Source organism: Thermobia domestica, chromosome 4 (genome assembly GCF_964235325.1).
Source record: "Thermobia domestica chromosome 4, izTheDome1.hap1.1, whole genome shotgun sequence".
Classification (NCBI taxonomy): domain Eukaryota; kingdom Metazoa; phylum Arthropoda; class Insecta; order Zygentoma; family Lepismatidae; genus Thermobia; species Thermobia domestica.
In genome coordinates, this window is record NC_137457.1 from 194851742 (window position 1) to 194995920 (window position 144179).

The 144179-nt window shown below is 35.7% G+C and overlaps 2 protein-coding genes across 3 annotated transcripts; both read left to right on the top strand.

The window, feature by feature from the left end:
- The first annotated feature begins 5885 nt into the window (after positions 1 to 5885).
- On the top strand, positions 5886 to 111701 carry LOC145683841 (bile acid-sensitive ion channel-like). Of its 2 annotated transcripts, none has more exons than XM_081755437.1 (7): positions 5886 to 6098; positions 69194 to 69713; positions 71220 to 71310; positions 75142 to 75344; positions 83909 to 84038; positions 102091 to 102287; positions 110979 to 111701. In XM_081755437.1, the coding sequence occupies exons 1-7, from the start codon at positions 6025 to 6027 to the stop codon at positions 111180 to 111182; spliced, it is 1419 nt and encodes a 472-aa protein (XP_081611563.1). In that variant the 5' UTR covers positions 5886 to 6024; the 3' UTR covers positions 111183 to 111701. The 2 variants fall into 2 exon arrangements, with proteins under 2 accessions (XP_081611563.1, XP_081611562.1); XM_081755436.1 differs by lacking the exon at positions 5886 to 6098 and adding an exon at positions 33360 to 33513.
- Positions 7170 to 23568, top strand: LOC145683595 (zinc finger MYM-type protein 1-like). Its single transcript, XM_081754935.1, has 4 exons — positions 7170 to 7174; positions 15364 to 15532; positions 16758 to 16865; positions 19026 to 23568. The coding sequence occupies exons 1-4, from the start codon at positions 7170 to 7172 to the stop codon at positions 19926 to 19928; spliced, it is 1185 nt and encodes a 394-aa protein (XP_081611061.1). The 3' UTR covers positions 19929 to 23568.
- Positions 111702 to 144179: the final 32478 nt, after the last annotated feature.

Sequence of the window (144179 nt, forward strand, 5' to 3'; positions counted from 1 at the left end):
TCTGAAACATTGATCAACACTGTTACCTACTAAAACAGTGTTACGTGTTTTATTGGGTTTTCAGTATTTAAAAAATTGTTATTTCACTAAAGTAAAGAATTACACAACATTTTACAGTCATGAAAGTTGAGGGAAAAAATAATCATCTTTTTATTAGGTTGCGCCTATGATTCTGTCCATTGAATGTTGTCCGTTCTGTCAGAATTTTCCTTGGTTTTGTCCTCTTAGATGTTTTCCTGCGTTTGTAATAATATGTTTAGGAATTCTAACAGATTCTGTAAGAAGAATAGCTATATCTTCTAATTTCATCATAAATTTAGATGTTATTCTAGTTATTCTTCTCGAAAAAAAAAACTAACATACAGTTCTATTATTAGCAGTGTTATTTGCATCTACTTTACAAAAGATGAGTGTGATTTTTAAAAAGATACCTGCAAGGAAATAGAAAATTGACTCTTTGAAAGAAAACGATTCGACATTGTAACTGAAACGAACACAACAATAATTTAGCTTGGTTTAATATCAAATCATTTCACAGCAAAAATTTATTCGGATTTTCACTAACTTATTTCCAGCATGCTAAGGCTCGCAGTATTTAAAATATACTACAGTTTATATGCTCAAGATATGTTTGGTCATATTTAAACAAACAATGTAAGAGGATCCATAAGGCGGCCCTTAAGAAAGTCAATTAACTTCCCATTTCTCCGTAAGTATTAAAAGATCACATCTTTACTAAAGTAGACGTGAATAACGCTGCTAATAACAGAACTATATCTAATTATTTTTCCGAGAAGAACAGGTAGCATAACATCTAAAATATATGATGAAACTTGAGGAAATAGTTATTCTTCTTACAGAATCTAATAGAGCTACTAAAGAAAAAATCCCTAGAAAAGATCCCTCACTGTACAGAATTCCCCGTTTCGATAGATTAGGCAAAACGGGAAGTAGGCAGAACGGGAATTCCCGTTCTTCCTAAAGATAAGATAATTGAAAATATTTTCTACAAGGTGCTGAAGGGCCTTTAGACAGAACGAGAATTAGGCAGAACGGGAAGACACCGTTCGTACTGAGGTAATGTTTGGCATATATGACCGCAGGTAACTCGAGAAACAAAAGCTTTCATAACGAAAGATTTCACACTCTTACATAATAGGACAAGACCTACAAGTAATTCTATACCAAGTTTGATATGATCGGTTGAACTCTTAAGGTATATAGTGTTCTGCATTTTTCAAGTAAATTCAATGAAGGAGAAAATCAAGTATTTCCCTTATTTTTGTATTTTAGTAGACTAGCCTTAGACGTTGCTTTACATACGTAGAATTAAACATATTGACCAGAGAATCATCATATTATTAATATCAGTAATAGCCTATATCTTAATATAGTAAGAGCTTTTCTTCTTTAATTTCATTCGTTTTATTTCCACCATTTTCTTATTGTCCGATATTTTAGGCCTGACAAGAATGAATTGGTCCCAGAAGCGACAGGAACTGTTATCTGTCCTATGAGCGACCGATTCATTTACATTGAGGTGATGGAAGATGATATGATTCCAGCTCGTAAAGTATGTTTGCCTCTGGCGTTATTAGTATATTTGCACTCTAAACAATGCAAACGGTAAACAAACTCTTTAAACTACCTTCTTCCCTATTGTAAGCTACTAAAACGTAAACTAATTGCTTAATTTGCCTTCCTCCCTTGTTTTGACTTATACATAAATGCTTGTCGTGTAGCAATCTGAAATAGTACCTTATAACTAGACGAACTGTTAAGTCCTGCGAGAGATTTCTAACTTGTGTAATAATTTCTTCGAATACACCGTGTTTTTAGATTTCTTTTATATCCTCAAGTGGTGAACACCCTCTTTCTATGGGTGCCCGATGGAAAGGTAGGGATTGCTCCCTTGGCTCACAAAAATGTATACGTAATATAGCAAACCACATATATTAAATATCAGATATACCAGATGTGATACAGCAACCATAGAGATGCCCCTCCGTAGAAAATTTTCTTCGGGCGCTCCTACTTCTTTCTGATTTCTTTCTTATGCCATAACCATATTCAATCTACACTTATGTTCCGTATCATTTTAACATGAAATTTTTAATTATATTAGAATCATAGGCAAAGGTGGAGCTATTCTAAGTATTTAGCAGTGTTGGGTAAGTTACTTGTAAAAATGTAACGCGTTACAGGTTACTTTACTTTCTCTTAAAATGTAACGCGTTAGTAACGCGTTACTTGCCCCCAAAAAGTAACTGTTACTTTACTTCCAAAGTAACGCGTTACTAACGCGTTACTTTTAGGTCCGAAACTTTAAATATGTGAACAAAACTATTCAATTTTTCGTACTACTATTACAACCTCTATTATTATTATTATTATTATTATTATTATTATTATTATTATTATTATTATTATTATTATTATTATTATTATTATTATTATTATTATTGCACTTCTGAATCGCTTTATGTAAATACAAGAACTATCTTTTACTTGTTACATGAACATAAAGCCATACTGCGTTACCCGTACGGATGGGCACGAGCGAGTTTTTTTTTTTTTTTTTTTTTTAACTCGATTCGACTAGAAATATACATCTTTGAGCTTGATCCTAGAACTCGGCTCGAAAAATTTGGTTCAACTCGAGTCGAATTGGGGTCGAGTTTTGAGTCGAGTCGAGCCAAATCCGGTGGGTAGTTTCGAGTACTCTCTTCAAGTATAATACATAGACAATATAATTATTATCAATGACACTACTACTACTACAACTTATATTATTATTATTATTATTATTAATAATAGTAATTATAACAACACTTTATATAAACATGAAAGATAGACGGTTTGTATTTGAATACTATAAAACTAGTTGATTGGCAACCTCGGTAATCATGAAGTCTAGGAGTCAAGGACATTGTTCACGAGATTCTGAATTTGGGTTGAGGATCTAGGTTGCTTATTCGAGCTCGAGCCAAACAATGTTAAAAGTTATAGGGAACTGGTCAAATATTTTCAAAACTGCTCGGCCCGGGTTTAGAATTGTCAACGACTCGAGCACATCGGCTCACAGCTCATTCACTATCGACCGAGAAGTGAGCCGAGCCAAGAGCTCAACCAACCGACTCGGCTAGAGCCCCCGGCTCAGTTGATCCGAACCGAGCAGATGGCTCATCCCAACCAAGCCAGCTCGAGTGGATGGTTCATCCCAAGCGAGCCGGCTCGAGCCATCTTCTCAGTTGAGCCGAGCGGAGCTGAGCCTGTTATAAAACATCTCTTGTGGTCTCGCTATCGAGACGAGACGAGATGCAAGCAGTGTCCCCTCTCGTGAGCAACACTAAAAGTATTCCATACTACTTCTTAGCTTACATTTCTTATGGCTTTTGCTTTCCAGTGTAATCAGGCCATTATTTCAAGACGAGTTAAAACTAACGAGCCATTTATCAAACTCGACTGGACTCGAAACTCGACGCGAAAAACTGAATCGGCTCGGAACTCGACTCGAGAATATTACCTTTAACTTGATTCGAAACTCGACTTGAATTCGAGTCGAGTCGAGTTTTATCTTGACTCGTGCTCATTCTTATGCGTTAGAAAAAATGGTTGCTTATTATTATTCTGCTAAACTAATAATAACAATGTCGTTATGTAAAATTAAAAATACGGAATATAGAGAAACATTACACCACAACTAATAAAATGAGAACACATGAACAACAGGGGGTGAATCAAAACTTGCCAGTAACTCTAAAATCGGTACATGCTTTTTAAAGCTAGTTTTAAACTCTATAATCAACGGGAGTCTAGGATAAGCAAACTGATCTGAAAGAACTCTAATATTACATACCATCAGTAAACTATTTTCTAGTAATAAAGTAGGCCTGCTCAACAAAACAGTTTATTCATATTAACCCCTTACTGTATATCGTTAATTATGGCACCCTAGTTGTTGATATTTTCCGCCGGGGCACTTCAGACACTTTACTTTTAAATACTGTCCATCATCATCCTCAACTCTTAAGAAAAAAGTATTCCTTCAAATGTTCGAATGGTAAAACATTTTCGTTCTCCATCTTCATAAAAACAACACCAATCAAACCCGTGTTCGATTCCCGGCGGGAGCTCATGTGGTTCGGATTTCACGTTAATCAGTAGGTCCACGTCTCATATAGCCTCGCTGCTGAAAGGGACGCTAAACTAAAATCAACTCAACACCAATCAAAGTAAAATAGACCACCGGTATCATTGCACCCCTAGTTCACTCACTGAATGTATTGATTTGGAGTTGTCAAAATGTACGACAAAATCTTCCAAGTGCTTGCAATCACTAAATCACTACATGTGATTTCCCTGAGGCTGTCCTCATCTTCCAAAAACAGCAAGTGGCACTACAAACTTATCTGTTTCTCTGTGTGTCGGAGACTGTCGGTCGCTGACATACGTAGTTCATGTTAGATAGTTTCATTCTGAGAAATTCACTTACAGGAAAGAAACATTTGTTTCCGAAAAAAATACATATATTGTAGTTACTCATCCGAAATGTAACGCGAAAAAAGTAACGCAAACTAGGTACGTTACTTAAAAATTTGTAACGCGTTACCGTTAGAGTTACTTTGGAAAAAATGTAACGCGTTACTAGGAAACGTTACTTAAAAAGTAACGCGTTACAAGTAACGCGTTACTTGCGTTACGTTACTTCCCAAGACTGGTATTTAGTTAGTTTTTCCCTTGACATAGTCAATGTATTCATAGAAATTAATTCAAAAATATAATATTAGGAAAACGTATAAAAGGTTGTTAATGTAATGAGAGCATTCTCACGCATTAAATTCAGGTAGAGCGAAATTTTTCATAGTACATTTTGTTAGGTTCTAAACCACATGAGCATGAAACAAGTTAAAGAAGAGAGAACCTTATCTTCTTCCATTATCTTAGTATGAACGAATCGGTGACTCAGAGGGCAGGTAACAGATCGAATCGGTCGCTCATAGGACAGTTAACAGTTCCTGTCGCTAATAGGACTGTCGCAAGTGGGAAGACACCACAATAATTAGGTAATACAAGGATCCTTATCTAACCTAAATTGGAACACACAAATCTTATAATTTATCTTGCGTAACTGTATGAGATAATAGGTAAAGGCGAAATGATACAATGTATGAAATGTTTGCTTATTTTTTTGAGTTTAATGTATCATGATTATACATCAAGGCTAAGGGAGACGAGATGAGATGAATGATAATGATATAATGACGAAAGTAGGAGGAAACAGGAGAATCCCGAAAAATCCCACACGAACGCTCTTTGTCCACCACAAATCTCACTTGGCATGTTTTGGATCGAACCCAGGGACCCTACGTGCCTGAGGGGAGCGCTCTATCGCTGAGCGGCGACCATATATAGGATATGCTACTGTTTATGACATCAAAATGAAATAAAATTAAATTCGGCTGTACGCAGAATTCAAAATCTTGTATATTGTATTTAGTATGTGCTACTGTTTAGCATATTTGTGACTAAATCTGTGGTGGGTCAATATGTATTAATTTTTTCTTACAGTAGTATGTAAATAAAGAGATGTAATGAAATGTAATATAAAGACAAACATTTTAAGTGTTTGCAGAAATCCTACATTTTTGATAATTCGGCACCGCTCTGTACGAGAAATAGCCGGAGGAACGAGAATGAAGTGAAATACAAATCCCAAGTTTGTATGCACTCTTTATAGAAATTACTGCAAAATCTTGTTGCTAAGTGTTTTCTGGAGACAGCTGTTGATATCCGGAGGGAATGACCAATGACCTTTATCTTGATTATAACAGTTTTCCTCAACCATCTGTTTGTATGGGGGGAAGAGGGTAAGCTATGACAAACTGATGTTATTTTGAGTTAAGGTATTGGATTTCTATTTTCGTCCAACAGAATTTCTAATTGTGAATGTTCTCCGAACACGGAAATATCTATTGTATCAGTATTTCTTCCTCAGTACTGGAATAACACAGTTCATTAAAAATGCTTTCGTCTGAAGATACAAGTAGTGTGATGGATCAGAAATTTAATTCTACGCACTGTTTTAATGGGCATATGTAAGTACATTTATATGTTTCTGGTACATATATGGAGAATGAAATAAGGTCACTATACAGTTTCTTTTTTATAGTTTACCACTAGAATGACCTAGTTTTATTTTATTTTCTATACCTAGGTATATTTTATTTTCTGCTTTCTTGTAATTTTTGTCCTACTATAATAACAATATTTAAAAAATATATACTGTACGTGTATATACTGATCTTGCACTATGTATAATACGTCATTCAAAACAAAAGAAAATATACTTGATTTGAAAGCAATGATTCTCAAACTTTTCGAGCCTTACGCCCCTTTAGAGGGATGCAATTGTCCTGAACACCCCACGTCATCTTAACCAATCAACCCATGCACAAATCTGAATGCAATACTTGAATAAAGCAGTATAAGAAGCAGAAAAAGTTTCAATTCTCAATAACCGCTTCCTAATATTTTAAAATTTTCATATCTCGGAGCCTCTGAAGGTTAGACAATAAATTTGGAAATGGATTTTCATTCCCATGGACCCAGGGGTCAACTTCAAATTGATATAGGGGCCGCGGTGGCTCAGTGGTAGAGCGTGGGTTTTCTCGGAGTTCTCCCGTTTCCTCCCACTTTCTTCATTCCACCATTTCATTCAGTACTCATCATCACCGTCTCCTTTAGCATAACCGCGGGACGTAAAACTCAAAGATTTCATTTCATTTTTCAAATTGATACAGGACCCACTTTTTTGCGGCCATTTTGAAAATGGTGGCCCAAATCGAAAATTGTTTTCTACGAAAGTTGTTTCGTTTTTCAAGCACTACCGAATAAGGTATGATTCAATAGATGTTCCCATTAGAAAATTTGAAGGTGGCCCCAGCGCCCCTTCTAGAAGGGCCCTGGGGGTCACCACAACAACACGATGTGATGTGCTCTATGATATTTTCCTATTTTAGTTTTTGATTCATCTTTTTATTCTCAGCCGTTTCTGATTTGGACGTTTTATCTGATACAGAACACATTTTTGTGCCCATTTTGAAAATGGTGGCCCAAATCGAAAATGGTTTCCTATAAAAGTTGTTTCGTTTTTTAAGAACTATCGAATGAGGTATGGTTCAATACATGTTGCTATTTGAAAATTTGAAGTTGGCCTTTGGGCCCCTTTCCAGGAGGGCCTGGGGGTCACCACAACAACACCATGTGATATACCCTTTGACATTTTCCTATCTTAGTATTTGATTCATCTTATTCTCAGCCGTTTCTGATTTATAAGCACTGGACGTTTTATATAGAGGGTGGCAAAAAAGTAGATATACGGTACATCCCTGCATTGATCAAGTACCACATTCTAGTTTATGGGTTTATTTGCTTCCGCTATTGCGAGCTTAAGATAGAAGTAAAAGAACATGAAGAACAAATAATAAAGAAACTAAGTCTACCTGATGGATAACAAGAATACAGTTAGCTGATCAGTACGGGACTGTATACCTTTTTCTGTGCCACCTTATATATATATGTATGTGGTGTTAATGAACGATACCGACAAACTGTAAGAGGTGATTCCTCACATCAAAATAAGAGAAAAACTTCATATGGACCTGTGGCGAAAAGTGCATAGTTTCAGAGCTAGGGCTGTCCAAAGCCAAATTTCAAAGAGGTTCTATTTCCAATTCGAGAGACTGTGGATGGTGGTTCTTATCAGCGTAAAGGAAGTCATGCATATGCAATCCAAAAATGCAAATTTCATTAATGTTCAATGGGTGAACAGAGTATTCCCTGCAGGATGAAATTTCCAGACATGCCATCAACCAAATTTTGAGATATGCTCTGAATTTATGATTGGTCCAAAGTAGGCAAATGATAAGCCTTGATAGCAGTGAACACGGAATCCTTTGGCGCGATGTCGGAAGTGTTAAGGATCGTCAGCAGCATGGTCTCTCGTACTCGGTGCGATGTTTTCTTTCACGCTTATAAGTGAAGAAAACGTGAAGTATACCGTGACGAAATACATATCATCACACGTTATTCCGAACACACAGAAAAAGAACGTGGGGCTGCTGGTTCCTAACATTTATGACCTCCCTCTGAAGCGTTGGGTGCTCATTGTTGTCAAGGCTTGCTTCTTGCGTACTTTGGACTCTTCATGAAATGAGGGTATATCTGAAAACTTATTGAGAGCTTATCTCTGAATTACACCTTGCAGGAAATACCCTCTACACCTATTGACAATTGATGAAATATGCACTTTTGAATTGTGAATGCGTGGCTTCCTTTACACTGATAAGAACCACTATCCACAGTTTTGGAATTCGAAATAGGGCCTATTGAAATTTAGCTTTTTCGCGATTTTAGACAGCCCTACCTCTGAAACTATGCACTTTTTGCCGTAGATCCATATGATTTTTTTCTCTTATTTTGATGTGAGGAATCACCTCTTACAGTTTTGTGGGTATAGTTCATTAAAATCCTATATATATATATATATATATATATATATATATATATATATATATATATATATGAAAGGAATTTAAGACAGAATGGCAGGAGGACAAAATGGCAGGAAATAAAGGCAGGAGGACGAAATGGCAGCGGACAAAACGGCAGGAGGACGAAATGGCAGAAGGATAGAATGGCAGGAAGTTAATTTGGCAAAAATTATAACTCCTAGGGCTCGTATTTTTAGGTTTCACCTATTGTGTTTGTTAGTAGGTAACGGTTCTCGATTTATTCTTTTCTACCTCAAATGTCCAAAGCATATAAATACAGCTAAATTGAACCAAGAGCGTAAAAGTGCGTAAATATCAGTTATCCATGTCTTTTTTCTTAAATTTATTTCTTTTTAACCATCTTCCAATTGATATCTTGGTTTTATAATAATTCTAAGTAGTACAACTTTTATTTATGACGAAAGAATTTTCCCATGGACTCCCTCTGAATTTCTCTCAAGGTCTAGCTATCATGTGACAAAGAATTAAATCTACTAACTGCTTTCACACATAATATAATTTTGAAACTTGGGAGCCTAGTAGTATCTTTGTGTCTGTAGTATGTAATAATGCTGATACGTTATTCTCTTGAACATCTTAATGGTATTTGTCGTTTGACATCAGAAGACTGAGTTTAGCCTGCAAGTACAAGTTGCTTATAGTTAAAACATATCAGATGTACGATCTTGTTTAATAAAACCTGCCCCTCCCCCTCCTCTATCTGAAAAGCCCTATATTGTTATTCGCATATGAAATTCAAAGACAAAGGCAATCGTCTTTATCCAGTCATATTTTTATTTCAAGTGTAAGTATTAAAATGTGCTATGCATGGTTGCAAGAGGTTTTTTTTTTTATGTGTGTTAATACTCAACTTAGGTACCTAATATTGGAACTAATTTTCTTCATGAATTGATGTAAGAAGCGGCCGCGTGATTTTCGACCAATTATTTCATCACTGGTGTCTATGAGCAATGAGATAATAACAGTGGAAGACAAACTTCGTTCTTCTCAAACTTGATACTTTGAAAAACTTATGAAATTAGATTTGTTATCCAAATACATATTCAATCAAATCAGTTTCAGAAGTAGCATTAATCTTATAATAACGTAATACCTGTAAGAGTTACCCTGAAAATGTATTTTGTATGTTTTCTTTTTTTCGTAATTCAGAGATTTTCCCTGAATTTCACTGGAGTTATGAGGAACCTTAAATTATCAGGCATTCCACTTTAATCGCTCCCCTTTCACCCCCAATGCGATATTGGGTATATTTACAGCTTAGTGCAGCTTAAAGGAACCATGATCGTGCATATTTGATTTCTAACTTGCTTGCTTATAGCGTTGCCCTCAAGACGAGATGAGAATTCAGGTTTTCTCGTCTCATGTCGTAAATGTTTGTAAAAATCCGAATTTTCTCGAATCAAAATTTTCTCGTCTCGTTTTCTAAATTTATGTACAAAATGTGTTCTGATTTCAGTATTAGATTCATGTAGAATTTATCAGAATTCTTCCAGGTTACGACGAGTCCACGAAAGATTGATATAACGACAATTAAATCATATTTATTAACGAAGTAAATTGTGTAATGACTTGCGTATCTTTAAACGTTGATAAATGCTCTTTCTTGTGTTCATACTATTACCTTATCAAATTTCATATGACATGTATACAATTAATCATATGATATATATACAATTAATCATATCCTATATTTTGAAAACGGGATACGGCTGTTTCGGTGTAGGACGTTTTGGTGCAGGGCGTTTCGGTGTAGGACGTTTCGGTGTGAGGCTGGTTCGGTGTAAAAGTTCCAATGTTTACACCAAAACGTCCACTCTTCAAAATGAAAATTATTCGTTAGGGAGAAATAAATTCATGAAGTAGAAAATATAAATTAATAAATAAAATAAAAATTAAATGCTGCTGTAATTGACAGGGGTTGCTTATTTATAGTGAGTCCCCTCGCTTCACTCTATCTCAGAACTTCTTATATCCTCAAATGTTATAATTATGAATTGATTGGGGAAACGTTTTATGCTAATGATATATAGTAAAAAAGTGTGTGATGCATAAACATTGTGCACACCACACACACCTTATTACGGCAATAACTGTGCACAAATCGCAAAATACTGCACAATCTTTGAAAGGAAATTTTCAAACACAGGTGGGTTTTCTTCCAAATAACCGCTTTTATATCATGCATACCCAATAAGATTAGCAAATCTAGGAGAAGAAAACTGATTATGAATCAGTGTTGGGATATTGTATTTTTACGGAGATATAAACTCATGTTATAGTTGTAGAGGACAGTGTCAGAAAAGAGCCTCAAGAAAATTTTTAACGGCCTAAAGAACACAAGAAGAGGCTGAATCCTACCGGTTGTTCCTGCAGAAATGGTTTCTATTATGAGTTACTCTTTTGTTCTTAAAATAGGTTCAAAATTGATGAATTGTGACCACTCCACGAAGCTAATAACAAAATGGACTTTGCATTAGACGCTTGAAGAAAAATCTCTTGGAACCATGATCTCACAACACTTGATGTTAATTGTCCCGGATTTGACGCTTTCACAAGGGTATTTTCAAATTTAAAGAGGTTGTGTTGGACTATAAGACCAAATGTTCCTACAAAACAATTAACAGTGGTGATAATAAAACACTATTTGCAGAAATTAAAGGCTGTATGATGTAGCTACGAGTCATAGAATTTACTGACTATGTCACACTTTCTACTGTTTGTATCCCTGTAAACACTAAAGTACGTTCCGTCTGCATTTCCAAATTAAACCGTATTGATCAGAGTTATAAATATTTTTTTTTCCAATAACATGTGTTGCTTCATCTTCGGGACAAATGCATTGGCACTGGCTTCTAACTTTTTGGGCTATAGATTTAATCAAACGTCCTGTTAAAATAAGTACACAAAGGGGCTTCAAATCAGTCTGCACCTTCTCTCAGTAGTCCCTGCCAATTATAATTGTGTAGTGGAAATGGAAAAGGCTGAAAGTGCCAAGAAATAAAAAATCGATTTTTTGCATGGAATGTGTTGTCAACGACATCGCCAATAACCTAGAGAAGGTCGAAAGTGCCAGAAAAATTCCTACTAGTTTCTAGAGCACTCGCAAGGAGCAGCACCTGAAAGGATAAAGATCAGTTTTAGGAAGTTTTTATTGAATACTGGAAATTTTACTTTGTGGCACTTTCAGCCTTTTCCATTTCCATTACACAATTGTTCTTGGCTAACTGCACGACATTTCAAACAGAAGACTATTTGTAATTGTAATCATCATATTGGATCCGCCAATTTGAATTTTGTAATTTTAACGTCAGGTTCTGAATCACCTGTCCTAAAACCCCCTTGGCAGTAAGCTGGCCGTATCATTTAATCTTCTATTTTAATAATTATTTTCTGTTTATGCTTGGGGGCCACCTCTAACGTTCAAAAGGTTAGTATCTACCCTTAAACCCGCACCATTACCAAAGTAAAAAAAAAAAAAAAAAAAAAAAAACGTGAAGGTTATTTTTTGATATTCTACAAGTATGCAAAGTTTTATTCAAATCAGTAAATTACACTTCCGTAAGTCTCCTTGTTAGTGCTGTTCAAATGGAACAAATAAGTTAATTGGCGGACATGAAGTCAGAAAAACGATAAAATACGCCAATGTTACGAAGAGATTGAGCAATAACAATGAGACTCAATAACAATGTTAATCAGTTTACACTATTGCAGAGTGGCTACACTATGACACTTCATGACTGTTCATTACAAGCATATGATTAATGCAATCAAATATTAGGCTATACACCGAAACGTCCTTTACAGCCAAGCGTCCTTACACCGAAACGTCCGTACACCGAAACATCCGTACACCGAAACGTCCTACACCGAAACATCCTACACCAAAACGCCCTACACCGAAACATCCTAGACCCTTTGAAAACGGGAGATCCTATGTCTACCGAAAGTTCTAGTGTTTCTTGTGAGTACTCTATAATTTGTTTCCTCCGATGATTTTTGCACCGAGCTTCCCTTGAATTTGTGCGTATGCATATTTTATAGACTTAAAAATACTAGAGACAGTCACCAGAAAATAATGAGTACACATCCTACATATTCTCTCGTCAAAAACTTCGGAACGAGTAGAATCGACCAATTTTAATTCGTTTTCTTTGCCACAAAAAGTATCTGATCCTTTGTACAATACCGAGGTTAGTTTATTCGCAAGTTAATATGGAGTATGTATGTATTTTCCTTTTTTTAATGCTTGTTACTTAAAATGTTTTGCAAATAACTTCAATAACTTTTGAAACTGTTTGTCTTCACTTGAGTATATACAGATCACAGTGAGAAATAAAGATAAAAGCTGCTTCCTTCTAGTAATACCCGAAGAGATCTTAAATAATATATATAAAAAAGAAAACGACTAAAACTAATTTATTTTATTAAGACACTGCTGGTATGAATAGAAAGCTTGTAATAGCAAGGTGTTTGTAGATGACTGTCAATTAGAATTGAAATATTGTTAGCAGTTCGAATTTTGGAGCATAATGCATAAATCGAAAATTTATGTTGAAATCTTCATTTATCAAGCAAGAAACAAAATAATTTAAAACCCGACAATTCAAATTAACTTTCTGCCATTCTGTCCTCCTGCCATTTCGTCCTCTGCCATTTCGTCCGCCTGCCATTTTGTCCCCTGCCATTTCGTCCTCTGCCATTTTGTCCTCCTGCCATTATGTCCCCTGCCATTTTGTCCTCCTGCCATTCTGTCCGATCCCCATATGAAAGCAATTTGCGTAGACAACAAACAGTTCTTTTAAAGTTCATTCTGGTGACGCTCTTGGAGCATTCTCAACTGTTTTTTTTTTTCTGAATGCCACTATCAACTGGAAGAAAGTTTATTAGTGGAAACCTACTAATTGGTGAAAACATTTCATATTTCATTTATAGAGCAGTGTCAGTTAAACAATATAGAGAAATATCTGAAAAATACCAAGTAAATATTGGTTGACATTACATTAATCGAAGAATCGTTAACACGTGAATACTTCTGATTATCTGAAACTAGATAATGTCAATGAATTCTTGCCTGTAATCGGTCAAATGCTTCTCCATATTATTTAGCAGAAACTTTTCAGTAAAGCCGTTGTGATTTTTAATAGCTCTTCACTAATAGATGGGAGGAAAATGTTAGGAATATGGAAAATTTTGCTTTGTTATAATGAACACCATATAGTTGGTTTAGAACGGAACGGTTAAACATAAATGATGAATTCCAAATCATTGCAAGTTGATTGCAGTGGGTCGAGCAAAAATAGTTCCTTTGAACTTTATATCTGAATAAAGTGCTATTTACTGAACATCTTTCGTACGAAAAGAAAACTCTCCAATTGTATTTTAATTTATTATATCCATGATTGACTTTTCGCACGTTTATTGAATATTCTCAGTCCCACGAGAGAACTCTCATCTTTCATTCACATAAAGTGAATTTGATGGATGTTATTCTTGTGTGTAGCACGTCAGATATAAACTACCTTAGCTTAGTTTCGAAAGACAAATATTCGCATTTTCTGATTTATTTATTTATTTATTTTATTTTATTTTATTTTATTTTTTTTTGAAAGAAAGTTGTAGTGTCCAAGTCGTGTAAGCATGAGTTACTTTGCACCCTATTTCAATTATGCAAATGCTCTGTATATGTGTACTCTGTATATGTGTAATTCATTTAAATTTCGTCCTCGTAAAAGACATCTTTTCGAGACCTAGATGATTCAGCGATAGAACGTTCATCTCTGGTGTGCGAGGTTCTTTATTCGATCTCAGGTTGAGACAAGTTGGCTTTGTGGTAGACAAAAACCATGTGCGTGGGTTTTCTCGGGTTTCTCCGGTTTCCTTTTATTTCATTTATTTCATCATGTCATTCAGTCTCATCCTTACCTCATTCTCTTCTTTAGCATACACGGTATGACTGTAGGACGTAAAGCTAAAGCAAAAAATGTCAGTTTGCTCATAGAAATATAATTGTGGAAATATAATTATAATTCGTCGTTATTAATATTGAGATATATTGACAAATATAAAAATGTGTAATGTTATAATATATTATATATAAATGGAAAAGTAGAATATGTGTATTAAAGGTGATATTAAATATACGAGGGCTATTCAAAAGGTAAATGCAGTACCGGCGGAAGGGCCGGGCGAGCGCCCGGGGCGCCAAATTTTAGGAGAGTTTGGGGGGCGCCAAAATCCTTGCTAAATTTATATGATTGTAAACGGTGAACAAAAAATTAACTTTTTCATAAATTGTGTAGCAACATTGGTTACTATCTCATGCTATAGACCTCACTCTTTATAACAACCCCGGTTTGTTCTTGAACCTTCTATAAAGGAAATCCCTTCATCCCTTCACCTTATTTGTCTATAAAAAAATCTCCGCTAACAAAGCTAAAGGCTATTGTTGAGAGTTGGGAGTTTTGAGCAACAATATCACGCTCTGACACAACCGCCGCGGTGCCGACAAATTGCACTCCTTGCGACAAAGCTATGTCGGCCGCTCTAACAGTACACACAAACAATATTGAGTTATCGGCAACCAAAAAGAAATTAGTCCTGTTTGTACTGTCAAATGTCTCGTGAAAGAAAATTATAAATCAGAAGTCATGTACATGTAGTGCAGGCTTCATGGTGTGCTTGTTCTTCTTTTGTCCTTTGAATTTCGACTCTTAGTAGAAGAATCGTTGCGTTAATGTGTTCTTTATCAACATGTCGGAAAAAAGAAGCCTTCTGGAAACGTATACAGAAAAAGAAGAGCACAATTAGCGGCTGAAAATGAGAAACAGGCAGCAGCATTAAAGAAATTATTTCGTACTCCTGAAACAGACAATAATGGAAATGAGAACATAGAAGCAGAGAATGAGGAAACCAGCAAGAAATCACCAAATATTCCAGAAGATAACAACACAGTACAGGTAAGTAGGCCTACATTACGTAACGTATTTTCGTTTTATTACGTTTAATAGAGAAGAGGTGCTTACACACGTAGCGTTTTAGCAGGCTGGGGTGGGTAGGTAGGGTGGCGGCCTCTCAGATAGGCGGCGAACTTCAGGCTCAAAGAAAGTTCTTTCCCCATTGATATAAGTAGCAATAATTACATTCTATACCAACACTGATGCTTGATACATGTACCAAAGCGATAAGACTTTTACTCGTTAGATGTGTATTAACCAACTTTAGCTGTATTTCAAGCATTCATCTACTAATTAAGTAGAGGGCCTCCATAGTCTCTAGAGGTTAAAGCGTTGGACTCATGTCTACGTGCTCCTGGGTTCAATCCCCGAACTTTCCGCTTTTCAACGGCAGGAAAACTGGGGAGTCACATAAATAAAGATATGACGGTCACTTGGCCTGCAAAGCTCCTAATACGCCTGTTGGCGGGTAGTGACACGACCGGTTGACCCGCGTTCTGTTACCCAGGTGGATGAATTTTTACCACTCGCTATCAGATGGTGTTGGAGCAGGCCCAGGATCTACTGGTCTGCCGTGCCAGTGATTATTATTATTATTATTATTATTATTATTATTATTAGTAGTAGTAGTAGTAGTAGTAGTAGTAGTAGTAGTAGTAGTAGTAGTAGTATCGTCTACTAACTAGAATTCTGAAGAGTTAAAATGTATCATTGTTACCGTTAACAGATCCCCGTGGAGTTTCGCTATCACAAATTTTGCAATAGACTCAATATTTCTTAAACATATCGTAAATAAGTAACATGTACCAGGGTAAGACTATATAGATTATGTTTCTATCCAATACGATTAACTTGACTTGAAAAAACGTGTTCGGCTTCGGCAGCTAATTTGAATGCATTCGCATCTATTTTGTGAATGCACTGATTCTTGATGATTTTCACAACACAAAGTTGTTAATGAATACGGAGAGAATTTAATTTTTATGTACAGTTAGCAAAAGAAAAAATGAGACCATTCTTACGTAGATTCTGTAAGACTATCCCCATTTTTTGTTTTCCTAACTGTACATTTTCACAATGAACACAGAATATGTAGATTCAATATTTATACGCAGTTATTTTATCATTTATGCATTTTCTTCACCTTTAGAATACAAATTAAATATATATTTTTCTTTTAAGAAAAGAAACTTTATTTGTAACGTATTAGTTCTTTTCCTTTCCACAGGTGGATCGATCGAGCATTTCGCAGGAGGAAGAAGAACAATTGAAATCTGGAACAATTGATATACGAAACGAAGATGGATCAGCATTTCCACAGGAAATTGTAATAGACGTAAGTTAAACATTTTGCTATTTGAGTAACATACAATTGCGTGGTTGAATATCACGCAATTACAGCACTGTGTAAAATATGAGGAAATGCAATGAAACATAATTACTTTTATTATTAGAGTACATTGCAATTCGACAGGCATAAATTATAAATTCGACCGACCGACAATTGTTTCTAAATATTTTGTACCAATATGTTCATGACGGCCTAGCTAATATATATATATATATATATATATATATATATATATATATATATATATATATATATAGTTAGCTAGTGGGATTAAATTAACTATGTTTCACTTACTTTCCATGAAGCATATACAATATTATTGATTTTCTTTGGTTTAATTTGACGGGTGTTGCAGATGAATGGGTCATTTCGACCTGAACTCGGGATATAAATCGAATTATTATTTTTGTAACAAATAAGCAAGCAGTAGAACTGATTAAATAGAGACTTTTCACTAACTGACATTTAAAAAAAAATCTTTTAACAGACTATAGTTTGGCCACATACATTTTACTGTAATTATTTTTTTTCAATCTGTTAGAAAAATGAAAATACTGAGGTTCAAACTGTATATGCTTTTGTACAGTAATATAAGAAAGCTCATAATTTGCCTGCTATTAGTAATTAATTTATGATGATGATTGGTGTTCTTCCCGGAGGCATGTGTTTGACCCCGAAGGTCTCTCAGCAAGGTGAAACCATGGTGGCTTTGCATTGCTTTCCATGGGATGATGATGACGTTCTAAGGGCGGGATCCGAACCACTTGTGTCCTCACCGAGAATCGAACCCGAGCTCCCGTAGTTATAAGGCGATGAGCTTAACCAGTCGTTCTGCGGAGACACCAATTAAATTTTAACATGCCAAATATATAAACAATCAATCAAAAACATCTTTAGGGTCACACTTACTCAATTTTTGGAATTCATTTCTTGTGTCTAGGTGCATAATATCACTGTATTCCGTTCAATTTGCTTTGACGGAAGACATGTGGGATAACATTTTTTTTTTTTTAATAATAATATGTAATATTCATTGCCTTAGTGGTTGAATGACTAGCAGACTCGTATTTGATGCAAGAGTTATCGGATTCTATCCCCCAAGGCTTTTTATATTGAGCATCGCAAGGAAATCGGAAAGCTTTTCAAATAATATAAAGTACCAAACTCTAATCCAGAAAGCCCCAAAACATTACGATGCCAGTCAACTAACTTATCACATACCAACCACGGGCGTCATTTCAGACTTCGCTTGAGGGGGGCAAGAGCACCATCGACATTAGATTTTCACATTTTGTACTAGTATATTAATAGACATCGATTAAAGTATATGTATTCTTCAAACCCTTGGGGGGGCAATTGCCCCTTCCTGCCCTCCCTAAATGACGCCCCTGCTACCAACCCACCACATTTAAAAAGAAAGAAAAAAAAGGACACAGTCAGTGGTGTTTCGGACCTTAAAAACAGAGTTTAGTTTTAATTAGTGTATAATAATGTGCATATTTTAAAGAAAATACAGATAGTAGGAATTACAAACTTGCTAAGAATAATGTTCAAAGAAATGTTGTTTTCAAAGTTGCATATTTCTTAGGTTAAGTCAGCCACGAACATGTTTGTATCCCGGTTGATCTGGTCGTTCATTACTGATTCAACTTCGTAAGAGGCATTTGTGGTGCCAATCAGGGTCAAGGCATTTAATCACATTACAGCACTTCAATGCTGAAACCGAGAATCCTAAGTAGGGCTTCAGAAATCCTGGGCAGGTTTTCCTATGTATAGAAAAGAACATGACGTGGACGTCTTATATTCGCACGAAACCTGTATTTATTTACTTATTTATTTATTTACTTCAATTATTATTAAACTTTTCCTCTCCCCTCTTTATTTATTTATATCTCACATCTATCGGAGGCTTATTGGTCATGCGCCATTCTAAGTTTTGTGTTTATCCCCGGATGATCTAGCTGCTTGACCCCCATCCCACCAATCTTCGGTGCAAGCCTACCATCTTTAAAAATTATGAACACAATTTTAAAAATTCCATTCAAGTTTTAGTCACTTATTCTTTGTTAAGAAGACAATGTTTAAAATAAATTTAACATTATTTTCTACTGACTTTTTTTTTTTTTTTTTTTTTTTTTTTTGCAGGTGTTGGAATCTCAATCAATCGATCTTGATGATCCAGGAAATTGGCCAGAACATATTACGGACAGAATGCGTCAGATACTTGTTAGACGAGGTCCAGTTCAAGTCTCCAAACGAGAGTTCCTAGTAAACAGCGAGGGTCGGCGATTTACTAGAAGTAACTACAAAAGACGTCTGCACAATGGAGAAGAAGTTGTTCGTAGTTGGTTTATTTATTCAGTGACTAAGGATGCAATATTTTGTTTCTGTTGCCGTCTTTTCGGTGGTACTACAATGTCACTCTCTTCTCGTGAAGGATTTTCGGATTGGAAGCATATGCCCGGACTGTTATCAGACCATGATAGATCTTTGACTCACATGAAGGCTTTCCAATCGTGGTTTGAACTTGCAAACCGATTACAGTCAGGTAAAACAGTTGACGCTGGAAACCAAGCAATTATTCGCAATGAAACTGAGCGTTGGAAAGAGGTTCTCAAACGACAGCTGTGTATAATTCAGTTTCTTGCTTCCCAGAACTTGGCATTTCGTGGTCAAAATGACACTATTTACTCAAGAAACAACGGCAATTTTCTCAAACTAGTTGAGTGTATTGCACAGTTTGATGTTACTATGGCTGAGCATTTGCGACGAATAACATGTAAAGAGACACATTTACATTATTTGAGCAAGGACATTCAAAATGAAATAATTGAACTCCTTGGGTTAAAAATAAAGGATAAAATTTTGACTGATCTAATGAAAGCGACATATTATTCCGTAATATTAGATTGTACACCAGACGTAAGTCATACAGAGCAAATGACACTAATTGTTCGTTTCGTGAAGGTAGAACTGGGTAAGGAACCATCCATTGAAGAACATTTTTTGGAATTTTTGTGCAAAATGATTCTTCAGGAGAAGGACTAACTACCACTATTTTGGAAGAATTAGAAAAACTGAAAATTCCTCTCTCAAACATGCGTGGCTAAGGGTATGATAACGGTGCCAATATGAAAGGAAAGCACTCAGGCGTTCAAAAAAGAATATTACATCTAAATAGTCGAGCATTTTTTGTCCCTTGTAGCTCCCATTCATTGAATTTGGTTGTGAATGATTCTGCAATGTGCTGTAGTGAGGCTGTAAATTTTTTTGCTTTATTGCAAGAAGCATACAATTATTTTTCTAGTTCCACATATCGTTGGTCTGTTCTGCAAAAACATATATCTAATTTCACTTTGAAACCTGTTAGTGATACTAGATGGGAGAGTTGTATTGATGCTGTCAAATCGTTTCGCTACCAGTTAGGAGAAATTTACGATACTCTTTTCGAAGCATCAAAGGACTAAAAGATAGACGTTATGGGCAAAGATAAGGCTTGTTCCCTGGCCAGGAAGCTCCTGAATTTTAAGTTCGTTTGTGTTGTGGTGTTTTGGTATGAAGTTCTTTCTTGTGTTAATGTGGTTAGCCATGTTTTCCAACAAGAATCAGTGGACATTCAGCAAGCAGTTGATCTGCTTAAGAAAACCAAGTGTCGCCTTGAGAACATGCGAAGTGATTAAGGTTTCCAGAATATTTTGGTTGATGCCAAAGTAGTGATGGGTAAATTCCCGGGAATATTCCCTGGGAATATTCCCGGGAAGATTCCCGAAATGGGAATTTATCCGGGAATTTATGTTCAATGAGAAAGAAAATTGCCTTCTATTACTATATTATGATTTCAAAGTTGAATTAATTTTTATATCATAGCATATTATTACTGTTGTCCACAGAGGATTCTTTAAAATGTATATTCTGGACGGTACTATGTTACTTTATTAACACTTTATTATGTTTAGAGAGAGCGCATAAATGTGTATTTATTTACAATATGTTCTATCAATTAAATATGTGTGAAAAATTATATAGTAACAGTTTAAATTTATATGTAAGTGGATTTGCTCAACTTGACTCTATTACTGATATTATAAACACATTAAATTTATAAATGTTATAAACCAATTAGATTGGTTAAATGCTAGAAGATACATGTCTCACCAATTTATCAACATTTGCGCATACATATTTATGTTCACAAAATTTGCAAGATACTTACTTATCTTTATATTTTAGCACGTAACATTGTCATACACGACCTTTCATTCTACCTATTTCTCGACATTCCATACGTTAATTCACATGTAAAAGAACTCCGAGTACTTCTTCAGAAATTCGAGTCAGAGAGAGGAGACAGACCGACGTCTATTACTAATGATGGTTCAGGATTGATTAATAGTATTTCATCTCTATTTTACATAAATCTAATTTACTTTACAAAATGGTTCCTTTTCATCATTTGTAAATTAGTACTTTGCTAATTTTGGCTGTTCTTTAGCATTGGGGCCAGCTTTTGCACCTACTTTTTTGCGATATTCTATTCCGATGCGGTTGTTTTATGGTTTCATACGTTAAATTACGTTACTAATATTAAATTCAGAGAGCGTTGCAGAGCGAGCGTTAGCGAAAGAAAGCGGGTTAGAGCCCCCCATGGTACGTTGTTTTCTATCTTCGTTACCAACAATTCACGTTCTTTTCTCACATAAATCACTTCCACTTACCTTTCTGTTTTGTATAAATCCGCTACTGTCCTAAAGAAAATGTGTTCGATACTTTCTTGACTACTTGAAGATCACTATCAACTCATTTCTTCCGTAAATCATCCTACTTTTTGCTAGTTTAGGCCCCCCAATTCTAAACAATTACCTTACTTTTTAGTGCAAATGGAAATGGAACTTAAAAAATGATATTATTAATTATATAAAGTACCGTCAAATAATTTAAAATTTTTTAACCTCCAAATTCTTCAAAAACCTAGAAGTAAATCATAATATATTAAAATAAAGTAATTAGTCATATGGTTCTTATAATTTGGAAGATAAAGTAAAGAAATGGAAATAAATTCCTTCCCGGGAATTTATAGGCCAGGGAAAAAACCCGGGAATATTCCCATTTTTAAATTCCTTCCCACCGGGAATATTCCCACTGCCCATCACTATGCCAAAGTAATTGCTGAAGAGCTCGACATTCAACCACAATTTGAGAATGAACCAAAACTCCGACCTAGAAAAGTCAAACGACAATTTTTATATGAATCTGAAGACGAACCGATTAATGATCCATACACTGCGTTTAAATGTAACTTCTATTTTTGCACATTAGACACAATTATCTGTTCCCTGAATGAAACTGAAGCAACAACTGAAGCAGCACAGCGAAATATTTGGGTTTTTGTATGACATCCATCCAATAACGGACAAAGAGTATTTACTAAAGTGTTGCAAGGACTTACAACTATCTTTAACAGACAAAGATCATTGTGATATTGACGGATTTCAGTTATATCAAGAGCTCTTACTTTTACCTTCATTTCTCGGTTCTGAAAGTGGGAGCAAACCGTTGCAAGTACTTACATATATTTGCAAGAACTCCCTTATTGGGTTATTTCCAAATGCAACTATTGCTCTAAGAATCTCACTAACTATTCCTGTAAGTGTAGCTTCAGCAGAAAGAAGGTTCTCCAAGTTGAAACTTATAAAGAACTACCTACGATCAACGATGACGCAAGAGCGTCTTGTAGGCGTTTCTATGATGTCTATTGAATGTGATGTTCTGTGTGAGCTTGACACTGATACTTTAATTAAAGACTTTGCAGAGAAAAAGGCACGAAAAGTTAACTTTACTTAGCATTGTAAACAAGTCAAAGGACAATTTGCATTAAAACTGTATAAAGATATAAAATTATATTTCTGGTTGTATTATTTGTATTACGAAACATTTGTACAATGCTGTTACAAAATATATTTAAATGTTCTTTTGTTCATATATGTGTTCTTTTTCGCAGTTAACAAGATTGTTTATGTATATATGTGTAAATAAATGCTGTATCGCATCATCAATCTTAATTTTATATAAATCGTTGTTTCTTGAATCGCTCTGTAAATTTCTAATCAGTGACGTGGAATATTTTGCATGCTCATCTGTAAATAATTGTTTCGTATATCGTTAACCAAAACTTACTCTGTGTATTTAACTGACAAAAGTTAAGATCTTACTCAGTTTGATAATTGATTCTTATAGTTATAGTTATAGAGTTCAAGGAGTTATCCTTTAAAAGCAGCTATCTGTAAGGCAGCATAACAAATTTAAACTCAGTAATACCAATGGGTTGTAGGTGCGCAGTATGGATTCTTTGCCCGGGTGATATTTTCCCCTTCCGCCGGCCCTGGGTAAATGTTTCATGATATTTAACCCAGGGTTCTTTCCTTCATAGTAGAACTATTATGGAAGTACCGTCCGAGCGACATCTACAACGATAACGTTGTATGTAACATTAGCAATCTGTGCCAGCTTACAAAAAGGGATCAGAGGCGAATTATTTGAGCAATATTATGTATAAAGAAAAAGAAAGACACACAGAGATTTCGAGACATTATTTTTTGTAATCGGTAACTAATAAAAGAGAGTTGTTACTATAGCAACGTCGTAAATAAATGTACAGGTACGTAGACATCTTGTCGAGGAAATAAGTGTATGTATAAAGGTGTAGACATCTTGTTGTATATGCAGAAAGTTGATTATGTACGCTTCTCATGGTTTAGTATTAAAAACCAGCTAAGAAAGTGTTAAAACGTTGTGAATTATTTTGAAGATTATTAAAATACGAACCAGGACAGACCCCTTACACGTGGAAACAAACAGTTAAAAATTGAAAAGAGCTTAGCTGTTTCTTCAATTTATGCTTCCTTCCTCTTTGTTTCCTTTGGCTCTTGATCTTTTACTTAGTATTGGATTCTTCTTTATATATATATATATATATATATATATATATATATATATATATATCAGGGGCGTCGTTTAGGGGGGGGCAGGAGGGGGCAATTGCCCCCCCAAGAGTTTGAGGAATACATATACTTTAATAGATTGTCTACTAATATACTAGTACAAAATTTGAAAGTCTTATGTCGATGGTGCTCTTGCCCCCCTCAAGCAAAGCCTGAAATGACGCCCCTGATATATATATATATATATATATATATATATATATATATATATATATATATATGGTTCCTTCTGTTTCCCCATTTTCCACTTTTATTAACTATAATAGTTTTGTCACAATTCACAGGTTCCGCCTCTGGACTTCAAACGCTAACAAGGAATTGCCCTACTACTGTGACTGCAATAGTACACATGTAAGTTTGGCAACGAAGCATTATGGCGTCCTGCGTAAGCATGAGATTCAGCCGCTAAAACTATTTCCGCAAACACAAAATAATATTTGGATAAAATTTAAAATATAACACGAGAAACGGTAATTTAATATCCAAATTCCGTAATGAGACAACTACTTGTAAAATAATTTATGCTTGTAAGTAAAAATTTCATAAAACTGAGCACAGGAGTAGCAAAATCTAACAGCAAGCGCCATCTTGCGTACTCATCTTAAAACTGATGAAGTTTTTCTCTTATATGTTACTTTTTCAGCTAACAGAATACATAAGCACAGAAAATAGTATCTCATGTTGTAGCTGACGCATAACTCTATTTTATAGTGTAATACTTATAATATGTGCCATTTCTTTACGCGTTGGTTAAGCCAATGAACTAATGCTTATACTGACTTCCGGGTAGTGATCCATTTTAAAAACTACAGACTTGCAATTTAAAACGATAACAAGCATTTGCTTCTGACTGGACTAAAGCCGACAATAACCTATCTACAAATTTTTGTTTGTAATTGACAAGATCATACTACTTATCAGAACTTTGATTCAATTAAGTATGATTTTCAAAATAGGAAGGGCTGGCTGGCTCTAGGTATGCTGACACCTTGTTCGAGAAGTACTTCAGTGTCCTCAAATTTAGTGCTATAATAATCTTTTGTTTAGGTAAAAGACCTTTACCTAAACAAAAAGTATTTTCTTAATCTTGTCGTTGTCATTTTGACCTTAAGTTATTGCCATTTTGGTTTTGATTAAGTACGTACGGAGTGAACCGCTACCATATACAGTAGCTAGTTTATGATTTTACATACTTGTAGTTTGTTGCAATAAATGTTATTCGAAAACAAAGAAAAAGAAAACACCCTTCATCTACGTATATCCCTAAAATATTGGCCCAACGCGGCCACATGGGTCCCTATACAGACAAGCTGTCTTTGTAAATACTTTCCATTAACAAATAAGTATTTATTTTTGAATTTTAGACAAAATTATTTTTTTTTTCAGTAAGGTAACTTACAGAAAGGAAATAATTTTTTAATTAATGATCATGGAATTAGTAAGATGAAAGAAATAAGCAACAAGACAGGAATCTTACTGATATGGGTTGACGTGCCATACAAATAGTATAGTAGCACTTGAAGAGAACAAAATTTAAATTTCTATTCTTACGCTCAAAGCACACCGTAGGTATTACACTACAATCTGTAATTTTAAAAGTTGCTTTTCACTGTAAAGCTAATGTTATAATTTCACAGTTCACTGGGGTGGTTTCGCACGGAATGTTTCTACTTGAGCAATAAATCACTATGTATATTAGGGTAGTTTGAACAAAAAAAAAATACTACTCTAAGTGCGATATTTTAATTGGTTAGAAAGTGACTACTTACACCTTGTCACACACACACACACACACACACACACACACACACACACAATGCATAATGAATCAAATAGAATGGAATTGAAGCTAACAGTTCTAGATAGCCGCAAATCACGCACCTGTCTTAAGTATATTTTGTAGATGAAAAGAAAATCCCTACCAATGGTCGCATTTGACTCAGTTCAGCAGGAATTTTGTCCACGGCCGCAAATGACACTGAGCTACCTCGTCTTGTCTCGCCTCGTATCTCGTCAGAAAGATTCCATCTTGTGGGCAATCCAATGAAAGGGATTGTCGGAAACCTTGCAAACTATATTGAAGAATTTAGTTTCAGAAAGCAATTCACATTAATTTCTCAAAGAGGAAAAAATAATAAATTCTGCTGCCGGTGACTATAGCTCTTAGAATTACGTCTCAATGTTTTTCCTTCACTAGTTGCTAACATGTTTTCTGGGGGCAAACACATAGTAAAAAATGGTTGTGTTGATTCAACTCAATTTTAACACAGGGCAGTGGTTCCAGCGTGACTACTACTATGCGGTGTTAGTTCAACACAGACCCCACGGTGTTGGCGTTTAACACAGGGGGTGTGTTACGTCTTTAACACACAACCGGTGCTGAGCGGTGTTAAATTCGGATCTGTGTTAGTATTTTCAGTGTTGATTCGACACCATGTCAGGGTCGATAGTGTGGAGAAAAGTGTTGAATGTTACTTGTGGCGGTGTTGCACCAACACGAAGAAACTAACACAGTGTGTAGTGTGTTAATTATTTTGTGTTAATATTACACTATGTCAAGTATCAATATAACATATTGCTAACATGTTTTCTGGGGGCAAACACATAGTAAAAAATGGTTGTGTTGATTCAACTCAATTTTAACACAGGGCAGTGGTTCCAGCGTGACTACTACTATGCGGTGTTAGTTCAACACAGACCCCACGGTGTTAGCGTTTAACACAGGGGGTGTGTTACGTCTTTAACACACAACCGGTGCTGAGCGGTGTTAAATTCGGATCTGTGTTAGTATTTTCAGTGTTGATTCGACACCATGTCAGGGTCGATAGTGTGGAGAAAAGTGTTGAATGTTACTTGTGGCGGTGTTGCACCAACACGAAGAAACTAACACAGTGTGTAGTGTGTTAATTATTTTGTGTTAATATTACACTATGTCAAGTATCAATATAACATATTGCTAACATGTTTTCTGGGGGCAAACACATAGTAAAAAATGGTTGTGTTGATTCAACTCAATTTTAACACAGGGCAGTGGTTCCAGCGTGACTACTACTATGCGGTGTTAGTTCAACACAGACCCCACGGTGTTGGCGTTTAACACAGGGGGTGTGTTACGTCTTTAACACACAACCGGTGCTGAGCGGTGTTAAATTCGGATCTGTATTAGTATTTTCAGTGTTGATTCGACACCATGTCAGGGTCGATAGTGTGGAGAAAAGTGTTGAATGTTACTTGTGGCGGTGTTGCACCAACACGAAGAAACTAACACAGTGTGTAGTGTGTTAATTATTTTGTGTTAATATTACACTATGTCAAGTATCAATATAACATATTCCCTGTGTTACTTCAACATCATTTTCTTATTATTTCAACACACAATCTGCGTCATAATTCAAGGTCAAATTCGTATAAGTAACACCGTTTTGGTGTTAATTCAACACTCTCTGTGCTAAAATTCAAGGTCAGACCACCAGATTAATATCATTTTTGGTGTTAATTCGACTCCACTTCTGTGTTATTACGACATCTATTTCGGTGTTGAAATAATTCCGTGTGTGGTGTTGATGTAACCATTTTTCTGTGTTGGAAAACCATGTGGTGTGAATGCTTATGCTTCCCGAAGATTCTAATTTTAAAATAAGAATAGTAAACTACACAACACTTCATGTAGAAAATCTTCATTTAAAAAAAAAAATATCGTCCTCCCCAACACCTATTGTGAAGTATTTCTTGATGGTGCGAAACACGACCTTCACCAACATCTTGTTCAAGAATGATAGGACACTCTTACCTATATCCTTATAATATGTTTGCCTCTTAATCGTGATTCTACTTGTTTTCCGCCATTATTGAAGCACAGTCCCCGGTGTTGACTGGTGAGCTCTAGTGCAGTGTAGAAGTGACACAGTAATACGATTTTTCTCGCTCTTGACATATTTCCTCAGAAACATTATGTAAAACAATTGAAAACACATCGCACGGTTTTTATGTTGAAATTTTGCGTATACCTGGATTTGTTTAAGTATTTCTTTCTACTGTGTTTTCTGTAGCTTCAATTCATAAGCCATTATAATTAGATGCCAAACGTATTTGGCAATCACGCAGAAAACAACACCGAAGATTCTACACTTGTGTTAATTTAACACACAGGTTGTGTGTCATTTCAACTACCGGCATTTGACACACAACTCCAAATGGAGAGTGAGTTGTTCTAACCACCTGCACAGAGAAAAATCCATTCTCCGGACAGCGGTATATTGTACAAATATACGGTATCCTCTTGCTTAGTATAGAAATCACTACGAAGCATACGTTATCCGTATGCTAGTACATAGGCACTGCCCCTAGATGTTACATCATTCCATTGCAGGATGCCTGACATCTAACAGTTTTCCGTATATCACATGCATATACAGATGGTGATCAGAAAAATGGAAACACCTGTCGTTGGCAACACGTCAGATGTATGGGTTGGCAGTGGTGTCGTGGCGCCCGCAGCGCCGGACCGCTGGTGGTGGTGTGTTAGGTCGGTCTCCATACTACGTCAGGCGCAGTGGAACAGCAGTGTCCAGTGGCTGCAGCAGACGGAGGTAGTGTAAAATGGGAGACCTCTCAGATTTTCAAAGAGGGCAAATTGTTGGTGCGCGGTTATGTGGAGTGAGTGTGACGGCAGTGGCTACTGTGTTAGGTGTGTCGCGTGGGACAGTGTCGAAGGTAATGACGGCCTACACAACACACGGGAAAACCATATCGGGGAAGCGGAACAGTGGGCGGAAGATAATCATGAGTGACAGGTCACGCTGGGTATTAAAGCGCATTGTCACGCAGAACCGTCGTGCTACTGCGGAGCAAGTGACGGAGGAACTCAATCAGCACCTCCCCCACCCTGTTTCGACAATCACAGTTCACCGCGAATTACATAACATGAACTTACGGGGTCGTGTTGCTAGGGCCAAACCGCTCATCAGGGACCATAACGCTTTCGCACGCCGCAAATGGTGCCGCGACCATGCAACTTGGACCGTTGAGGACTGGAAACGTGTGATATGGTCGGATGAGTCATCCTTCACCCTATTCCCAACCACGGGCCGCGTTTATGTGTGGAGAACACCCAAAGAAGCTTATGATCTGCAGTGTCTTCGCCAAACTGTGAAACATGGCGGCGGCTCGGTAATGCTGTGGGCCGCCATATCATGGTTTTCATTGAGTCCTGTGGTCACACTTAGCGGATGAATCACTGCCAACGATTATGTCGCAATTTTGGGAGACCACTTGCATCCTATGGTCCGGATGTTGTTCCCGGACAATGACGCCATCTTCCAGGATGATAATGCACCCATTCACACAGCTGGCGTTGTTGCAGCGTGGTTTGAGGAACATCGGGATGAAGTTCAACACCTCCCCTGGCTCGCCCAATCCCCAGATCTCAACATAATTGAACATCTGCGGTCCGTCTTGGAAACGACTCCGGCGACGATTTCCACCTCCATCCTCTCTCACAGAACTGACCGATGCCCTGCAGGAGGAATGGTGTAAAATTCCACTTGCTACCATTCACGACCTCTATGCCTCAATCTCACGTCGCATCAAGGCTGTTCTGAAGGCGAAAGGTGGCCCGACACCATACTAATCTGGTAGGTTGCAATTTCGTTCAGGTGTTTCCATTTTTCTGATCACCATCTGTACTTGTGTTACCTTCGTCAGCTATATGTTGTATACATCCATTTGTATGTGAGATCCTGACCGCCTACATTGTTCCATACGGAAAGTACGTATAGATGGAACACTTATACAGAAAGTATTACAAGACATGCGTTTTCAGCTATACGTCTGCTGCACGTGAAGTCCAAAAACTACAGGAATTACGTATGTAACCTCTTTTTAAGTACGCCACCTACAATTTTTTTCTCAGTGTGTTTGTGTTATATTTTAACACAATCGTGTTAACACATAGGCATGTCGTTGAAATAACACAGCGATCTTTCACAGTGCATTCCGTAACACACTCCACATATTACATAGTATTGCCGTTTTGTTTCAATGATACCGGTACTCTTTCCATATCATATGTTACAGTTATTGAGTTCAAGCTTAGATATTTATTTCAGCCAACCCATAGTAATGCCCTTATTAGAAAATAATATTATTATAATATTAAAACTAAGGTACTTTATCATCGTCTACTATATTAGATTATTAGCTAATCCATTGAATTTGAGTTAATTAGAACGAGATATCTAATTTGTTTCTGATAGGAAGTATCCCTTTTCTTGGTTAATTAAATTAGGCGTGAAATGACATTTCTGATTTTACACCGAGAATAAGGAAGACGGTGTTAATAATGAATGAAAATGGTGAAATGAAAAAAATGGAAAGAAACGGGAGAAACCCGAGAAAACCCACGGATACGATGTTTGTCCATCACAAAGCGCACTTAGAGTAATTTGATATCAAACCTAGAAACCCACGCACCAGAAGTGAGCGCTCTACCACTGAACCATCTTGGTCTACAGGACAAGGTTTGAAAATTATTAGTACCGGTACAATATATTTGAAAGTATTTTGTAGATATTACTTGACTTACTTTTAAAGATTCTGATATTGTTAATTGACTTTAACGTATTCATTAAAATTGAGAAAGTAACAAGGGCGCCGATTTCTCTGTAAATTTTGGGGGCGGGGGCATTCAGATGCAGAAGCTATTTATATGAGAATTTAAAGACAAATTGCATTCAAATTATGACAAATACTGTATATTTATAAATACAATAGGGTGGCCCACATCAGCTCGACTCCCTTGGAATGTAATGATGGCTCAGCGAAGAGCTGAATGCAGTAACTTACGATTTTTAGTTGTTCATTAGTTATAAAGTTTGGTCTCGAGAGAAATTTTCGGTTTAACAGTTATGCCAGCTACCACTTTAAGTATAAAAACTTTTCCAAAATGAATGTACACAGTAAAAAAATGGTTGTGTTAATTCAACTCAATTTAACACAAGGCAGCGGTTCCGGCGTGACTACCACTATGCGGTGTTAGTTCAACACAGACCCCGGGGTGTTGGAGTTTAACACAGGGGGTGTGTTACGCCTTTAACACACAATCGGTGTTGAGCCATGCCGTAAGCGTTAATGAACCACAAAATTACTCCCTCAAAATATGTTAAATCGCCTATATGCGTAATGTGTTTATATTACGCTGAGTCTAAAAACACTTTAAACAAGTAAAAAAAAAAAAAAAAAAACCAGTGGCGGGGGAGTGCACGAACCACCAATCTTTCGATTACTAGCCGCGTGTTTTCTTCCGACTTGGCCACGGAGGCGATGAAGAGAACGTCGCTTGTAGAGGGATAAATTGTTGAGGTCTTTTGAATTTGGCTAATCAGAGTGCTCCTTTAAGCCGAGTATATTCGACGATAACCGTTCGGGATAAGAAAATCTGCTTGCCATGTAATTTTATAACAAAATGACGACTGTCTATTTACTTTATTTTATAGTTCTTCCATCTTCACTTTCAAATGATCGGCGACAGTTGCCATCTAATAAAGTTGATGCGTTTGTTGCTTCTAGTACACAATCGCTTAGAGAAAGAAGCAATAAATGCATCAAATGTGGGAGATGAAATTTTGCGTATACCTGGATTTGTTTAAGTATTTTTCTTTCTACTGTGTTTGTCGGTAGCTTCAATTCATAAGCCTTTATAATTAGATGCCAAACATATTTGGCAATCACGCAGAAAACAACACCGAAGATTCTACACTTGTGTTAATTTAACACACAGGTTTTGTGTCATTTCAACTACCGGCATTTGATACACAACTCCAAATGGAGAGTGTGTTGTTCTAACCACTTGTTTGTGTTATATTTTAACACAATCGTGTTAACACATAGGCATGTCGTTGAAATAATACAACGATTTTTTAGAGTGTAATGTTTTATGATGCAATCAGTGCTCTAAGAAAGAGAAAATGATACTTCGTTATAATGCTTCAGCATTACCGAAGAATAATTATCAGTAAACTAACTAACTCTATGGCCTATGGAATCCTAAGGTTCAATGCCTCGTTCACAAAAGCTCTCCACTGGCTTTTGTCCTTAGCCAACCGGATCCAGTTTCTACTTTGTATTCCTGTTTCTGTGATATCCATTTTAATATTGTCCTCCCATTTGCACCTAGGTCTTCCTAATGGTCGTTTCCGACTAGATTTCCAGTTAAAACTTTGAAAGTGTTCCTACTTTTTCCGTTCAGGCTTCATGAGCTGCCCACCTAAGCCTTCTAGATTTGATGACTCTAACAGTGTTTTGTAAACAATATAAATTATGTAGTACCTCGTTATGAAGTTTCCGACATTCATCATTTCCATTCCTCTTGGGTCCGAATATTCGTCTTGGAATCTTTTTTTTTTTTTTTTTTTTTTCAAATATTTTCAGTCTACGATCTTCCATCACAATGACCATGTTTCGCAACCATACAAAACAACATACATGATTATCGTTTTATATATTTTAAGCTTCAAATTCTTCGACAGATTTAGCGACGATAAAAGATTGCACTGAATAATAACACGAATTCCCTGGTTTCAGTCGACATTTACTTTCATCGTGAATATTGTTTTGGTCTGTTAATACTGAGCCTAGATAGTTGAAAGTAACCATTTTACGGAAAGTATTATTATTTGATATTTTAACGCATTTATAATTTGCTGTATTACGATCTCGGCGAACATCATGTGTTTAGTTTTCTCTGCTTTTATTTCTAAATACAAGTCCCTGCAAGAGATTAATAAGACCTCTGTATTTCTTTCTATTGCTTTCTTATTATCTCCTACTAAATTTACATCATCAGCATACGGCATAACCTGATGAATACCATTCAGCTCTAGGCCCTGCTTGCTATCTTTCATTTTCCTTCTAGCGTACTCCAGGACGAAGTTGAACAATAATGGCGACTTGGCGACAACGTGTCTCCTTGTATAAAGTAATTCCCGACCTGATAGCTCTTTGTTAAGAATTTTCCTACGTGGACTTTACTTTGACATTCATTACATATCTTAAATAATCTAACCAGCTTTCTTGGTATTTCGGAATAACTATCATTAAATTCACTGTATTTTAAATGAAAGCAAATACGTATCCGTATACGTATTGGTTCTTCTCTCTCTCCATTGAATGATTTATTTGAGGGAGTCGATATTTTGTTAAAAATTCAATATTTTCTTAATTTCAAAACTTTGCTTCTAAGGAAATGGCCCAAAACCTTATTTCTGGTATGCATTCTTCGTTGCCAATTATTTTCTTAATACCAGCTGTCGATATCCTTAGGGCATTTAAATGACCTTTCATGGATCATCTGTTTGTTTAATTATGAGTGTGTTTTTAAAGAGGAAGGGGTGAGTAATCAGAATATTGTTACCCTGTTCTTGGGGATGTAACCCCGTACTTTCATTTTTTGACCAATAGAATTCGTGATCATGTGACAAATAACTAAGGATTAGTGAAAGTAGAAATATTTTATCTGTCAGTAACATTTCTTCTTTAGTGGTGAAATAAAGGAGTTCTTTAAAGATGTTCCCACATCAAGATTCAAATAGTACCATGGGCCAGAAAAGTTACTCTGTGTATTGTTGTAATGGTCATACGTAAGTACTTGTATATTATTATGTATCTTTAGAAATATTACTAGGTTCTTTTCTTTAAGTTCTTATTTATTTATTTTTATTTTTACTCTTTGTTTTACTGAGTTAGCCTTTTTCTAAACTATCTAAAAGAGAGAACAAAAACTACATAGTAAATTTTATTTATTTATTTCATTGGCTGAATATTGTTCTAATTTGCTCGAAAGCAAAATGACTGAAATAAGAGACATACTTCTTAAAGATTATATCAACAATTTAATAAGTTGAAACTATGTAAAGCTTCTGACAGATCGCGTATTGTGACGAAAATGGAAATTTAATTTATAGTCATATAATGCTGTGTAATTTCCTCCAATATTAGTTTATGCAAATGTTCGTTTGTCAGTTTTCTTTTCTTTTTTTTTTTTTTGCCATTTTATTTCGAAGAATAAATATATTCCTAGTCCTAGGAATATGTTTACTCTATGTTATTATCCATAAGTATTTTCTATATAGAATAGAATCATAAACATGTACCATAAGTACTTGTTTTGCATTTTCTTCTCTGGGCCAAGTTTTTCAGCTTTGAGAGAGAATGTTTCTGGAAGGGCAACTTTCAAGACAGTGGTAAAGAGTGACATTTCAAGAATATTAGTAATTCACATTAAACATATTCGGCGATATGAATTCGGAGGTATTTCGTTGGGACCTTTCCCTGAATTGTCCCTGAAAATATCAATGTCTGTATATTATTCATAATTCTAATATTATTAAGACAGTTTTATTAATATGTTTAACGGAAACTTAGCTTTTCTTTTCTTTCTTTCTTTTCTTTCTTTCTTTCTTTTTTTTCTTTTTGGTAAGTAATAGACAAGTGGTCAATTCTTATGCTATTATTTCGGGCTCCACGGTAATATGTAGGACTACATCTCATGAAGCCTATAGTTTTAGATGGAAGTTAGAAAATCTTTATTCAGATTAATGGAAATAATTTAATTTCTTTAATTAAATAGCATATTTTTTCTTTATTGTTTATTTATTCATAATAGCTCTCCGTTGTTCCTTTGCGTTTTCTATACATCTGGAACTGTACATTACACGAATAGTCAATTTAACCGGAAACCCAATAAAAAAAAAGACTATTAGAAAGACCTAAACACAAGTGGGAGGACAAATAAGAATATAGAGCAGAAATTAGATTCAGTTATTTAAGGACAGAAGTCAATGGAGAGATTTCATGAAAGCGCTATTGAAGCTTCGAGTCCCATAAGCCATAGAGTCAGTTAGTTAATTATTTATTTTCCATTAGTATTCCCCTAATAAAATAGTCTTGTTAGTTTAATAGACCAGGGTTTTTGAAGCTTCGGATGAGATTTTTTTTTTTTTTTTTTTAAGGTATTGGTGTACAGAGTTCCTGGTTGCAACGTAATTCTACAATATATTGAGAAAAATATAAGATTTAACAGGTTAATATATGAACAAAATTTGCGCGTATCCTGATAAATATGATTTTGGGTTCCTGAGCCTATGTTGAAAGTCTATGTAATTCCCTATCTGCAGATACCTCTGACGTATTTCGTAAGTCGAATATAATTACTGACTAAACTTTATTAATACGTGTAATATTAATACATCTATTAGGTTAAAGGAAGGTAGATGATTTTTTTGTTTTTCTTTAATTTTGTATTAAATGGTTAATTTCTCGGGAATATTTAGTTTTTGATCCGTGTATATTACCTTCAGGTTCCATGGTAAACTGTAGGCCCACATCTTATGTAGTCAGAATATTTAGAGTAGGACAAAAGCTCATCAAAATTATTCCTACTAGGACAAAATTCCACTAAACAGAATATTTTACGAGTAACAACGCAATATATAGGACCTACAGGAAAACAGTGTGTATGTTAGCGGCAGAGTAGGAAATCAGGCATCGTTAACCATACCTAGACACTATATACAATGACTGAAATCTCTATACAAAATGGGAAATACTTAATATACATACTTTGCCTATAAATTATTGATAATACCTAAGAAGAATTAGCCAATGTAGAAAATAAAGTGTGGTACAATACCCCAGTTTCAATAATCATCCCTCTCCTATATGAAATTGCAGCTTCATCTTATTCACCACTGACGGCTTAACCAAGGCGCCACATGGGGAGGACGAGGGAATTGCTTCCTTGAGTTTGATCTCTATAGAGTGGGTGGGGGGAGGTGCCATAGCTTTTAATCGTAAGACAATAGCAAACAGAAGAATAAGAGTTGAAGAGTGAAACTTATCGGATAAGTCCTTCCGCTAGACCCTGTGTGACGGGGGTCTAGGATGTTTCGGTGTATTGTGTTTTGGTGTAAGAGGTTTCGGTGTAGGACATTTCGGTGTACGGATGTTTCGGTACGGACGTTACGGTGTAAGGACGTTTCGGTGTAAGGACGCTTGGCTGTAAAGGACGTTTCGGTGTATAGCCTAATATTTGATTGCATTAATCATATGCTTGTAATGAACAGTCATGAAGTGTCATAGTGTAGCCACTCTGCAATGCAGTAAACTGATTAAAATTGTTATTGAATCTCATTGTTATTGCTCAATCTCTTCGTAACATTGGCGTATTTTATCGTTTTTCTGACTTCATGTCCGCCAATTGACTTATTTGTTCCATTTGAACAGCACTAACAAGGAGACTTACGGAAGTGTAATTTCCTGATTTGAATGAAACTTTGCATACTTGTAGAATATCAAAAAATAATCATTTTTTTTTTTACTTTGGTAATGGTGCGGGTTTAAGGGTAGAAACCACCCTTTGAACGTTAGAGGCGGCCTTTGAACAACTGGTATGATTCAGCCTCTTCTTGTATTCTTTAGGCCGTTAAAAAATTTCTTGAGGCTTTTTTTCTGACACTGTCATCTACAACTATAACATGAATTTATATCTCCGTAATAATATAATTAAGATTCCAACACTGATTCATAATCAGTTTTCTTCTCCTAGATTTGCTAATCTTATTGGGTATGCATGATATAAAAGCGGTTATTTGGAAGAAAAACCACCTGTATTTGAAAATTTCCTTTCAAAGATTGTGCAGTATTTTGCGATTTGTGCACAGTTATTGCCGTGTGTGTGGTGTACACAATGTTTATGCATCACACACTTTTCTTTACTATATATCATTAGCATAAAACGTTTTCCCAATCAATTCATAATTATAACATTTGAGGATATAAGAAGTTCTGACATAGAGTGAAGCGAGGGGACTCACTATAAATAAGTAACCCCTGTCAATTACAGCAGCATTTATTTATTTATTAATTTATATTTTCTACTTCATGAATCTATTTCTTCTTAACGAATAATTTTCATTTTGAAGAGTGGACGTTTCGGTGTAAACATTGGAACTTTAACACCGAACCAGCCTCACACCTAAACGTCCTTACACCGAAACATCCGTACAGCGAAACGCCCTGCACCAAAACGTCTTACACCGAAACAGCCGTATCCCGTGTGACGGCGTTGAAAGAACCATATAGATACGGTAAGTGATAGAGAGGCGGATAAGTAAATCTCTCCAGTTAGGCATCTTTCCCCGCACTATCGGGTAAGACGCCGCACCATTTTGGCATGGCGATTACCGTAACGTTGGGAAATAAAATGATTTCTTTTATTGTGAGGCCTAATATATTACGTATCCATACAATACTGAATGCGTTTTAGCCAAATGTACACAAATAAACTATAGGAATAACGTAATAACGTCAATACTTGCACAGTCATACACACAGAGAAAAAGTTCCGGGCACCGGGCCCCAGGGTATGGATTTGATGTATTTCGATACACAGAATCCAAATTTCGAAAACCCAGGATGATGACTGTGTCACTTTTGTTACGGGCGAAAAACTTGATTAATTTTAGATACGGAGGATACATGTAACAGAGCCATACAAAAAATAAATAAATAAAAAAATAAAATAAATAAAAAAGTTCTGTGCAGCTCACTCAATGTATGGATTCGATGTATTTTGTTACACAGAATCCAAATTTCAAAACCGCAGGACGATTGACCGTGTCAATTTTTTATTATGGGCCAGAAACTTGAGTGATTTTGGATAGGGAGAATACACCACATCCATTCAAAAAACAAAAGTTCTGCTCTGTGGCCCCGAGGGTAGGATTCGATGTATTTTGTTACACACAATCCAACTTTCGATACCCCAGTACAATTGACAGTGTCATTTTTTTATGAGCGAAAAATTTGAGCGATTTTAGATAAGGCAGACACACGTTTTTCATCCATAAAACAAAATTGAGACTGTCAATCATCCTAGGGTTTGGGAATTTGGATTTTGTGTAACAAAATACATCGAATCCATACACTGGGATCCGCAGTACAGAACTTTTATTTTGTGTGTGCGTGTGTGGCTGTATTATTAACATAGTAATTAATGTATTAATGATAACTGTGGGTGGAAAGGATTGCTGCTTATTGGTAATCAAAGCTTCATGTGCATTTTTTTTAAAGCATAGGAAGCCGCGTGAACATTTCTCCTTCCCATTTCTTAAACTAAAACAAGTCATGCTACAGTTATTATTGAAATATTTATTATAAGGTAATTAATAGTATTTTAATACATGAAATATTACAAAATCTTTGGAGTTGTTTTTGAGAAAGTTGCAAATGTGGTTTCCACTCTCCAGACAACTACTTTTGACCAGTTTAGTTTTTGAAATAATTTAAACCTGGGTTGACCTTAATTTTTATTCATTCACTTTAATTGAAAAAAAAAAAAAGATATCCATAGGGGATTCAAAGTTTAAAATTTCTTGGAAAGAGTAGAAGCTAAACCATTATGAAATGCATCTATAGAATAAAGAGTTTAAAATAAGACAACTTTAGAAGTGTTAAAAATTTATCCTCGGTAGTTTGAACGTTGTCTCTAGGTAAGTATATATACTCGAAGACCAATAGACATGCAAAAGGTCTTTTTATGCATGTAGATGCCATGCAAGGTATTAAACGTTCGAAACCTCGAGTTTGGGTTTTTCCACTCGCCATAGGCCACTCAAATGTAAAACTAAAGATTTAAATAAATGAAAGAAATATTCTCAGTAAAATAAATTGTACTTTCTTCTTATTATTATAATTACTATAATATATTACATTAGAGTTCCAAACTATGGATTTTACAATCAGTACTTAAAACAAAACAAAACAAAAAAAAAAAAAAAAAAAAGAAAAAAGAAAAAAGATAAGAACAATGACATGAGAGTCATGTGGACATTTTTTCAAAGATATGAAGGGCATAATCATGGACATGAAACTAGAAGTTTTATTTCATTTTAAATTTTTTATCTTTCTAACACCAGGATTTCGTGATACACTTTTTCTTTTCTTTTTTTTTTAACGTATTCAAAAACCCTTACCCCCTCCTCAGGACCCTCATTTTAATGAATGTGGCATGTTTAAAACCTGTTCTACTACAGTCCCACCTGTGTTCAATGATTTATTTCAAACTATACAGCCACTTTCCTGTAACGATGAGACAGACATCTATTTGAATGTCAGAAAAGAGAATTCGTCATCCTCTGAAACTGACAACTTAAAAGCCAAATTTCGTACTCTTATTCGTAATGATTAGACAGTAATACGTCATAATAGTAACATTTCCCAGTAAAAGAAGAAGACATTGCTAATTATTTTCTTGACTAAGACAGAGAGACGGCTCTCTCTGGGCTATAGGTTAGAGAAGGTGCCTGCGGTGTAGAAGACTCGTGTTCGATTCCCGACGAATTCGTGGTTCAGATCACATGTTAAGCCGTACGTTTTAAATAACCTCGGAGCTAAAAAGCATTCTAGACTCCAATGTAACCAGTCGACCAATTTTGACTTAGAAAATAATAACATATAGCCTGTAGCTATTCGGATTAAATGTTTGTCATTGTTGAATAATTCATGAAAATCAATCGGGGAAAGGAGAAAGATACCAATATACAACAAAAGATACTATATCTTAGAAAATATTTTAAAAACGAAAATGTACTTTATATATGAAATAACTACCCATCTTCCCTTTGCGAGAGGAAATGATAACATGTTCCTTCGTCTCTTTCGTATCAGGTCACTTGATCTCTGACGCAATAGCTCCCGGGCAGTTTGTCTTAAAAGCCTCGTCTGGAATTTCATCAAGCGAACTATTTGTTTACCAAGAGTTTTCTGAACTTTTCCTTTAATTATTTTGCTTCAACTCACTAGCACAGACATTCCAAAAATTCAAACAGAATTTCTGAAGATTTCAAAGTTAAGAAAAAAAATGGCTCTGCTACATTAAACAATGTTTCAAGTAGTAGTCTAGCAGCTAGGAGAGTCCTGTTGATAGTTTGAGAGCCAGAAGGCTTGTTTGTTTTACCGAGTTCTACTATCTTTGGTGTTTTAAAAGAAATTGGTCACATGTTCTGAATCATGGTCATTATTGCGCAATAGCCGCCATCTTGAATATTCCTTTCGCATTCACTACATTCGTCACCTAAAAGCCTATACTATTGCAAATCGAACGAGATATAACTGATAACTTTGCGACAATTACAGCTTGAGCTAGATGTATTTAAGAAAAATGTAGTGAATACGAAAGGAATATTCAAGATGGCGGCCATTGCGCAATAATGACCATGATTCAGAACATATGACCAATTTCTTTTTAAACACCAAATATAGTAGAACTCGGTAAAACAAACAAACCTTCTGGCTCTCAAACTCCCAACAGGACTTTCCTAGCTGCTGGATTATAGGTCAAAGTTGAGACAATAGCCTTCGTTTCTTTAGCTCTTATTATTACATTATTATAATAGAGAATACATTTTTATTTATTTGTATTAAAAGGCTCTCTAGAGGTGCAGAGGTAAGATGTATATTATTATTGTTCGGCCTGCGACCTCGCATCTCGTATTTCAGGCTTTGCTACCGTCCTTTGTATTGCAAGAATACGCTTATGGTATTGCTCTTTGCGAGAAATTTAAACTCTTTCTCTATTAGAATAAGTACTTCAAAGTGAAATGATAAACCCTATGTTGGCCCAAGTGCTGAGTTCAAAATTGGGGCCGCTGTGGCTCAGTGGTAGAGCTTTCACCTCTGGTGCGTGAGGTCCCTGCAATGGCGTAACTAAAAGCTTGGGAGGAACCCGCAGACAGCTTGGAGTGGGTTCCCTTCTTTACGTCCTACATCACGATTTGGGGGGCCCTGATGGCTTGGGGCTCCTCGCAATGCGGTGTCTGCGGAGCTCTTATTTGCGCCCCTAGGTCCCAGGTTCAGTCCCAGCTCGCGCCAAGTGAATTTAGTGGTGGACAAACTTCGTGTGCGTGCGTTTCATCGGGGTTTTCCCGTTTCCTACCACTTTCTTCATTCCTTCATTTCTCATCATCGCCGTCTCCTTTAGCCTAACCCGCATAACCACGGACGTAAAACTGGAAGATTTTTGAGTTCAAAGTTTTATATTAAACACCTCACCCGTTTTCCAGTATTAATGGGGCTGAAGCTTCAGTAACTTTTATAGGGTCTATATTAAAGAACAAAAAGCTGAAATTCCACCCCTTTTCTCGTTAAGAGCGGAATTTCCGAAAACAATGTAGCTTTTTTGATTACTATTTTATTTTATTTTATTTATTTGTATTTATTTCAAAAACCTTCACTTACCCTGCCGTTGCCTCTATTTTCAGGTCTTACTATATAGTAGTGGCTACTGTCTCTTATTCTCTTTTTCTCTCTACTCACTTTCTGTTTTCTCTTTCCACTCTCTTCACTGGGGGCGATACACTTTTGCAGCATGTTACCATATTTATTCAAATGTATCCATTTTTTCCTTTCTACTTCAAATTATTTTATTTTATTTATTTATTTATTTTACAAAACAGAATCTGCACTATCGAAATCAAACACACACACATAATAAAAGCAATACACAAAGAGAATATGCATTTAGTAAAAGTGTTTAGTTTTTGTTAGTCTTTCGTTTATCATCGGTATTTCTTAGCTTTATGTCTTTGCCTTTCGCAATATTTTTGGTGTCAATTTTTTTCTCCATTTTGTATCTCACTCTAGTTCTCACGTTTCACGTATTTCTCTTTATGATTTTTCACTGTGGTTTCTCCCTTTATGTATGGGTATTTCGTTTATGCTCTGACACATGTCACTCCTTTTGAAGGAGGTGTTTATATACCAAGTTTCACATTCCTAACATGTATCTAATTTTAAGAGACTTCGAGGTACGGTTATCTTCTTATAGCAATTGTAAATCTATCCTTTTATTTATTTATTTATTTATTTTGCCTTTTTATTCCTTTGTAAGAAAACAAACAAAACCTTGAAACACCCCTTTAGTTATTTTAAACTAACGGCCTAAATAAGAAATTTCATGTAATTAACCATAAGGGTTTTGGAAGGAGATGTGGCTATCTTCATATCTTAACAATTGCAATCCTCGCCCTTTTTTGTTCCTTTGTATATATATATATATATATATATATATATATATATATATATATATATATATATATATATATATATATATATATATATATATATATATATATATATGTATATATATATATATATATATATATATATATATATATATGTGTGTGTGTGTGTGTGTGTGTGTGTGTGTGTGTGTGTGTAAACAGTGAAAAACATTTCATGTTACTACCGTTTAGAAATTAGGACATCTTCGAAAATCCTCGTTAGTGGTATATTACGTCATAAACATGCTCTGTCGAAATTTCAAGATGCTAACTTAAGTGGTTTGCCTTGGGTGTTGGTCAGTCAGTCATTCACCTCGTACTCAACCAGGACTTCTTCATTTATGTATAGAGATTAAATAGAAAGAAGAAAATGGATACAGTTAAATAGATTATGCTAACTTGGGCCTTGTAGATTATTCATTTGTTAGGTGGATGGCCCGTCTACGTCACCACTACACGTTACACTAATGACATAAAGCAGGGACGGGTTCTGGGGATCATCGACCCTCCCCCCGAAACCCAAGCTCTTCTGTAATTTTAGCCTAGTTTTAGGGGTTATTTTACAAATTTCAATATAATTTATCCTCATATTGAATTCCTCCTCCCCAGAATAAATTCCTTAGCACGTTCTAAGTAAAGAAAATTGCTTGCATGCTTGCATGAAAAATGTGGACGATGTTCATGTGTGGATATCAGACACAAGGGAAGACAAATAGACGAAAAGAATAGAGAACAATAGTCACATGTTGTTGAATGCGTGGTCAACACACATATTTTTCCAGTAGTGAACACAGTGGATGAGAGCAAGCTGGTGACACGTGTCGTTGCACCGTTCCTCTGTAAATCTTGTATCGAAACAATATTCTTAAGGTGTCTGGAATGCCCCTTTATGTTCACTATAATAGCACTATAATAGAATAGCCATATTGAAGAACGAAAAGCAGAGTCAATTTTTGAATCGCCTTGCGGAAAACTGATACCGAACAAATAACTGAAGATGGAGATAGGTTTCATGTTGCCGTACTTTAATGGTGGTTAATAAAACCAATGTATCGGTGATTAATATTTTGAACGGATGAAAGAACACATCAGAAAGTTGCACAGGACCTGTAAATTAGCTTGTTATTGAATTCAACTCCTTCAGAAACTATCAAAAATAATCATGCTTGCTGCCTAGAAGTCAATCAAAAGCAAAATATGATCCTTATCCGGCACATCGGGCTATAAGACTTGCTAGACAGGAAGATTTACAAATTGCGTTTGGTCATGGTCGCTTATCTATTTGCATATGTTCTTACATTAGGGAATGCAGCGGTCCTGTTCACTGGGAATTGGCCACTGGGCTTCAAAATAAGAATATAGGTGTGTGAAAGCAGTGTGCCATCCATTCTAATCACTGGCATAGTCATATGTGAGTGCATCGTCTTGTCACGTCGTCTTGTTGCTCTCAATGGCAAGAATTTTGCCAGAGCATATATATATATATATATATATATATATATATATATATATATATATATATATATACAGGGTGGTCGTGCATGAATGTCGGAAAATTCGGGAGATGAATCTACAAGCAAAAAATGTCATATGAACATTGGGTGAATGCGGCTTCGTTTGGACGCTAGAGGCGTCTGAAATGTCACCTTCCGAGGAAGCAATTTGCAATATCTCAAGAACGGAGAGAAATACGAATGTCGGGTCAAAACATATCAAAGGAAATCCCATCCGAAGAATCCTATTATGCATAAGTAATGGCGAAACAGTGGCGGCGATAGAGGGGGGCAGAAAGAAATTGAATGAAACATGGAGAAAAGTGAACAATTTACACTGAAAAATTGTAGGAGGGGATGTTACTTGGAACATGCAACAACAAATGCTAATGAACAAAGGCAATAACGGCTAGTCTGTAGGGACATTATGGGAGGCGGATTGTAGGAATAGGTTCCAGACAGCATGTTTGCTTGCCGCAAGCTTGCCTATCGCTTTTATTTGATTTTATTTGCTTTGGCTTATACAAAAAAGCTTATTTCTGCTTAGCGCAAGCCGTAGTGCGGGCAACCCACGCTTCGCTTGCGAGACGCTTTTCTTTAGATTGAAGTAAAAAGCCAGCGCGCGTTCGATTTTCAGTTGTTCTCAAAATCCACGTGACGCTGACCTCCTTATGGGGCGTTTACACTTGGTCGATTTAGTCGCACGGCTAAATCGACTCGTTGCATTTGCGACTAAATCGAAGCAACTAGGCCGAATCAGATCGATGGATGTGTTAAATTATTTCAACCACAGAAAATAGAACATCTTTTAATTCAGTTGCCAGTCGATTAGTCGCCTTCGATCAACAAGCGATTAAGTTGAAGTCCCGTTTACACGGTCGATTAAGCTGAAAGTGACGTCAATTCAACTGAATCGAACGCAAATCGACTAAGTGTAAACGCCCCATTACTTTCGGCGATAAGGTAGTGTTCGCGTTGTTAGTGTCTTGTTAGCATTCAGCTTGAATAAAGGACAAACTTAATTATTTTTTTTTTAATTGTTCCGTCTAGTACTCTAGTACTCTAGTCCCACGTACCTATAATATCGCTCTTTATTTCCTCATATTTCGGTAACTGTGAGGCATAACGAATTGTAGTATTTACGTATAAAGCATAAATGTGAACATAGATGGCAGCAGATTTGAGCCTACTTATTTCGCGAAAGAATACAGAACTGTTGCAGATATTTTAATATAAACTTCAAGTTTAACTTATAGTTTGTCTGAACGCTGTGTTTAAAGTATAAACATTTTTCTGCGTTTTTATATAAAAAGGTAGAAATTTCAAGTACTCGCCACTAATATAGCAACATATTAGATATTTGTAAGAAGCAACGGCGCGTTGCGCGCATACTACTATTGATATAGTTTCTAGCCTTGCCTATAGAGTTTCGACACACTACGCTGTGATCAGGTATCGCACGTGTATCTGTGAGACCAGTGTGTTCAATCTATTCCAAGGATTGAGAAAGATTTTCATCTGTCGAGGGAATTTATCAGCTACTAGATTTTTGCTCGTATCATCTGTATTGTTTACAGGTGATTTCTTGTATTGTCTTGGTTCTGCTGTTTTTCTCTAATCTCGGTTTGTCAGTCCACTTATACCCTGAGCGGGGCACAACACTTTTGTGTTAGTGAAACGCCAGGTTATCTACTAACATCTAGACGGGGACGAAAACACTTCAGTGTTTTGCGGTACGCTTCCTTACTTCAAGCTCCTAGTAATCTATATTATCTTCCCCGGCGGCGCTCGACCGACGAAAGGCTCTGCCTTTCTGAAGTCACTTATCGACGACCATGCCTAAGACTCCGGACTTTTCTTCCCAGGGCAAACACCAAGGCTTACCGGTAATGGCACCACCTCGAGAATCTCGTAGAGAGGCGGCCCGATCTCAAAAACGCACCAAACCTACTAGCACCTCCCAATCATCCGATGGCTCTCCACCTAGGGATCGCGAGCGCTCTCGCTCCCCCACGAAACCTTCCTATACTGAGGCTCTCAAGAGTCCTCCTAAGTCTAAACCAACTGCATCTGATTCTTCTTCTTCTTCTGTTGCCAGCGCTTCTGTCGCCCAACCTATGGATGTTACAAATCCGACGCCAGCACAAACTACCATACTTTTTACCCAGATAGATCCGGCTCTTCATAATATTAAATCCTTTTATCTGAAGCTGCTCCGATACTGTACTCGCCTGGATTTACAGCAACTCATTAAAACACAGAATGGTATTATCCTTAAAACTGCAAACCCAAATCTATACCAACATCTTATTTACAAAGTTGGACCAGCCATGTTCGGCACCAATACAAAAATACAGCTCTTACAGTCTCCTGGCTTAAAAACACCACCTCCACCCAAACGTTCTCCTTTACTATCTGTCGTAATTCGTGGGGTTGACTGTATTACTGAACAGGAATTGCTGGAAGAACTCAAAGCCGATAACATCCATCCGAGTCGTGCACTTCGTATTAAGAACGCCGAAGGTCCTACATACATGGTGAGACTGCTTACAGACAACCAAGCGCTTATAGACGATCTTCTTCAAAATGGTGTCTTTATCTATCGTTGTCACCATCGCGTCGAGGCATCTCGCACGCCACCTCCTCTCTCACGGCGTTGCGAAAATTGCTTAACATATAATTCCCATATGACCACTCAATGCACTCTTCCACCTAAATGTGCACACTGCAAGGGCCCACACAAGATTAAAAACTGCACACTTCTCCAACAACCTCCGGTATGCAACACTTGTGATGGCGACCATCCTACCTACTCTTACAAATGCAAAACCAAACCGAAACCGCTGCCGGATAAACCCGAGACAGTCGTGCCGCTCCGCCTCCACGCTTCTTCCACTCCTGTCAATACTTCAACTGGCACCCAAACATCCTTACTTCCTCCTCCTACAGTCGAAAATATCTTACAATTTATCACGCTAGTCTTGCAAAATGCCTTCCCGTTCCAACGTGAGGCCATTTTGTCACATGCAACAAAAGCTGCCTACGACATCTTTAATATCCATATGGCAGAAACTTATTCTGGCCTCTACTCTCACTTTCATTTCCATTCTGAATCTACTCCTTCTGTTCCAGATGGCGGGGAACAAAAATAAGAAGGTAGTCAAACTCCTATTTTCCAATATCCGCTCGCTCAAGACAAACAGAGTTTTACTTGAAACCATGGCATCCTCACTCAGTGTCGACTGTGTTGCGCTAAATGAAACTTTCTTGAAAACTACTGATCGGTACTACTTTCCACAATATCACCTCTTACGATGTGATCTCCCTAACAACATTGCTCGTGGTGGAGCCGCTATTGCCATTAGGCACTCCCTACCCCGTCGTCTTGTCATCCCGCCATATTCTGAGCAATATTCTGAACACGTTATCAGTACCGTCTATTCTCCAGCTCTTACTCTGACCTTAGCAACCATCTATGTACGATCTACTCAACCGTTGCCATACCGGTTTCTCACTTACTTGGACGTCAACTTTAAATCATACGTACTTCTTGCGGACCTCAATTATTACTCACGCACTGCGGCGCAAAAGCAGCGTTTCCAGGACTTCCTTCAAACTACCCATAGTTCTTGTATTCCTCTGCCACACCACACTCGGCCTGCGAGTCATACCACCCCTGTCGTGGTTATAGTTAGTAACAACCTACTGCCCAAATCTTCTGTGGAGGTACTTAGCTCTGTAGGCAGTGATCATCTCCCGGTACTACTTACAATAACTCCATCTAACATCCAATCCAGGGAACCACCAGCCTCCCCTGCGACCTACAATTTCGCCAAGGCTGACTGGGAGAAATATCGAACGTACATCACGGAGAACTTGGCTTCTATTCCCACCGACGTCTCGTCTCTCGCTGACATTGACCATGTCTCCACATCTCTCAGTACCCTCATTGCCGGCGCTACTGAACACGCAGTTCCTAAACGTACCTCACACTCGCATCGCCCGAGCCTACCACATCATGCAGTTACTCTACTTCACCGGTCTCATACCTTTCTGACTGAATACAGGCGAACTCACGATCGACACTTTCTCCTACTTCATCGACAGTTCCAACGCATGGTCCAACACTACATCATAACCCGGAAACGCCTCGACTAGCGAAATTCTTGCAATGAGTTGCGCAATGAAACCAATGCCACTAAATTCTGGCACTTGTTTAAACGGCTCACATACCAACGCCGAGGTTCCCACTATCCTATTCTGGTCGATGGCAACGTTCCTACCACGGATTCCGAAAAAGCGACCGCCTTTGCTACTTACTTTAAGGATGTCTTCACACCACATAATGCTCCATTATTTTACCATCCATCTCACCGCCGTATTACCACTGTGGGCAATCCTGAGCGAGCGTTATTTACACCTGCAATAGACCATACCATTGATCACACTAATCCTTTGACAGCTCCAATAACTAGTGCTGAGATAGTCACTGTGCTTCATCGACGCCGCAATACAGCTCCTGGTGCCGACACTATTACATACAACCAAATTCGGCAAGCCGGAGAGGCATTCCATCATGTTCTCGCCCAGTTGTATACAACTATTCTAACAACTGGCTACTTTCCTCCTCTCTGGAAGCTCGCCAAAATTGTGGTTTTTCTGAAACCGCAAAAAGATCCTACCAATATCGGCTCATATCGCCCAATTAGTCTCACCAACGTCTTCAGTAAGACCATGGAGCGCATTTTGGTCACCCGCCTTCATCCTTTTTTAGAAACACATCATCATCTGCCTACAACGCAAGCCGGCTTCCGATCATCTTTCAGCACCACGGATCAACTGCTTAAGCTCTCGAGTCTTTTGACCAACCACTTAAACAAACGACTACCTTCTGTCCTAATCTCATTTGACATTGAGCGAGCATTTGATACGGTATGGCATCAAGGCCTTCTTTTAAAACTGCTACATCTTCTTCCTATACCGTACGTCCCCCTCATAGCCAATTTCCTTCATCAACGCCCAGCTTTTATACAAATCAACCAGGCTCAGTCTCACCATTTTGTTCTTCGTGCTGGGGTGCCACAAGGTTCCGTGCTCTCCCCCTTACTCTATATCTTATATGTTGCAGATATGCCACAACCTCGGCCACCCATCCATGCACTACAATTTGCTGACGACACAGCCTATCTCGCCTTGTGCTCTTCTGTGGATCGTATTAACACTACTCTCCAACCAGCAATCGATCAGTTGGTCACCTGGTGTCTCAAGTGGAAACTCAAACTGAACCCCGCCAAAACCCAAATGGCCCTATTCGCCCGTAACCGCAACAAATTTTGTCCGACACGAAATCCTGAGCGTCTCCATCTTACGCTTCTCGATTCACCGTTGACCTTGTCCAACAGTGTGAAATATCTCGGCGTCATTTTTGATAAACATCTTACCTGGAGAGCCCAACTTTCTCAGTTACAAACTAAAATTCGACGCCGAATAAATTTGTTGCGAAGCCTCTGCGGCACCAACTGGGGTCTCAACACCAGGCTTCTTCTCCATACGTATAAGGTCTTTGTCCGCCCAGCTCTTACCCATGGTCATATTGCTTGGTTGTCTGCTCCACAGCACTTCTACAGCAAATTGCAAGTCCTGGAACGTCATGCTCTGCGCACCGCTTATTTCTTACCGGCAAATACTCCTACTCGGGAGGTCTATCGGCACACCACCATACCCACGCTTTTACAACATCTTTATCGCCTTCGCACTCGCTATATACAGAGCCGTATAGCTGAGGCACATCCAATTCTCGGTGCTTTGCTCGATCAGACTCCTACACGACCACGGCATGCCTATCCACCAGTCGACCATCTACTTGCACTGCATGAACTTGACCAGGCCACGGCAACTTATAACCCTCGTCGTCGCATCTATCAAAGCCATCTGCATATCTATCGTCCATAATCTCTCTTACTCTACACTTCATCTACAACATCTAACAATATAACGATGATCGTACATCACCACAATCAATAGCTTCCTGTATCCCATCTATACTCAGGCGCTTCTAACAATTCTGTTTTTTCTCCTGGCCCCGGAGAAGGCGTTCCCTTCTGTGGCCCGCCCAGTTGAATGAAATTGGGAATGAAATTGCAGTTTAAAAAAAAAGCGTAGCGCGTCACAACTAAATCGTAACAATTATGCTTATTTTGATGTTTTGCAGAAGCGGATGGGAGACTTGGATGTTTTCATGATTGTGCATATGCTTCAATAATTGGGGAGGTGAGGGGACAATATATTGTAGCATAGATTTAGTCAGACGGTTAAATTATACTGATTTCATACTGTTTTATCTAAATTCGCTTAGTGCAAGATTCCATATAACTTCTTTGGCGTGTGTTTCGCTTGCAATAAGCTTAATAAAGCTTGCCATTGATGAGAATACGCTTATACTTGGCTTGCGTTTGAGATAATTTGACTTGTGTTTAACTTGTGAAGACAAGCTTGCCCCAAGCCTTGCCCAGATGTAACTAACTAGCTTGCCACAAGCTTAAAGCAAGCTAATTGGCTTGCATAGTATAGCTTGCGGCAAGCTAATTTACCTTGCAACAGCAAGTTTGTGGCAGCTTGCAGCAAGTTTAAATTGCTGTCTGGGGTGTAATATCTTTGTAATGGTGAGAAATAGGAATGTCGGGTCAAAAGATATCAAAGGAAATCCCATCCGAAGAACCCAATTATGAATAAGTGATGGCGAAACAGTGGCGGCGCCAGGGGGAGCACAAAGAAAGTGAATGAAACCCGGAGAAAAGTTAAAATTGGTGAAAACACAACTAATTGAAAGCAATCAGGAAACAAGGAATACAACTCTAGGTGTACTGTATGATACATGTCCGATGACAGAGGGCGTATAGCTACAGTAGGTGATACAAGGGGGCGTGCAGAGCGTCGCGTAGTAGAGTTAGTTATAGGAGTAGTGAAAGCGTGGGTAACGAGAGCGTTCGCATCGAAGTTGCAGAGGACAGCGCACAGTTCATTCGTACTGAATGAGGCAATGACAGTAACAGCACAAGCGTTTTAGTGCTAAACTCTACAGGCAGGGCAGTGATCCATGTGTATATGAATGTGGTTTACTTTTTGTCGTTTGAAACAGTGTTGATGTTGACAAGCGCGGGACGGACAAGTGCTATGTTTAATGCACCACAATGAATAGGGTAGTATACACTAACGCCGAAATGGCAGATATGCATTTGATGTATGGCTTAGCGGAAGGCAATGCAGAAGAAGCGCGTAGGTTATATGCGGAACGCTACCCAGATCGACAAATTCCAGCACCGGGGATGTTTATTCGTATTCATCAGCGATTGCGGGACACTGGGTCATTCCTTCCCAACACAGACATTCCGAGACGACGACGCGTTCGAACACCCCCACTGGAAGATAGGTACTCCGACATGTGACCCGGAACCCAAGTATTAGTACCTGACGAATAGCAAGGCAGGAACACGTTTCGCATGAAGTCGTGCGTTATACGATGATGACTATGAAACCCAACGACGTTTCTGTCGTTGGTTATACCGCCGCTGCCGTGTATCACCAGTCTTTCTAACACAGGTATCGTTCTCGGATGGGGCATTATTCACACGGGATGGCATCACAAATTTCCACAATGACCATCGATGGGCACTCAACAACCCGCATGCAATTGTAGAGACGAAGCATCAACAGCGTTTCCAATTGCATGTGTGGGCTGGTATTATTGGCGACAACGTTGTGGGACCACACTTCTTACCACAGCGATTGAACGCAATATCGTATCTCCAATTTCTGGCTCAGAACCTACCTATTCTGTTAGAAGATGTGCCACTGAGGACACGGCAATGCATGGGGTTTATGCATGATGGCGCCCCTGCCCACTCATGTCACACCATTCGTGCATATCTGAACAAAACATTTCCACGCAGGTGGGTAGGTCGTGGTGGGAGACAAGCATGGCCCCCACGTTCACCCGACCTGAATCCCCTAGATTTTTTCCTCTGGGGTTACGTGAAGAGTCTCGTGTATACACGGCCCCTGCATGATGTTGAAGATCTTCGCCAGCGTGTATGTGCTGCATTTGCCACATTACGGCAAACGCCAGCGATATTGGCACCAGTCAGAGAATCCTTACGCCATCGTGTAACTGTCTGTCTCGAAGAACAAGGAGGACATATTGAACAGCTGCTATAGAATGTTGACCATGGTAAGTACAATACCTCTTGTTTTTACAGTACAATGGGTCTCATCTTCCATATGTGCTTTTTACGATCTGCACGTTTCATCACTAAGAGAGTTTAACAGTTTCTTTGCAGCTCCCATGCGCCGCCACGGTTCCGCAGTACGTGTGCATAATTGGATTCTTCGGATGGGATTTCCTTTGATATTTTTTCACCCGACATTTCTATTTCTCTCCGTTAAAACGATACTGTATTTCAACATTCCACCTCTCGTAGTGTTCCTACAGTGTAGCCATTGTTGCCTTTGTTCATTAACATTTGTTGCTGCATGTTCCATATAACATCCGCTCCTACAGTTTGTCAGTGTAAATTGTTCACCTTTCTCCGCATTTCATTCACTTTCTTTATGCTTCTCCTGGTGCCGCCACTGTTTCGCCATCACTTATACATAATTGGATTCTTCGAATGGGATTTCCTTTGATATCTTTTGACCCGACATTCCTATTTCTCACCATTACGAAGATAGTGTATTCCTACAATCTGCCTCCCATAATGTCCCTACAGACTAGCCGTTGTTGCCTTTGTTCATTAACATTTGTTGTTGCATGTTCCAAGTAACATCCCCTCCTACATTTTTTCAGTGTAAATTGTTCACTTCTCTCCATGTTTCATTCAATTTCTTTCTGCCCCCCTCTATCGCCGCCACTGTTTCGCCATTACTTGTGCACAATTAAATTCTTCGGATGGGGTTTCCTTTGATATGTTTTGACCCGACATTCGTATTTCTCTCCGTTCTTGAGATATTGCAAATTGCTTCCTCGGAAGGTGACATTTCAGACGCCTCTAGCGTTCAAACGAAGCCGCATTCACCCAATGTTAATATGACATTTTTTGCTTGTTTTTACCTGTAGATTCATCTCCCGAATTTTCTGACATTCATGCACGACCACCCTGTATATCAAATCATGACTGATCTACGTACATTAATGATCTTCCTTGGAGTCAACTAGTGCTCTATAATAAAAGACTTGGTTTTATTATCAAAGTCTGCAGCGGTTTTTCAATCAGCTGCCGCATCTAAGTCGTCTCTTGTACTAACTTCATGCGTAATCTTGCGAAATAGGTTTTTTTTTTTTTTTTTTTTTTTTTTTTTTTTTTTTTTTTTTTTTTTTTTAAGTTTGACACATGATTTCGAAGCTGTGAATGATAAAGTGTTATACGGATCAAATTTTGTTTTAGTATTTACTGCCAAATTGCATATTGTGCTATGGTGAATAAAGTTATCGTGATGTCTCATGCTGCGATAAAATGCTTAGAATGCCGCATCTGCAAGTTGTTGTGGGTGTCTTTTCAATTTTTTTTTTTTTTTTTGCAAGATTGTTTTAATTATTATTATTTTTTTTTTCGTGTTTGTGCCGTATCTAAAGTGGTCTTCAGACGCGGTGACATGTCAATAGCTAATCCAGGAGTACACAATTGGAGAGGCTTCGTACGTCTGAACTGCTTGGTCCAGATCTTGCATGCATCGACCAAGAGATTGTCCGAAAATTTTGTACACGTGTTTTTTTTTTTTTTTTTTTTTTTTTTTTTTTTGCTGGCGATGGAGCATGTGAGGAACTATTAATTTCGTACTGCTCAGGATAGACTTCTTTACGGTAGTAGCGTCGTTCCTCCTGGCAGGGATTCGCCGAAATCCATTTCAAAAATCATCCATAACAAGCCATCCATCTTCTTCACACAGCTAAGTTTTGCACTGACACATTCTTACCGCGTTGAGGTTTCCTGCGAGGTACAGAACACATCTGTCAATAGCTTTACAACTAGAACTTGTAGCATTTTTTTACACATGATGTACGTTTGCAATTCAGCGTCCAAAGTACTGCTGCGGTCTGCTTCCATTGACACTACCTGACTCATGATCGAATGCTCACACAAAAAATCTCGCATTTACTCCTATCACCACAATTACTAGCACTGATTCCATCTTGCGCCATTACATCCTATGCTCTCTGTACACTCTCTATGTGCGCACGCCCCATGTACTTCTGCTCCCTGTGGTCCATAACATGGTACACTATACCACACCTCTCTTTATTTTGCAGGACACTTTTAAACTCGTATGGTTTTGTTTACATATCCGTTCCAACTACGCAGGTCTATAACTTCAGTCATATATGCTATACATCAAGGAACATCATTGTTCAATTTCAGTACATTATTTCCGTTTAAGCAACTTTTTTTGTTGATTACAGGTTATATTGAATCATCTTCCTTTCTTATAATTGGTAGGTTAATTTTGTTTTGCTTTCTTTCATTGTCTGCAGTATATTCAGTTTCACCGCTGTCACTGTCTTTTTCTCACTTCGAGAAGTTTCATTCAAAGTTTTCCCTTCCCTAGCTATGCTCCCTACAGTCCATAACAGTTTAAACTTTTGTGATCTTTATTTCTTTTCATACACAATGAGACGCCGTATGTTTGCATTGGCTTTGCGCGACAACTATATGGACCTTTATGTTTGAGGAACATGCTACAATATGGTTTGAGGATACAGATACACTACAGAGATGGAAAAATACCCCTACTATAGCACAGATGAGAGCAGCATTCAAGGGCTTGGTGGTGTTCTTGGTTCGATCCCAGCTCGTGTCAAGTGAACTTTGTAGATGTCAATCACCGCGTGTATGCACCTTCCTTCCCATGTTTTCATTCCATAATTTATATTCTTGTGTTTCATTCCCAGTGGTAGAGTATTATATATATATATATATATATATATATATATATATATATATATATATATATATATACACAGATGGTGATCAGAAAAATGGAAACACCTGTAGTTGGCAACACGTCAGATGTCTGGGTTAGCAATGGTGTCGTGGCGCCAGCAGCGCCGGACCGCTGGTGGTAGTGAGTTAGGTCGGTCTCCATACTACGTCAGGCGCAGTGGAACAGCAGTGTCCAGTGGCTGCAGCAGACGGAGGTAGTGTAAAATGGGAGACCTCTCAGATTTTCAAAGAGGGCAAATTGTTGGTGCGAGGTTATGTGGAGTGAGTGTGACGGCAGTGGCTACTGTGTTAGGTGTGTCGCGTGGGACAGTGTCGAAGGTGATGACGGCCTACACAACACACGGGAAAACCACATCGGTGAAGCGGAACAGTGGGCGGAAGATAATCATGAGTGACAGGTCACGCAGGCTATTAAAGCGCATTGTCACACAGAACCGTCGTGTCACTGCGGAGCAAGTGACGGAGGAACTCAATCAGCACCTCCCCCACCCTGTTTCAACAATCAGTTTTCCCCGCGAATTACATGACATGAATTACGGAGTCGTGTTGCACGGGCCAACCTGCTTATCAGGGACCAGAACGCTTTCGCACGCCGCAAATGGTGCCGCGACCATGCAACTTGGACCGTTGAGGACTGGAAACGTGTGATATGGTCGGATGAGTCATCCTTCACCCTATTCCCAACCCCGGGCCGCGTTTATGTGTGGAGAACACCCAAAGAAGCTTATGATCTGCAGTGTCTCCGCCAAACTGTGAAACATGGCGGCGGCTCGGTAATGCTGTGGGCCACCATATCATGGTTTTCATTGGGTCCTGTGGTCACACTTAGCGGACGAATCACTGCCAACGATTATGTCGCAATTTTGGGAGACCACTTGCATCCAATTGTCCGGATGTTGTTACCGGACAATGACGCTATCTTCCAGGATGATAATGCACCCATTCACACAGCTGGCGTTGTTGCAGCGTGGTTTGAGGAACATCGGGATGAAGTTCAACACCTCCCCTGGCCCGCCCAATCCCCAGATCTCAACATAATTGAACATCTGTGATCCGTCTTGGAAAGACGACTCCGGCGACGATTTCCACCTCCATCCTCTCTCACAGAAGTGTCCGATGCCCTGCAGGAGGAATGGTGTAAAATTCCACTTGCTACCATTCACGACCTCTATGCCTCCATCCCACGTCGCATCAAGGTTGTTCTGAAGGCGAAAGGTGGCCCGACACCATATTTATCTGGTAAGTTGCGATTTCGTTCAGGTGTTTCCATTTTTCTGATCACCATCTGTATATATATTATATATATGAATGGGTGAGTTGAAAAAGGTACACATTCCAAAAACATAAACTTTTGGAAAACTAAGAAAAACTGTTTTGTGAGAAAACTAATTGTTTTACCAAAATACTTACTATTGTCAATTTGTACCGTTCAGTGTAGCAAACCCATTTGCACGTGATACCTGTACATAAATATTTTTTATATATCATATAATTATGTAAAGATGTTCAGGAATATGTTCCTTTTTCAACTCAACGTTTTTAAATGCACAATAGTTTATCCCGATTAGTGTATTATTTTAAACAGGTTTCAGAAATAAGTGAGTAAAAGTTTTTCAGTCTTTGTATAAAGGAAAACAAATATATTTCAAAATGTTAGCTGCACATATTGAGAGAAATAACAATTTTCCGATAAAACAAGTTGGATTTTTCAGAGTAGACAATAGTCAATCATCTTGATCTAGTAGATCAGCAGCTGAAAAAGAAAAGCCTTGATCGAAAAACATTATAAAAACATGTTCTTTTTTGTTTTACCACCATTAGTAGTCTTTTTTTATGTGATTGAACCACACCGAGATGCGAAAAAGTGTTGGGATAATAGTATTAAAATGATTTATTTTACTTTGCCATTGCAAATTCTTCTTTTTTTGTTACATACAGGGTCCAATGTCATAACATACCATAAAACATGTCTGTAATAAAGATAGAAATACTTAGGTTAGGTTAGATTGTATTATGAAGTTTCGTGTTACATTCAGACTGTAGTTAGGATAGATAAGTTCAGATTAAGTGAAAATAGTCTAAACTGATTTACAAATATATATATATATATATATATATATATATATATATATATATATATATATATATATATATATATATATATATAAAACAGAATATAAAATTTACACGTTTTGCATTGTCATTAAGCATGTTTGATTTAATTTTGATCTTGAGGTCTTCACGGGTACTGCAGACATCGACCTGAGGTCTGCAAAATCGGTAACCAAAGTTTTTCTTGAAATATTCCAAATAAAACTCATACTTAATTAATTCATCAAGTCAGGACATTTTTCTATGAAAAGTTCATGCATTAGGCTGAGCATCGAGATATATGGTTGATTTAGACGTATAATGTGCAACATATTTATAAATTAATCAATATGTTCATGTATTTTAACTAAATGTGAGGCTGGAATAGCATTAGAACGGTGTTCGTGTTTACCTCTCATGTCAATGGGGAATTTCCCAGAAGCCAACATCTTTGTCAACCTAATGACTACTTTGTGTAACACCGTATGAAGACTTATGTAAGCATTACGCATACTTCAACTCTCTTGTACCTTTCATGGCAAAGTACTTGAAAGAAGACTCGTGTTGCTTTGAGTTTTCATTTGTTGGTCTGTGCCTTGCAACCTTATGCCTCTCAATTAGGTTCATTATTAATGTGTCCTGCTCGTTCTTAGGTCTGCCACTATATAGGGTCTTAATAATGTTCTCCTTTTCTTCAATAGAGAAACTATCCATGCATTTTCCCCTACACTTGCAGTTTGTGCCGGTTGTTTTGGCTGGAACAAGAACGCCTGTTGAAGTTATAAACTCTTCACCTCGACGCCTTGCTAACTTTTTCATCTCCGGTACATGTTTTTCTTTGTTAAGTCTACTCTTTTTACGGCTTGGTTCACCACTGTCACTGTCTGTTTCTGACATTGTTACTAGGTTAAAGCAAAGAAACACTAATAAACTTCACGACACTACTTTTCGTAATGATCTTCACTTTCCACTTTAAACATAACCAACATGACCTTACATGACCTTAAACAACAGCTCACCTGCTAAGTCATAATGCATGACTGAGCACTAGCACTGTGGTGGGTGCCTCCGCTACTAGCGAGGAGGCTATGAGTTGAAGAAGGGACATATTCCTGGAATCTGTTCCTTCTTCAACTCAATCGCATCTACATATTTTGGCAAGCTCATTTGCAATAGTGAAATATGTTTCTTTTTTGCTCAATGGATGTAGATACGTCCAAAGAAGAAAATGGCTATCTCAGTTTAATTTGTGATATTTTTGGAATGTGTACCTTTTTCAACTCACCCATTCATATATCATTTCACAAGAATTCTCTTTCATTAATTGTCTGTCTCCTATAGTCTAACGGATATAATCGTGGACCTTTAAACTAAAATGTTACTTAATTTCTTCTGTATATGTACATTTATATATGTTCATAAAGTAACATTCGTAGTGCCTCTTCTTCCAATTTATAACATCTGTGATACAATAACATGATAAGATGGTAGTTTGTTTTTCTAGAGTTTAAACTGGGAATGGTTGGAAGATAATGAATAAGCAGTAGATAAGGTTATCTTTCCAAATAGTTACACACCTAATTATCAGTTAGACAATAAATATTTTCTCAACACTTGGAAATTCAGGATGTTTCCTTTTTCAGTTACATCTAGTATTAAAATAAAGCTCCACAATATTATCGCGTTAATCACAAGATAAACACGCATGTAGGAAAACATTCATCATAGTTACTGTATTTCTACTAACCTATACATCGTATTTCTTAATTACATTTAATTATTGTTCAAACATGTGTTACAAACCTGTAAGTAGAGACCTGCACGGGCCGAATTTTTCGGCCCGAGCCCAATCCGGCCCGAACGTACCTAGGCCCGGCCCAGCCCGGGCCCGAAAAGTTTTGGAGATTTTCGGCCCGAGCCCGGCCCGGCCCGATAAGTTTTTTAAAATTCTTGGCCCAAGCCCGGCCCGGGCCCGATAAATTTTAAAAGTTTTTGGCCCGACCCCGGCCCGATAATTTTTTTTTTAATTAGCTCGAGCCCCAATCTTTCTCAAAATTTAGTATTAAATTTGACCTAACCCTCAGAAACATATTCTAAACTCTGGTTCACAACCTGACGCTTGCCTCCCGAATGGTACCATTGCCTCCTAGAACTTTGCCTGTCATCGAGAGAACAAAAACTCCATTCCCTGTAACAAAAATCTAACTTAATTGATTTTTACTATAAAGTGAAGATGGCAATATTGTTTAGCGACAGGCAAAACATTCCCACCCCTTCTAGTTATATTTTGAGTTCAGTGAAGGTCAAGGTCAGAGCTCAATTTACCGCATAATGCCTGCAATTCCCTATAGTGAAAGTGGAGCCGCTAAGCAACACAAACTGTAAATAGCTATTGCATCCTTTGTAACATTTTTCACGGACACACTTCTTCAACGTTTGGCTTTATTCCAATTATCGTTTAACGAAAATCAATAATTATTAAAGAATTGCAATTGATCGGCCCCAGCCCGGCCCGACCTGAAGAGAAATCAGTGTCGGCCAGCCCAAGCTCGGTCCGGCCCAAAGAAATAACAGTTTCGGCCCGCCCAAGCCCGGCCCGGTCCAAAGAAATAGCAGAGTCGGCCCGCCCAAGCCCGGCCCGCGGGCCAGGCCCGGCCCGTGCAGGTCTCTACCTGTAAGTAAGCGTATGTTTACATAAGATGTTCAAAATGTTTGCTGCTGGCCTCCAGACACCTAACAGAACGACGAGCGGTCACTGCAGCTACAGCGGTCAATGTATCAATGAAGATCGATGCACATGCCTCTGTAATGTTCTTGTCGCCTTAAACTTGTCAACACTGAGTTTGATTATTAGCCGGGTTGGTGCTTCAGTACCAAACTTCCCTCTCCGCTAACGCTGCACTTCGATGGCATTCTCAAACGTGATGAAACACTTTTTTTTTTTTTTTTTTACGCTGTTCGAACGTCAAGTGTGCACCTGCCATTTTTTACCACACTAACCGTGCTGATGATTCCTCCCTGTTTTGCCTATTCCAGTTTCGCCTACTAGCCTCCCAGCAATATTTATCAAGATTTAGGCGAAATAGGGATTCCTGTTTCGCCTACTGTTAAGACAAAGGAAAATTTTGAGGTATATTATTGACGCTATCTATTACAGCATTCGTTGTTTAATGACGATGAGAAAATATTCTATTCTAATTATATGACAAACACGAAATTCAACACAAGACTAGCACACACGTTATATCGCCAGTGGCTCATTGAAAGTTTCGATTCAAGGGTAGACATATTCTGAGATTCTGATTTATTGTCTCCTCAATGAAACGCTAATCAGAGCGGAGTGTTTGTTTCGACTAGCTAGAATGATTTTTGGTAAAAGTGAAAGTACGTATATTTACTTTTCACCTTTGTTGTTCGTACTGTAGTTTTTTTAAATCGCGATATTGATGCATTTTCGTTAATATTAAATTGTTTTACGAAATAGGCCTAACTGAATTCATATTAAAAATAAAATTCCCAAGAATCTCAAACTCAAAAATAGCCCTTCATCTTAACAGTAGGCGACACAGGAATAGGCAAAACATGAATTCTGTTTCGCCTACAAATGAAATGGTGATGAGATGATCACGAACCTTAAGGAACTGATGGAAGATGGATGATATATTTTCCATTGGATTATTCGAGTTAGAAGACAAACCTTATGGGATTTTTCACAGGAGAGAACAAAGTTTGTCCTCTGGTTTTATATTTTTAATATAGCTATAAAAAGAGAAAAAATATGTAAAGAAGAGTAAAATATGTAAAAAGAGTTGATTTATTTGATACCATCTCGGTATTCACGGTAGTATCACATCACATACGTAATTACTAAGAACTCCAGGAACTTTTATTTAGTGGAATGTTCAAAATAAATAGGGTGTGCACCCAGAATAATGATATACATTTTTACACAAGCTCAAAGAAAACAATATTATACGCCCAGAGGTGTGTGTAAGGAAATTTGGGGAATGTTAGGGTGTTGGTAGTGTGCAGAATATCTATTTTTACAACAGAAGTTGTAAATGTAAAGAAAATAAATAAATGAATAAATAATAATAATAATAATAATAATAATAATAATAATAATAATAATAATAATAATAATAATAATAATAATAAATAAAGAAACTACTGCAGCTTTAAGTTCAGAAAACATTTGCTTATGCCCTGAAACTTAATACAAACAATTCATTTACTTGTTAAGGAGAGGCCATACCCTCAGTGTAGAGTCCATGGATGTACCGTACTTGTATTGCAATATGTTGTTGTGTGTATTGGACAACTGAGATTAGCAGAGCCATCTTAACGGTACCATAACCACTCAGCTGCATCCCTACCCCCGCAAGCATTGGGGGCTCCGCGAGCAGAATGGCATGTAGTAGTTACATGTATTAGGAGCAAAATTTAGTCATAGGGACCACAACTCACTTGTTTGGCTTGGGGTCTAATATGCTGTTGAAACGTCACTGGAGAGTAGAGTAGACGGCACTAGTGCGGGGCCCGATTGGGAGTAATCGGTCCAATCGGCTTAAGGCCGGCCCTGACTAAAACGTAGATGACCAGGTTGCAGTGCCCTTAACTTCTGATACTGTATTTTTTATGAGAATACCAATCCGAATTGCGATGTGTTAACCATTTTTCTATCACTTTTATTCGCGAGGTTTTAATCCATTGTGTACGTGACGGAACAGGACAGATTTTAAGTTCATGATTGTGGTAGTTTTAAAGACATGCACCAAAAGTGAAACACCTAACGAATCTTGTTCGTTCGTGGTTGCTTATCATCTGTTATATTGTGTTCGAAATATAAATACTTTCAATAATCGAACTTGTTACCGAAACTCTAACGCAAGTACTAACAAAATAAGCAAACACTAAGTGTCTGAAATAAAAATATTTTTGGTGACATTGGTTTCACTTTCCGTGGAGTGGCCCATATATTATGTATGTATGTATGTATCTATCTATCTATCTATCTATAGCTGCTTGAAAGTGGCTTATTTGCGGACTCGTAATTTATGGGTCTAAAAATAGTACGTAGACATAATAAATCATAGTAAGTACATTGTATTGCGTAGAATTAACCAAAAAAAGTAAAAGCCGACAAGTGTTTCATTGCAAAATTGTATTATTAACTGAGAAAAACATGTCGCAACGTAGTCTATTTGCCGACTATGAAAATTACAAAGAAAAGTGTTTTATTTTTAGAATATTGATGTTTGATAGGCATCAAAGACCTGAAATCATTATTTTAATCTCCATCAACTATATTATCAACCTTCAAATAAAAACGTTTGCATTTTTGGGACAAAAAAGTCAATTTGTTACTCAAGAATGATGTTCGATCATCAGAGGAAAAACTGAAAAAAATTGAAGTTTTAAAATTTCTGATATTATTACCTGACCAGGATAGCAGTGCGGTTTTGGAAGGATGACGCTGCTGTTGTGTTTACATAAGTTTCTTGGCAAGCGCGGTGGGACAGGGGAGCGGAGAGTTTCATTCTGCAGTGTATCCAACGGATTTTAAAAGTTGCAATTTGGATGTTATGCATAGCCTAATCTCTTTCCGCTTAATAAAGAAAGCCGTAAGTTATGTGGTTGTAGTGAACCATTCCTGCAGCAATGCAGATGTATTGTGGATAGTGATATATGAATGGAAATTACCAATTTAAGAACAACATAGAACAATTGACAATTCAGTGAGCTTCTACCGTGTATTAAGCAGATTGTATAAAAATTGATTACGTTTTATTTGATGTCATTATAAAACAAGAAGAACCTGTAAAACGTTGCTCGCTAGTTTGTTCGCAAGTTAATATGGAGGGTGTATTTTTGTTGTAGTTGCTTTTTTCTTGTTACTTAAGATGTTCTGTAAATAACTTCAATAACTTTTGAAACTTTTTGTGTTAACTTGAGCCAGGGGCGGATCCAGGCTGAATGTTTGGGGGGCGGTCGAAGTCAAATCAAGGTAAGAGCGTATTGCAAAAAAAAAAAAAGAAAAGAAAGAAAGAAAAAAAGAAAAAAAGAAAAGAAAGTAAAACAACCTTAGAAAAGAAGAAGTAGTTATTGTCTGCAATTCTAGAACAGAAATGGCCACCTGCGATTTCGAAGGTGGACATTTTTTTTTTTAGCAAGAACGTCAATGTAAGTAATTTCTTGCAATTTATTGCTTTATTTGACTTCTACAACGTAAAACAAAAAAAAAGTAGGGCCTACCTATTTTAGGTTTTATTTTACATTTATAATATTAAGATGAAAATTCTTAGTTTTTATTTCTAAAATAAAAAATATCCTATTCTTGGGGGGCAATCGCCCCGATCGCCCCGCCCCCTGGATCTGCCTCTGACTTGAGCATATGTCTGAAGTGATTTATTACGAACAGAACAAAAAGAACTGTGATAGTTTGATTACAAGTAATCCGGTTAGAAACACTGCTGCTTGCATTTTAGTTCCAAAACCGGCCGCCCGCACTCGTTGGCTGGTCAGGTAACAACTGTTGTGTGTATCTATAATTGTTTAATGTTTTATTATTGGCCATTAAAATAGGTTTTCCATCCTAATTGAGCTTTTAATATGAACATATTTATTATAAACCAAAAAAAGTGGTCTATATGCGGAAAAAAGAACTAGATTTCGCCAAAAACCGGAATAATCTAATTCTCCGTAAACGTGTAAGGAAAGTAAAGTTTGAAATATATTTCCCTTTAAAATGAGATTGTACATGACAATTTTTACTTCAATATTTTCATTAAGATGCTTAATAATGTACATACAATAATTAAAGCTGCTTGTGGTCTATTTGCAGGATTCAGTGTCACCATCTCCTACCTGAAAACTTTATTGTCATTTGACCGTTGTTTTAAATCAGATACTTGGTACCGAGTGTAAGTTAATGGTGGCATTCAATTTATGAACACGAATTCCTAATTGACATGAGAAAATGCACCATACGGTTCCTTTTAATCGTCACATGATTAATGTTCTTGCCCGATTGATGTTTTATTACGTGCTACTTAGTTTGCAACATTGTATTTTTGTGATCTGAATGCGGAGTAAGGCTGCCAACCTTGCACAGTAGATAAACTACGATATAACAATACAGAATAGATAAAATTTTCTGATGTCGAGCATGAATTAAACGTGCCACGCAATATTAGTTTTACGAAATTAAAACTTGATTTCAATCACTTTAATATAGAAAACTACAATTATATTGCCAAAAGAAGCAAAAAATATTTGCCAACATTAGGGAGAATTTGCAGAGAATTACTCAGACAGACAGAGAATTACACAGTTGCAGAGAATTACGCAGAGTTTTCTTATCTGACCACTTAGTCATACTGGATATTTGTAAGACCACTTTCACATACATCTATGAAGTTACTCCCCCTTCGCAATTTCAAATTTCGACTTGAAACTAAAATCAACCGTTTGTTTTTTGTGTGTTGTTGACTGTTTTGAAGAGACAATCGTTTGTTTCGATACACATAAAGACATATATACGAAACAAAGTTGGGGTCAAACTCACACTTACCCTCCCACTTTCAAATTTCGATTCAAAACCAAAATCAATCTTTTGTTTTTGATTGTTTTGAAGAAAAAATAGTTTGTTTCGAAAAACTTCAAGAGATATTTGCAAAATAAAATTTGGGACTTCTTTACATTTTCCCTCAGCTTTAAAATTCTACTCGAAACTAAAATCAATCGTTTTGTTTTCATTTTTTATTGATTGTTTTGAATAAAAAGTAGTTGGTTTCGATAAACTTTCAGAGATGTTTAAAAATGAAGCTGGGACTAACTTCACACTAACCCCAACTTTCACATTTTGATTCGAAACCGAAGCCAATCGTTTATTTTTCAGTTGTTACTGATTCTATTGAAAGAAAAAGTTTCTTTCGAAAATTATTAAGACATATTTACACTTTCACCGCCCTCCCCCTACTTTTCAATTTAGATGCAAACCTGAAGTAAATCATTTGTTATTGATCGATTTTGAAGGAAAGAAATGTTTGTTTCCAAAATCATGAATGCGATTAAATGGCAAACGAAAAGTGAAGCAGAAGACGCCGACACTGGTATCAGATTTGGCAGACGGACAGTATCTGGTATAGTTAGCGTGGCGGCCACCTGCTGAAATGAGCACTAGTGTTACTGCTACTGCGGTAGCAGTCGCTTTTAGGGTAAATGGCTCCTGAACGAGACGTGTTATCATCTCCATGATCTTCAAATACACTCTCAATAATTAGTCACTTTTCTAGCTCAGCAAGCCACTATCGCACTTCACATCTCTCAACAACTGGAGTTTCATGGTTGAATGAACTTTCTCCTGAAATCAGCATTGCAACCTTCTGTCTTAAGATAAAAAAAAAAAAAAAAAAAATCTAAATATTTAACAGAATAAGGAGATATCACTAATAAGTTTAATTTCGAGAGTACACTAAGTAATACGAAGTGCATCACACATAATCTTATTATTAACTTCCTAGTAATGATAGGAGACAAGACTTGAAACTTAAGGCTCTTATAAGATTCAGGAGTGGTAGTTAAGTCTTGCGATTAACATCTTTTTGGACTATCTTCTCAAACGTGAATCAGTTTTAAAAAAAACGACTCAGGTGATTCTGCTTATATTTCATAAATAAATATTTAAATCCAATAACCTAAGAATAATGTGTAAAACAAATTCTTATATTAAAAAAATATGTAGAAAAGGTATTTTCCTGTTGGGGATGAGTTTTTTTTCTCCAGTACGGCATGCGATTTTATTGATACTTCCTTTAACTTGCAGAAAAACTCTGTTTGGGGTTGCAATACATCAAGTTTATGTAAGGTAAAGGGGGTAAATTCTACGTTTGAACATGCTCATACAAAATAATTTTCCAGTGAAACCTACCGAACAAATTATTCGATTTTATTAAAATATGTGTACATTTATCTTCTTTATCGCATTCAAACAATCCTCACTTGTTGCGATTGAAAATAGTAGGGTAAACGGGAACAAATACCCCAGACTTGGATTTCCATATTTTAAATAATATAATAAGAAAATAATTTTCTGTGAAGAGGTTCGCCAAAATTGCTACATTTTGACATAATAAAGCGTATAAAGTCGCGGCCAGCGATAAAAGGCCCTTACACCTACCCTTCGTAAGAAAGAGCTCCTTCCGCAAGCATAACCACAAGTGAGCACAAAAGTCTTTTCTGCACGTGCTGGAGGACAAGGTTCTCACATTTTTTTCCCTTGAAAATGTCTGGACATCATATGTTCTCTTCTAGGGAAAGCCGTAGTAGAAACGTATTGACGCGTGAATTGTGTAATAAAAAATGATCTAAGAAAAATAGTAGTGATCCATTGCCTACAACATAATTCAAATCGGGCGAAAATATCAAAACTCAACACGAATCATCCTTTTTTCTTAAAAGAAAAGAAAGACATATACACTGTTATATAAGAAAAATAAACACACTGCTGAACAAGACTGCACTTATTTAATATAAAAACACATTTACACTTGACGTTTCGATCTTCTAGCCAAGATCCTAATCAGTGATTTTATTCGCAAGACGTTGACTATGAGTGTGTGTCAGACTGTTATATAAAAAAGATTAAAATGACTTACCCATCAATAACTAAGTGAAACTATTATAGATAGAAACATGAATTTGTATGTTCCTTTGTCACAAAATCAAGGGCTAAGAATAGATTGTTTAGAATTATGTCTTATAGGGGAGTAAAAAAGGGTTCAAATAGCTTTTGCTAAGAATAGAGTATCTCACGAATCCTTGAAGTTATTTTATTTTAAAAATTCCGTTGCTGAGAAGGGGAGGTAGAGTCATTTTCTATAATATTATACCTATAAATTTAGTTTAATTGAAGAAAAGTCCCACGTAATTAAAAGCAAACATTAGTGCAAAATATTAGAAAATTGCAATTTGATTAGCATTTGGTTGATAAAGCCGTTAGTAAACTAAACTTAAAATAAAATTTAAAACAGGCTATTGTGAAAATGATGACTTGTATGTAAATATTTTACTATTGTATTGAAATCAATATAATTCAGTTGCTTGCAAATGTCTTACATGAAAACGTATCCTAAGGTTAGTGGCTTGGGCTGGATTTATGGTTCTCATCATTGAAGCCAATAAATAGGCGATATTAAAGAGATGTTGTTTAAATTTATTGTATATTATCCCAATTGAACGCGCGGAAACGATTTAACTCGATCTTAAGTAGTGTTGCCAACCTCGATTCTCAAAGAATTCTTTTTCACCTCATCTCAGAAAAAAAAAAATCACCTTGTTCAGTAATTTATATTCTTGACTTTTAAAAGTGATCTTGGTAAATTTTTACATTTAGCAATAAGAAATTTAAATGCTTTATTGGGATAGGTGTTAAATAATTAGCATTAATTAAAAATACATATCGGCCTGGTTTCCTAACCAATGTTCATATTGAAATCAGATCTGTAGCTAGAGTTAGTTCGTCTTCGACTACTTTCAGGTCTCCTGAAATTTTCACTGCTTTGTTGGTTGTATATAAGATAACTTTGCTTCTATGTTATTTTCGGTCTTCGGGTAATGAATCGTAAAGGGTAAAGGAAATACATTGTATTACCAGTGGTAATAAAATAAAACTGCCACGTATTATTCTAACTGTATGTGAATTATTCTACAAGAGCAAGCGTTATCATATTACAAAATTAAAAACTTGCAATAAAGTATATCAATATTTTAATTAACGCAAAAATAAATAGGGAAATTATTTTTGAATAGGAAATTCTGTAAAAACATGCAATTATATGTTCGCCCATTCGTGAATACAAATATTTTAAACAATAAAAACTTTAATTGAACGGTAACTAACCACAAATTTTATAAGGTGCATGATCTACGAAAATAAGAGAATATTAAAAGCTATGGAGTACTATCTTCCCTGGAAAAGTGCTACTCCTGATCTAAGTCAGAATCGTCTGTTGACGAATCTGTTATTTCCGCTAAAACTCTACTTGAGTTGACTGAAGATTTCTGTAACTGTCTTCAATATCCTCCACGTGTCTTATGTAATTTCTCCAATTGTCAACTCTAATTCTGTTGAATGCACTATTTAATAAAGACACCAGTTTTGGTAGGGGTTCGCCTTTCATCTTTTGGGATGCTACCGTCCGTTTTAATTGTGACCACACCATTTCAATTGGATTAAGTACGCAATGATATGAAGATAATCTTAAAACAACATGCCCATATGATGCTGCCAGTTCGTCTAATTGCGTAACTTTTTCTTTTTTCCGTTCGCAGGCAGTTGTTCATCAATAATTTGGAGAACAGGTATTATCGGGACCGGCCTAGATATGACACTATGGTAGATTCGCATATAATTAAGAATAGTTTCTTTTCTCCACGAATTATTAGGCTTCGGATTAATTATACGACTATGGAAAGGGGCATTATACAAATATATAGAAGATACCTCCTCTAAGTGTTTTAGTATGGAGTTTTCAAACAATGTTTGAAAATTTCTGCGTTTATTGTCCCATGATAATTGACTGGAGGAGCATCAGACATTCTCTTGTGAGTTATAAATAAAGAACTATCCACAAAAGCAAATCGTCCACCAAAGTGCATAATAACGATTTTTTCCCTCTTTTTGTCCGAAGTTGCAACTGTGCAATTGTCAAGAGTCGTCGGACCAATTTTTAATTTGGCGCGTGTTGCTATCGTGCCAAATTTCGTCTAGGAATACGTCACAGTATCCCGCGGGAACGGTAAGCTTTAATTTCTTCGAGATAACGGTATCTCTAAGTAATAACTTCATTGCACTCACATTTCCCACTTTTTCTTGGCACTGATTTATACGAAAATTCCATACTATCTAACAGACGGCGTAATGTTCTGATGGAATAAGGAAATTCATAGTTTTAGGCTCGGATGTCTTCACAAATCATCACGTTTCTTAAAAAAAAAAAAAAAAAAAAAAAAATCATCATAGGTATTCTGCCTTTATTGGCAGGTCACTTGCCGCAGCTGAGAAGCTTCCATGCTCCACGGTCCTCCGCTAACTTCTTCGTCTTCGCGTATAATCTTTCTGTTTTTATATCATCCATTAATTGTAGTCTCCTTCGCCCCCTCTCTCTTTCACGCCACCATACCCTCTAGGGCGTCCCTCATAATACAATCTCTTCTTAGGGAATGTCCCAACCAGTTTCTCTTCCTAATAATATATAAAAGCGTTCTTTTCTCACCCACCATTTCTAACACTCTCTCATTCGTTTTCCGCTCGACTTTAAGCAATATAAAATTTGTAATGCATGCTCATTGTATTGAGACAAATTTCTGTCAGATTTTAATTACCCAATTTATAATAAGTTTCTTCAGGCCCTATTGTATGCTAGCAATCATTGGTCTGTAATCTCAAACCATCCAATTTGAGTTGAGATCCAACTTTACTGACTGTAGGTCTGATTGTTAGTAACAGAATCGAGATTGAGGATCAAAATACGATATGAGCTTCTTCGTCCTAAAAGAGACTTGATGTTTATGGTCATAAATATGTATTTACTTATTTTCACTTATTTGTAATTTCAGATCCATCAGACCAAGAAAAAAGATCAAGAAGTCTATGACTGATATGAATGTGATTGGTGTCCCTGATATGTTCGATGAGTCGACCCCAAGGGTGCGAAGATATATATGGACTATCGTCATCTGCACATGTCTTGGACTGATGGTTAGCCAGCTATATAGCCGCTTGACGTTATATCTGAGTGTCCCTGTTAATGTGAATGTACGAGTGATGCGAAATGAATCCTTGAGATTTCCTGTTATAACCCTTTGTAACAGGAATTTTTATAACGTAAGTGCTGTACTGGAGTTACAACGGAACCGAACATTGGGGAGAGAAGGAATTTCATCACACGTCGACCTTAAGGCAATATTGTTATATAGTTCTAAACAGACTTTAAATACAAGTATAAGTGGTGCAGATTTTGCGCATTCAGCAATCGAAAAGGATTACTTATACGAAGAATTGTTGGGATCAACAGTTAAGGATGCATACGAATTATGGAATCTTACCAGCCACAGAATTGAAAAAATGATTAAAACTGTAAGTATAATTCACATTCTTTAGAATATAACAGCTAAGGAGCTATTACACTGTTATTTCTATGGGAACTATGAATAGGCTATATGCTTAATAGTATATTGATATTCATTCAAACCTTCGGTTAAATCCCTTTTCAGGGAGACAACTTTCTTATTTCTCTTTACATCTGTCAGACGAGTATTTCTTCCACTTGAGTAACCTTTCATCCCCTTCTTGAACTTCCAACTCAGCTCTTATCTCGTCTTTCCCTACGCGATAAGAGAAATACTTTCCCATTTAAGGGAGACATGAACTATGATTTTCAACTTTGTAAAATATTTTGTTAAGTGGATGTTTTTCTTAAAACTTTACTTCTCGCAGCTTCCCTTCACACTTTATTTAGGTGTAGGACTGACAATATAGTAATTATTTCTTTATTGGCGTGTTTAAAAGCCGTCAAAAACTTTCGAGTCTACTTGCCATACATGATTTTACATGTACAGTATATACAAACGCTGAAACGGTTGAGTTTCCTTGTCATATACTCATAGAAATATATTGAAATTAGCTAGATAATTTCCATTGTAATGATTTTGCCACACTCGACGTTATTGTGGGTAGAAACACTCAATAGCGCAAAGGAAGTTTTCAAAAAAATCTTCATTTATGCGATGACTGCTGCTCCATAGATTTTAAGTAAAAGTGCTATTTTAGACGCATTTGTGTAGTGATTCTTTAGCTCTCTTTATTTTATACTTGTTGACTTACATGAGATATATGGGTTGAGATTATTGCTGAATTCAATGAAAATGAAGCTTTAATCCTCCCTGCTACATCAAATGATACATACTGTGAACAAGTATCTAGCACAGAGAATCTCAATTGTCCACAGTAATGAGCTGTGGACTACCAGGATGTGCAGATATCCGAATAATTGAAGAAATCACCAAGAAAAGGTGATGCTGTGATGCCAAAAGATATCTCTAAAAAAGTTCGCTTTTGTTTAACAAAAATGTGGTCCAAGTGTGTTCAAGTGAGATCTTTGAATTTCCTTAGAATACGAGAACAGGGATATACAGCTTTATCTGTGAAATTGCTGAAATGCCAACTTAGAATTATCCTAATATAGACTTCGAAAATTCCAATTAAACATAATTGTAGCTTTTGCTTAAGTAGGAATTTTAATTGTTATGAGTGAATGCATACAGTTCGTATTTTAAAGTGTTTATTTTTTGTATTTATTTTTATTTTCGTTTCTTCTTTTTGAAAATATATCTCTTTTGATGAGATAATTAGATTTATATTAATTTAATGTAGAAAATTGGATTTATATTCTATAATACAAATGTGATTAATACGGTAATAGTAAATGATAATTTATGTAAAATAGGAATGGTATAATATCTATGGAATAACAAATAAGCATAATTGTATAAGATAATCATAAAATTAGTGTAGATCTATAGAATATACATGACTTAGTATATAATATAAATGTTCCTCATCCTTGTTTATTTTTTATTACAGTGCTATTTTGGCCGTAATGTGAAATGCACCGATGTCGGTTACTGGAAACCGGTTTATACTGTGATGGGCGTATGTCATAGTTTTAATCTGAGTAAGTAACAAAGGATGAGTTTCATTTTTTTCGATATTTTCGACGTTTAAGATGGATAATATTTAATAAAAGACAAATCCACAGTTTGAAATTTGTCCTCATGCTGTAATGTAGGTTTCGAATATAAGTAGTTCTAAGGATTACAAAGAGGCAATTGTGTTGTGGAGATGCGCAGCCAGATAGGGGACAATCAAGGTCAATATCCCACTGCAGAAAAGTTAATATGTGTTATTCACTGCATTTACATTGCCAGTTAAGGGACGAATTCTTACTCTTCAATAGTGAGGATTTAGATCCGAATCCAGTTGTTGTCCATCCTGGCTGAAGTTTTTCTTACGGTTTATCTTAGCTTTATCAGAAAAATGAGGGGTGGTACCTTTAAATATTACACCAATCATCTTATTTTATTTCCTTTTCTATTAGTGTTGATTTTTAATCCTTCTAGAACAAAATGGCCTTACAGCTAAAACTGGAAACTCGTTAAGTAAGTAAATAAGTTTTTTTATATTTTATTGTTATTTTTATTACATTGTTATGCAGGACAATGCATACAATAACACTAAAATTTTCCTGGTTTCTTTCTAAATTTTCAACCGAATTAAAAGATGTTCTCAATTCGAGTGGTTCACGTATAACTTCGAAAGAGATCCGCCATTTTAATGATTCTTTTTTTTTTTTTTTTTTTTAAGAGTATGTGAGTATACTTTGGTGATCCCATGTTACATTAGGATGTAATCAAAGCCTTTGTGGCTAAAAATTGTGAAGCGATAAAACGGGTGCAATGTGAAAATCTTAATTAATCGACTTTAATATATGTACAGTCGTGCCTAACTTTGACATACGGTGCATCAATTTTTATAGTTCATTTTTTAGCTTTGAAAAAGTATACTTTTTTGATTGTCTCATAAATGTCATGGGGATTTAACAACGGTCTTCAGATTTAACATAAAATTCTTGAACAGCTGCGAATATTAATAAATACCATAATGTCAATCACGCATAGGTTCGACTTAAAAGTATAAAATTTTGTTGATTTTTGTTTGGAAAAGTATACTTTTCGCAGGATTCATATAAATTCTATCAGGATCTGGTGACCATCTTTGGATCTACTCTATAAATTTTCTTAATAACTGATGGGGTTAACAAAGTGTGCATACTCACGTGTAATCATAAATAAAATTAAAAATAAGTTAATATTCGAAAAAAATAATTTCTTTTCGATTCGTGATAGATGGCGCTATAATCAATGAAAACTAGTATCACTAGGGTTTCTTCGATTGGAAGCCGCCATCTTTCATTCCAGATCTGTAAATCTGCGATAAATAGCATCACTATTTTGTTTTAAATGTTTTCTCGATTCATGATGTTCGGTGTGAAAGATTTCTCCCTTTTGGGAGACAAAAAAAAAATTATGATCTACTTGACCAATAACCACCAAATTTGATCAAGATGTAGAGGGTCACAAGCTAGGGAATGACTTCGCTTATCGAGCTAAGATTCAAACTGGAAGTGGTACAAATACTTTATTTCCAGTTTTAACGTCGATCACTATAGTGGAAAGACGGTAATAGTTACAGAGAAGTGGTCTTCTGCAATTAATTAGGCCTCCCAAGAATACATTTCATCCCCATCTTTAACTCTCTACTAAAATTGAAAGTTGTAGAAACTCACCATAGTTTCCTGTTTCAATATCAATCTACTTAGAGAAAACGGAAAGAGACAGCCAGAAGCGGTTTCTGGAACCCATTTAACTTTCTAAGATTAAACATAATCTTCTCTCTTAATCCTCGGAAGTGGCAGAAATCAATCATTTCCAATTTACCGTTGCTCGTCATAGGGTAAAAACTGTAATGTATACCAGGAAACAATTTTCTGTAATCAATCACGCGTCCAAATAATATATTTCATTTCCACTCTAAAGTCTACTAAAACCGAAAGCGGACGAAAATCAACCACGTTCGGTTTAACGGTAATTACTATAGAGCAAAAATGGTAATAAATAGAGAAGTTTTCTGCAATTGATTAAGCGTCCCAGGAATACATTTCAACTCTACCTTTAAGTCTCTACTTCAACCGGAAGTGGTAGACATCCACTATGACATTCGAATTCAATGTTGATCTACATAGACCAAAAGCAATAAAAGTAAGCGAGAAAGGGTTTTGTAGAACAGATTTATCATTGTAAGAGTAAGTACCATCTCTCCTTATTGGAATTGGATTTGGCAGCAATTAACCACTTTTGGTTTTAACGTTAATCGGCATACAGTAAAAATTACAACAGATAGCGAGAAGCGGTTTTCTGCATTCAATTTAACGTCTGACGCATATGTATTTAACAATTCTACTCTGATCTCTATTAATACCGGAAAAGACAGAAAATTAACCGCTTTCGATATTAACCTTGATTAGTATAAAGCACAATCGGAAATAGTTAGACATAAGGGATCTTTTACAATTAAGTAAGCGTCCCAGTTATACATTTCATCTAATCCTCATTTCCCTAATAAAACCGGGAGGGTAGAAATCCAGTACGATATCTGAATTCAATATTGATCTAAAGAAAAGAAAAGAATTTATAAGAGATAGTGAGATAGTGAGAACACTCCAATCAATTAAGTGTTCCAAGCATATACTCCGTCTCCAATCCAATCTCTGTTTTCAAACCGGAAGTTGCAGAGAATAAGGCTCTTCAGTTTTTAATGGTGAACACGGTAAAACGTAAACGGTGAAAACTAATGGAAAGAAGCGATTTGCTGCAATCAATTAAGGGTCCCAAGAATATGTTCCATCTTCCCTCTAATCTCTCTACTAAACCCAGAAGTGGTACGCATCTACTACTACTCCCTGTTTCAATAATAATTCAGAAAGTTTCCCGCTATACATACAAGACTCTTCAAATGGTGTACACGTGGCGCTGCTACTTGTTATATCAGGCATTAATTTGTTAGGCACATACTTCAAAAATTTCTTACAGAAAATAACAATGAATTATTGTCTGCATTTAAATGTTTTATTATTACTGTCTAGTTTCTAGAGCTTTGATTGAAGTCGATTAAAATATACATTATTTGAAGTAAAGAGAGGTGACATAAATTCGTTGAGTCTACTAGTCCATAACTACAGGAAGCAATGCTACTGACTGCTTTCAAGGTTAAAATTGACTGAAGTATGACCAAGTCGCATCTTTCTCGATTTTTAAAATTTATTTTAAACAACTTCTGGAAGACTTAACCAAATTCCGAACTAGTCTGGATGGTAAAACTAATTTTACTATACGCGTAAATATCCTTTGTTTTATTTTGCATTTAAAACAGTTGTTCTCGAGTATACTTGCAGATGGCTAGTTTATAGTCATCGGTAGAAAGGATGAGTAATAGAAAATATATCATTTTTTTAATGATGAGGATATAGAATCGCAAAGATCCATGAATCTTTCTATGTGGAAAACTGTTATTTAATACACGATATTTTATACTACAGAAATAATTCTCACTATTTAAGTTATTTGCAATATATTAAAATGACAGTAGTTTGAATTGTTGCATCACTAAATCTGTATTATAGCTAGGTATAAAAAGACTCATATTTCGTAAATTGGTCATTTATCTATGAAGCTGTATAGCACAAGTAGCTAGATTATTACGCTCACCGTACGTAGAAATATATTATTTACCCGAAGTTCAAATACCCATTTACCCATAGCTCTTTAACTAATACTAATTTTTTATTTTTTTTTGTTTATTTATTTTGTAATTTAGGCGAAAGAAATAGAAGTTATTTAATTGCTGATTTTTATTTATTTATCTATCTATTTATTTATTTATTTTACAGAAGATGGTCAAGTTTCTCTTACGGGTCCATTTAACAATATGTACTTAAAACTTGTTGAGACAGAGAAACTAGTTAATCCCAAGATATTTGGTTGGACAATTTTCGTCCATGATCCAAGTGAATTACCAACTCTCTCTGTTACAACCCACGGAATGCCTATGCATCCAGGTTGGGGTGGAGCACTCAAAATGTACATCAGAGAGGTAAGTTTTCTTTCGTTTTTACTAAACAAGAAGTAAATTGAGACGAAGTTAAAAGTCCGAATGCATTGAAAGTACACGATTTCATAACTAGGTGAAAGAAAGTAACTGTATAAGTTTATTTATAATGGAGTTAAATGGTTTAAGAAGTTTAATTTATAAGTAGATTAATTTGAGTTTCGTCTCCTTATGCAACTCCAAGCTTATAAAGGACGATGCATCATATTATAATGAGCTCTAAACGAAATTTCATTCTTGTGCAGTTGGTCATACTAGATCAATCCTCACAATAAAGGCTGTTCTGCACTACAGTATCTTACCTACAAAACGCTGTACATAAATACATGGTTTATAATTCTATTTAAATAAGACTCATAGAAGAGAAATAATTAGAGGATGTTTCATAATTCCCGTTAGGTTTGTACGAATAGAGTCAAGGCTTTGCTATCTGGTAAAGATTTCATCTCAGCAACATAGGTATAGATTAAACTCACGTGTCTGACTTCACAAACTCAGCAAACGTTCACCAGACAGGCTGGGATATTCCCTCAGTATTGCAAAATGAGAAACGTAGGCATCTATCAACACCGGTAAAATGAGTTAAGTTGATTTTGAGTTTAACGTCCCTTTCAGCAGAGAATCTATGTGAGACGAGTCCTATTGATTAAAGTGGAATCCGAATCACATCAGTTTCCACTATGAATCGAACCCATGGCTTCCACGGCAAAGGCGCGTACGCTAACCTCTTAGCCACGAAGGAGCTCCTTACCGGTATAGTGTTCCTGCCAAAGGATTAAATTAGGTATACACCATACACCTGTCAATCATCAGATTCGTGCAGTCAGTAAATATTAAACCCATGGGCGCCACATAAGTTGACACCAGCCAACACGAAACGTAGTCTGAAGGTGTACATTTCTCTGAATGTAACTGAGAATATGGATGATTACTTGCATTAAATTGTCGCTTGAGATGAAAGAAAAATTTATCTGTTATGACATTAGAAGAACACTTTGAAGGCGTTGCTGGTTTGTGGAGTTGAGCGATATGTCATTACGTTCTAAGTTGAGGTGAAAGCATCAATGTAGATCGTTATAGTGCTGAACTCCATGAATCACACCGTCAAACTTGTCCACTAGCATCCAGTAATGATCAACAGGCATGGTCTTGTGTCGTTGGACGACACTGCTCGTCCATGTGCCGCGCAACAAGGACTTTGCAGACTCTTCATGTGTTTCAAGATAATATCCTTCCTCATTCACTATATTTCCTAAATATCTCTCCCACTGACTACCACGTCCCTTAGCGTCTCGATCAATGTTTGGAAGGGATTATCTTGCCTGATAATTAAGCCCTGCAACATGCGATTGATAACTTCTTCGTATCGAAGATATCAGAGTTCTTTAAACTGAAGACTACGTGAAGAAAATTTGAAATAAGTTTTGTTTCTGAGTTTTACGAGTCATCATTACGATCTTAGACTGCTTCTTTCCGGATGATGTGATAGGCATATAATTTTCCGTATTTCGCTCGTAGATGTACTCTTGTATGTTATAGAATGTAAAATTTGCATCTGTTAACCGAGCAAATAGGAATCATCAGATGATAGTCAAAGAGAGAGCAGCTGGTCGAACTTGAAAGATCAACTAAAGTTTTCTAATATTCTGCTTGTTTGTTGAAGATGGCTGTGCTTTTTCAAGACCACGGTTGTATTGAAAGTGAACCTGCAATTTAAGGTGGAATTCGAATCACCGTAATGCGTTCAACGTTCTTCATCAAGGTGCACGTGCCATCCACCTAGATCAACATGGATTGCCAGCTTGTAGTCAATTTTGTGAAAAAAATAAACACATAACCAAGAATTAAATGATCTTTAGGGAAAAGGTTACGAAAACTTTTAAGAAAAATATAATAATTGGTAATAGAATTCGATTCTGAAATTTACTAACGATGAGCAAAATTTTTTACATGTTGTTGAATGCCATATTGAGCCTCCCAATTTTGTCAGACCGAAGTTTTGTTTCGATTGTGGATAAATATTTGGTTGGTTCCGACTTGGAGGCCGTGCCATTACCATTAGTCCAGGGTATCAACTTCAATAAGAACGTCGTGCAGTATCACCATCAGTTCATCACCATCATTATTATAACCTGAAGCATCGATCAATGTAATTTGCAATTTTCTCCCGAGTCGTTATAAGCTATAAATGTTAGGTAATTCTAGGAAATCAACCCACATGAGAAATTCTTTTTCAAAATATCTAACAGAAACTATTGTCATTCTGGTGTCAAATTCTGATACTGAGTGATTCCTGAGTTCATCATTTCCATCCACGGGCTTTCCACGGTTTTCTGTAAACAAAGTGTACAACATATCATGACAGCCAGTCAGACATTTTGAATGTTCAATACTTCATTACAATACGTTGACATTGTGTGATGTATCTCACATCGATACTCTGCTGTGATTTTGGAAAATAATAAGAACACATGGCACGAGTATATGGACGATTTTTGCTTCCACGAGGACCTTTAGGAGGATGAACTTGGACTGCACGTGCTATGTAATCTGAAAATCTCATGTGAGCAACGAACAGAGTAAAACCTGGTTTTCTACAACCTGGATTAGAATCCGAAGGCTATGTGCTTGAAGTCACTGTATACCAGTTTCTCGATTTTCTCTGAAGTTAACCTAAATTTTCTTATGACTGTTCTATCTTATCCCCAATCCTAACTTATATTTTCTACACATTTACATCACTAGCTACATTTCATTTTACATTTGTAAGATTGCGTTTTAGATACACTCTTTGGTATGTTATATTGGTAATAATATATGTCGTTGGGTCCACTCCCAGGGTCAGGTGTCTCTTCAGCACAAAGGTTTCAAATTAAGGTACTTCGGCGGCATTCATTCCGTCATCCAACTGTTGTGCTTTTATCCTTAATTAACACTTTTTTTTTTTTTTAGCTCAACAATATTATCTTTGCTGGGAGGAATATTCAAGATTCTGTCCTCTCTGTAGGCAATTCCTTCCTCAGTATATTTAGTATTTCTAACATAATCATTATTGATTAATTTAAGTAGTACTTTTCTCTAAGATTTGATAGCTTTTCTAGATTTTCTACCTTTCTCTAACTATTCAAGCTCTCTATAGAGTTTTCTCGCTGTATTCCCGTTTCGTACGATATTCTCATTCCACCAATTCTTCCATCAACATTCACTTGTCTTATTCATCCGTCTCCCTTAGCCTAAGGGTCGTAACCGTCGGACATTGAACTGAAAGATTCCACTTCATTTCACTTAAAATTGGAAAGTAATAGAATTTTATTGGAGTCTATGAACGTATCACCTATGCAGCACAGCAGCTTTAATCAGATGTTTATTGAATTAATTTGAACGGTAAGAAATATTTTTTTCTCTGCAGAATATCGTTAGTACATCTAGTAAACATCTTGACACAAAGAATTAAGAATGCACTATAACCACACTTTGTTGCAACGATATTGTTATTTGGACGGAAGTTTCCTGGAAACAGGTAATTAGGTATTCTCAAGATTTTTATTGATATTATTCTTCTTCAGTTGCTCCCTTCGAGTGGCCTAAAGTACAACTTGAGAAGAAATTTGGAAGATTTTTTTTTGCGTATAGTGTATTCTCTAGTTCCTTTTCCAATTTAATATTTAGGTATTACGTTATAGATTCATCGTTTATACTTGAGTTCTGCTACTCCCGCGAAAATGAAACCAACTGTACATCCTAAGATACTAAGGGCATTTTTGTTACATATTTTCCATATTCATCGAACAGTGATTTATAAGCATTTACCTATTAGTACTTATGTGTCTAATATATGACGAACGTTTCTTGTTTCACGAGAGATTTTTACAGCTGGTCTGAAAATTTCAATGCTGTGGATCCGTAATGTAACTATTTCTACTAAAATCTTTGATTAAAAGTAAACTAATTGCTGAGCAAAGCAAACCAATTTATTATTATAAAACTAATATCTGATGGCAGCTTCGTCAACTTACCATTTAGCGTAACCAGATACTATAACTTACATGAGAATTAACAGATTTTACGGGAATCTTCTGTTAATTCTCATGTAAGTTATAGTGTCTGGTTAAACTAAGTGGTTAGGTTACAAAACTGTCACAAGAAATTAGTTTTATAATAATAAATTGGTTTGTTTTTGTCAGCGCCATTTTTTAAGAAAATTCAGCATATAATAGGCAAAGCTTGTATAATGGAAAATATTATACTTAGGATCTTTGTTCTTTCGGAAAAGCCAAGTCAACAGATGCAGTCAGGGTATTTTAAAATTACAATCTTTGAATGACTCGATATTTGTTTCTATCGTCTTCCCTTCAACTGGTTAAGTAAGTGCTCGATCAGTATTTTAGCTACTTTGTATTGTGTAGAAGAGTAAAGTAAATTTGTATATTTATACGGCATTTAATTAATTGTAGAACTAGTCCAGTCAAATTAGACAAAAAAGGGTCTACACCCGGAAAAAAATCATAAGCTGAAATTTTGCACATATCTTAGAGAACGTGTATATAACCACATACTAAAAGTCCTGAAGTATCTGATGAAGGATTTGGACGCCATATTTGAAAATGGCAGCCGAATAGTGGTTTTTGAAGGTAATAACTGGTTCTGACTTTGATAGCTATAACTCACGTAGTATTTGCATTATTGATGTTATTTTCACTTCATTCGAATAACAAAGCGCTACGCTTATAGACCATGTATTAGACATACCAGTTTACTCGACATGCAGGAAGTAACGGAGGTGTTTCTTTTTAAAAATCACCAAATTTCCCTTCTGAACATTAGTTTTCTTATACATTAACCCAGAAAAAATCATAACAAGGTGAAATTTTGGACATACCTTTGAAAATGTGTGTATAACAACATGCTAAAATTCCTGAAATATTCGGTAATGGGTTTGGCCGCCATATTAGAAAATGGCCGCCAAATAGTGGTTTTAAAAGTAACAACATGTTCTCACTTCTAACAGGTTCTCTCTATAACTCACATTGCATTTGCACTGTTGATGTTACTTTTAGTTCATTCGAATATCAAAGGACTACGGTTACAGACACTTACCAGTCTATTACACACATAAAGGAAGTTACCTAGGACTTTTTTTTTAAAAAAAAATCCCTAAGCTTTTCTTCTTCAGATTCCTTTTTCTATATCAGTTAACAATCTCCTCCCCTGAGAGTAGCAATTAATCTTACATTAATTACACCATAATATACACAATATAACATCCAAGTTTCATTCAAATCATAGTGATAAGATGGGAATGACAATAAAACTTCGTTAAGTAGTACTCCTTGACTACGCATAGAGTCAATAAGGCATTCTGTCGAGCTATATTCCCCAAGTGTTATGTTTACTTCTTCAACGCTTGTTGTTACATCTCCAGAGAAGTTCTTTGTGTATCCGAAAAGCAAATCTAGATTTATTGGAATACTTTCTAATAATCTCACGGCTGCTGGCACTAGTGTTCTTCAAGCCTCTCGAGATGCACATACCCAGATTTACGTACAACAGTAGAACTCTCTCTCAAACAGCCACATCCAGTATCAATTACTGGGGAAGATATTGATCTGCTTGTACTTTTGGATTCATTAGCAAGTGAGGAAATATAAAAGTAACCAAGTAAGTTCTGTCGCTTTTTCACCCACTGCCTTCGAACATCGATATGTCACCTTAGACGTACTTAGAAGATCAAAAATAGTCTCCATCAGCATTGTCGATCTTCTACCAACGTTATGGAAGGCCGTGGATTTAATCACTTGGATAGAACTTGGTGGGTCATGAAGCGAAGAAGGTATCAAGTGCATTCTGCACCTCTACTTGGAATTTGAACTAGCATCCTCTAAGGTGATTGTCCAAGGAATGGAACAAGTGATACGCGGACGGTACAATGTCCTGGGAGTATGTCGGATGCAATAATATTTCCCATCTAAGGCGTAGAATGGTGCCCCGCCATCATCCTAGCCACGTGGGACTTAGCGTCGTCCTGTAACAGGAAGACCCATTTACGATTCAAAAGTACTGGCTGCAGCGTTTTGAGTTTTTTCTTGAACACGGCTCAACTGTTGACATTATACAGTTGCATTGATGCTCTGACCAGCTGGTAGTAGTTCCCGATTCACGATGCCGCGAGCAGTCCACCAAACACACAGGAGGACCTTCCTGTAATGCAGTTTTGGCTTCGGCTCTTTGGAACCGGCTCATGGGATGCTTACTAATGATGACGGCGCCGTGGAGCTTCATACAGGACCCACTTCTCATCACATGTCAACACCTGTCCAGAAATGGCTACTTCCTCAGATGAGACAGCAAAGAAACACAGTTGTCTGCTCACGTTGCCTTCTGGCCAGGAGTCAAATCATGTGAGATGCATAGACTCAGCTTGTAGTGCATCAAAAGTTGATGGCGGTTGTGCCGAATGGTTTCTCCACTCACACTGAATTGTAGTCCCAGTTCCTCACATATCTGGCCACTGTTCGACTCAATTGATGCCTATAGATCATTTTGTACATGTGTTGGTATTCCGGCACGTGGTGCTTCTTCGAGTGTTTCGTCACCGTCCTCAAAACTTGTTAAACCACCGCTGCACTGTTTGCGTAGTGACGACACACTCGCCAAAGGCCTAGCATATCTTCCGCCTCACTGCAGCGATATTTGACCCCAGTTTCAACTCGAACAGCATACATGCACTTATGACGCTCTGTGGAGCTCTCATGTTCACTCTGTCCTTACGCAAGTTCACGGTTTAACTGAACTTCTACAATCAGATAGTATGTTGGATAAACATACACCAACAACTGACCTTCGTCTTATCTCCATTCGCATCCAACTCACGGTGTGAGGGCCAATTGAACACAGACCTCAAAAAAGCGACAAAACTTTCTTGGTTACTTTTATATTTCCTCACTTCCTAATGAATCCAAAAGTACAAGCAGATCAATATCTTCCCCAGTAATTGATACTGGACGTGGCTGTTTGACAGAGAGTTTTATTGCTTTACGCAAATCTGGGTATGCGCATCTCTAGAGGCTTGAAGAACACTTGTTCCAGCAGCCGTGATATGATTAGAAAGTATTCCAATAAATCAAGATTTGCTCTTCAGATTCACAAAGAACTTCTCTGGAGATGTGGTAACTGGCGTTGAAGAAGTAAACATAACAGTTGAGAAATGTAGCTAGACAGAATGCTTTATTCGCTCTATGCGTAGTCAAAGAGTAGTACTTAACGAAGTTTTATTTGTTATTCCGATTCTATTACTATAATTTGAATGAAACTTGGATGTTATATTGTGTGTATTATGGTGTATTTACTGGAAGATTAATTGCTACTCTCAGAGGACGAGATTGTTTACTGATATAGAAAAAGGAATCTGAAGAAGAAAAGCTTAGGGATTTTTTTTTTTAAAATCCTCCGTAACTTCCCTCATGTGTGTAATAGACTGGTAAGTGTCTGTAACCGTAGTCCTTTGTTATTCGAGTGAACTAAAAGTAACATCAACAGTGCAGAGAGAACCTGTGAGAAGTGAGAACATGTTATTACTTTTAAAACCACTATTTGGCGGCGATTTTCCAATATGGCGGCCAAACCCGTTACCGAATATTTCAGGACTTTTAGTATGATGTTATACACACATTTTCAAAGGTATGTGAAAGATTTGACCTTGTTATGATTTTTTCTGGGTTAATGTATAAGAAAACTAATGTTCAGAAGGGAAATTTTGATGAATATTAAAAAGAAACCCCTCCGTTACTCCCTGCATGTCGAGTAAACTGGTAAGTGTAATACGTAGTCTATAAGCGTAGTCCTTTGTTATTCGAATGAAGTGAAAATAACATCAATAATGCAGATACTACGTGAGTTATAGCTATCAAAGTCAGAAACAATTATTGCCTTTGAAAACCGCTTTATCGGTGGCCATTTTTCCTATATGGCGGTCATACCCTTCATCGGATACTTCCGGACTTTTAGTATCTTGTTATATACACCTTCTTAAAGTGTGCACAAAGTTTTAGCTTGTTACGATATTTTTCTGTCAATGTATAAGAAATCGTATCGGAAGAAGGGAAAATTTGGGGATTTTTTAAAAAGCGTATCCCTCCATTATTTCCCGCATGTATAGTAAACTGGTAAGTGTAATGCATGGTCTGTAAGAGTATTCCTTTTTTATTCGAATGAAGCAAAACTAACATAAATAGTGGAAATACAACGCGAGTTATAGCTATTAAAGTGAGAACAATTTATTACCTTTAAAAAACACAGTTTGGTAGCCATTTTCCATTGTGGCGGCCGAAACCATCACCGGATATTTCCGGACTTTTAGTGTGTTGTTATATACACCTTCCCAAAGATATGTACAGAATTTCAGCTTGCTATGATTTTTTCCGGGCTAATGTATATTTTGACTGTACTTAACTGTGTTATTTTAATTAATTTATAATTGAAATATATGAATACCTTGAATTTTATCAATTAAGTGTGATTTTCTTTTGAAGTGGAATTATTTTTTATTTCAGTTTAAGACATTGAATACGATTGATAGGCCATGCAACAGTGACCCGTCATATTCATATTCTGATTGCATCACGGAATGTTTCGAACAGCGTCTGATGAACTACTCTACTTGTAGGCTGCCTTTCATGACACGTAAGTATTTAACATCTATATTATTTTATTACATCCTCAAAATTCACAGTATGAAATCTGGTTAGATGACCACATAACAACATATGTCTTGGTAATTTCAGATAATTTTTAATTGCATTTTAATTTCAATTTTCAACAAAGCTCCCTCGTGGCTAAGCAGTTAGCGTAATAGTTCATCCCTTAAAGTGGGATCGATTCCCAGCAGGAACTCATATGGTTTGACTCCCACGTTAAGCTGTAGGTCTATTTCTCATATAGCCTTGATGCCGAAAATCAAATCAAACCAATTTGCAGCGCAGAAAAATATGAACCCATATTACGAAAGTAGAAGGGACATATCTATTCTATATTGGATATGAGGTGTAAACTTAAAGTTTAGCTTAAAATCTGAACTACGTCGAATAAGATATTCTAAAGTGAAAAAAACTCTCTGTTTATTAGTTTATTTCTCTCTTTGGTTTCAATATTAACTTGAAGATAACATTATATTTTCTAATAAGAATTTCTATAAAACGAAAAAATATTTGAGATCATAGTTTTTCCTGCATATTTTTATTTAATGCTTAGTTTTCACGTAATTGAATAAATGTACCGTTTTCGGCCGTAAGCGAGCAACTTATTTAGGTATCGAATTTCGGAAAACGTTACTTAGATATCTCACTTCTATTCCTTTTTCTTACAGAGGAAAGTTTATTCTTTTAGCTACCGTTCTTCCACTCGCGATTGCACGTCTCAGGCATTATGTAACTAATAAGTATGTTTATCCTGTTTCATTTTCTACATCAAACTAACAGATAGTGTCGAATCTCTTTGTGCTGTATAGGACCTTGCATGACGCTGTTTTGAAAATGCGGGTTTTCAGTTTCTATTATTAGGCATGTTTAAGAATCGGCAATAGGTATGACAATTCAAATTTTAAAAAAATAATCAAATGAAAGCAACGAAGAACATATATTGTATTAACGGAAAATCGAATCAAGTTTTCTTTGGTGATATGATTATATCAACCACAAACGAATCAATGCACAGTGGCTCAGTAGTATAACCCTCGGCTCTGGTACAAAAGCTTGTTGCAGTGGAGGATTTAGGAGTAGTAGGCCCCCGCGTATATGCAGCCGAGTCAGCAAAAATTTTCTCGATTCTGATTGGCTGAGAGAGGTCACGTGACGTTAGGCCCCGCCCACGCGGGAAATTCAAATTTTCAAGTCACGTGGTATGACGTCATGAGTCACCCTGCGGGGAAATCCCTCACCCTGGATTTTTGAAATTTGTTCCCTTTTATGGCTAAGATGTGTGATTCTGATTGGTTGACAGATATCACGTGATTTTAGACCCTGCGATATTTGAAATTCGTTCCCTTTTACGGGTAAGATGAATCCTTTGGTACCACGATGCTGATTGGCTGATAGAGGTCACGTGATCTTAGGCTTTGGGGCTTTTTTAAAAAGTTCGTTCCCTTTTACGGGTAAGATGAGTGGTTTGGTACCTTGAATTTGATTGGTTGATAGCGGTCACATGATCTTAGACCCTGGGATTTTGAAATTTGGGTATCCTCTTTGATGAGTACTTTGGTACTACGATACTGATTGGCTGATAGAGGTTACATGATCTTAGACCCGCTACAAGGTGAACAGAATACGTGGGAAAACCCCTCACTCATTTGTTTCATTTTATGTGTAAGATGAATGGTTTGGTATCACGATGCTGATTGGTTGATAGAGGTCACGTGATCTTAGGTTGTAGGATATTTAAAATTCGTCCCCTTTTATGGGTAAGATGAGTCCTTTGATACCTGATTCTGATTGGCCGACAGAGGTCACATGATTTAGACCCGCCACACGGTGAACAGAATACGTGGGAAAACCCCTCACTCATTTGTTTCCATTTTACGGGTAAGATGAATGTTTTGGTATCACGATGTTGATTGGTTGATAGAAGTCGCATAATCTTACCCCCACCCCCAATGCTAGAAATTCAGAGCGATATGTCGGTGATCACCCTAGACCTGGATTTTAGAATTTAGTTCCCTTTTTATGGTTATGCGTAAAGTTCCCATGAAGGGTTCAACCTCCTCTTTAAATAACCCTTTTTTGGTATCATGATATTGTACTGAAGTTTACATTAAATATTATCATTCTCTTTGACAGATAAGATGATTACCAGCTTTCTTACCTTGATGGAGATCCTGTCCTTGAATTAGTAGCCTATGTCTCTGGAAGTAACAATGGTGAAAGAGGGGTGTCGCTTGTAGATTTCTTATAACACATTGTTGTGAGTTTAAGCGATTTTTTTTAAACGCTCAGTAAGCGCTTCATTAATGGAAACAGTGTTGCCAGATTTTTTCTTACCGAAACTGCTCCGATTCTTTTCGAAACGGTTCCGCAGAGTGCAAGAAATTTTAAACTAAAATTTTTTCGAACTAAAAAAATTTCAAAACTAAAAAATTTTCAAACAAAAAATTTTCGAACTAAAAATTTTGAAACAAAAAAGTTTCAAACAAAAAATTTTCGAACTAAAAAAAATTGAAACAAAATTCTGTCGAACTAAAACATTTTTAAAAACAAAAGTTTCGAACTAAAGATGTAAATCACATCTAAAAATTTTCAAATCAAACTTTTTATCGAACTAAAAAGAATTTAAAAAATTTTCGAACCCAAAAAAAATTCGAACTAAAAAATTAAAAATTTTTCGAAAAAATATTTTAAACTAAAAACTTTCGAACTAAATTTTCAAACCAAAAATTTTTCGAACTAAAAATTTTAAAAAAAAATTTCGAACCAAACCAATTTTAAAAATAAGTTTCGAACTAAAGATGTAAACCGCATTTGAAAGTTTTCAAATCAATTTTTTGATCTAAATTAAAAACCAAATTTTGGACAATAAAAATTCTTTAATTAATTTTTCGAACAAAATCATGTAAACCAAATCTTGGATATATTTTTCACCTTAAATTTTCAAGATTACCATGATTTGAAAATAAGTGTTCAGGGTTTCAAGAAATAATAAAACATATTTTTTTTTCAACTTGTTGTATTTTAACGAAAGGTATGTGCTCTTCTCATACAATTTTATTAACATAATAAATACAGGATCTAGTTTAATGAATATGTTGGACGTGTCATCATCTTCGAATCTTGTAGACGTATCCTGTAAAGAAAAAGAAGAAACAATGGATTACTTTTTGAATTTCTTTTTTTTCTGAAACAATAAAAACGAGTCAATATTGATAAGAGAGAAATAAAACTTACTCGTAAATGATGGATCTGTTTAGGCTCATCTTTATCCTCGGGTACGAGATGACACCATTTCAACCACTGATGTTGGTTTACGAACTCTTCTGGGTACTGCATTTTTCTTGGTGTTGCTGCTTTATGGTCAAGGTTCCCCCTTCGGTACGAGATGACTACATTTCTTCCACTGATAGTGTTGGTGGTGGTTTATGAACTCTTCTGGGTACTTCATTTTTTCTTCTTGGTGTTACTGCTTTATGGTCAAGGAGTGGAAAAAAAGGAAAAGGAAAAAAGAAATGGCGGCCTTATTGGGTGTTTACAGTTTTTTCTTCATCTTCTTCTTTTTCCAGTTCCAACTTCCGTTTTTTAACGTACCCGTACGGAACCGTATCATAGGAATTGAGTTCTTTAAATCGACGTTTTGTGTACTGGATACTGTACATTTTTTCTTCTTTGCGTGTGACGATGGTATGGTCTTTGGTCCTGCATATTTTATGTGGGATAGTGATGGTGACTTGTCCACGGCATTGATTTGTTATCATTTCTTTTAGCGTGTTGAAATTTAATTGCTGTCCTGCATTGTAGTTTAATGTAAATCCTCTAATTTTACATATGTAGCTGGTGACGTTGGTATCTGGATTGTATATTTCTAAGCTGTAATTTTTTGGTCCTCCACTGACAAATGTCTTGATGTATGCTCGTTGGCCGTAAGACTCCATCTCATCCGATAAGCATCCCAAGTACGTTGAAGGTTCAATGGTTGGCTCCCCGGGCTTTTCTGTAAATATCACAGAATCCGTGTCGAAATATAAAACACGTTCCTGCAACATTTCCAGGTACTTGTACAGTTCCAGACGTGCCTGACATGTTGTAAATGCACCTAACACGACATTGGTGTTTCGGTTTTGAACAGGCACATGTTCATTGTACTCCCAGAACGCATACAACATCGTATCATTGATGGGTACAATTTGATGGAGTTTAATGTCGGGGGAAGTGAGTTTTTCATAACATTCTTCCGGCCGATCAATAATTGTGGTCTGGCTAAAGTTTGAACGCTGAGAAAGTTTTCCCCATAATGAGTTCACACAAAGCTTAGATAAACTTCTTCGTGCAGGATTATTTTCAATTTTGGTCGGATCCAATGCAATACCTTCACGCTCCAGGACGTTTTGTATGAATTTTGTTTTGTCTTCTTCGGTCACACAGGAACTGGGCCAGCCAGACGCTTCCATTTTCGATTTCAAAAACGTATTGATATATTCCGTGAACAAGCCACCTGTTTTCGTGATGGGATCATATTGTTCAATGTCATAATCCCAAATTTCAAAAATTTCCACCGGTTGATATCCTAATTCTATTGCTTTCTGGATTTCATATGATACCCATGTTCCAGTGAGGCACCGCTCCTGGTCGTTGTGTGTACACGTTGCTGTAGGGTCTGGGTTCATTTCTTCGGCACACGCAGCACACAGTGGAAAGAGTAGTTTCTTGTTACATCGATAAGGCAGGAGACCATGATAAAGATGGCGACTTGGTAATATCGTCATTTTGATCAGACCATTGACTTTATTTATTGGTGGTATATTTTCATCACCCTGTAGATAAATTCTAGGATGGCCTACAGGGTATTTAGCACACTTATTTATGTAAGGATAAAGTGAAACAATATCGAAATATTTTATTACTTCCCCCGCTTTTTCGTCGACTTGATGGTACAATTTCACACAATTGGTCCTTCCTCCAAAAAAGCTATCTCTTGGATTTAATGGTCTGCGGTTCATGTACGAGTGATTCTTCAGATACGTCGCCATTATTGGATTTTGTTTTAAGAACTGATTAAATTCGCACTCCCACATTTCATGTACAATGTACCCCAATTCACGCAGTCTTGCATTTTTGCGTTGCGTTCGTTCATAACGGAATTCCATGGTGTCTTCTGGATTGCTGTAGATGGGCTGATTACGGCCTGTAGTAAAACATACTTTACACCCGTGATAAAAGCAGCCGGCATGCTCGTAGACGTGCTCCTCTAACGTCTCAGGATCTTGGTAGTAGCCATCAACATGGAATCCCGCAATAAACACTTCTTTTTGTCGGGCCGCTTGTAAGATTTGTTTTTCTTCGGTTTTTTCAATGTAGGCCAGCCATTGCATTGCAGCGATCGATTGGGTACTTCTCCATCGATAGCCATGTGCCGGTAGAATTCCAATGGTGTTGGGTTTAAGGAAATTCCGGCGGAATACTAAATTGGAAGCACTGGCAATCGTGATCGTCTCCAAGAAGGGATTCACTTTGGTTTCTGTTTCAAATGACGTCATAAACGAAACGCATGCTTGTCGCAGTACATTGACATCTTGAATACAATACTTGAGAATTTCTTTCTGGAAATCAAACGTGTCATTACGATGATCGTTGTACCACTGCATGAACTTGTTCCTGTCTTCGACGGCCATTTCATCTGCACCATAATACTTTGTTTCTGGAAGTGGTCCAATATACGATTGATTCTCCTCGGTGTTGAAGAAATGCGGGAAGTAGCCTTTGGTTGTGGGTAAATTGAACGCTTTTGACAATTTACTTAATGCCATAGGCAAGAAGTTCAAAGAGTCAATGAACGTCAGATTATTCAAGGTTAAACTCAGTATCTTGGTCCCATTTAATATAACGTCAGGTCTCCATTGGCATTGTTCGACCATAGCCTTTAGGATGAAATGTCCATCGTATCCCTTCGCGTTGTGAGCGAGACAGAAAATCCTATTTATATTGGGACGACGTTCCCGCAAGTACTGGAGAAAATCATAAATTGGATCCTCTCCTTTGAAAATATGCTGGCGCTGACCACACGTACTGCAAGACTGCTGGATATTAGCGTTTTCAACACATGCATAACATACTTGTTGTGCAACCAATAAATTTGGAACGTGTACATACATATTATCATCAATATTCGTGTCTTGCATAGATTCTATATCATAGAATATCAATAATGCTTTCTTTGCATGCATGAGCGAAGGAACACCAGGTTTCAAGCATTGTCGATCGGGAAGCATAAAACATTGATGCGACCCTGGAACAATCTTCTTACAAACATTGCAAAAGATCTCATTACAATCATGAATGCGTTCTCCACTTCGTACAAAAGAATATACTCTGTAGCATTTAGTACATTGCTTCACCATTTTGCATACAGGTTCCCCACGATGATATATTGCATTCCGATGATTGTTAAAACATTCTTCGCCGTAAAATTGACGATTGCAGTCGTTGCATAATATCGGCGTTTGATTCTTGTCGCATAGAGGTCTCTGTAAACATTTGGAGCACGTTACAGGACAATTTTTCACATGCTCATTACGTTTTCTATACTTTTTATGGCACGCTTCACAGTAGAACTTGGTTGCAAAACAAGCAGTTAAAGATTGGATGATATCAAAGTGGCCGGCCAAACAAATCAAATTTATGGGAGTGCGATTTTCATCGTTCGGTCCCTCGTACATGATGTCACGGCCTGTGAAACTAGTATACACAGTAATTTTATATTCTTTGAGGTATGCCTGGAATTGCCGAATTTCATTTACACTGGCACCATGATCCAAATTGACTCCTGCATTTGCACATAACGCATCGACTTCTTGGTCCACAATACATTTCGATTGATGTTGATACTGTGTATGTCGTTTTACATCTACATTCTTGTATTTTTTCAGGCCAATAGCAATAACAAGGGCGTACGCCAGGCACCTCGAATCTTGATTTTTTACTCGTACAATCCCTTTTTTGCAACGTAAAAATTCTTCATTTTGAAGTACTCCTTGCCGCAAACCACCGCCATAGCCACGTGGAATATCCACACGATGGAAATGAACCGTGAATGGTTCGTGCAGGAGAAATGCATTGTTACTTTGTAAAACTCTTTCGAACGAGGCCCACATCGTTTCCAGTGTCAAGTTTCGGGCTTGGCGAAAACTCACCCAAAATGGTTTATTGGTATTGCGTGGCGATATTACCGATAAACCAACCATCGCCTCATCGTCGACATTGGCTAACAAATGGTCCAGCATCGCTTGGAAACTGTTATGTACATACTGTATGATATCGGTTCCTACGGGCGGTGCGTTGAATTGAATTTCGAGCATTCTGCCCTCAATGTCAAATCGTCTATAATGACGAGTGATTTCATTGCGAACAGTAAAACCCGATTCGGCCATGGTTAAAAATGAAAACAAACAAACAGGTACGATAAAATATGTAATGGGAAAAACGGAATTGAGCAGTGTGAATTTACTACAAAAGAAAAGAAGAAAGAAAAATCTTAATCACCAGATAAACAGGAAATCATAACATTCATGGTAAATTTTTAACTAAGCAACTCGTGTAAAGGTCCTGAGTTTGATTCCTGGCGGTGACGTTCAGAATCTCATTATGAAAGCACATGTACTAGAAATCAAAGTTTTTTGAAAAATAATTATGTTACTGAAATGAGTGTTTTATTGTTGTCAAACTCGAGACCATTACATCAGCATATAACTGACCTATCATTCTATAGTGATAAAAAGAATGCATGAAATGAATGTTTCATCAGTGCTGAGATGTGACAAAGTACGCGTCAGCATTTTTCCACTCACAACGACCTTTAAATAATGTGTTTGCAAGTTGAAGAGATTCATCAAGCATTAACGTTACGCATACGTAATTGTCGAAACAAAATCTGTATAGTGTATTTTTTTTTATTATTGTGACTAAGCAGTTAGCGTACATGGTTCGGACGTGGAAGTCCCTGGTTCAATCCTCGGTGAGTTTGCTTTCCACACCGGGTGCTGTCAAGCCTTTTCTGTAATTTAATATTCTCACGCGTTATCATACATTCTTTTCAAAACTAAGCTAAATGGTTGACGTACACACCTCATAATACATAAACGTACATAAATCGTCTATAATGACGAGTGATTTCATTACAAACAGTAAAACCCGATTCGACCATGGTTAAAAATGAAAACAAACAAACAGGTACGGTAAAACAAATATGTAATGGGAAAAAAGGAATTGTGCAGCGTGAATTTACTACAAAAGAAAAGAAGAAAGAAAAATCTTAATCACCTGATAAACAGGAAATCATAACATTCATGATAAATTCTTAACTAAGCAATTCATGTAAAGGTCCTGAGTTTGATTCCCTGGCGGTGACGTTCAGAATCTCATTATGAAAGCACGTGTACTAGAAATCAAAGTTTTTTTTTAAATAATTATGTTACTGAAATGTGTGTTTTATTGCTATCATACTGGAGACCATTGCATCAGCATGTAACTGACCTACCATTCTATAGTGATAAAAAGAATGCATGAATGAATGAATGTTTCAACAGTACTGAGATGTGATAAAGCACGCGTAAGCATTTTTTCTACTCACAACGACCTTTAAATGATGCGTTTGCAAGTTGAAGAGATTCATCAACCATTAACGTAACACATACGTAATTGTCAAAACAAAATCTGTATAGCGTAAATCTTTTAACCAAATATTCATGCACTCTATTTTATTTAAGCGGTTAGCGTACATGCTTCGGATGTGGAAGGTCCTGGTTCAATCCTCGGTGGGGTTTGCTTTTCACATCGGATCGCTGTCAAGCCTTTTCTGAAATTTAATATTCTCATGCGTTATCATACATTCTTTTCAAAACTAAGCTAAATGGTTGACGTACACACCTCTGGCCTTGGTTCAATCCTAGGTGATTGCTCGAATATCACGTTAAGCTGAAGGGGACGCTAATGCTTTCAAAGGGTATCGAACCATATTATTCTCAGACATAGTTTCTGAAATTTTGTAATGCATTCTTTTCAAAACTAAGCACACACATTTTCTGGCCATGGCTCAATTCCCGACGGGAGTTCACATTCAACATTAAGCTGAAGGGACGCTAAACCATATCATTTCTCGTGCTTACTTCTAATGTGTGGGGTTCCTGATTCATACTCCCACTTTCCCATTCCACTAATTTCTTCATAGCATAAATATTTCGTACTAAAAGTAAAACACTGTATTCGTGATCCGCCCACAAATATAAAATAAAAATGATTTTCGAATCTTGTGTGAAAAATAAAATCTCACTGAACTTACCTCAAATTCAATGAACAAAAAGTCGGTGCAGTAAAACTTCTTAAATGAAGACACTTTTAAAAAACAGACCTTCTCACTCGATAGTTGAGAGCGGTGTAGGATTTGAAAAATGAAATTTAGATTTTTATTTAGGTCGTTGTGAAAACGACGTCACCGTCAGCCAATCAGAAACGAGGAAATTTATAAAATGACATCACAACGAACCAATCAAAACGCTCGCTGCTTTTGTCATGAATCACGAACGAAAACGATGTGTAACAATCGATCGTGACGTCATTCACGTTTCTCAATAGTTACAACATCTAGTATCGCAATTCCGATGCCAATTCCCTTCTGCCAGGATCATGTCACTACTTGTCGTAACTGTGACGACATTTCATTTTCCTCATATTACATACGAGAATGTCAATGTTTGCTTTTTTCATGAATCATGCTGACACGTTCGTAGTAAAACAAAAGTAATGCGATCCGCTGACGTTTGCATTTTCAATCATATGTACTTCTATGTCAACACAAAAAAAAAAGTCTATCAGCATTTTATTTTAATCCACGTTACACTGTCAGATTTATTTTCTTAAAGTATATGTGTATCCTTTTCAAGAACTATGGTTCGAAACCCACCAAGCACGATTAAAAACCAAATTCATTCATAGCTAAGCGGTTTGCATACACATCTTTGGTTTGAAAGACCTGAGTTCGATTCCTGGAGAAACATTTCTTAGGATTTTTCTAAAACTTGGTTTAAATTTCTAGTTCGAAAATTTTAAAAGTTTAGTTCGATAAAAAGTTTGATTTGAAAATTTTTAGATGTGATTTACATCTTTAGTTCGAAACTTTTGTTTTTAAAAAATGTTTTAGTTCGACAAAATTTTGTTTCAATTTTTTTTAGTTCGAAATTTTTTTTTGGGTTCGAAAATTTTTTGTTTGAAACTTTTTTGTTTCAAAACTTTTAGTTCGAAAATTTTTTGTTTGAAAATTTTTTAGTTTTGAATTTTTTTTAGTTCGAAAAAATTTTAGTTTAAAATTTCTTGCACTCTGCGGAACCGTTTCGAAAAGAATCGGAGCAGTTTCAGTAAGAAAAAATCTGGCAACACTGTTTCCATTAATGAAGCGCTTAAACTCACAACAATGTGTTATAAGAAATCTACAAGCGACACCCCTCTTTCACCATTGTTACTTCCAGAGACATAGGCTACTAATTCAAGGACAGGATCTCCATCAAGGTAAGAAAGCTGGTAATCATCTTATCTGTCAAAGAGAATGATAATATTTAATGTAAACTTCAGTACAATATCATGATACCAAAAAAGGGTTATTTAAAGAGGAGGTTGAACCCTTCATGGGAACTTTACGCATAACCATAAAAAGGGAACTAAATTCTAAAATCCAGGTCTAGGGTGATCACCGACATATCGCTCTGAATTTCTAGCATTGGGGGTGGGGGTAAGATTATGCGACTTCTATCAACCAATCAACATCGTGGTACCAAAACATTCATCTTACCCGTAAAATGGAAACAAATGAGTGAGGGGTTTTCCCACGTATTCTGTTCACCGTGTGGCGGGTCTAAATCATGTGACCTCTGTCGGCCAATCAGAATCAGGTATCAAAGGACTCATCTTACCCATAAAAGGGGACGAATTTTAAATATCCTACAACCTAAGATCACGTGACCTCTATCAACCAATCAGCATCGTGATACCAAACCATTCATCTTACACATAAAATGAAACAAATGAGTGAGGGGTTTTCCCACATATTCTGTTCACCTTGTAGCGGGTCTAAGATCATGTAACCTCTATCAGCCAATCAGTATCGTAGTACCAAAGTACTCATCAAAGAGGATACCCAAATTTCAAAATCCCAGGGTCTAAGATCATAAGACCGCTATCAACCAATCAAATTCAAGGTACCAAACCACTCATCTTACCCGTAAAAGGGAACGAACTTTTAAAAAAAGTCCCAAAGCCTAAGATCACGTGACCTCTATCAGCCAATCAGCATCGTGGTACCAAAGGATTCATCTTACCCGTAAAAGGGAACGAATTTCAAATATCGCAGGGTCTAAAATCACGTGATATCTGTCAACCAATCAGAATAACACATCTTAGCCATAAAAGGGAACAAATTTCAAAAATCCAGGGTGAGGGATTTCCCCGCAGGGTGACTCATGACGTCATACCACGTGACCTGAAAATTTGAATTTCCCGCGTGGGCGGGGCCTAACGTCACGTGACCTCTCTCAGCCAATCAGAATCGAGAAAATTTTTGCTGACTCGGCTGCATATACGCGGGGGCCTACTACTTTAGGTATCGTGCTGCCCTATCCAATAATGGCCAAAGGCCTCTCACCGCCCACTACATCATACCGCGATAAGCTGTACACTAATCAAATTCTCCCAGCATATCATAGACAGTTTTGCTTGAGCCGCGGACTGCTTTACAGTACATTTACTGTTAGTATATAAAGATAGTTTTGTGGGTATAATGAGTTCGTTACCTTTTTTATTAATTCTAAGTTAAAAACAAAGGTTACACTATATATATTTATATATATATATATATATATATATATATATATATATATATATATATATATATATATATATATATATATACACATTTTATATACTTTATATATACGTTTTATAAATTTTATACATTTACCAGACAAATATCGGTAGGAGAACGTTGTTTGGTATAACTTGTGATAATACCTGCTTAACAATATTGCCAGTTCATCAAGTTGTATATTTTCAAGTGGTATTACATCGGATTATTACATATTTTAATTTGCATGTGAAAAGAAACCTTAAATTGTTACATTTATTGTTCAGCGTTGTAAATTGAAGACGATACAAACATCCCAAAGTTGTTGGTCTCTACAGCAGTAATAACGCAAATGAGAGAAACGGGACAATGCACATCCAAAGTACTTCAGTTACTAATACTATGATCAGAAAATGGCGGATCTCGAATGAATACAAACAAAGTTACAATGGATTAAAATATTTGATTTTTTTCGAAAGTGTCTCTTTTGAAAACTGCTTAGATAAATACGCCATCCAATTTCATAATGATTTTCAATATATGTTAAGATCACAATGTCGTTTATAGCTACTTGATAATTTAAACGGTATGGTAAAAACTATTAAATTTTGTAACTCTAAAAATATGTAGTTCCGAGAACTTATTGTAATTATCCGTACTAAAAACTATTGTTGTAATGTTATAGAAACAAAGTAAATCAAAAATTATTTTAAAAGTATCCACAAATACGCCACTTTAGGCAATATATCAAATTTTACCAATATTTTCGTATATCACGAATGGATTAAGATATCAAATTGCTGTGAATCTTTAATTATAATCTTAATGTCCATTGAAAAATCACTTTGAAAACCACGTACATAATTGAAAACCACGTACATACTCACCTAATAACTTTTTCGAAATAAAGTTCTTTGAAAAAATCAAATTTTCAATTCCTCATAACTTCGTTTTTAATTGTTTGAAAGAAATCATATGGTGATCGTAGTATTTGATATTAAGGATCTTTGAATGAGTATTACCCTCTCTATCTCACTCACGCTATTAGTCCTGTGCAAGCCTCCAAACTTTATTTGTTTTTCGAAGTTTCTGACATTGTAGCGTCCTGAGTGTGCAACATTGAATAATAAATATGGTATTTTAAGTTTTCATTTTCTATGTCAGTTGAATATATAGTAACCTGACATAGTGTCATTTGAAAACTTCAACTTTATGTTGGGATGGCAACAATGTTAACCTTGAGGTACCACAGCGTGGACCTCCTTTTGAGGAGAAAAGAATGCTCCTTTTCGGATATTTGCATGATATAGACTGTCAGCGCTTTTTGTCGATTAGTTTAAAAGTTACAAGCTCTTATCAAGATAAAGGGGCCACACTATATTTCAAATATCATGTAAAACAAAATATATTTCCACACTTATTATGCAATGTTGGAAAGTTACGGTATCACAAACATCGAAATACAACCAAAGTTTGGAGAGTTCTGTAGCACTAAGAAGGCAAACGACAAAAACAAGAGAGCAAAGCACGTCCAAAATATCTGACTGAAGTCATCATATGACCAATTTTAACAATTGAAATCAAAGTTACAGGGAATTAAAAATTTGACTTTCTCAAAGGATTTTATTTCGTGTTTAGATAAGTAGAAGATGAAGTGTTTATATAAGTATCACATCCAATTACTTGGATGGCTTTCAATTGACATAAATATAATCATGCTTTTACAGCAATTTGATTTTTCAAACCATCCCGGAGTTATCAACGAAGTGTCTAAATTCGATATATTGCTTACAATTGTATATTTGGGAGAACTTTCTAAAATAGTTTTTGATTTACTTTACTTCTAAGCACTACAACGACAATTTTCTTAGATAAGATTACAAGTTCTTGGAATTCCATCTATGCAATTGGATGAGGTACGAAGGGTTTGAGATATGTAAGTGGTTTTACGAAATAAAGGCTTTTGAGAATAGCATATTTTCAATTCCTTGTATGTTTGTTCTTATTCGTCCGATATTAATCATATCATGATCACAGTATTAGACTAAAGTACCTTGGATGTGCATTCCCCCGTCTGTCTCAATGTGTTATTTTTGCTATAAAGGTCAACCAAATTTGAAAGTTTGCGATATTGTAGCATCCTTAATTTGCAGCTCTGAATAAAAGAATATGATACCGGTATTGAAAATTTTCGTTTAACACGTAGATTTGAAACATATAATAATCTGACGTAGTGCTATTTGAAAAGAAAAACTTTTTATTGAGTTACTAACATCGTTAACCTGTCAGTATCACATAGCACGCCACACAATGTCTCACGGCTGATATTTGCCTGAAACAAAATTTCAGTTTTTTTTTTAAATCTCTTAGTTTAAGTCATAAGGAGGTATCAAGATAAATGGTCCATTCTATATTACAATGGATTTTATTTTCCACCTTTAGAGTTTTTCGAGCCTCATTCCCTAAAATGATTCCATATCAAACCAAAGTAGACCATGAGAGAAATTAACTCAGTTGAATAATATTAAATGGTACCCAAAACGACCTCAAATTCTGAATGCATTTACAGTGTGCGATATGAAGCAAGGGTACATTGTAAGTTTGATACGGCTAGAAGAAATGCAGAAGTCTTATCAAACGCTTGTAGGAGCATGGGTTTAGAAGTAAATGCAAAGAAAACTAAATACATGGAAGTTCGTCAGGATCGTAATACGGCAAATTATGGATTAAAATATCAAATGATACTTTTGATAAAGTGGATACTTTCAAATATCTGGGATCAACTTTAACAGACGAAAACCATATTCACGAAGAAATTATATGTCGACTAAAAGCTGGGAATTCGTGTTATTATTCATTGAAAATCTCTTGTCGTTGCAAATTCTGTCGAGGAATTTGAAGCTTAAAATATATAAAACGATAATTATGCCTGTTGTTCTGTATGTTTGTGAAACATGGTCACTTACTCGGAAGGAAGAACATAGATTGAAAGTATTTGACAACAAGATCCTGAGACGAATATTCGGACCCAAGAGAAACGCGAATGGGGAATGTCGGAAACTTCATAACGAGGAACTACATAATTTATATGGTTTACCCAACATTGTTAGGGTCAAGTCTAGGAGGCTCAGGTGGGCAGGTCATGTAGCCATGATGGAAGAAAGTAGAAACGTTTTTAAAATCTTAACTGGAAGACCAACTGGAAAACGACCATTAGGAAGATCTAGGCGCAGATGGGAGGACAACATTAAGATGGATCTCACAGAAATAGGAATACAGAGTAGAAACTGGATCCAATTGGCTAAGGATAGAAATAATGGAGAGCTTTTGTGAACTCGGCATTGAATCTCAGCAGTAGCGTAGCCAGGATGTGTGTTTGGGGGCGGGGGCAAGTGCTGTTATAGGTACATATAGAGTAATTACAAACAAAACAATATATAAACATAAAAATATATAAAAATTACAAACATCAAAGTACCGAAGTACATTGTCGGACCTGTTTGGGGGGGCCGGCCCCTCTGGGCCCCCCTTCCCTACGCCACTGAATCTCAACGTTAGTTACAAGGAGTGACACCATATTTTGGACATGTCTATTGGTGGTAAAACTACATCTACTACTGTATATACCATCATGATGGCCACTTGAAGTTGTTCATCTTGGACACAGGTCCAAAATTTTAAATAGAAATGGGGTAATGTGATACATCGTTTTGGTGTACCTATTTACCATGAACACACACTTGACGATATGTTAATTTTATCTTTGATCACTTATAAGTTCATAATATAAATATTTATTAAGCTACGATTGTCTTTTTACAAGGTACCTCGGCCTCATATTGAATATTCTAAAGGCATTCAAAATTTGAGGTTGCTTGAGTCATCACTTAATTTTATTCAATTCAGCTATATTTTCTCAGCTCTATTTTGGTCTGATATAAAACCATTTTAGAGGGTGATACTAAGAATAGAAGGAAAACTCAGAGGTCGAACCACCCAAATATATCAACATAATATGGCAAGACCCAATTACCAAAATAAATAAAATAAAATAAAATGTTACGCTGTTAATTTAGAAGAAAAGAATTGTACAATTGTAATCTTAATTTTCTCTTTGGTGGCTTTCCTTATTCTGTGGTCCTAGGCAGTTTTGCGTGCCTCCGACGCAGAGCCACTGAATCGATCCCAGGCCACGTGAGTTTATAGACAACATCACGTCTGCATTTTCTCGGGTTTCTACAATCTCTTCCTACATGCTCATTCCACCCTTCTTTCATAGTCATTCACTTTTATTAATCATCTGTCTCTAGCCTACAGAATCAACCAGGGGACAAAAAACTTAAATATTTCATAAGTTTATATCGAAACTTCTCATTTTCAGGCCGACTTAGTTTACCTCTCGTTGTAAATAATATCGGTATTGTAATTTAAAAATCTAAATATACAATCCCAGCAAGCATAAATTTTTTACGTGATCCGAATCCAATATATTAATTCTCATCGACAGGTTGTGCAAATTCTCTCATTGAGCTTGGAACATGGTTTCAAAAATCGGAGGTTTGAAAGCTGGGATGAAAGATAAATTAAGAATCAAGACGGGTTTAGATGTATAAAATATTGTATCTTGTTGAAGTACAGCTTTATTATCCAACTCTTTCAATGAAGTCGCCTCTGACTCAAAGATGAGAGCTTTATATTGAATAAATATTACCAGTGGTTAATGTTCACAAGTCACCATCTATGTAATGAACTTTGTGAGTACAAGTTTGTTACATAATGTAACACTACATGAAGCTCTCTCGAACATAATGTAACAGCATCAATAAGGTTGACAATAGTTACAGATGATAGAGTTAATTATTCTAATATGTCTAACTAATTTGAGGACGTCCACCAATAGCTAGAAAGCTAGGCGAGATATTCATTAAAGTTACATTAACAGGTGAGAGTAATTTACCAAAAGAATTGCATAAATAAAATCTAACACAATTTCCATGAAAATATCGGTTAAGAGCTATGAGGTAAAGGTAAAGGGAAAATTGCAACTTAATAATGTTTAGATCTCATCACAGTTCATGGCGATTCTAGAACAAGTCCTGGTGACACTCAAACACAATTTCAAATAAGTTTACACAGCTAATCCTTACAGAGCTATCTTCGACAAGCTCTCCCCCTGCCAGTTAGAGCGTTAACATCCCATTGAAAACAAATCGAACAGTTTTGTTTGGCTTATTTGTGACGTAAGAAAAAGAAACAGGAAAGTGTGATGTATGATCAGTGCTGGCACAGCATGGAAGATTCCAAAATTCGGCGTCAGCTTTACCAAAGGTACCTTAGGTAAAGATATGTGTAAAATCCGAGGAGGAGATGAAGTAGGAGTTCTTGGCATATTGCAGCATACGGCCACATATCATCCTTGAAGATGGAATTTAGGAATCAACACTAATTACTTGTACAGCGGAAAGACACGTCCTCCCAATATTGCTGTTCCGCCTTCTTGACCGTGAAGAACATTCAAATCGCTCTGGTGAATACACTTACCACACGTGGAATTGTGGCAACTCAAGCAGAAAACAGTTCAATACAGGATGAGACAATTACGGTGTAAATAAAAGTAAAATATAATTAACCATGACACATGCACTATGAAAAAAATATAAAGTTGCAATTAAAGTAAAGGTATTTCTGGGGAATAGGATGATAGCTGCTAGCCTAATATTTGTTTTCAATAATTTACAAAGAAGGAATTGCTTCCGTTGATCAAAATGAATTACAATCTCGTTTCAAGGCTTAAAGCTCGTAGCGTAAATAAGTAAATATCCTGAAGGGTCGATGGCCAACATCTAGTAGTCGAAGAATGAAAGTAAGAAACTCGGAATGTTTCTGAACCGATAAACCAAGCTCCTCTTTTCAGGGTCCCATAGATGGACACTTAACAATAAATAGTGTGTTGTGCACCTTAATTAGTACTTCTTCGATATAAAACTTCCTATCATCGTTGAGCTAGATTATGGGTGATTTCACTGATAGTGATGGATAAGAAAGCTCTACTTCAAGAAGGTACAATGTTTCAGCTTACTGATAAAGCTGATTTTCTGATTACGCAAGGTATAACTAGATGCTATTTAATTTATCTGTATGGTTTCTCTTATAGATGTAAATGGATCGTATTGTGACAATGCTCGTGATTACAGTCAAATCCGTGCAGGTGTTGAAGAACTTCTCTACAGTGGAACCTGGACTCCAATTCAATGCCGCTGTATTCGTCAATGTAACGAAAACCAAATGATACCAAGCCTGGAATCTATTTACAGAGCAGAGAAAGAGTCTAAGGTTCGAGTATATTTTCAGGTAGGTGTTTTTTAGTCAACCACCAAGCGTAACTTCTGTAATAAAATAGCCTATATTTTGTTTATGAATCAAGTAACTACTATGTGCAGATGTAACCATATCTCTCAAACTTATTTCATTTTTTGATTTATCTTGTTCACAATATTATTACAACAGTAGCATCAGCTATTAATTTCCTGGGTTCGTTTTACTAACAGTACATTATTTGACTCAAAATAATTGTCTTATCATTTTATCATTTTTGGAAATATTACAACTCTTACTATTTAGAATATTTTTTTAAAATAAAACAACCAGATCCTAGAATCAGATCGAACATTTGTTGGATTTTTATATGAGGATATGAAAATTAGGGTACAAGAAGTTCAGGAACACCGAAACTTGAACCGAGACTCACGAAAGAAATCGAATGATCTTTTACTTCGATTTTTCCCCGGTACAACATGGAAAAGGAGTAGTTTATGAACAAAAATGACCGGCGTCCAGACTTTGGTGAAATATGTGAGCGGTAGACAAAAGTACAATCTACTGTGTCCTAATTTTAAGACGTTTATGCTGCTTCTTCAAACAAGCCGAGGAGAGCCCGTCAAACTTAGTTAGCGAAGAAAGTTATGGCTATCTTGTCTTGGATGTTAAGGGAATACTTGTTATTGAAGTCATGGAACGCGGTACAAACATCAATTTTAAGTTTATTTTGCTATTTTGAAGAATCAGTGGAGAGATATCCAGAACAAACTTCGTGATATGTTGATATTTGGGTTTCTTGCATGACAACATCACCCTCACTCTGCTTGTTGCGCACAATAACTTTTGCAGCAATAGTAATCATCATAGAAATCATATATATACGGATATAGTATAAACTTGAGTGCTTGAGGAACCGAGCCATAACTTTATTACGTATAGTACACTCCTCAAGCACTCAAGTTTATACTAATTTTTTCAAGCTTCGGTCAGGTTTCAACAATTGCTTAAACACTCAAATCGGTCTAAAAGAAAGGAAACTTTCTTTATGTACAAAAGAAGTCTCTTTATCTTCTTGCCTTCTTTGGATATTTATATACTGTACCTATTCACATATTTTAAACATTTGGAGGTAATCAACCTCCCACAAAAACAGATTATTGCACTTCCAAGATTTAATGAAATTGAAATACTTTCCACTTCAACAGTATATAAAGAACTTCATGGGAGTCGTTACAACACTCATAAACCTTTCTTATTGTATAGTCATAGACATTACTTATTACGGTGTAATTAAATTAATATATTCACAAATTTAGAAAATGGAGGTTAAAGCATTTAAAGATACAGTGTAATTATACAAATATTCTTGAAATTTCATTTTTATTTATTTCATTATTTCTTTATTTATTTATTCAACACAACAGGGTCTAGGCCCAGTTACAGCGTATATATATATATATATATATATATATATATATATATATATATATATATATATATATATATATATATATATATATTTAAACAAGGTTATATATTTATATATTTTCATTATCACATATTTTTAAGGCTATTCTTGTATACTGTCTCCGACATTCCGAAAACATCTATAGAAGTTATCCTTTCAATTGCATTGTAGGAAGCACTCATTCTCCATATAGGAGACTTAGCGAGGATATTTGTTTTTGCCTTTCTGCAGTAAAATGTACTGCTATTTCCTACACGGGTTTTACCTGATGGGACATGCAATTGAATCTTCGAAGTAAGATTGGGACAGTCAATTTTACCATGTAGTATTTTGTGTAAAAATAAAAGATCTTTATATTCTCTCCGTTATTTCAACGTGTTCATATTGAAGTTTTGTACTATTTCTGAACACGACTCGTATTTTGGATACATGGCAGTTTTTCTATAAGCAAGTAATCACAAGAATTTTGATTGTATTCTTTCAAACATATCTATGTGTTTTTGTGTTTTTGTTGACCAAGCCAGAGTCGCATATTCTAATTGCAATCTCACAAAACAAAAGTAGAGTTTCATTAACGTAGCATCGTTTTGAAACTTCTTACTTATCCTCACAACAAAGCAAAGATTTCTGTATGAATTATTAACAATTGTTTCAATATGATGAGTAAAACTTAATTTAGGATCAAATAGCACTCCTAGATCTTTAATTAAAGTAGATGTCTCTAAAATAGTTCCTTCAATAGAATAGTCATATTTAATGGTGTTTTCTTTGCGAGTAAAGGAAAGAGTTTTTCATTTATTTATGTTCAACTTAAACTTGTTTATGTCACACCAGTTCCTAATATTACATAAGTCTATTTGCAGTTTTGCACAGTCTTCAAGCGAATTAATTTTAGAGAATATTTTAAGGTCGTCGGCGAATAGAAGAGTGTTAGAATAATGAATATAAAACGGTAGGTCATTTATCACTAATAGAAATAAGAGTGGACCAAGATTTGAACCTTGAGGGACTCCAGAGAAGGCTGTGAATTTTTTAGATACGTATCCTTTGTACATGACGGCCTGTTAACGATTTTGCAAATAGGATGCGAAAAAGCTTTTTGCTTGCATAGGGAAATTAAAAGTCATTAGTTTTTGCAACAGTACTTCATGGTCTACCAAATCAAAGGCTTTTGAAAAGTCAGTATAGATCACATCCACTTGACCTCTCCATCCAATTCATTTGCAATAAAATCTGTAATAATGGCTAAATTAGTGCATGTTGATCTATTCTTTAAGAAACCATGCTGATATACTGACATGATGGGTTTCACATGACGCATTTTCCTCTTGAATATTACTTGCTCAAACACCCTGGCAAATGCTGATAAAATAGAAATAGGCCTAAAATTCTGATTCTTCGCATCACAAGATTTAGGGATAGGACAAACTATGGCTTACTTCCACTTGTCCGGAAACACGCTTGTGTTTAATGACATATTTATAATTGTATGTAGAGGATGCTTAAGAATGTCTATACAACCCTTAAGAATGTACGGTGGTATACAATCCGATCCGCACGATCCTTTGGGTTTCAATATTCTTATGGCTTCCTCAACATCCTCTAGAGCGATTTCATTTATGAAAAACATATCTAATGTTTCGTAAGCTGTCCCACCAGGCCTGAATCTATTTGTATCATAATGCGCTCTGCCATTATTATAAACCGAATTAAAATAGCTAGCAAATTCCTCTGCAATATCATTATTGTTTCTCAGTTCCTTACCATTATATGTAAGGAATCCTGTAGAGAAGACGTCTATTTTTACTTTTTATAGAATTCCAGAATTGACTAGGATCCCTCTCTACCATGTGTGCCGATTCAAAAACGAAAGATTTATACGGTAACGCTATTTCTGTTTTCAATTCTTCCCGAAGTTACAAAATTCCCATTTGTGAAACGAAACGTCACCCATACCGTTTCTCCATTTCTTATGGTGATAGGCCTTACATTTAATTTTTTTCATAATATTGGACGTAAACCAACAGGGATAATTTTTGTTCAAAAATTTCTTAGAGGGAACACTTACATGTATCGCATTATAAATAATTTCATAAAACTTATCATCAATCACGTTAATATCATTCAGATCTTTGAGGCAGTCCCAGTCAGCATTTAGTAATTCATTGTACATTTTAGTAAAATTTGCCTTTTTAAAGTTAAAACCTTGCAAATTGTTTTGCAGTTGATCTCTTATTGATAGTTGATTTAGGTACAATAAGCTTTCCAGTGCAGGATGATGCCTATCTTCAGAAACCAAAAAGTGCTGTACTCTTTCAATAGAAGCGTCATCAACATTAGTAATTACTAAGTCCAATGTGCGACTATTCTCATTCTGTACATTGTTAATCGAATTTAGACCAAATAAATTAATAAAGTTGAAGAGACTTTTACAAGCTCCTGATGAATTCCAAAAGGAGAAACTTGAATTTATCTCTTGAAGATTAAAGTCTCCCATACAAAGAATAGTGCTCCCTACTGGGCAATTGGATTCAATGAATTGGCAAATTTTCATAAATTATTAAATTGGAGTCGGGTGGTATATAAACAGCACAAACATACAGAGTTACACTATTCATCGCCAGCTACGATCTCTTAGCGCCTTCCCAAATAGCAGAGAAAAGCGAACAGGGCCTAGTTCCTTTAGGAGCCGCTGTGGCGCTAGTTACGTGCACCAATATTTTCTCTGTGTAGCAGGCAAATGAAACGGCTAGCTATAACAGGAAAAGAATTCTTAAGTCCCCTCCCCCCATATAGTATCACAAAAACTAAACTGTTTTTAAAATTGAATACAATTACTATCGATTAATTAAGAATAAAAGATAATACAAACACACCGGCAAGAAATCCTTTACAAATTACAAACGAGGCACTTTCCCAGATGATGGCTTGGCATTTAGAAATTTTGTATGTTCAAAATATCCTGTTTCAACACCTGCTATGTTCTTCAGCAACACTGGAACTATTACATCGCAAATTTTTACACTTAATTTGGATGAATGATTGTCCGAAAAGAGGCACTGCAAATACTAAACGTGTTGCAGAAAGGAAACAATATAGGCGGAAAGAGTTTCCGAAATTCGGGTATTAACAAAGCGATGGGCCTTTTCGACAACGTGAATCACCCAAACTATTCTTTTGTAGGATAGCACATTACGTTTCTACTGTCTTGTTTATATATCAAATTCATAAGCGTGGAATTATATATGTTCTGACTGATAAGTTTGTGACATGAGGCACAATCTATACTTTGAATAATTTTCCGATCTACAAAACTTCGTAAGAAAGCAGTAGAAGCTAATTTCACTGTTCCTGATAAAATGTCTGAAAAGAAAACCATAAATGGGAACATTAAAGAATTATACAAATTGTGACAATAGTAGTGAACAATAGGCTAAAATGTTATGAATTGACTAATTTCTTAAAAATGTTATGAGTTGACTAATTTCTTAGTGTGTATATAGTGTTTACAGTCTGCATTATTAAGGATTGGATTTCTTTTGCGTTATGATTTAACTGAATTTCACTTTTAGTTTACACTTTAATGAATGTGTCTATTTTTCTCCTAGTGCAAAATGGTTATATTTTTTCCCCTGGCATTATCGTATTAGTAGGTTTCATATGGTAGATTGACAGAAATACATAAATATATTTCTACAACATGGGATCTTTGTATATTATCTGTTTTAGTAAGATGTAAATAGGAGTCTACTATTAATAATATATTACTACGATATTTCACAAAAGTAAATAAAATCATTTTATCTAGATAAATATTACGGAAATTTGGGATTACCACTGGCACACCAAATACTGGGATAGTATCTGAAATAAAGGCTCTGGATTCTTTTTCTATTCCATTAGCAAGAGCATCAATCTTGGGAAGCTTTGGAGGGCCGGCCCCCCGAAGTTGAAATTGGCTCCCCTAATTGGGGGGGGGGGAATGCTAAGTTGAAGTAGGTTCTCCAATTTCTACAGTATATGGTAATTCGTTTTCCTGTTCTACTAAAGCGTATCTGCCATAGGGCTTCCCCAAAGTTACACAGAAATCGGCACTCTTGCCCATAAGCTAAAGGTTTTAGATCTATTTTTTCTTTAGAAAAGAACCAACCTACGCATAGATCCCATTACTACTCAGAAACATAAATAAATAAAATTAATTACACAAGCAAAAAACAACACTTACTAGGATCAATATGAAGACCAGTCAACAATTCTGTAACTGTATCTGGTATGGGGATATATGCTTCAGAATCAGGAAAGGACTAGGAATATGTATTTTCCTTAGAAATATTAGTAGAATTTGCGGTGGAAGGCAGAGATAGTAATCAAGTTTTTAAAATTCGATTTATTGTACACAATGGCTCTGCTAACCTACATATCATTGCTCCCAGACAAAATACACAACAATATACCATAGTTAAAACAATAAAAGAATACTTTTTGTGCTGTTAATTTTAGTACATAAAGATACTGCAAGTATTATGCAACTATAGTGCCTACATACGCCACGTGACTTTTTTTTAGCAAGGAGAAAAATTACGTAAAACGCAACACTCAGGGTTCCCATATGTCCCGGATTTTAAGGGACAGTCCCTTATTTTATGATTTTGTCCCGCTTCCCAGGGAGCTTCGATACGGGGCAGCTAAAGCCCCGTATTTTGCCCAAATGATAAATTTACCTCAGACAACGACTTTAAAGCCCGCAATTTTTAACGAGTCGTCATGAGCCTGGCCAGTAAATGGCAAATGTTGTTTCAGAAAAGCTTCGAGATGCTAAATTTATTTAAAGTCGTCCCCTTTTGCCTAAGGATCCCACCGTCAAATTCATTTGTGAAAAGAGTTTTCTCACATATGAATTTGAAATGTACTGACACAGAAATATGTGTTTCTACCCAGTTGATGACAGCTGAGTTTTTCGACAGCCTAAAGAAAAATCCAAACTTGAAAAATTTTATCAGTACGGTTAAGTCAAGCGTGAAATAGGATTTTCGAAATAGTTTAGATTACGTAAATTCAATGTTTTAAAAGTAAGATTTACCTATTTTTTCTTAGATCTATATTAACTCTTTGTATTAGTTCATACTTTTGTGTTTCTTTCAGTCTAAAATGATTACTTTTTTATTTGATGCCTGGCTCATTTTCTACCACTAGATTATGTTTATTAAAACCCTTCCCGTTAATACTCATTGAAACTAGTCAACCCATCCCTTATTTAGACTATTTTTATTTGGCAATCCTGATCACACTACACTTGTGTAAATCCACTCAGACTTAAGTGACAGACAACCTGTCCTTCTGTTTAGTGCACGTTAGTAGCGCCACAACGGCCGAAAGGTCAACTATCCCCTGTACGCTAAATCTCATGTTACGAGAGGGATATGGTAAGGCGCTAAGGGATCGTAGCCGGCGATGCACTATTTGTCACAAGTTTTGTGAGAATACATTCAAATACATTGTCATCTTAATTAACATGAAACATTCTATGTCTTTTAAGTACCGCTAGTAATACCCCTGCACCTTTTGACTTCCCAAGCAATTCAAGATTCCTATCTTTCCTAAATACAGTGTATCTACAATCAAAAAATTCCGAATTATAAAAACTATCACACAGACCACTTTCAATAATTGCATTATATCATAATTATTTGATAGTACACTTGTAAAAAAACTCAGATTGTTTGTTCCTAAGTCCATTCATATTTTGAAAATAAAATGAAAAAGGTTTATTTCTCGCTTTGATTTTGTTTTCACTACTTTTATTATTTTTATCTTCAATACGGACACAAGAAAGATTAGGTAGATGGACATTGCTGTTTGTATTTACATGGAACTGTCCCTTGAGGCATTTTTCTCATCTGGTGTAATCTGATTTTCGGTTGACCAAACTCGCACTCTGCGCCTGTTTTCTTGAGGGGGAGGGAGACGATTGAGGGATGGAGTTATTTTGGGTCTCCTCACTGACAGTTGAAGGTTAAACGACCGTGACCTCCGGCTTTTCTGCTGGTGACGCAGGTGTCCTATTGTCTTCGCGCTCCTGGTCTCTTTGGTGTTTTAAATTCTCCAGATCCCATAATGTAAATTTCCTCCCGTCTATGTTTAAGTATCTGAACTGCAGATATGCATAAGAACCTGCTCTCCTAGCATTATTTAAATAAAACTGTAGTTCCCTGCGTTCTTGTCTTACTTGGTAAGAGTAGTCCTGTTCAATATAAATGTTCGAGCCTTTCAGTTTGCTCCTATTTCGCAGCACACTCTCTTTTTTCTTGTCGCTTAAAAATTTACATATTATGGGCCGATTTCTTGTTTCGGTCTTTCTCCCCAATCTATAAACTCTATCGAGATCAAGTTCATTTATTTCCACTTCCAATCTATTCCGTATCACTTCAGAAACTTTGCGTTCACTTTCTTCCCATGTGTCATTAACACTTTCACTTATTCCATAAAAAAATTAAATTTTGTCTTCTGTTCCTATTTTCTAAGTATTCTATTTTACCTTCAAGTTAACTCGTGTAGTCTTGTAGTTCACTGATTTCCTTTGACATTCTTTCGAACTTGCCTTCAATGTTTTCAATTCTGTCCTCTAGTCTAGCCACAGTATCGTTTAATCGTTTCACTTCTGACACAACACTATCATTTGAATTACGCAAAGCACCGAGCATATCTTTAATCTCTGCTATATCAGATTTATGTGAATTAGCGGGTCCTGGGTTCTCCTCTATTCCTGAAATCAATAGCATAACAAGAACAAGTCCATACACGTAGTACGCTTTGCTCGATTTTGAGATACTACCCACACCTGGGTTACTACACAGTATTTTCTTCCCAGCATTTCTAAAGAAGCCAATTTTGGTCCTCCATACACCAATTGATAATCCCACGTCACACTTCACTGAGCACCAGAACGTTAAACCAACACGTCTTCTCTCAACTACCACAATATTCTTAGGATTTGTACAGTCTACGACAGAAAAACATAGCATATTGTGAAATAAGTTTATATACGCTAATTTTCTTTTGTTGACAGCTAATCATATTGATTCAAAATTTTCTTTATTCATAAAGAAATTGAATTATTGGTTTGTAATATGGACTTTCTACATGTGTTGGGCGTCAGTTTTTTGCTGTTTTCGTTTGACGATGATTTTGCATGTAAAATTGAAGATCCGCTTGATTTCTTGTTATTTTTATTAATTATTTTATTTATTACTTTTTAGGATTTGACTTACGACGAAATCACCGAAGAATTTTCTTATACAGTAATTTCAATGCTTTGTGACTTTGGAGGTACTCTAGGCCTTTTGATGGGAGCATCTGTTCTTACATTCATCGAGCTGATGGAAATTTTGTGGTCAAAAATAATCTCCTGGTATTATAATTCAAATTGGAGGAGACTAAGTTTCCTTGTGTCTAAAGTATAAGTGTTTATATTAATTACTTCATAAACTTATCTATCTTTCATCAATCTGATCAATAATTAATCTGTTCTGACAAATACTATACTTTAGTGTTGTGTTGAGCTTATCAAGTTGTCTGTCAATAAATTTATTACGTATTTATATATTTGAATCATCATCAAAGACTGTGCAACAAACATAAACCATAGTAAAGTTGAAGATGTTATTATATACTGTATACAAAGAGCACAAAATGTTGTAGTACATTTCCCCTTTTATATAAGGATATTAGATACCACATGTTAAGTTTAGTATCACAATACAAAACTACTTACGTATATTGTCACTAGAAGCATGAAGTAGCATTACAATTAACTATTACTGTGATATACGAGTTGCTCATGTGTTATTAGACGAGTAACTTAATAAATGTACAGCTGTTTTATAGAAGTATAGTATCATATGCACACTCGAGTGTCATATAGTATCATCATAGATGTACAATGTAGAAAAGGAACATCAATAAAATGGATTTTTAAAATATTGCACTTTTTATAAAATAATTTTTAAGTATCTATGATAACAGATATTCTCTGCATTAGTGCTTGCCACAATGTTTTCCGGAAATTGATTGGGTAATACAAATAAAAGTAGGGTGTGTTATAAGTTATGTTTTCTGAATATAAATATAGTGTAAATGATTGAGATCATTTAGTACGGAAAGCTGATTATCATCAATGCACAGATTATCCTTGTAGGCGTTTAAACGGATTTAGAAACAAGACAAAATTATCAAGAGCATTGAGGTGGAAATGTAGTTATATGTACTTAACCCATTAGCGCCGTGCGTGATCATATGATCACAGCAGTTAGTATTTATGAAAATAAGCCTTGTATAACATACTTTCAGTGGTTTCTTTACATTTTGTGTGTTGACTACTAGGAAAAGGTTCTGTTAACGATATTCAGACAAAACAAATACCACATTGCGGCGTGAATGTAACCTAGAGGTACATATATCCACAACGCGCCAGAAATACAAGAAAAATGGCATCGTCCTCGCAGTAAGTGTTAAAAAACAATCTTATATCTTATCCTTTGAAATTATTTTCTGCTGGCTTATGTTTTAGAGATATCAAAAGTTGTTACAGATTACATTTCACTCATCTGAAAATATTTGGGTCATGCTTATTGACATTTTCCAACAGTGTGATCATATGAACACGCAAGGCGTTTAAGTAGCTTCTTCTCTCTTACGTACGTACGTATAGGTGTCAATAATACAGTAAAATTTTGCAGGTATATCAATTATGAACAGTTTGTACATGCTTTCAGTTGACATACTCTATTCTTTTTATTTTACTATTATTATTATTATTATTATTATTATTATTATTATTATTATTATTATTATTATTATTATTATTATTATTTGAAATGACTATTACAACTCCTGTTACTGGTAATTGTATGGTTATCCCTTTAGATACAGAGGTCCTTCTTTTCAACAAATTCTTGATATTTTAGAATCGGATGACGTGCATGACATGCAAGACATGCTGAACCTCCGAGACCTAACGTCTTTTCGGATGAAGATTCGGGAAAAGGGGATGGAAATGGACAACCTTACAGGGCGCCAACTTACCAGTCATGCTGAAATTGTTTTTATAGATAATACTCAACTTGGTGAAGATGATGTGACAACTCTGTCGTTACAACTGCGTTACGTGTAACGGGGTTCAGCCTGTTTTTAATGTCGAGCAAAATTTCTAAAATGAAAACAGAAAGTACTCGTTCGTATGAATTCGGAGAATATTAGCAAGCACATGAAACTTAGTGATCAAATGGACCAGGATATCTCATATTATGGAATTATAATCAAGTCCAAAAAGTGGTGGTGGGCGCCTCTCTCTTGGATGATTGATGTAGCGCACGAATCGCATGGCTAATGTTGAGAAAAGCCAGAATAGGCATCTCACACTTAGAATTTGCAAGACATATTTTACAAACTTATTTGCAAAATTATAAAGCCATTCTATTAGATACAGGGCTTCCAGCCATTTCTGAGTCCAGCAGTCAACAACACCATGTAAGAGATGACGTTTGTCTTTACGGGAGAAACCACTTAGTGGTTCGGTCCAAGCGTAAACGTTGTGCAAGTACACTGTGTTCAAACACAGTGCCTACGAAATGTTTCAAAACTAGCATGGGTTTGTGCGCCTACCAACTTTTTTTTTTCAATTTCCATAAAGTCCCATAGATATTGGGCTCCATAGCCTGTAATTCCATAGTCCAAATACTGTGTTTATTTTTGCCTTCTAAAGTGTAACAATTTCTAAGACAATAAATGTCTCTTTTCTTTTCCATATGTGTTAATAATTTAACAGGGCATCCACTTAATCATGATATACGAAAGTACTTGAACGCCTAGCGTGTTCATATGATCACGGGGCACCCCAACAAAACCGCTTACGTCACGAACTCAAAATTTCTCGTGAATGGTCTTTACACCTAAATAACTCAAAATTACAAATTTCACCGAAAATAAAAACAAAAAATAATTTCGGCGTTAATGGGTTAAACAATCTGCCGTTCTAACGATATACAGCATTCGCGATCGTAATGTGACAGCGGATCAATTTGTTATTTTCCTACTTAAATTTCGTGCCAATCAAGCAAACAAAATAATAGCAAAAAGACTAAAACCTCTAAAACACTGCCTAAGAAGCTTTATTGTTCTGAAACACGAATTTTCTTTTTATGAATTCATTGGAGCAACGTGTGTTTAGGGTTGTTAATGTAAATTTCATCTCTATGTGTTGGATACATAAGTATTCGTTAGTATAAGCTATCTCATTCATTACAAACCCTTTCAAATTTGCTCTACTGTTGTTGTTTTCTGTCAATGATACAAAACAAAATACTTGTTCATTGGGAGCAACGTCTTCAAAGACAATGGAGACCATGGTTCGATTTGATTCTTATGTGAGCATACGTTTATTATGTTCTAGAAAAAAACGTTATGAAACTATATAAACATAATCTTATTCTATCTTCTGAGGAGTTCCAGCAAAGCCAAAATTTCATCACAGCGGTGATTTTAGCAGACATTTGTTCACAGACAAAATGAAAATTTACAGGGTTGCCGGTATACATTTTAAATGTATACAATGCAAATTAATCACGCTATTTCTAGTGCAAAGTCAATAACGCCTCACGTTTTTAAGTTAATATGCACATAATATGCACACATGTGTACTATCTAATTTAGTTTTTATGTATATATGTATGGCTAAAAGAGAATCATTTTTCAGAAAATAACGGCAAAATATTGGCTCATAAAAAGGTAAAAAAAAAACGTTCAGTGCCAAGTTCAAAACTAATAAAATAGTAATATTATATTCATCTACAGGGTCCCCACTTTCAGTTTATCAGCATATAAAGTGGGTTATGTGTATCTCATTAAAATATATACGAGGAATAGAGACTAATTTTCCCGAAACAGATGAGCAAAATATTCCCTCATATAAAGCTAAAAATAGATGAGTGCCAAGTTCAAAACTAATAAAATAATGATTTCATATTCATCTACAGGGTCCCCACTTTCAGTTTATCAGCATATACAAGTGGGCTACGTATATCTCATTAAAATATATACGAGGAATAGAGACTAATTTTCCCGAAACAGATGAGCAAAATATTCCCTCATATAAAGCTAAAAATCGATCGGTGCCAAGTTCAAAACTAATAAAATAATGATTTCATATTCATCTACATGGTGCCCACTTACAGTTTATCAACATATCAAAGTGGGCTATGTGTGTCTCATTAAAGGTTGCACGAAGAGATCAGACCAATTTTTCCGAAAAAGATGAGCAAAATGTTCCCTCATATGAAGCTAAAAATGGATGGGTGCCAAGTTCAAAACTAATAAATAATCATTTCATATTCATCTAGAGGGTCCCCACCTTCAGTGTATTAGCATATAAAAGTGGGCTATGTATATCTCATTAAAATATATACGAGGAATTGACACTAATTTTTTGGAAAATGATGAGCAAAATATCACCTCATATAAAGCTACAAAATGATGAGTGCCATGTTCAAAACTAATAAAATAATGATTTTATTTTCATCTTAAATTTCCCCAATTTAGTTTTATAAGCACATAAAAGTGGGCCATGTACTACCTAATTACCACATGTACTTGGAAATCTGCTATTTCTTTAAAAAGTCACCAGCAAAATATTTCCCCCATTAAAGCCATATCCCTACAAGTGCCAAGTAAAGATCTAACAAAATAACAATTTTATATTCATCTGGATGGTCACAACTTTCAGTTAATGTTCATACAAATGTGTGCCATGTACTATCTAATTACCAAAAGTAGTTGGAAATATACTATATTTTCCGAAAAAGATGACCAAAATACTCCCTCCAAAGAAGGTATATAACTACAAGTGCCAAGTTAAAATCTAACAAAATAACAATTTTATATTCATCTGTAGGGTGCGTACTTTGAGATAACATTCATATAGATGTGGGCCATGTACTACTTAATTGGCAAGAGTACTTGGAAAGATACTATATTTTCCGAAAAAGATTAGCAAAATACTCCGTGCAAAAAAGGTACATACAGTAGCTAGAAGTTCGAAGTTGACTTACATTTATCTGGAGGGACCCTACTTCCAGGTAGATTCATATAAATGTGGGCCATGTATAGTCCGCATCTCAGGAGGTTCCAAGTCTACGGAATTCGGTCTTCGCGACCCTTTCAGCTGAGTTTCTCCACCCACTCCAGGCTGTGAAGATTTTTTTCAGGGTGGCCAGTCTTATATATACGAACACACGACTAACTCTATTTCTTGAAATGGAAGGGTCTTGGAGAAAACGAAGCAAATGATGCAGTGTTAGGTGTATGCATTGTCCATTCTCAACACGGCACTTGACACAATCTGTTTCACATTTATCACATGGCTACTGGTTCACATTTGTGAAGAATATTCTCATTTCACGATAATTTAGAACTTGTTTTAAGTCCTCCCAGTGAATCTTTTTAAACGTGTATCCATTTGTGCTTCAAGATAAAGGATTATCTTGTCACTTACTGACAATTCATCCATAAAAAGTATCCTACAATATAGAAAAACTAAGAGTACTAACTGCACTTTCTTCCTCATTTTATGTCATAGAATGTAAGCAGGTATTTGGACTTGAGATAAAAGATGCCAACAAAGGAAACAATAAAATAACAGACAAATTCTGACCAAAGCATATATTAACTAATAAATAATAGCGTTACAGTTTCGGCAAATTAACTTTGCCTTCATCAGACACATTATGAAATACAATTTCTAAGATTACAGCTTATATACTTCTTAAAGTGAGAGGAGGTATTCCATGAACCAATCATATTCGTCCTTTCCTTTAACAATTTTCAATTAATACAAATGCAACTTTTAATGATCAACTTTCACTTAAGAGCTAAACTTTTAATTGGCACACCTGTGTATGAATAACTTTCACTTTTGAAAAACAAACTTTTAATTATCTATCCGTTGTTCAACACACCTGTTTTAATCTCTTCTTTCTTCTCTGTTTTATCCAATATCTTTCTCCATACCTCATGTATATTTAGTCCGCTATTCCAATTCATAAGTTTCTCGCTTCCTTCCTTTCTTATCCATTCTGCCTCTTTCCATTTTCTTATAATGCTTCTTTTCTCCTTTTTCAGCCCCTCTACGCCTTCCCAGTCTATTTCATGTCCTGTCTCCCTTACATGGTTATATATAGCGTTACTATCTCTTTTCAATCGAACGTCGTCCTTGTGCTGTTTAATCCTTTCTCATATCACAGTTATGTAGGAGAAACAGGAAAGAGGTTACAAGAAAGGATTAAACAGCACAAGGACGACGTTCGATTGAAAAGAGATAGTAACGCTATATATAACCATGTAAGGGAGACAGGACATGAAATAGACTGGGAAGGCGTAGAGGGGCTGAAAAAGGAGAAAAGAAGCATTATAAGAAAATGGAAAGAGGCAGAATGGATAAGAAAGGAAGGAAGCGAGAAACTTATGAATTGGAATAGCGGACTAAATATACATGAGGTATGGAGAAAGATATTGGATAAAACAGAGAAGAAAGAAGAGATTAAAACAGGTGTGTTGAACAACGGATAGATAATAAAAAGTTTGTTTTTCAAAAGTGAAAGTTATTCATACACAGGTGTGCCAATTAAAAGTTTAGCTCTTAAGTGAAAGTTGATCATTAAAAGTTGCATTTGTATTAATTAAAAATTGTTGAAGGAAAGGACGAATATGATTGGTTCATGGAATACCTCCTCTCACTTTAAGAAGTATATAAGCTGTAATCATAGAAATTGTATTTTATAATGTGTCTGATGAAGGCAAAGTTAATTTGCCGAAACTGTAACGCTATTATTTATTAGTTAATATATGCTTTGGTCAGAATTTGTCTGTTATTTTATAAAAGAAGTTCCAAAGCTAGCATGAGTGGCATTCAGAAAGGAAACAATGTGAAGTCTAGTCTAGTGGCATTTTGATGGTCTCCAACAATCGCAAGTTTTCTCACCTTTCTACATATGATCATATACATAAGAATATTAATTAATAATAATGTCCTCAGCTAAATCTATTATCCATAAAAGCATTATGACGCAATTGAAATAGATAAATGCAAAACATTTTCTAAGACTCCCCCCAAAAAAGTTTGTATTGATCGCGGTCGTACGGAAAGAAAGTTTTTCAGAGAACTTTTTTTATTGCACTTATTAGACATAGCTGTTCGTCAGATCGTTGCACGGGTTTTGCTCTATCGTAAGTTCCTCTTAGTTATTTTGTACTTATACAAGGGGGTCTAGGGGGGCCGGCCCCATAAAATGTTCACGGTACGTTTGCAAGTGAACTGTAATATGTAGATGAACTATAATATGGTTGGATCGGGCCTCTCTAATTTCTACCGCCCCCCCTCCTACATTTTTGGTCTGGCTAGCGGCCTGGCGTTTATCTTTAGTTATGATTTAGTCTAGAGTTGAAGAACTATTTGGTTTTATGTGAGCCGCAAACTGAAACAACATAACCTAAAAAGATGAACTCGGAAAAGTTTTCTAATTACTTTTTGTTAATCATCAACAAAGCACCACTCCATAATCGAAAAAAGTAGTGTATATTATATTTAAGATAAAGAGGCATATATTTAAGATATGATGGCTGAAATTAAAGAAAGAATATTTTTATTGCTGTGGGTGGGGTGGTCATAATGTATGTAATTGCTTGGATTGTATTCCATTCTTAATCCTTCTTTGTTCATCCTTTAAAAAGTGAGCATTTTTAAAAAGTACTCTTAATTTGTTATTTATTTCCTATATCCGAATATTAGTAAATATATAGTTTGTACGTTAAAGGGCATATATTTAGAGTATGAACAGAAATATCATTTGATTGTTACCTTTCTGTTTCTGCTCGAGTTTTTTTATTTCTGTTTCTCACTAATCTTTCAGAATGTCTCATTCCGTTTATTACTATTCTCTGTTTCACATAAGCGGATAGGAAAAAGAAGAAGATTTTCCCCCACCACGCTCAAGTACAGGTGAATGTTGGTGTTCCGTCATCCACCATCAGCCCCTGCACACGGAGGTATAGAGTGTATCTAAATATGTCTAGTCTAGGCCTAAATAATAAATTATAACTTTCATAAAAACACTGCGTATTTTAAAACACTTAATTACATTTACCTGCATTAGTGAGTAAGTAGCACATGTGTAATTTTAATGTAAATTTTATTAAACAGTTGTATTGTTTATTTTCCTTCTTTTTTGGCAGTCGGGGTTATGACATAATGTTGGAATGGCAAGGGATGTCAGGCTTGGTAATTGAATTGGTATTTACTGCTTTGATACATTAATTTCATAATATAAAATCGGAAACCAAGTACAATATGTATGGGTAAATTATCAGTGCGTTAAGATAATAACAATAGAACCTGAAATAATAATAATAATAATAATAATAATAATAATAATAATAATAATAATAAAACACTTCTTGTTTCCTCTCTTATATACATTTGTTCTTACATTAAAAAGAACCAGAAGAAAAATAACCATATGTATACACACTGATAATAGTGAATAAATGCGTCTCGCCCCGGGCGCCTCAATTTAGGCAAATGCCCTGGTTTCTATTGATTATTTTTCAATGAAATCATTTTTCTACGTTTTTCTCTTCGTATGTGCACCTGATGTGATGGTGGCAAAGTATATTTTTTTGTTTGTTGTTTATTAATACGCGGCGATAAATTTACGGTAAAGCATCATACATACAAGATTCATCAACATTAAAGTCTTCTGAGTTTATTAATGGGGGAAATTTGTTATGGTGGACTTAGAAAAACAATCCCAGATTGATGGAAGCCTGACACGAAGTAGTAACTACAGATGCTACGTAATTTGAACAGGCCCATGTCTGAGTCTGCCGTTTCAAGCAAAATTATAATATAGGAGCTTAACCATCATAGTGAATTTGACGCCCCTAAAATTTGGCACCTTGTGCGGTTGCAATCCTCACCTGGCCCTTTCGTTGGCCTTGAGTTTAGCCAATTGATAATAGAGGAAATTGACTTTTGTATTGTTACTTGATTATTTTAATAAAAACGGAGTTGTCAACAGTGCTGACGACCGTTGATGGGGAGGGAGAGTAACAGAAGTTTAGAAATGAAATGAAATCTTTGAGTTTTACATATCGCAGTTATGCCGAGTAGGCTAAAGGAGACTGTGATGACGAGAATGAATGAAACAGTGCAAAGAAAAAAGTAGGAGGAAACAGAAGAACTCCGAGAAAATCTGAAAAAACAGTGCTTGTCCACCAAACCCACTAAGCACGAGCTGGGGTCGAACCAGGGCCTTATGCCCCAGAGGTGAACGCTCTACCACGGAGCCACCACGACACCAACAAAAGTTTTTAGTTCTCACAGAACTCTTGTCTGGCGGTCAATGACATTAATGGGTGTTATGCATACTTGAATTTCATTATTTTCAACAGTCTATGGAGAGTTGAGTGAGAAAAGCAGGGCAGTTAATCATCGGTATATATAACTATCAGAAGTTTATTTAACGTTGGCAATTCATTACGGGAAAATACCTGATGTACCTTTGATCGAATTGCCGATTTCGTGAAATCGTCATAGTTTTCCGAGAGGGGGAAATACTTGTACGCGTATTTTTGGGACTTCTTAATTTATTTTCATTAAATTTAGCCTGCCGCCTACTTCTATAAACAGTTGCCTTTCCTACACTTGTCTGTTTCCCTGTCATGTCGGCGAATTCTTCAAAAGTTAAATTAGGGTGTTGTTCTCAGAAAGCATGGAAGATATTCAAAATGCAACGCCTCTCACCACTTCGTAACGCTTTCCCGGGCTCATGTTTTATCGCAGAACTACTGCAAGCATCATGAATTGTCGCTTCACAAAGCACTAGATACAAATTGTTTACAATTTAATATGCACTAAAATTTGTTTCAGATAATATAAACTATACAAAATATAATGGATACAAAAAAACAATTTAATATGCACTAATTTCACACGACACTATATATAATATAGTTGCCACACACGCTAAATTCATACAATATTTGCACAGGTCGATAGTCTGCGCACTCGATACTCAGACAGCCAGAAGATTACCTTCCTTGAAATTGTAAATAAAGACAGAATGTCGACAGGATTGGTTTGCTTTCTCTCTCGATTCTTAAGTGAAACAATGATGGAAATTAACTTCATAACGAATTAGTTCTTATTTCTAGAAATGCAATTTAATAAATAGGACTAATGCCAAAACTTTAATACACAAATAGTAAAAAATACTTTTCTTAAAGACAAAAATTAAAAACGGTAATTGTTTGTCATTCGGTGTTGACAGGTGAAAACAGCAGTGCTTTCTCGCCATCAGGTGCAAGCGAAATGACGTACGAATTTAGTGTGTACACGATTCTGTTTATAAGAAAAGCTTCCCTCCCTGTGAAGGTCAACGGCTTGCTTTCCCCTCCGTACTGGAGAGTGGTGGGAGGAAGGGGAGTTTCCTATCAGGTTGCCTGGAATAGATTTTAAATCCTACTGCTTATTTGTATGCCTGATAAGTATTCCTATTAATATGTATATAATTTTAATCAGTCTGAAATTTGTTCCGATTCCGAGTCAAATCTGATCAATTGCCCCTAAATTTACCCTTAATAGCCAAGCATAACTGCAACTGAAATGAATAATTTTGGGTCAAATCGCTCACGTTCGTAAGTTGTTGGATAGTTCTTTCATAACCGTAATTACAAGTATTTCGCTCCGATACTAAAAAAGAAATGCGGTTACATTTTAACTTTGAGTAACCATTGGCAATTAGTTATTGACATTTTGTTAACAAAACAAACTATTTAAAAAAATGTTTGGAAAAACTTCCTCTAAAAACTGTAGGCAGCTGTTAGACGACAAGATAAAGATTTCCTGTTTTGACCAATCGAAAGCAAACATTTGCATTCATATTTACACCCTTTCAGTTTTGTGTAAATTATCCCGATATTTGCATTTCCATCATGAATGTTCTTAAGTGCTGTGAGAAAATTTTGGGAAATATGAAAATAACACTTAATTCCATTAGGTAATAAGCCATGATGATATTCTTCTTCAGGAAGAAAACTACGAAACGGGTAATCACCACGAAGGACAGTAATCACAGATCTTGTCAAATTTTTAAGTTTAAAACTACTTTAAACCAAAATATAAGAGGTAATAATAATAATAATAATAATAATAATAATAATAATAATAATAATAATAATAATAATAATAATAATAATAATAGTAAAAGTTGTTTGAGTCGATAATAAATGCTAGCTGCAAGAAGTACGAATTCAATGGTGATGCGAGGTAAATTGATTTATAATTTTATTTTCTGGCTCTGGAAGTATCGAGACTGAAAAATGTGTGAAACAATTTGTTTTTGTTTTTTCAAGCAATCTCTCCAGATTTTCCCTGTAGTCTAATAAATTAAACTATAGCAAAATGAGTAACATATTTACTCTCAAATACAATATATTCATTGATAAGTTTTTCAAACGTGTTTTTTTTTCGTCCTAGACTTACGGAATTTCTCTGCTCTTTACCTGCTGGCTAGCCATGTGTCAGGTGTCACTGAAGCTTGATTTACAGCATCTCCTCCCTCCAAATGATCAGAAGGGAGCATTTCTTTGGATTTCACACAAACATGGCATTCACCACATACCTGGCAACTCTGAGAAAAAGTTTGCCTTTGGAGAGTAATAAACTGTCGTAGAAGTTTTCAGAGGGCAACAACTACACCCTCTGCTTCCCGCTTCCTCACCCCGCACTTGTATTCTTCTCTGAAGGGGACATTACTATCTAATTACGATATGTACTTGGAAAAATACATTTTTTAAAGGAAATGACCAACAAAATATTCCCCCTAAAAAGCCATATAACTAAAAGTGCCGAGTTAAAATCTAACAAAATAAGAATTTTATATTCATCTGGAGGGTCTTTACTTTCAGATGATATTCATATAAACGTGGGACATGTACTATCTAATTACCAAAAGTACTTGGAATGATATTATATTTTCCGAAAAAGATGAGTAAAACACTCCCTCCTAAAAAGGTACCGGTATATAGCTACAAGTGCAAAATTAATATCTAACAAAATAATAATTTTGTATTGATCTGGAGGGTCCCTACTTTCAGCTAATATTCATAAATATGTGGGCTGGTACTATATAATTACCAAAATACTTGGAAAGATACTATATTTTCCGAAAAAGATGAGCAAAATATCCAAAAAAGGTATATGGCAATAAGTACCAAGTTAAAATCTAACAAAATAAGAATTTTATATTCATCTGGATGGTCCCTACTTTCAGTTAATATTCGTATAAATGTGGCCATGTACTATCTAATTACGATATGTACTTGGAAAAATGGTATTTTTTAAGGAAATGACCAGCAAAATACTCCCCTCTAAAAAGCCACATAACTACAAGTTACAATTTAAAATCTAACAAAATAAAAATTTTATATTCATCTGGAGGGTCCGTAGTCTCAGATATTATTCATATAAATGTGGGCTAAAAGTACTTGGAAGGATACTATATTTTCCAAAGAAGATGAGCAAAATACTCCCTCCTAAAGAGGTACAGTCATGTCCAAAATGATTGTCGCATATCTATAAACATGTTGTTGTAGGAATATAATTTGATAACGAATTCGCCGGGTATTTCTTATAATGTTAGTATGTGTATAATCGGCAAAGACATATATGTGGTAAATTTCGTGTCAAAAGAGCAGTAAATAAGAACTATATGACGAAAAGAAAATCTTTCTTGTCCATTTAGCAACATTTTGTTTTACTCAATCTAATTTTCGTATTTATAACTCTTTTCCTATGAAATTTACTAAAAATATATATTTCCCGATCATGGACATAATGACAGTATTAGAAGTTTCCTGGAAAATAACTATCAAATTATATTTCCACAGCAAGGTAGTTATGGATATGCGACACAAATTTTGGACATGAGTGTACATAGCTACAAGTGCGAAGTTAAAATCTAACAAAATAAGAATTTTGTATTGATCTGGAGGGTCCCTGCTTTAAGTTAGTATTCATATAAATGTGTGCTATGTACTATCTAATTACGATATGTACTTGGAAAAATAGTATTTTTTAAGGAAATGATCAGTAAAATATTCCCCCCTAAAAAGCCATATAACTCCAAGTGACAGGTTAAAATCTAACAAAATAAGAGTTTTATATTCATCTGGAGGGCCCCTAGTCTCAGATAATATTCATATAAATGTGGGCCATGTACTATCTAATTACCATAAGTACTTGGAAGGATACTATATTTTCCGAAATAGATGAGCAAAATACTCCCTCCTAAAAAAAGGTATATAACTCTATGTGGCAATTTACAATCTAACGATATAAGAATTTTATATTCGTCTGGATGGTCCCACCTTTAAGTTAATATTCATATAAAAGGGAGCTATGTACTATCTAATTATCATATGTACTTGGAAAAATAATATTTTTTTCGAAAGGGATCACCGATATATTCCCTTTAAGAAACTAGTGTCAAGTTAAAATCTATATATATATATATATATATATATATATATATATATATATATATATATATATATATATATATATATATATATATCTTTTTAAATATCCATTTTTAGTTAATATTCATATAAATGTGGGCTATGTACTATCTGATTTCCAATGTGATTAAGTTTTCTGAAAAAGATGAGCAAAATATATTCTGTGAAATTGCTGAAGGTTTAGTGCCGACGTAAGATTAATGAAATAATTATTTTATAATAATCTAGAGTATCTCCACTTTCAGTTAATATGCATGTAAAACTGTGCTCTGTACTATCTAATTATCATACGTACCTGGAAAGAAGACTATTTTTCGGAGAAAGATCAGCACATTGTTCCCTTCTAAAACGCTATGTAACGATTAGTGGCAAGTTCAAAACTAATAAAATTATAACTTTATATTCATCAAGAGGGTCCCCGCTTTCAGTTAATATGCATATAAAAGTGGGCTATGTAGTATCTAATTACCATGTTCACTTGGAAAAATACTATTTTTTTAATACTGGGAAAGACTGAGACACTCGAAGTGTTCGAAACTGCGAAAATGTTTGGACACTCAAAGTGTTCGAGACTCTCGAAATGTTCAAGACACTCAAAGTGTTTGTGACTTTAAATATTTGAGACACTCGAAGTGTTTGGGACTCTCAAAATGTTCAAGACATTTGAAGTGTTCTGGACACTCGAAGTGTTTGAGACACACTAAGTGTTCGAGAGACTCGAAATGTCTGATACACTCGAAGTTTCCGGGATTCTCGAAATGTTTTGACTTTAGAAGTGTTCTGGACTCTCGAAATTCGAGGCACTCGAAGTGTTTGAGATTCTTGTAGTGTTCGAAACTCTTGAAGTCTTCGTTACTCTCGAAATGTTTGAGACACTGGAAGTTTTCGAGAGTCTCGAAATGGTTGAGACGCTCGAAGTGTTCGGGACTATCGAAATGTAGAAGATACTCGAAGTGTTTGAGACGATCAAAGTGTTCGAAATGTTTGAGACACTTGCAGTGTTCGATACTCTCAAAATCCTCAACATACTCATTGTTCGAGATTCTCAAAATGTTTGAGACACTCGAAGTGTTCCAGACTCTCGAAATGTTTGAGAAAATCGAAGTGTTCAAGACTCTCGAAATCTTCAAGACATTCAAAGTGCTTGGGTCTCCCGTAATGTTTGAGGCTCTCGAAGTGTTCTGTACTCGAAGTATTTGAGACATTTGAAGTGCTCCGGACTCTCGAAATGTTAGAGACACTCGAAGTGTTCGAGACTCTGTAAGTGTTCAAGACACTCGAAATGTTCGATACACTCTGTGTTTGCTACTCTCGAAGTGTTTGAGACATTTGGAGTGATCCGGAGTCTCGAAATGTTCAAGACTCGAAATGTTTGAGGTGCTCAAAGTGTTCGAAACTCTTGAAATGTTTGGAACACTCGAAGTGTTCGAGACTCTCGAAATGTTTGAGACACTGTAAGTGTTCAAGAGTTCTCAAATGTTCAAAACACTCGAAGTGTTCGAGACACTTGAAATGTTCGAGATTCTCGAAATCTTCAAAACACTCGAAGTGGTCTTGACTTCCGAAATGTTCAAAACACTCGAAATGTTTGTGACTCAAAATGTTTAAGACACTCCAAGTGTTCTGGACACGCGAAGTGTTTCTGGCTCTCGAAATGTATGAGACACTCGAAGTGTCTCAAATATTCAAAACACTCGAAGTATTCGAAACGCTCGAAAGGTTTGAGACAGTCGGAGTGTTCCGAAGTCTCGAAATGTTTGACACTCGAAACGTTCGATACTTCGAAATCTTCAACATACTCGAATTGTTCAAGACTCTCATAACGTTTGAGGCACTGGAAGTGTTCGAGACTCAAAATATTCAAGGCACACGAAGTGCTCAACACTTCCCAAATGTTCAAGATACTCGAAGTTTTCTAGACACAAGAAGTGTTTTGAACCCTTGATATGTTCGTGAATCTCACATTGTTTGAAAGCAGCAAATACTGAGAGATCGCAATTTATTGAGTCGTTATAATATGTTGAGAATTTCGTGATTATCGGAGTATGTGTGGTAGAAATAATGCAATCAAGGTAATCATATGTGTAATTAATATGTAGTACCCTAGTAGCAAGAATGCTTTCGGCCAGTTGGCCCGTGCTTGGCTTTTGGCTTTCTACGCTTGCAATAACGCATGCTTCTATCACATCAAAGATAATCAAGATTGATTTCTTTGTTTCTCTCTCCTTGTATAGTTTAACATGTCTTCAGCATTGTTGCTTGTTTATTTTAGTGATTATTTTATATGTAATAAGTTTCATTTTCACTTGTCATGTTTTATTTTCTTTATTGTTCTGTATGTCTGTAACTCTTTAACGTGCCTAAGTGTATATTATTTTTATTCTCGTTATAAAAACAACTCTATTATAAGATCCGACTGTAAAAGAAAAATGTAAATGTTTGAGTGGAAGGAAAGGTTATGCCATAACTCCGCCATTTTAAATTAGAAATAAAAAATAAATAATAATAATAATATCATTTTCTCTAGTTCATATTCACATTTAAAACACAACATTCATTTTCCAGTTTGGCACCGCTTCACGTAACGCCTCCTGCGAATACGTAGCTTGCAGGATTCAAGATCAAGCCCTGCCCACCATGACCCACACCCACCGAAACCCATCGTCATCAACTCTGACCCATAATCTACGCCCTCCTCCCCATTGACTGAAGAGTTTACACTTGTAATAAAACAAAGGATACCAGTGGATCTGATGTTCACGATATAAAATGACGAAGTACTTGTCATGGGTCTAAAGACGATGAATTTCATTTTAATTATCATATATAATTATTTCCTTGTTAAATTACAGATACTTTTCAGTCTAAAATAGGATGAAGTTTGAAAGTCTCAATTCAAGGTAAAGCAGGGCAGCGTAATAATAATGTTTATTTCTGTGCCGTGAACAGCCTAACGGCAAAAGTACAGCACTTTATCAGACAAGATAAACACATATTACATACAATGTAAGCTACATACTAAAACAATAAAACATAATGATAAAATAAAGTAAAATAATATCGGATTAATAATTCCTTGTCAAATTAACACCAAATATATATATATATATATATATATATATAGTCTCAAAATAGTCGTCATAAATACTAAACACAATATTTGTCAAGCTCTAAAATTCATGCATTTATACTGATAAAAATAAATTAAACTAAATTAAAAGAATTGGTTAATCTTCTTAAAATTACAGATTTCGGATTCAAAGGAACGAATGTTGATCTATTTCTTGTATTATACATTGGTACCCTTATACCTATATTACGCAAGAAATATTTACTATGATAGCTATTGTCTAATAGTTTCGTAATAAAGTCGGGTCGCGGTGGCTCAGTGGTAGAGTGTTCACCTCTGGTGCATGGGGTCTCGGGTTCAAACCCTGCTCCCGCCAAGTGAACTTTGTGGTGGACAAACACCGTGTGCGTGGGTTTTCTCGGGGTTCTCCCGTTTCCTCCCACTTTCTTCATTCCACCATTTCATTCATTTCTCATAATCACCGTCTCGTTTAACCTAACCGGCATAACTGTGGGACGTAAAACTCAAATATTTCATTTCATTTCATTTTTCTTAATAAAGTCTCTTTCAATAAATTTTCTCCTCTCGTTCAATGCCTGCAATCCCCAAAATTGACACCAATATTCATAACTACGTGAGTAGTAATCTCTATTCATTTTATAGCAGAGTAACATAATAAAAAAATTTTGTACTGATTCAATTTTGTTTGCCAATGTTACACCTATTGTATACTATTCTAAATAACTACACCGAACTCTAATTTTGATCTTGCAAGCATCTTGTATAAATATACATATGAACTGGCATTTCTAAACTCAGGCCAATGTTTGAAAATAAACCCTATTATTCTTCTAGTCCCTTGGATTATATCATTAATATGATAGGTAAATTTCATATTTCTGTCAAACACTATACTCAAATCTTTAATCTGTTCGGCTTTATGCAATGTTACTCCATTAGTTACATATTTGCTCACGTGGTATTGGGTTTTGTTAGTATATGATATGTATTTAGTTTTCTCACAATTTATTTTCAATAGTTACTTTTACACCATGTACTAACAGTATCTAGATCTTCCTGTAGTAAGTAGTTATCATACTCACTATTTACTATTCTAAATAATTTTAAATCATCGGCATACATCAAAATATTTGAGTATTTAATTTTCTCAGGCAAATCATTAATAAATATTGAAAAAAGAAGGAGTCCCAGAGGAGATCCCTGAGGCATGCCATTCTTTATATAACCGTAACTAGAGGTCATTTGACCAATTTTTACTTTAAACGTTCTGTTTGCTAGATAGCTTACAAACCAGCGAATGTACAATGGAGATAAACCTATGTTTCTTAATTTATCAATAAGCAGTTCATGCTCTATAGAATCAAAAGCCTTTGACATATCTATATATATAGTGTCTCCTTGTAATCTATTCTTAAGTCCTAAATGTGTAAAATCAGTAAAATGTACAAGATTTGTTACAAATGATTTCCCTTTATAAAATCCATGCTGAAATTCACTTAATTTGTTTTTTACATTAAAATATAAATGTTTGTGTGTTATAATTTCAAAAATCTTGCAAAATGCATTGACTAGTGTTATTGGCCTATAATTTTTTATAATTCTACGATCACCTGTTTTGTGTACTGGTACACTGTATACTTGTTTCCACATTGAAGGAAACTCACCATTTCTCAGGGATGCATTAAATATATTTGTTAAAACAGTTGACAATTCGGTACTATAGGCTTTAATTATATAATAGGGGATATTGTCAGGACCAGGAGCTGTGCTCGCCTTAATAACTTATATTGCATAAATTACATCAGACTCAGTGATATTCGGTATATCTATGACGTAATGGTTGATAATGAGCGAAGGAGAATTCATAACCTGGCTATCTGGGTAATGTCCTAATTCTAAATTAAAATTTTCCCTAAAAACATATTTAAATAATTCCACAACCTCAATTTAATTCTGTGACTGATTTGTCATTATGTTTCATTTCAGTATTTGCTTACCATCAGAATTTTTAAAATATTTTCCAGAAAAAACCTATTGTTATTGAAAACACTATTTTCCAGACTCATATAATATGATTGGTTTCTTAGGTACACAATTATCTAGCACATCATATATATTGTTATAAAATATATTGGTCAAGTCATTAATATTACTACTCTTTGTATCTATCCAATCCATTACCTTAATTCCATTAAATACACCTAGAAAATCAGCATTTTTAAAATCATAAACTCAGGCTTGATTTGAGTTGTTCCCAAAGTCATTACTATCATTTTTTGTTACTTTCCATTCCAATAGAAAAGGTGGATGAAAATGATCAATTTTTGTAAACGGTGGAATCTCAAATATTATTGAATTATTTTCCATATTGGTTAACAGTAGGTCTAATACCTTATCCTTCTTAAAGGGGTCATATGATCTATTCAATTGATTTAACTGGAGAACATTACATAGTTCAACTATTTTTTCAGCTTTTTTTAAAATATAATACTTACATATATTTATATTTCCGGTAACCCAATCTATTCCTCCTATGTTAAAATCACCTAAAATTATAAAATTATAGTTTTTTGTGAGTAAAAACGTACACAGCCAGTTACAATAATTAGTAAAATTCGTCAACGGTAAATCTGGTGGGAAGTAGTGCAAGCACAACAATAATGGTTTATTTTCAGGGATTAAAACTTTAATTATAATAACATTAAGTATTTCATCTGGAGGATTTATTACTTTATACGAGTATTCGTTTCTTATTGTGATCATACAGCCTCCACCCTTTGTTTTATTTACTAATGTCAAGTTTCTCTCTTTTCGTACGACATTATAATTTTTTGAGAGCTGTGCAAAATGTTGGTTTGTTTCTTTTAACCACGTTTCAGTTATGCAATAAACGATCATAGTTGGAGCAGTTCATTTCATTTATAAATAGCTTTTCTTTTGTATTTAAACCGTTCACATTTTGATAGAATACCTATAAGTACGCCATTTTTGTTGTGTACTAATTTATTCTAGTTTATTTACCTGAATTATTCTTTCCAGCCGGTTCAATTTCAGCCTCGTGACATACAATTTCGTCTTTCAATCGTCCAACAAATCTAGCACATCATCAGGCCATACATTTGGGTTACAAATAGCATTAAACTCACTTTCTTCTACACTAACATAAAACGAAGAGTAACTGCTATGTTTAGCTCTTAATTGAACACTTTTTTTAACACTAATATTAACACTGTCCTTCACAAATGCAATAAGATCCTCAGAAGAAACACAACGGTCAAGTCTCGTTACAAACAGTGCTGCTGTACGAGGGGCCTTTCTGTTTACCTTTAGTTTGTCCGTGGTGTTCTTCCCTTGCATAAGAGTATTACGGTTTCTGGAAACGAAGCCTGATTCATTCGTTTGTTTCACTCCTGTCTCTCCTGTCTGTACTTCAGCGTTATTTTGCCTTGGGCGCTTGGTTGCTAACTTCCACTCACTACCACTTGTTTCCTGCTGTAATGTAAAAGAAGGCACTTCTCTGACCTTGACATTCATGTTTTCAGAATCGCCTTGTACCTTGTTTTGAACATCGAGTGTTGAGCTGTTGATCACTTCAGCAAATGTTTTCGGTTTGTTGTTAGTTGATAGTAGTTCATTCAACTTAATATTTTCTTGTTTAACAGATATCACTTCTGCCTTCAGTCCATCATATTTTTCACTGATATCACTTAACGTAATTTGAACCTGATTTGTCTAAGTCTTCATTTTCACTTAACTCAGCATGAGAATTCACAGTTTGGTCTCCTTTCCGAGATTTAATGTGCTTCGTCACTGTGGGAGTAATGGCTGTGTTGTCATCACGGTGCCTTATGTAATTTAATAATAATAATAATAATAATAATAATAATAATAATAATAATAATAATAATAATAATAATAATAATAATTTTTTACGTATAGTTAAGCTAGCAGTACACATTTTATGTCTATTTTGCTGGCTTCATTGCCTTGTGCTCTAAAGGCACCATATAACAAACACAAGATTCAACAATTATAATACAAAACAGCTGAAATCCACTATTGCTTCTCTTTCGTATTTGGATAGGGTGAATGTGCGGTTGCCAGGCCGCTGCCAGTAGTCAGCTATTTACGGATTGCGCAAACAAAAATATGAAAAAGATACAAATGACCCTTAGAAATATGAATCATGGCTTCAAGCTATTTGTCCTATAATCAGCCGATCACGTTTTCCACAGAAATGTCATTTATTGTAGAATGAAGGAGCCGCTCTGTGGAGATACATAGATAAATTGTTTACCCCGTCTGCGTTTGAAAGGTCAATGGCTATAACGGCGCCTATGGAGAATCCCAGTAATTTCCGAAAATTTTCAAAGTTAAATCTAACCATCTCACCTAATTGCACCTGATAAGTTATGAATAGGCTGTCAACAGGTAGCAGCAGTTCTGAAGCATAAGATTTTCTCAAAGCATGTTTTGCTCCAGGGCAAACACTTGTATGTACAGCTCACAGATGACGAGAAGAACCCTAAAACTGAGGTAGCGAGGAAAGGTCAACGACACGGTCAAGTCCATTTTCGGTTTTGGAGGTGTTGTCTATACTTAGATGTTATCTGCCACTCCGGGTAAAGTTATATGTGTGCTATTCCGTTGTGTCATTTGAAACCCCTGTGCGAAAAGTGGGCGAGCCCATACCTACGTCACACTACTTCTGCTAAGGTTCTTCTCGTCATCTGTGAGCTGTAGATCATTGACAACAGCTGGTTATGTTCAGAAGTGGAACTGAGATATTATATGCTGTATTACTGTAAATAATCTATATTTTCTTTTTTTCCTTCTTCGTCTTTCCACCATTCATTTCAATGCGCTTTTCAGTGCAAGTTCTTCTCAAACAATGACCCAACAAATGTTTGTTTCTCTGGGTGTAATATACATTAGTCATTTTCAGTCATTTCTTTAATTGCATTTCCTCAGGTATATATATGAAGGAAATATTTACGTTTAAAACCTTTTTTCAGTCAATGTAAGAAAATAATCATTAATTAAAGCAAAGAAGTGAACATTTTAATATTCAAATAAACATTAGGTATATGCAATGTGTGCAACATGTTTCAATGGAAATTAATAAAATATAGTATACATTCTAGATAGTGCTATAATTATTGCACAAAATAAATTTAAATGAACTTAACATTATATTTCTACAAAGTAAAACATTGTTTCACAACGAAAGTCCATTTTACATCTATTATTTTGTTCAAAAGTCTAGGCCCTAACCATCAGGCTACAGAGAAGCTCATTTGTGGAATTTATGAAATTTACAGAGGGAAGTTTACGGTTAACTGGCAAATTTACACTGGATAAAATAACTTGATTGAACTTTACACTACTTAAAGCGGCACTAAGAATCCCTCCCTTTATACATACAAACACACATACACTTCAAATTCTATAAATACCACACTGAATATATTGGTATAATTCAGCACCAATTTAGACCTAAATAAGATGATTTAAAAAACAGCAACAAAGAAACAAAATGAAATCTGTAAGTTTTACGTCCCGCGATTATACCGGCTAGGCTAAAGAAGACGGTGATGGTGAGAAATGAATGAAATGGTAGGAAACTGGAGAATCTCGAGGAAACCCACGCGCACGGTGTTTGTCTACCACAAAGTTCACTTGGAGCGAACTGGAATCAAACGAAGGACCCCATGCACCAGAAGTAAATATTCTATCACTGAGACACAGCAGCCCCCTAGCAGCAATGATTTCTACTTTTTATTTGTATGCTGGACTAGAATTTCCTATATTATTTTTATAGTAAGAAGTAAGTCGGACAACGATTAGCGTTATATCTTTTTCGGTATAAGCTACCGGTGGTATAATTTCTGAATAAGCCTATAAGCAATAAATTAAATTTTTAGATGATGTGGTCTTCCCTTTGTTACAATGTTGTTGATAGTGAAGACTTCTAAAAGGTTTTAAAAGCCAAAAATGATGTTACATAACCAAATAACAATAAAATAAGTATTTGAAACTTGTCCTAAAAAATTAAATAATCGTTTATAACTCGACAAAATGCAGTTTCTAACATACACTGTGACACTTTCCCCCACCCCATGTTTATAGAAGAAGCTTCTCATGGTACACTTCATTTCATGTTCAAGAATCGATAACATTAAACTTCTTGCAAAATAAATATTAATTATACTAAATATTTGAACAATTGAAAATATTAGTTTATTTTCACTGCAAAAGACTGGGGAGCAGGTCCCCCGGCGCCATCCTAAATCCGCCATAGTATATGATCATTCCATATGTGATGTAGTTTTCAAACTGAATAATTCAGTGCACTATAATACCAATTTCTACAAATTGCGTATATATGTTGCTATTTTATGACTGTTCATTGCTTTTGTTCTTGTGGTGTACTGATATTCAGAAAGAAATACAATCTGGCTAAGCACACAGAGGCACACTCTGGCAAAGAGGATCATATAATATTTTCTAAATTGACGATGAAACCGGAACTAGTACTAGATTTCTATATGAATGTGAAATATCTTCTAGAGACGCTAACTGATTACAGAAAACCTCTACCGTTTTTACTGTATTGCTATCAACGTTAAAACCGAAACTGGTTGGTTTCTGCCACTTCCGGTTTGAATAGAGGACTAAAAAAAGCATTTCTCGCTATCTCTTATAGTTTTGATCTATGTAGATTAGAATTGAAACCGGAACTGGTAGTGTATTTCTATCATTTCCGGCCTCTAGAGAGCTAACGGTGAAGGCACAATGTGTTCTTGGGGGACTTAATCAATTACAGAAAACCGCTTCTCGATATCTATTACCGTTTTTACTATATAGCAGAGGGTTTCAAACTTTTTGCAGTTGAGGCTCCCCTCAACCACCAAAATCTAAACGTGCCTTCCCTGTCAAAAATGAAATATGTCAACAATATAAATACATGTCCCTAAAAGAAAGACTATTACTATGATAAACTATGTTTCATTTATATTTAAGCCAATGGTGAAAGGGACAACTCTGATCTATGTGGAACAGAGGTGATACAAAATCTACGCTATGTATTACTAAAGAAGGGTGCAGATTTAAATATGCATTGCATTATAAATATATTCCTTTGTAGGATCATTTCTTAAAAGTCCTTGCGCCTCCCCTGACAATCTTCGGCGCCTCCCTAGGCAGACACGCCGCACAGTTTGAAAACCCCTGCTATATAGAACTCAAAGTAAAAATCACAAGTGGTTGATTTCTGCCATTTCTGGTTTGAATACAGGGTTAACAGTTAAGATCGTACTTATTCTTAGAACGTTGAATCAATTGCAAGGAACAGGAAACAGATTCTTGCTATTTCTAGTAGTTTTTGATCTATATAGATTAAACTAAAATCGAAAGTTGTAGTTTCGGTAGAACTGTTGTCAATTTCTACCATTTCCAATTTCAGTTGTGTTAAGGATGGAGAAGAAATGTATTTTGGAACGCTTAATTGATTGCTGAGAACAGCTTCTCGAAACCTATTAAAGTTTTGGCTCTATAGTGATAAACGTTAAAACTGGAAATGGTTAATTTCTACCACTTCTGCTAGGTGGATCACCTCTATTAACAAACCCCTTCGAGATAATTACTCCAGCGATCGATTGCAAAAAAAAAACATATTTTAAAAATAGGCTTTCGTTCAAGAGTTATCGTGCGGACTAACGGACGGACGGACTAACATTAAAGTTCAATTGCATGATCGTAATAAAGATGTAGATATTTATTTATTTATTTATTTATGCCTTCAACAAAGTAAATAAATCCAATTAAAGAAGGCTTACAAATAATGCTTACACAAATTAGATATATATCAATAAGCAATACAATAAAATTATGTACATACAAAATTAAATAATATAATTAGGTGTACATAATACAATTAAATAACACTATTAATTACATGCATATTGACCTTACTGTAGTAATTTGCTTTCTGCTGTATGATATAAAATATATACGTATCATTTATTATTGAAACTTCATTGACAAGTAGATCTAGAAGTTCTGGTCTAAACACACTGATACATATTCTAATTACATAGTACATATCCCACTAATTATATAAATACTAAATAAAGCGGGAGACCATTTAGATGAATATAATTTTTTTTTCTTAGATTTTAACTTGGCACTTAGTTATATACCTTTTCTGGAGGGAGTATTTTGCTCGTTTTTTTTCGGAAAAATTAGTATTTCTCCAAGTACATATGGTAGTTACATAGTACATGGCCCACATTTATATGAATATTAACTAAAAGTAGGGACCATCCACATGAATATAAAACTCTTTTTTTGTTAGATTTTAACTTGACACTTACAGTCATTGGCGTTTGTGGAGGGACTATTTTGCACATATTTTTTAGAAAAATTTGTATATTTCGAAATACATATGGTAATTAGATAGTGCGTGGCCCACATTCACATGACTATTAACTGAACGTAGGGAACGTCTAGATGAATACAAAATTCTTATTTTGTTAGATTTTAACTTGGCAGTTAGAGTTATATAGCTTTCTTCCAGGGAGTATTTTGATATTTTTTTCGGAAAAAAATTGTATTTACAAGTTCATATGGTGATTAGATAGTACATGACCCACATTTATATTGATATTAGCTGAAAGTAGGGACCCTCCAGATGAATATAAAATTCGTATTTTGTTAGATTTTAACTTTGCACTTGTAGCTATATACTCTGTTCTAGGGGGTGTATTTTGCTCATATTTTTCGGAAGATATAGTATTTTTCCAAGCAGTTTTGATAATTAAATAGTACATGGCTCACACTTGTATGAGTATTAACTGAAAGTAAGGAGCCTTCAGATGAATATAAAGTTCTTATTTTGTTAGATTCTTACTTGACACTTGTAGTTATAAGGCTTTTTATGGGGGAATATTTTCTGGTCATTTTCCTAAAATATAGTAGATTTCCAAGTACATATGGTAATTAGATAGTACATGGCCCACTTCTATGTGCTTATAAACTGAGAGTGGAGACCCTCTAGATGAATATATCATTACTATTCTATTAGTTTTGAACTTGGCAATAAACGATTTTTAGCTTTATATGAGGGAATATTTTGCTCATCTTTTTCCGAAAAATTAGTCTCTTTCCCTCGTATATATTTTCAGGAGATATACATAGCCCACTTTTATGTGCTGATGAACTAAAAATGGGGACCAAGTGGATGAATATAAAATTATTATATTATTAGTTTTGAACTTGGCACCCATCGATTTTTTGCTTTATATGAGGGAATATTTTGCTTATGTTTTTCGGGAAAATTATTCTCTTTTCTTCGTATATATTTTAATGAATTAGAATTTTAGAATTAGAATTAGAATTTATGAATATGTATATGAGTACAAACCAGTTACTTAACAATCTTTATAGCAATTCAGGGAGAGGCCGAGCTTCTGCTGTTTGTGGTTCTCCCTTTCAGAATTTATTTACATATTGTAGGATGGCGGATAAATACTTAATATATGTCGATAACTCAAAGTTACATGAGGTTATAAATACTTCATTAGTTCATAGTAATAATAATAATAATAATAATAATAATAATAATAATAATAATAATAATAATAATAATAATAATAATGACACATGAACATGGTATTGTCGCAATTTTTTAAATTCTCGTTCAGCTGTTTTTTAAATTTGCTAAAATTTTATAGTTCTCTGATACCTAGGGGAAGGGCATTCCAGGCCTTAATACATTGGTACCTGATGCTTTTGATGCCATAATTTAATCGTGGTTTTGGTTTTTCAAGTTCTTTGTTTGTCTTTGCACGTTTACTAACTGAGTGTTTTATTTCAAAAAATTGTGTTGAAAATATAACTGCATCTTTCTTGAGGATTCTGTACTTTATACAATTTATCCTGTAAAGATAAAGTTTATCTAATTTTAGTATGTTCAGTTCATGGAATAACGGTTCTGCATGTGCAAGAAAATGTTCATTTTCTATTGTTCTTATTACTCTCTTCTGAGTAACAAGGAGCTTATATTTAAGCTCAGCACTTAAGTTTCCATACCAGGCTTCGATTCCGTATGAAAGGTATGGGTGGATGAATGCATAGTAATATATTCTTGCGATAGATTCCGGAAACATTTTTGATATTTTAAACAATAACCCAGTGTGTACCGAAACTCTTTTCATGATTTCAGAACAACGTTTCTCCCATGTGAAGTGCTCATCAAACCAAACACCTAGGTATTTTATGTTTTCAGCAACTGTTACTTTTTGAGAGCTTATTGTAATAGGATAGTTATTTATGTTTTGCATTTTATGTCTGTTTCTAAAAAATACGCACTTAGTTTTGTCAACATTTAAAGTTAATTTATTAATTCGAAATCACTGTGATAATCTGTCTAACTCAAAATTAATCGATTTCTGTATTGTTTTAATCTCTGGTCCTTTCGTGAATATAACTGTATCGTCCGCAAACAAACAGCACTGGAAATTTTTCAATACACATGGCAAGTCGTTAATATATAAAAGGAACAGTAATGGCCCTAATATGGAACCTTGAGGAATTCCACAGTTTACAAGTGCTGTGATTGATGTGTGTCCATTCACACTAGTGTATTGCAACCAGTTCTTTAAATAGCTTTTCATAAGATTGAAAGCGACTCCCCGTATTCTATAACATTGTAGTTTCTGCAGTAATATTTTGTGATTTACGTTATCGAACGCCTTTTTAAGATCAATAAACACACCTATCACATAACTACTCTCGTCAAGAGCATCTGAGATGTAGTTTGAAAGACTATTAATGGCAAGTTGTGTAGACTTGTTTTTTTAAAACCCATGTTGTTCTTGAGTTATTATTTTATGTTTTGTTATGAACTCGATTAATCTGGAATAGATTACTTTCTCATATATCTTGCTCAAAATAGGGAGTATCGAAATTGGTCTATAATTAGTTTTACATGTTTTCTTACCGCTTTTGTACACTGGTATTACTTTCGCGATTTTCAATCCATCAGGGAATATTCCTGTTTCTAAAGTTCTATTAATTGTATGTTCAAGAATGGGTGCTATTTCCTTACTAGAATCTTTGATAATTTTTGTGTTTATATTGTCATGTCCTGTACTTGCTTTGTTAGGTAAAGCCCTAATTATGCTACATATTTCAATTTCACTCACAGGCCTGAGAAATAGACTTGCCTCAGCATTTCGAGATGTATGGTGAGAAAGGTCCCTGGTAATGTTTTTATACTGGCCGCCCAGTCCGTCCCAACTCCTACGAAAAAACTGTTGAACTCATTTGCTACTTTTATCGGGACATTAATAAGGGTCCCATGTTCATTAATGATATTTATTTCCGCATGTTTTCCCTTTGTTTGAATATTTATTGCCGAGTTGATGATCTCCCATTTTTTCTTGATATTATTCCCTGCTTCTATCTTATTATTCATATAGTAGGTGTTTTTGGCATTCACGATAACTTTCTTTAAAGTATTGCGATATTGCTTGTATCTTTCGCGAAGCCCTAAATTGAATGGATTTTGAATACTTCTTTTCCAAAGAGTATCCTTTCTTTTAATTGAGTTAAGTATAGCCATCGTCGTACACGGTTGGATTTGTATGTTGTATTTATTAGTACACCTTTTCGTTACAGTGCATTCTTCTATACACTTCTCTATTGTTGTTTGAAGAATTTGTAAGGCTTTTGATGGGCATGCTGTAGTGCACACTCCGATTTCGGACCATTTTGTTTCTTTAATCTTCTGCTTTATTTTCTTGTAATCCCGAGTAGTAACTTCTCGTACTCTTTTGTTTAAATTTCCTAATGTCAGTGACGTTGACAAGTAAACAGGAAAGTGATCACTAAGTGATGTTGTTATTGCCCCTGATACTATTTTACTATTTATCATATTCGTCCCAATGTGATCTATTATACTACGTGTATTTCCTTGAATACGGGTGGGAAGCGTTATACACATTTTGTTACTATTGCTATTTAGCATATGTATGTACTCTGCGCTTTCGTGCTCATCATTCAAGTGAATGTTAATGTCTCCTGCATATACGCAATATTTATTTTTGCTATTAATTTTAGTTGGTATTAAATTTAAACAATTTTGAATTCCTCATAATTTTTATCAGGTGACCTATAGTAATGCAACTCCTATGATAATGCTATTTTTGAAATTGGGATTGGTTATTTCAACTCATAACATTTCACATAAGTTAACGTTATTAATTTCGTTTAAGTCTTCGCGAATAAAATAATTTAATGACGTTCTAATGTACAGGCCTACTCCTCCATGTCCTTTTCGGATGTTGTTGCAATTATAATTTCTTAATTTGTTTACATAATTATAATTAGGCAAAGTTACATAATTTGTTTCTTCTTCATGTTTAAGATGAGTTTCACTTAGCAATGAGATATACATAGCAAACTTTCATAAGCTGATAAACTGAATGTAGGGACTCTGTAGATGAAAATAAAATTATTATTAATTTGCTAGTTTTGAACTTGGCGCCCACCGATTTTTAGCTTTATATGAGGGAATATTTTGCTCATCTTTTTCGGAAAAATGAATCTCATTTCCTCGGATATATTTTAATGAGATATACACAGTCCACTTTTACATGCTGATAGACTGAAAGTGGGGTCCCCGAAGATGAATATAAAATTATTATTCTTTTAGTTTTGAACTTGGCACCTATCGATTTTTAGCATTATATGAGGTAATATTTTGCTCATTTTTTTCGGAAAAATTACTCTCATATCCTCGTATATATTTTAATGCGATATACACAGCCCACTTTTATATACTGATAAACTGAAAGTGGGGTCCTTGTAGATGAATATAAAATTATTATTCTTTTAGTTTTGAACTTGGTACCCATTGATTTTTAGCTTTATATGAGGAAATATTTTGCTCATTTTTTTCGGAAGAAATTAGTCTCTTTTCCTCGTATATATCTTAATGAGATATACATAGCCCACTTTTATATGCTAATAAACTGAAGGTGGGGACCCTGTAGATGAATACACAGTTATTATTTTTTCACAAACATCAATTTTTAGCTTTATATGAGGGAATATTTTGCTCATCTTTTTCGGAAAAATTAGTCTGATCCCTTCGTGTATATTTTAATGAGATATACATAGCCCACTTTTATAAGCTGATAAACTAAAAGTGGGTACTCTGTAGATGAATATAAAATTAGTATTCTTTCAGTTTTGAACTTGGCACCAGGCCCGTGCTGGCGCACCGGGATACAGGGACATGTCCCAGTGCGCCCTCCGAAACATCACAGTATAAATAAAAATAGAAGTTTTTAATAATAAATTCTTACAATTTTGTTGGTAGAGACCCCGTGAAAGGTGCAGTGCACCCTTTACATTAGGCGCCCTTGCGAAACCACATCAAAGATGAACGATTTTAATTATTCTTCTGTATACCACGGTTCTGTACAATAAATACTTACTGTTGGTAAAGAACCCGTCCAGGGTACAGTGCGCCCTTTACATAAGGTGCATACGAAATATCACATAAATGTTTTTCTTTAAAATTTTATTCTTCTGTATACCAGTTTTGTATTGTAAACTCATCCAGTTGCTAGTGTCAGAGAATAGGTAAGGAGTATAACCACTTACAAAAATATGTGTGAAGTTACGTATCTATAAAACAAAACATTGTGAGAAATTAAGAATAGTTTCGACAGTCTGAGTCAAACGTATGATGCATTCATAAAATACTACATTGACACTACGCTCTGTCCCTAATTTAGGATTTTTACAGCATACAAGCTTACACAGCCTTAATATGTATCCACATATCCGCGCATATTGATTGTTCCTGTGTGCTTCAAAGCAGTGTTCGGATTATCACTGCATATTAATTTTCGTGAAATGTAGTCTTCCTGTCACCATGAGGCATCTTTCGGTTTTGGATCGAGGATATAGATATAGAGGTTAGCTGCGAATATACTGAATAAGCAGACGTGGACAGACGACAAGGGGTGTTCCTCCGACTTGGGGATTTGGTACGAGGTTAACAACCTCATTCTGTAAAAAAAATGTTCAGATACATTCGCAGAATCCTCGGATCAAGACAGATAACTTGGCACGAACTCAGCAAAGTAAAATGGACATAAGATTTAGAACACGGAATGTAAGAAGTCTTTATAAGGCAGGTGCGTTAAAATCCGTAACGAGTGAGTTTTAAAAATATAGGATGAACCTAGTAGGATATCAGGAAGTTAAATGGCAAGGAAATGGGGCTGTCAAATCCGGAAATTTTACGTTCTTTTACGAGGAGGGCTTTAAAAATTACCAACTAGAAACAGGACTTTTAGTTCACAAACGAATAATATCAGTAATTACACAGGTTGAACTTGTTAATGATAAATTTTTGTTTTAGTTCTCTTAAGGGTCAGTGGTCTGATATTATTAATTCAAATCTACATGCCACAACAGGAAAATTCCCACATCGTGACATTCATAAATATCCTTGGACTTTACTAAATCTAAAAAGACATATTCAAATTGAACACGTTTTAGTAGACAGGAAAACAGTCTAGCAGAATTGATGTTCGGTCGTTCAGAGGAGCTGACTATGATACAGATTAGTACCTGGTAGCATCGATAATAAGGGAGAGAGACACTATCGTTGAATAAAGAAAAGATTCAATATCTGAAAGCGGAGAGGTTTAATTTAAAGAAATTAGAAGAAATACAGGTGAGAGGAAAGTTGAGCTGATTTTGAGTTTAACGTCCCTCTCAGCAGTGAGGCTATATGAGACGGTATGATATATGCTACTGATTAAGCCGAATCCGAACCACATGAGTTCCCGCCGGAAATCGAACCCGGATCTCTCACGCCAAAGGCGCGTACGCTAACCGCTTAGCCACGAATGAACTCCAGGTGAGAGAAGAATACCAGACTGAAGTGTCGAATAGATCCTCGGTTCTAAAAGATTCGGAGAGCACTAGTGTTCAGGATACTTGGGTTGAAATTAGATATAGCATTAAAATTTCCCCAGAATAATTAAAAAATGGGGTATGCGAAATACGTAGAAGTAAACCGTGGTTCGACCAGGAATTCACTAAACTGGCAAAGAAGAGAAAACAGGAGAAACAGCATTGGCTATAAAATCCGTACGAAATAACTACAGAAAATTTCGTTGTCATTTGGCGGAAATCTTCCAAAATTTTTAGAACGAAGAAACGCGATTTTTTCTTAAGGTTAATATTAATAAATTTGAAGATAATAGCAAAACAAAGGTATTCGGGACATCTATAAGAGCATAAATGAATTCAGGAAAGGCTCAACCTCGCGCTTATATATTAGACAAAGCAAACGGAACAATTATCACATACAGATAGCATCTTGAATAGATCAAAACATTTCTTTGACGGTTTGCTTAACACGCAGCCTAAAACTAATGTTCTTGAAGAAATTGAAATGCATGCAGCATAACCGCATAGAACCTTACCAAACAGAAATAGAAATCGCTATTTAAAAGAAAGTAAATACAAATCTCCGGGTGTAGATGAAATTCTGGTTGACTTAATTTTACCTGGAGGAGAAAAATTGTAGGAAAAGATACACAAACTCATTCTCTTTATCTGGAACAAGGAAGAATTACCACAAGAGTGGAAAAAAATCAATCATTGTTCCAATTCACAACAAAAGCAACAAAACTGATTGTAATAATTATCGAAATACTTCTCTTCTATCAGCATCCTATAAATTCTCTTAAATATTCTATTAGAAAGATTGACTCCATGCGCAGATGAAATTATTGTAGATTATCAGTGAAGATTTAATTGAAATCGATCAACTATCGACCAGATATTTATTATTCGCCACGCCAAATACTCGAAACGAAATGGGACTACAATATCCCGGCATATCAAGTAGCTATTTATTTATTTAAGAAAGGCATACGATTAGCTTAGGAGGGAAATATTATACAACACTATTACAGAATTCGGAATACCGAAAAAGTTTGTTAGATTAATTAAAATATGTTTAAATGAATCCTAAAGCAAGGTCCGAGTAGGAAAATTCTTGTTTACGAGCTTTCAAGTTGAGGATGGGATGAAACAAAGAGATGCGTTGTTGCCATTATTATTCAACTTTCTTCTGGAGTACACTATAAGGAAATCAAAGACAGCAATCAGATCCTAGAGTTGAATGATATTTATCAGGTTATGGCGTATGCTGATGATATAATATGGGATGATACAACAAACAGAAATACAGAAATCTTAATTAACGCTTGCAGGGATAAGGGATTCGAAGTAAATGCAGAGAAGACTCTATACTTCGAAGTTCATCAAGATCGTAATACTGCAAATTATGGATGAGTTAAAATACCAAATAATAGGCCTACTTTCAACAAAGTGGATACTTTGAAGTATCTAGGATCACTATTAATAGACCAAAGCCATAATCACGAAGAAATTTCATGTTGACTGAAAGCAGGGATTTCATTTTATTATTCAGTTAAAAATCTCTTGTCATCGAGAATTCTGCCGAGAAATTTGAAGCTCAACAATCATACCTGTCGTGTTGTATGGTTGCGATACATGATCGCTTACTCTGAGGGGAAAAACGCAGACTGAAAGTATTTGAGAATACTTTCCTGAGGCGAATATTCGGACTCCAAGGAAACGGGAATACACTGTTAAAAGTACTTACTCAAAAATGAGTAAA

What these genes read in the sequence shown, in the direction of transcription:
- LOC145683841 (XM_081755437.1), top strand. Translation starts at nt 6,025, where the DNA reads ATGCTTTCGTCTGAAGATACAAGTAGTGTGATGGATCAGAAATTTAAT. An exon ending in TCAAAATGTACATCAGAGAG is followed by an intron (nt 75,345 to 83,908) that starts GTAAGTTTTCTT and finishes TTTTTATTTCAG; the next exon opens with TTTAAGACATTGAATACGAT. An exon ending in AGGTTCGAGTATATTTTCAG is followed by an intron (nt 102,288 to 110,978) that starts GTAGGTGTTTTT and finishes ATTACTTTTTAG; the next exon opens with GATTTGACTTACGACGAAAT.
- LOC145683595 (XM_081754935.1), top strand. An exon ending in AAGATAACAACACAGTACAG is followed by an intron (nt 15,533 to 16,757) that starts GTAAGTAGGCCT and finishes TCCTTTCCACAG; the next exon opens with GTGGATCGATCGAGCATTTC. An exon ending in CACAGGAAATTGTAATAGAC is followed by an intron (nt 16,866 to 19,025) that starts GTAAGTTAAACA and finishes TTTTTTTTGCAG; the next exon opens with GTGTTGGAATCTCAATCAAT.